The 108,834-nt window shown below is 44.1% G+C and overlaps 3 protein-coding genes, 1 long non-coding RNA gene and 1 other non-coding gene across 7 annotated transcripts; 2 read left to right on the forward strand and 3 right to left on the reverse strand.

Moving 5' to 3' along the window:
* Positions 1-3,691: 3,691 nt before the first annotated feature.
* On the reverse strand, positions 3,692-10,750 carry HMGN1 (high mobility group nucleosome binding domain 1). Of its 2 annotated transcripts, XM_030915499.1 has the most exons (6): positions 10,473-10,627; positions 10,120-10,152; positions 9,996-10,025; positions 9,866-9,913; positions 6,463-6,591; positions 3,692-4,536 (listed from the first exon to the last, which is right to left on the reverse strand). In XM_030915499.1, the coding sequence occupies exons 1-6, from the start codon at positions 10,485-10,487 to the stop codon at positions 4,489-4,491; spliced, it is 303 nt and encodes a 100-aa protein (XP_030771359.1). In that variant the 5' UTR covers positions 10,488-10,627; the 3' UTR covers positions 3,692-4,488. The 2 variants fall into 2 exon arrangements, 1 of the variants encoding a protein (XP_030771359.1); XR_004052799.1 differs by having other exon boundaries at positions 4,471-4,536; positions 9,866-10,025; positions 10,473-10,750.
* LOC115893091 lies at positions 6,669-6,775 on the reverse strand. The gene has a single exon (XR_004053045.1). It is a non-coding gene; the product is annotated as a small nucleolar RNA U13 (small nucleolar RNA).
* A 253-nt stretch (positions 10,751-11,003) lies between the features above and the next one.
* Positions 11,004-13,442, forward strand: LOC115892885. The gene is made up of 3 exons (XR_004052800.1): positions 11,004-11,311; positions 11,906-12,046; positions 13,389-13,442. It is a non-coding gene; the product is annotated as an uncharacterized LOC115892885 (long non-coding RNA).
* Positions 13,443-33,428: 19,986 nt separating this feature from the next.
* GET1 (guided entry of tail-anchored proteins factor 1) lies at positions 33,429-50,602 on the forward strand. The gene is made up of 5 exons (XM_010368703.2): positions 33,429-33,622; positions 43,526-43,691; positions 44,901-44,968; positions 46,303-46,417; positions 49,698-50,602. The coding sequence occupies exons 1-5, from the start codon at positions 33,521-33,523 to the stop codon at positions 49,769-49,771; spliced, it is 525 nt and encodes a 174-aa protein (XP_010367005.1). The 5' UTR covers positions 33,429-33,520; the 3' UTR covers positions 49,772-50,602.
* Positions 50,603-59,392: 8,790 nt separating this feature from the next.
* Positions 59,393-103,544, reverse strand: LCA5L (lebercilin LCA5 like). 2 transcript variants are annotated; one of them, XM_030915099.1, is made up of 11 exons: positions 103,461-103,544; positions 101,559-101,624; positions 92,857-93,009; positions 85,616-85,695; positions 84,629-84,960; positions 77,749-78,263; positions 75,115-75,252; positions 65,233-65,317; positions 63,782-63,885; positions 63,492-63,609; positions 59,393-60,161 (listed from the first exon to the last, which is right to left on the reverse strand). In XM_030915099.1, exons 5-11 carry the CDS (start codon positions 84,948-84,950, stop codon positions 59,431-59,433), a joined length of 2,013 nt encoding a protein of 670 aa, XP_030770959.1. In that variant the 5' UTR covers positions 84,951-84,960; positions 85,616-85,695; positions 92,857-93,009; positions 101,559-101,624; positions 103,461-103,544; the 3' UTR covers positions 59,393-59,430. The 2 variants fall into 2 exon arrangements, with proteins under 2 accessions (XP_030770959.1, XP_030770960.1); XM_030915100.1 differs by lacking the exon at positions 101,559-101,624 and having other exon boundaries at positions 59,408-60,161; positions 103,186-103,469.
* Positions 103,545-108,834: the final 5,290 nt, after the last annotated feature.

Raw genomic sequence — 108,834 nt, forward strand, 5'->3', positions numbered from 1 at the left:
GAGATAAAAACAGTTGTTACCCATTGATGAGCTGCTTCCCATCATCTATTTAAGCCTAATGTTTAGAAATTCTCAATTCTAATTCTCAAAATTACTTGATGTTTCAACCAAGTATTTCTGTGGCAAACTCCTGGAACAAATGGGGATTGCGATAAGCAGACATATCTTTAGGTCTATCTGTGTAGATTAGCAGAGATTAGTTTTTAGTTTGACAATGCTTGTTTTAACGGGAAAAAGTCTAAATGTCTGACAAATCATATATTCTTGAAATAAAAGACTACACAGTGCTTACAAACGCTATGTAAGTGTAATCATTAACATGGAAGAAAGGTCACAGTATGATAAAGACTATAAAATAGGATGTACAATACCACTTTGTATAATCATGTAAGCATAGAATAGGATCTGAGAAAAATGCATCTTTAAATAGCTACTTAAATAGTTGTTTAAGTAAGCGAATTATGGGTGATTTTAGCTTGTCTGCAGTTCCTGAGGTTTTTTTCCAATGAGTATTAGTTCCTTCCCTATGATGACACACATCTATTTGTCATCCCTGCCTCTGTCCATCCCCCTAAACTCATCCCTAACCCCACAAGACTTTTATACACATTTCCCAAACTGCTACAACAGAACAGAACTTCCCCCGAGGACTCCATGATTACCAAGAATCCAAGTACTAAGTACCAAGATCTGTGCCTTAAATCCTGATTAACCCACATTTGGCGCACGTCAAGCTCAATCTCTGAGAAGCCAAGAGAATGCAGGGTTCTCGTTCACTAGTTTTTCTAATCAACCAATTGCTGTCTGATCAGTTCTCTTCCTTATACTTTTAGATGTCTGATACAGGTACAGCCAGTCAACCATTCTCATCACTCAAAAGTACTGTCGACTCTGTTTAAAGGGCAAGAAACTAACTTTCTGTACTGATCCCAGAAAACATGCCTCAAGTGGCTTTTGAGACAAGATCTTTGTACTCCAGGTTGGAGTGCCGTGGCACAATGATAGCTCACCGCAGCCTCGAAATCCTGGGCTTGTGATCGTCCTTCGTCAGCCTCCTGAGTAGCTGGGACTACAGACATGTACCACCAAGCTCGGCTGATTTTTAAAATTCTTTATAGAGACTGGGTCTCGCTGTTGCTCAGGCTGATTCTGAACTCAGGCTCAAGCAATCCTCCTACCTTGGCCTCCCAAAGCACTGGTGTGACTGCCACACCCAGCCCCCAGGGTGGCTTAGTTAAAAAACTTTTTTTCCTTTGACAGTTGAAGTTGGTTTATTGTAAACATACGTGTCCTGGCCAGGTGCGGTGGCTCATGCCGGTAATCCCAGCACTTTGGGAGGCCCAGGTGGGCGGATCATGAGGTCAGGAGTTTGAGACCAGCCCGACCAACATGGTGAAACCCAGTCTCTAATAAAAATGCAAAAAAATTAGCCGGGTGTGGTGGTGCACGCCTGTAATCTTAGCTACTCAGGAGGCTGAGGCAAGAGAGTTGCTTGAATCTACGAGGCAAAGGTTGCAGTGAGCTGAAATCACACCACTGCACTCCAGCCTGGGTGACACAGAGACTCCATCTCAGAAAAAACAACAACAAAAGGTGTTCCTTCCTGTGGGTAGGATGAAAAAAAAAGGAAAATGTGCAGCCTTAGGGCTAGCGAACACCCAAGTAATTGGTCAGATTTAACAAGGCAAGGCTTGCTCCAACAAAACGTAGAAAAGCCTAACGGAGTAGTTCAAGGTAGGATCTTAAAGTACTTCCATTATGCTTTTCTACAATGTTTTTGGTATTAATCTATAAGCCAAAACCCTGTACCTGTTTTATTTTGTAAGAAAAACTAGTGATTTCTTTCAATGTGTCATTACGACGAGTATAGAACGATTGAAAAAATCTGTGATTCGAAAACATCTATTACCACTCTCAGGGGTGGGAAGTTTGGGGATTGCAACTAACTAAACACTGGTAGATGGGTTCTAGGGTTAAAAGGCTTAACAGAAACTCATCTATTCTACCTATACTTCAGAATTAAAGGCAAATCTGTTCATCACCCTTTCAGGCCTCCATCGGGTAATGACCAACAGTGCTCAGGTGGCTCCTAGTCCTTCCCCATCCCCCAGGGGTTATCAAAGCTTCTTTGCTGTCAGTTCATCCCACGTCACCAACCTTTGCATTTGCTTTTACTGTATCCTCACTATTCCCTATAAACTCTGCTCTGGCAGTGCGTGCAGAGATCTATGATCCCACAGGGCTTGTTTTTAAAGGATTCTTGCCGACTAACCAGCCCATAGGCAAAACAACACACCAAGTGTACAGAGGTTTGAATTCTGTTCCAAGGACCCCTCTTTAGTGATAACCTCAGCAAGGTCTGTTCTCTGGCCGTTTTCACTGTTGCCACGTCAACAGTTGCCCTACACGCCTTCTAAAGACTATAGAGGGCAAAATAAGAATACAATGTGTATGAAAGCAAATCTGGAAAATACATACCATACGAGATTTAGTTGTAGCTTTTTTTTGAGACCAAGTTTCACTCGTCACCCAGGCTGGAATGCAATGGTGTGAACTCTGCTTACTGCAACCTCTACCTCCTGGGTTCAAGCAATTCTGCCTGCCTCAGCCTCCTGAGTAGCTGGGATTACAGGTGCTCACCACTAAGCCGAGCTAATTTTTAAATTTTTATTAGAGATGGGGGTCTCACCTTGGCCAGGCTGGTCTCAAACTCCTGACCCCATGTGATCTACCCACCTCAGCCTCCCAAAGTGCTGGGATTACAGGTGTGAGCCACCATGCCCGGCCTACTCTGTACTTTTAACCTCATACGAAGAGCTAAGAATTATGCATTTGCTTTGATTCAAAGGATATTGGATTGTTTTTCCCTTAAACCAAGTCAAGCAACTTCAAAGGACATAGCAGGTATTAAAGCAGTTATGTCTCATGTATCAGCCAACAATGAACCACATCATGGTCCCGTATTATATAATACTGTACCTTCTCTTTAGATACACAAGTACTTTCCATTCTATTACAACTCCTTATAGTATTCACATAACAATATGCTGTACAGGTCTGTTGCCTAGCAGCAATAGGTTAAACCATACAGCCTGCATATGTAATAGGCTATGCCACTGAGGTTTGCATAAGCACTCTTTATAATGTTCACACACAAAAACTGCCTAACCATGTGTTTCTTAGACTGTATCCAGTCAGTGGTGACCCAAGACTGTATTAAACAAAAATTAAAAATTTCACTTAAAAAAAAAAAACCAAAAGATCAAATATGGAATTTTTTTTTTTTTTTTGAGATAGGGTCTCACTCTGTTGGCCAGGCTGGAGTGCAGTGGTGCAATCTGGACGTGCTGCAACCTCCACCTCAGATAGGGTCTCACTCTGTTGGCCAGGCTGGAGTGCAGTGGTGCAATCTGGACGTGCTGCAACCTCCACCTCAGATAGGGTCTCACTCTGTTGGCCAGGCTGGAGTGCAGTGGTGCAATCTGGACGTGCTGCAACCTCCACCTCACAGATTCAAGCAATTCTCCTGGCTCAGCCTCCCGAGTAGCTGGGATTACAGGCACCGGCCACCACACCCAGCTAATTTTTTTGTATTTTTAGTAGGGACAGGGTTTCACTATGTTGGCCAGGCTCAAATGTAGAAATTCCATAAATAAAATGCAAACCAGAATTTAATCAATGTGCTCCAAAATATTTTCATAATTGAGATTTTATTGGTTGAGGATCAGTACAGACATTTCAATTTGTACACAATTCTTAACATATGTAACGAAATTCTAAAAAGCCATGTATTGTAATTCTTTTTTAAAGTTATTCCAGTGACTTTCCAGCTTAAAATTTGGAAGCAAATTTTCCTTAAGAGGCTATCAAGTACCAGTTTCTTCACATGTTGGTCAGTTGTTACATATGGCCCACCAGTTCACAACTGAATAGCATGTACACTACATATTCAAATCTGTAATCTTTCACAGCACAGTAACAAAGTTATTAGGAAAACAGGACTACCACAACCAAAGATGTTACAGAGTGCACACAATTCTGACAGGGAGCGCCATGATCAAGGAGTGGTTTTCTTTTGGAAACAATTCTACTAAAAAACATGAGAATAGAAGTAAAATAAAATATTCAAGACATTAAATGCAGGACTGACTCCATATTGCCATTTAATATGCTTTGTATTATAGAATATAAAAACTAACCCCCATCTATGGAATGTTAAGCTGGCACCCGAGACAGTCAAAGCCTCCCGTAATTCAACATCCCACACTATTTTCTGGTTGTACCAAAAAATAAACAACCAGCAAATGATTTCACCTCTTAAAAAAAAGCATTTACACTTAAAAAATGGGATGAGGTGGGATTCCCTCCTTCTTAAAAATGTTTCTAGAGCTACTAAAAAACTTGCATTTACAAAATAGTTGATAAAAATATTCCTCTGGATTGTACAAGAAGGGAGACGGGGACCACTGGTAAGACATGGTGTATGTACTAATCAGACTTGGCTTCTTTCTCTCCTGCTTCGTCAGAGGCTGGACTCTGCAAAAGAAAGGAAATTGAGATCTTTAGCACTCAACACGTTGTCATTTTATTTATATGCAACTATCAGGTCTTTAAAAAAGTCAATAATCTTTATTTGTAAAGTCACCTACTCTTGTTAAAAAACTTTTGTAACCGCCCCCCCCCCCCAACCCCAAATCAATACTTGTGGCACTTCCATGGTCTTGTGCATATACAGAGCAGCAAAAAAATGTGAGTTGCACCACATGTACATTCCAAGCTGAGGTCGCTCTGTCTTCTTGTTTCAGCTCTGATGCCACAAACAACTGTTTTTCTGGTCTATTTAGCGCCACATATTTTACATCTTTGTGCTTTTTACTGATGATTTTGCTGTTTAAAATGGCCCCCAAGCATCCTGTCCAAGTGCTATCTAATGTTGCTAAATTCAAGGCTGTGATGTGCCACACAGAGAACGTATGTGTTGGACAGCTTTGTTCAGGTACGAATTACAGTGCTACTGGTAGTGAGTTCGATGTGAATTTAACACACATTAATTAAGGCATGTGTGAACAGAAATACACATGTAACAAAGTCACGTATTTATCAGTTGATGAAAACATTGTGATCAGAGGTTTGTAGGAACCCAATCCTGTATTTCCCCTATGTGAAACGGTTTCATACTTGTGGCAGCCTTATATTAATAGAACACAGCTATAAACGAGAGAACCAACTGTAATTTGATAATATGTACTGGAAGGTCAAGTTCTTCCTTTAAAATCAGAACTAGATTAGCAATGTGATCTTATTATCACACAATATTTGATGGATGGTTAGAATTAAGAAGTACAGGTCAGGAGCGGTGGCTCACGCCTGTAATGGCAGCACCTTGGGAGGCCGAGGTGGGCGGATCACCTGAGGTCAGGAGTTTGAAACCAGCCTGGCTAACATGGTGAAACCCCGTTTCTACTAAAAATACAAAAAATTAGTTGGGCGTGGGGGTGCATGCCTGTAATCCCGGCTACTCGGGAGGCTGAGGCAGGACAATCACTTGAACCCGGGAGGCAGAGGTTGCAGTGAGCCGTCCCAGCACTGCACTCCAGCTTGGGCAACAAGAGCGAAACTCCATCTCAAAAAAGAAAAAAAAAAGGGAATTAAGAAATACAAGTTAAAAAAATAAAACTGTGATTGTAAATTTCTTAATTTAGGAATATTGATAACTATCAAAATTTAATATCAAATTTAAATATGGTAAAAAATTTAAATATCAAAATTTAAAAATCAATATACTAAATTACTTATCTTTTCTGGCTTAGTTAATGTAACAAACATAAAATACAGAGGCCTGGCTTAACTGAACCTTAGAGTTATTTTTTAAGAAACAGCTTCCAGGCTAAAGGAGTACAGTGGTGTTCACAACAAATCAATCAAAACCTGTTACAGATTTCTTTGTTCCTTCTCTACTCCCACTGCTTGGTTAGTAAGAAAAAACATCTTTTCCTCATAGCTTAAAACAATAAAGATTCAGCCTGGGTAACAGACACTGTCTCTAAAAATAAAGATTAATGACACTAGTCTTTTTACTTGCTTTATGTATGTTATTATTTAGACCTTTAAGAAAAATACAAACAAAAACATTTTCATTAGAAATGAAAGTGGGAAAAATATGCCAGGAAAAATGCAAATAAGGATAATAAACTTTCGAAAATATATTTAAAAGCAACATCCAGAATATAAAAACAAAACAAAGATTAAACTATATCTGAAATTGAGCATATTAAAATTTCTTGTTCTTAAACCATTTACATATTTACTTTCCAATAAGATAAATCATAAACCATCTGTCCATTCATTTTGGGATACTGTACAAAACTTTGTTCAGTATTATAATGAATACTGTTATCTGCTACAAAAAACGTACAATTTAGTATCTACTGTTCAGAGTCAAAACACACACACACTTCTGACCTCCTCAGTTTTCGTTTCACCGTTTTCTGCGGGTAAATCTTCTTTCGTTTCTTGGTTAGCCACTTCGGCCTGTTTTCCCTTTGCTCCCCTTTTCCCTTTTGTTTGCACTTTTTTGTCTGAAGATTTATCCTATGATAGAATAAGAACATATTTTAAGTACAAACTTTACCCCTTATTTACATTTTGTTTTTACTTTTCCCCCTTCATGTCAGACAAGTAATGTAAACAATGGTGCTGACTTCATAGCAAGGTTTGAGAGAGGGACATCTCACACACAAGCGTGAAAACCCAATTCTCAAGCTTATGAAAGGATCTCATTTTGTATAGACTGTACCATAATAGCTGTCACATTAATGTCTATCACACATCAGCTGATATACCTATTACATGAGACAACTTAGGGTTCACCCCAGTAATCAGGAAAACAGCGTATGCTAAGGAGATTTTAATAGTACTTGCATGTCAAGCCTCATTAGACATATGACAAATCCTAAAGCCCAAGCTATACTTCAGCACGGTCGCCATCATCTACTATTCTCTGCAGTTCCACATGACAGGATAAATGAAGTAGAATACCGGAGGAGTCTCGTCAACTGTATTCCCACCCATCCCCAAATTTGTTGTGAACTTGAACAATACTGTCCTCACCAGACCTTAACCCTCACATTAAGACCATTCACCTGAAAAAAAGCACCATGCCGTACGGTCAGGTTGACTATCCTGCTACAGTTACTCCCTTGATATCATATAATGAGAAACTAAAAGGATCAATTTTGAATTTATCATTTTCATACAGGTGTTTGAAGAATCTGAAAAGTACAGGTATTAAAATGACCATACTAACTTGACACATTAAGGTCAAAATTTAAGCCATGTTAAACATAAAAATACTTTTGGATACCATCCACCAATACTGAGAAGAAAGCTTAACATTTATTTCTTGTTAGTAAGTATGCAACAACAGCTAAATTAGCTTAGCCCCCAGTGGGTGGTATAAAAGACCCATAAGGATATTGACCAGTTACTTGAGTTAAAGGGCCATAAAGACAAGCAAGTAGAGCTCACAACTTCAATGCTAATGTGGGTGGAAAAATCACTGCACGGTGTTCTGTACTAACAGCAGGATTCCACAGACAAAAATCACTGCAGGGTGTTCTGTACTAACAGAAAGATTCCACAGACAGCATAATGACTTTTAATACTTCAACATCCTTCGAATAACAAGTGTATCTGAGACAAAACTGCTACTACACACATTGCTATCACGAAGTTTCACAATCACTTCTGTACTGATTTCTAAAGATTTCTCATTAATTTCATAATCATTCCAATACAAAAAATACAAAACTGGGAAACAGTTAAAATAGAATACACAGTAATACCCTGAATTTGAAATATACCACGTGTAACCATTATCAGATGATAAGCTAAATAAAACAAAATCAATCAAGTTTCCCGAATGTTTGGACCTTCAAAACATTTAGTTCTAGGGAAATGATACACTGTGACAGATACGCCTTGAAAACATGTCTACTATGTAGTACGAAAATCAATACACCAAGTGCTTACCTTCTGTTTAGACTTTAAAGTCTGATCAACTATGAAGTCGAAGGTGTATTACAGAAACTAGATGTAAAAATGAACAAACCCCTTCTGCCCTTTTTCCTCTGGGAAAGCTGACCTCATAGGCTCGTTCCTCAACAAACACTGACGTGAAGACTTACTGTTAGCCTCTCAATCACATCTGAGTCCCAAACCCACTGAGAGTACAACTTGGAACTGTTTTCATTAAAAAATGTACACGGCCGGGCGCGGTGGCTCAAGCCTGTAATCTCAGCACTTTGGGAGGCCGAGACGGGTGGATCACAAGGTCAGATCGAGACCATCCTGGCTAACAGGGTGAAACCCCGTCTCTACGAAAAATACAAAAAACTAGCCGGGCGAGGTGGCGGGCACCTGTAGTCCCAGCTGCTCGGGAGGCTGAGGCAGGAGAATGGCGTGAAACCGGGAGGCGGAGATTGCAGTGAGCTGAGATCCGGCCACTGCACTCCAGCCTGAGCGACAGGGCGAGACTCCGTCTCAAAAAAAAAAAAAAAAAAATTACAGTAGATCTCAAGGTGGACAAAGATAAACAAGAAATAAGAAAAATGTAAAGAGGGAAACAGGCAGATTATTTCAGCCAATTAGTTTAAAAAAAAAACCAACCCAGAATCAAAAAGTAATAATACTGCTCATACCAACATTTTAAACAAGATCAGCTAATTTTTTAGGCCTTCATCAAGTTTCCGTGCTATTCTAACTGTATACAGAGAATTACCACATTGTCTTCTGGTAATGAGATTCCAACTTGAAAAACACTCTTCTCATACCTTCCTTGAAGCTTTATTTTTAAAAGGATCACAAAAACAGAACTTTGTTAAAGAAAACATAGTTAAGATTTTTTACACTCAGCTCTGTACAAAATTTAAAAGAAAAAAGAAAAACATCTTTGTTTTATACCTTTATTTAACAAGGACAAATTTAGTAATTATCCAAGAACTCCTCAATGTCAAGGAAATTAATCTTGCCTCTTCTGATGATTGTGCAGTGCTACACTTCTACCTACACTTTTAGGAAAGAGGTGAAGGCATTAACAAAAAAATTTTTTGAGACTTCAAATAGCAAACTTTCACCTAAGTTTAGGATAGAAATTAATCACCCCGTGAAGAACATGCAGAGCTTTACAGATGTTGGTTTCAACGCTAGATCCAAACACAAAGTTTATACACGTTTTACACATGTTCTGCTTTTCCACTCTGAAAGTTATCAAACACACGTATACCCAAAGCCAACTTCATTCTGCAGACCTGCAATTCGAATCATGCAATCACGAATTTATTAGGGAGCAGCCAAAATCACGGTTTTGTATAACTAACAAAACACTTTTAGAGTAGTGGCGGTTATTTTCTCAGAGATCACAACTTTTGACCTCCCCACTCCCACCCCGTAAAAAGGTTAAGGTTTCCCCAAGTTGGCTTGGAAACTGTATATATAAAAACTTACACGTTCCCTGCCTCAGTCCGAACTTGGCTCTTTTATCATCAAAAGAGAAAGTACAAGCACGCAATTAAAGGCCAACCACCAGCCACAATGTACGCAACGCAAAGAATAAATTTCCTTTGTAGACTCGCTAATATTTTTTGTCGTACTAAGTCTCCTAACATCTGCAGCAGCATTAATGTGATAGTCCTATAAACCAGGATGAATATATCCATTACATTTTACTCCGACCAGAAAAAGTTATTTACCGTAGTTATTAAAATATAAAGAAAGCTCAAATAACTAATCAAAATGAAAAGTCCCGCATTAAGGAGCAGTGTAGCCTAAGGCCCCGCTGCACCCCAATGCGCGTTTCGAAGCCTACCTTCGCTGCTGCCTTTTTCGGCTTCGCTTCCACTTTGGCAGGAGGTTTCTGAAAGGCAAAAGTAGCACTGAACGTCCTCACCCGGGACGACCCGCGAAAAACAAACGGTTACGGGGCTCTCTTTACTTACAGCTGACAACCGCGCCGATCTCCTCTTGGGCTTGGAGAAAGAAAAAGGAGAGTCAGCGAGAAAGGCAGGCAGGCCAGCGGCTCACGGGAAACCCACCCCCCCCCGCAGAAGGCCCCGAACTCACCTCTTCCTTGGCGGCCCCTTCGGCGGAGCTGACCTGCGGGGACAAGAAGACGGGCGAATGGAGGCGGACCGCAGTCCCAGGACCCGCGCGCCCGCACGGCCCCGAGAACAATGCCCGGCCGTGTGACGTCACGGCTTCCCGCCGCCCCGTTCGAATCGCCCCCTTGGCTCCCCCAGCCACCGAACGTTCCAGAACACCCGCCCCCGCGGCCGCCGAGCGCCCGCCTGCCCGCCCGCCGGTCTCCAAGCGCCTCCCGGGCCCGTCGCCACCGTGGGTGCAGCGGGGCCTGAGCCTCGCGGGGCCCGGCAGACGGCGGCTCCAGGGGGCGTGTGCGGGCTGCGGCCACCGCTCACCTTCCTCTTGGGCATCCTGGCGGCGGGGAAGGCGCGTGCCGGGTGCCTGCGGGCCGCGGCGCGCCGAGAGCCTTCGCGAAACTAGGCTGCCTGGCCGCTGCCACTCCTCCCGCCGCCCGAGCTGCTGAGACCCACAGCGGGGGCGGTGGGAGAACCGGATGGAACCGGATTGGGAGCCCGCCTCCTCCTCCCCCCGCGTCCCCTGCCGCGGGCTCCCCCCTCTCCGCCGGCCCGGCCGCCCCCCGCCCCCCGCCCCCGCCCATTGGCTGTGGGGCTCAGCCCGCGCCCGGAATAGGTGAGGCAGGCCGTCACTCGACCTTGCGCCCCGCCCCCTCCCGGGCGCCCCCCCCACCCCTTCCCGCGGTCTCGCGGGGCCCCAGGCCCAGGCGAAGGGGGTGGGGCCCCAGTGGCGCTCCGACCTCACGGTAGTTTGTTTGAAGCCGAGCTGCGAAGTGCGGTCTGTCCGCTGATTGGCGGCAGCATGCCACGTGACCGCGGGTCCCCACCCACAATCCTTCTGGATACCTGGGCGCCTTCAGGCCACTGGCATCTGGCCCCTCCCGTGTGGGCTGAATTGGGTTCGAACATTTATAGTTCGTATCTTAGACTGGGAAGGGAGAGGGACAAAGGATACAGGAACTAGCAAATTCCTCCCGCCTCAGTCGGCAAGAAACGCTATCCATGGGCTCCAGCTTCGCAGGCCTGCGTGAAACGCGCAGGCGTTGGAGGAGGGCGTGGGAAGGAAAGCCGACGAGAGCTCGGCGTGGGCCAGTGCGCAGGCGCGGGACGCTTGCTGCGCCTTCACTAGCCCAGGACCACACCTGTGGCTCCAATGCGAGGTTAGGGCAGGCGGCCTTTCTGTGTAACTTCCTTCCTTCCTTTCTTTTATTTAAGACAGGGTCTCGTTGTGTCGTCCAGGTCGGAGTGCAGTGGTGCAATCACGGTTCACTGCAGCCTCGACCTCTTCGGCTCCAGCGATCCTCCCACCCCAGCCTGCCGAGTAGCTGGGACTACAGTGCACCACTATGCCCGGCTAACTTTTGTGTTTTTTGTAGAGGCGGGGTTTCACTATGTTGCTCAGCCTGGTCTCCAACTCCTGGGCTCAAGCAACCCTCCCGCCTTGGCCTCCCAAAGTGCTGGGAATCCAAGCTGTGGAACTTTCTTCAGATTTCCCTGAGGACTGCAGGTGCACGACGGTCGGTTCTGGGTTCAGAGTAGGGCAGCTCTCAGATTGCAGCTCCTGCGAACCGTTCGCGACTGTCTCCAGCACTCGCGGACCCCCAGAGGAATGTTTTATTTTCTCCATAGCATTGATTGAATATATATCCTTATACATTCCATGTATAGTATATCTCAGCAAGAAAGAGTACCAGCGGTTGCCTCTGGGGAGAACTGGGGAGATTGAGGGTAAAATTTCTCTTTCTCGTGTGTAGTGTTTTTTTCAGTTTCCTACCTGCATGGATTACCTTAAAAAAATTCAACATCAGGGAGTACCCAAGTTTGTGGCACAAGCATGTACTGAGCACTTGCCTTGTGGCAGGCACCGTGAAGTCCCTGGGATAGAGAGAATCCAGGTTCGTATCCCAAGCACTGGGTCTAGTAATTTAGCCGGGAGAGAAAGTACTCAATTGGCCTAGTAAAGAAAGGGGAAGCCATCGGCATGGGTTGGTCAGCATATTTCAAGGCATGCTGACTTACTAGAGTGTGGCAGCCCACCAAGACCTTTAAAGTGGCAGGGATGGAGATAATGAAAAATGGACGTAAAAGTCAGGGGAAAGAGGTAGAAAAAAAAAGAGCAGCCTGTCGTGAAGTTCGACCACTATCCAAAGATCGAGGGATACTGCAAGGTCTTAAGCAGGGGAACGCTATGCTTTTGGCCTTACCTTATCAAGATCTGTCTCCCGTAAGAACCGAAGATGCGCTAGGTCAGAGGTGACAACTGATGGTCCACAGGTGTTTTCTTTGGCCTAGTTTTTTTAAGTTGCCAACACAAACAAATGGAGCAGCCAGAACGCAAATGAAAAACTATTTGGCAGTATCTTTTTTTTTTTTTTTTTTTAAAGAAACAAGGTTTCACTCTGTTGCCCAGGCTGGAGTGCAGTGTTATTCACAGGTGTGATTCCACTACTCATCAGCGTGGGAGTTTTGACCTGCTCCGTTTCTGACCTGGGCCTGTTCACCCCTTCATAGGTAAACTTGCAGGTCTTTTGCTCCCTGGAAGGTCACCATCGTGGTGCTAATCATAGTGTAAACACCTGATCAGCACAACCCACTGTAGCCCAGAACTGGATTCAAGCAGTCCTCCTGCCTCAGGTTCCCAAGTAGTTGGGACTACAGGCGTGTGCCACCATCTCCAGCTGGCGGTATGTTTTAAACCTAAACAGACACTTACTTTCAGGACTCAGTCATTCCACTGCTGGAAAGGTACACAACAAAAATGCTTATATATTTTCCCCAGAAGACATGAAATAGAATATTTATAGCAGAACAGTTTGTTATAAGCCCAAACAGAGCAATCTAAATGCCAATCAACAAAAGAATAGATGAGTAAATGGAAGACCGTCAGCAATGAAAATGACTCATACGCTACTACATACAACAATGTGGATTAATGTCACTAGTATAATGTTGAGAGAAAGATACCAAATCCAAAAGTGTGTACACTGTGTGATTTTATGCATATAATGTACAAAAGCGGCAAAACGAATCCAGTCTGTTGGAAGACAGGATAGTGCTTCCTGGTTGGGGTTGAAGTGGGGAACTAGTGACTGGAGGAGAGCAAATTTGGGGGGCTGGCTATTCATGCTCGATTTCTTGGTCCGGATGTTGGTTGTACTGTGTTTACTTCTTGAATACTAATTGAGCTGTTCACCTATGTTTACGTTTCTGGGTATATATAAGTTTTTTTTTTGACAGAGTTTCGCTGCTTTACCCAGGCTGGAATGCAGTGGCGAGATCTCAGCTCACTGCAAGCTCTGCCTCCCAGGTTCACACCATTCTCCTGCCTCAGCCTTCGGAGTAGCTGGGACTACAGGCACCCACCACCACACCCGGCTAATTTTTTGTATTTTTAGTAAAGACGGGGTTTCACCGTGTTAGCCAGGATGGTCTCGATCTCCTGACCTCGTGATCCACCCACCTTGGCCTCCCAAAGTGATGGTATTACAGGGAAGCCATCGCGTCCAGCCTGTAATAAAGTATTTTTTCAACGTGTCAGAGTCAGAAATTTTCACTTACAAATTTAGCTCTTCCACTTCTCTTGTCATCCTTTGTGCATACGTTCCACAGACTGCACTTGACCTTGTATCTTGTAAGGAGGTGTTCTCAAGCCATCGTCCTGCCTCAGCCTCTCATGGACAAATGATTTTCTTTTTTTTTTTTTTTTTTTTTTTTGAGGCGGAGTCTCGCTCTGTCGCCCAGACTGGAGTGCAGTGGCCGGATCTCAGCTCACTGCAAGCTCCGCCTCCCAGGTTTACGCCATTCTCCTGCCTCAGCCTCCCAAGTAGCTGGGACTACAGGCGCCCGCCACCTCGCCCGGCTAGTTTTTGTATTTTTTAGTAGAGACGGGGTTTCACCGTGTTAGCCAGGATGATCTCGATCTCCTGACCTCGTGATCCGCCCGTCTCGGCCTCCCAAAGTGCTGGGATTACAGGCTTGAGCCACCACGCCCGGCCAATGATTTTTTTTTTAATGGAGGGATTCTCACTCAGTCAGCCAGACTGGAGTGCAGTGATGCGATCTCTGTTCACTGCAACCTCTGCCTCCTGGGTTCAAGCAATTCTCCTGCCTCAGCCTCCCAAGTAGCTGGGATTACAGATGCACACCACCAGGCCGGCTAATTTTTGTATTTTTAGTAGAGACGGGGTTTCATCATATTGGTCAGACTGGTCTCAAACTCCCGATCTCAGGTGATCCACCCACCTTGGCCTCCCCAAAATCTCAGACTACAGGCGCGAGCCACTGGGCCCAGCTGACAACTAATTTTTCACAAGGACACCATGAGTATGCAATAGAGAAAGGCTGAAGCGGGGAGGATTACTTGAGTTCAAGACTTTGAGAAAACCAGCCTGGGCCACATAATGAGACCCCTATCTCTTTTAAAAAAAGTATTGTATACTAAAAGTTTACTAAGAGAGTGGATCTTAATATGTTAAGTGTTTTGTCACAAAAATATAGCAGCAATCATCATAAAGGAGGTGCAGTGAAACTGTGAGAGGATGAGTATGTTTATGGCCTTGATGGTGGTAATGGTTTCACAAGTGTGTACTTATCCCTAATCTCATCCAGATGTTTACGTTCAATATGTACAGTTTTGATATGTTAATCATACCTGAATAAAGTGGTTTAAAAAAAGAGTTGGCAGGGTGCAGTGGCTGCTCTCTGTAATCCTAGCATTTGGGAGGCCAAGGCAGGAGGATTGCTTGAGCCCAGGAGTTCAAGACCAAGCTGAGCAACATAGGGAGACCCCTGTCTCTACAAAAAATAGTAGAAAAAAATTAGCTGGGCATAGTGGTGCATGCTTGTAATTACAGCTACTCAGGTGACTGAGGCTGGAGAATCACTTGAACCTGAAAGGCAGAGGTTGCAGTGAACTGAGATTGTGCCACTGCACTCCAGCCTGGGCGACAGAGAGCGATCCTGTCCCTCCCAAAAAAGAGCCAAGCTGCCTGTCCTCATAGGACTTGTGCTCTAGCATGAGAAGACAGACAATAAACCAGTAAACAGGATACTTTGACATAGTTGTAAGCACCTTGAAGGAAGAAAACGCAGAGTTTAGCCTGAGAGGTTGAGATGTAGGATCGGGTTATCTTGGGACGGGGGAGACCAGGGGTACATATTAAAGTCATTTAGGCAATGAATGACTAGGATCTTGGCTGTAGGGATGGGGATCAGTGGTGGTGGTGGTGAAGTGGGGATATATATTGGTGGGGACTGGCAGGACTCTTCAGTGAATCTGATGTGAGACAGAGCACAGAAACTTTTGGCCATGAGCAATAGAAACCCAAATTAGCATCAACCACGAGAAAGGAGATCATCTCCAACAATAGAAGATGGATGTGGGATTCATAATAGGCTTGCCCTGGGTCATGGACTCAGCAGCTTAATGGGTTATCACAGTCCCAAGTTCTTTTTTTTTTTTTCTTTTTTGAGACGGAGCTTTACTTTTGTCGCCTAGGCTGGAGTGCAGTGGCATGATCTTGGCTCACTGCAACCTCTGCCTCCTGGATTCAAGCGGCTCTTCTGCCTCAGCCTCCCAAGTAGCTGGGATTACAGGTGGCCGCCACCACACCCGGCTAATTTTTGTATTTTTAGTAGAGACGAGGTTTCACCATGTTGGCCAGGCTGGTCTCAAACTCCTGACCTCAGGCGATCCACCCGCCTCAGCCTCCCAAAGTGCCGGGATTACAGGTGTGGGCCACTGCGTCCGGCCTGTTTCTTTTTTTACTCTTTTGTTGTGCCTCTTTCTGAGTTGGCTTCTTTCTCTGTCTGAAATTGAAATTCTAGGTGTCGTATCCAGATTACAGCATCCAGACAAATACTGTCTATTTTTTCAGAGTGTCTGTCAATGGACTTTTCTTAGAATTTGGAATTTAGTCACAGTGAGGGGGACTCGGATACCCTTTTGACCAAATCAGGCCCACCCCTGGAGTTGGGCTGGGAGTGGAGACAGTAGACACCTGAACAAAATGAGGGCTCTGTCAGGAAGGACAATGAGAAGAGTTGATGTGGCCTGGTATTCAGCAGTATCCACCAGGCTGTGTGGATGGGGAGCCATGTGCCCTGCCAGGGACGCAGAGAGTTTGAGAGGAAGCTGGTAGGTCTGGTGTTGATGCTTTACGTTTTGGGAAACATCTGGGTCCAGCAGGCAGTTGCAGCTACAGGCCTGGAGCTTAGGAGGAAGGAAATATTTGAAAGAAAAGAGATGTTCTAGTGAGAGCTGAAACCTCAGGCATGCGGAGGGGTCAAATGGGGAACGTAAAATGCCTACAGGTGGCAACTAGAGATGTTACCCATTGTCCTGATGAAGCAGTTTCAGTGAGTGGCAGGGCAGAAAAAAAGCCAACGGTAGAGAGTGGAAGGGAAGGGAAGAAATGGGAGGAGCTCTGGATCCTATGCTGCTGTGCTGGACCACACTGTTTCCCTGGAAGCCCAGGGTCTGAGCTGGTTTGTCCACATGATGAAGACAGAAGATAAATAGGGGTAGATGTGACTCAAGCCTGTGAACCAAGGAGAAGGTAGGAAGGGAGGTGATGGTCAGAACATGTGAGTGCTCAGCACTCATCACTCTATTGGATATCCAGGCTGCTGCAGAAGGATGAGAAGCAAAAGACGCAAATGAGAGCAAAAACACAGGGCTTGACACAGCTTGTCTATCATCACTATGATGGATGAGCTGGCCAGAGACACCCAAACACAAATATAGACATACAGCTCACCATACAGCATATGTTTCTAGCCTGTTTCCAAACGTTATGGATACATGACTGTGTAATTAATTGTCATTAGATACGATGATTGGATTTCTGTTATTGCATGTATCCCTCTAGTAGTCCACAGTACTGATTGTTATTTTAAAAAGAACACTAAGCCAGCCATAAATTGGTCACATTATTCTCTCCTGCTCACAAATGAAGCCTGGTTTTCCAAATATGGAAAGGAAGGGCCCCTTGCTTCTCTCCTATATAGCTCAGCTTTTGTGGCTTCAGAGGATAATCACTCCCTCTAAGGGGCAGCCATTTAATATTCAAGACCTGAGTGAAACGCCCCCCCCCCCCCCCCCCCCCGCCGCAAAACCTACTCAAATCTTAAGGGGCACTTGTTCTGCCTCTTTTTTTTTTTTTTTTTTTTTGAGACGGAGTCTCGCTCTGTCGCCCAGGCTAGAGTGCTGTGGCGCGATCTTGGCTCACTGCGAGCTCCGCCTCTCAAGTTTACACCATTCTCTTGCCTCAGCCTCCTGAGTAGCTGGGACTACAGGTGCCCGTCACCACACACGGCTAATTTTTTGTATTTTTAGTAGAGATGGGGTTTCACCGTGTTAGCCAGGATGGTCTCAATCTCCCGACCTCGTGATCTACCCGCCTCGGCCTCCCAAAGTGCTGGAATTACAGGCGTGAGCCACCGTGCCCGGCCTCTGCCTGACTCTTGAAATCACATGCACAAGCTAAAGGTTTCCCTGTCTCTTGTGAGCTATGAAAGCAGAGGCAATGGTACAGACATGTTTATCTGACATGGCCTGAGGGGCGCTCCATTCTTAAGCCTACAGGAGGAAGCTGCCTTAAGTTTGATTAGATGTTGCCCTACATCTGTGGTTTGGAGTGTTGGCCAGGATAATAACTAAAAGCAGAAAAAAATGTCATCTAAATGCTACTTTTACATTTTTCTTTTTTTGTTTTTGAGACTTAACTCTGTCACTCAGGCTGAAATGCAGTGGTATGATCATAGCTCACTGTAATTTCAGACTCCTGGGCTCAAGAGATCCTCCTGCCTTGGCCTCCCAAAGCCCTGGGATTACAGGCATGAGCTCCCGGGCTCAGCCAAGGTCTTTATTATCACATGATTTTGCATCTTCCTCTTGTTGCTTGTATCGATCATATTTGCATGCTGCAAAATATGATTTTTCCGTGGCACTCTGCCAGGTGGTCATCTCAACACCCTGAACTATATGTGAAGTACCATCAATTTAGGTTTGATCCAAAAAGGACTTTCTCATTATCAAAATGTTCCTGTTATGTTGCCTGGGCCAGCGAAGTTATTCTTTCCATTAATAGCTCTAAATGGAATGAGAAATCTTAGACTCGTAGGTTAGTCTATTTTACTTGTATGTTTATTTTGAATACTTTCAAAATGTTTGGTGAAACTTAATTTGGAACATTCCAGGGCGCTCTCTCATCTCTGAGCCGACCTGTAAAGAAAAGAGGGGACTTGTCTCTTCAGTGTGTCACTCGTGGGGCTGTGGGGGAGGCACGGAGATCACAGATTGCATTTTCCACTGGAAATTTTCTACCACAGACCTATTAATCAGTCTAGCCTATTTTTCCATGGGAGGGAGATGAAAATAATGAAGTATATGAAATCCCTTATTAACCCTTGCGTGCTCAATCCCATTAGATCAGGGCCTTCTGTATTTAATAGCATTCCATACTACTTTTTTGTTTTGTGTTTGAGATGGAGTCTTGCCCTGCCACCTAGGCTGGAGTGCAGTGTTGCGATCTCAGCTCGCTGCAACCCCTGCCTCCTGGGTTCAAGCGATTCTCCTGGCTCAGCCTCCCGAGCAGCTGGGATTACAGGCACATGCCACCATGCCCGGCTAATTTTTTGTATTTTTAGTAGAGACAGGGTTTCACCATGTTGGTCAAGCTGGTCTTGAACTCTTGACCTCAGGTGATCTGCCCACCTCAGCCTCCCAGAGTGCTGGGATTACAGGCGTGAGCCACCATGCCTGGCTTACTTTTTTGAAAAAGTCTTAAATAATGCACACACCCCATTTTTATTTTATGCATATCCTTCCTTTATTTTATATTATTTACAAACAATATAATGTGCATCTGTAAACCTATCATCCAACTTGGAGCTAGGATGTGGACAGTTACCAAGATAAACTTATGTGGCCCTTCAAAATGATTTGCATGCTTATAATTATTATTATTATTATTATTATTATTTTTTTTTGAGACGGAGTCTTGCTCTGCCACCCAGGCTGGAGTGCAGTGGCCGGATCTCAGCTCACTGCAAGCTCCGCCTCCCGGGTTTTTTACGCCATTCTCCTGCCTCAGCCTCCCGAGTAGCTGGGACTACAGGCACCCGCCTCGTCGCCCGGCTAGTTTTTTTTTTTTGTATTTTTAAGTAGAGACAGGGTTTCACCATATTAGCCAGGATGGTCTCGATCTCCTGACCTCGTGATCCCCCCGTCTCGGCCTCCCAAAGTGCTGGGATTACAGGCTTGAGCCACCGCGCCCGGCCCATGCTTATAATTATTTATAGTACTTACAGTTGTTTGTTTAGTTAAGCCATAAGAGAACAAGGTCTGGGCATATTTGGTTCATCATCATATTTTACCCTGCAGTGAGTGAAGTATCTGATACCTAAAAGGCTTTAATATCTTTTTTAAAATATCTTTTTTTAAAGAAAAATGTAATTCTTGTAAAAACACATATCATAACATTTACCATTGTAATGATTTTCAAGTGTGCAGTTCAGTAGTGTTAAGTACTATGGTGCAACAGATCTCTAAAACTCTGCCCATTAAACAACTTCCCATGTCCACATCCCCCCAGTCTCTGGTAACCACTATTCTACTTTCTGTTTCTCAGTTTGACTACTTTAGATGCCTCATACAAGAGGAATCATAAAATATCTGTTTTTTTGTGACTGGTTTATTTCACTTAGCATAATGTTGCCAGGGTTCATCCATGTTGTAGCATGTCAGAATCTTTTTTTTTTTTTTGAGACAGGGTCTCACTCTGTTGCCCTGGCTCACTGCAACCTCCGCCTTCCGGGTTCAGTGGCGTGATCATCACTCACTGCAGGCTCCATCTCTGGGGCTCAAGTAATCCTCCCACTTCACCCTTCAGAGTAGCTGGGACTACAGGTGTGCACCACCATGCCCACTAATTAATTTTTTTTTTTTTTTGTAGAGATGAGGTCTCGCTATGTTCCCAGGCTGATCTCAAACCCTGGGCTTAAGCAATCCTCTCATCTTGGCCTCCCAAACTGCTGGGATTACAGATATGAGCCTCTAAACTTGGCCACTGAGCTTATTTATTTATTTATTATTATTTTTTGAGACAGAGTCGCACTCTGTGCCCCAGGCTGGAGTGCAGTGGCACGATCTCTGCTCACTGTAACCTCCTCCTCCTGGGTTTAAGTGATTCTCCCGCCTCACCCTCCCAAGTAGCTGGGTTTACAGGTGCCTGCTACCACGCCCAGATACTTTTTGTATTTTTAGTAGAGACAGGGTTTCACCATGTTGGCCAGGCTGGTCTCGAACTCCTGACCTCAGATGATCTGCCTGCTTTGGCTTCCCAAAGTGCTGGGATTACAGACATGAGCCACCGCACCCGGCCTCAGCTTATTTTATTTATTTTGTAGAGGCAGGTTCTCACTATGTTGGCTGGGCTAGTCTCAAACTCCTGACCTCAAGGAATCTTCCCACCTCGGCTTCCCAAAGTGCTGGGATTACAGGTGTGAGCCAACACAGTCTCATTTTTAAAAAATTTAATTTAATTTTTTTCTGAGACAGGGCCCAGGCTGGAGTGCAGTGGCACGATCTCGGCTCACTGCAACCTCCACCTCATGTATTCAAGAGATTCTCATGCCTCAGCTTCCTAAGTAGCTGGGAATGCAGGTGCGTGCCACCACATCCTGCTGTTTATTTTTATTTTTAGTAGGGAGGGGGTTTCACCACGTTGACCAGGCTGGTCTTGAACTCCTGGCCTCAAGTAATCTGCCCACCTCGGCCTCCCAAAGTGCTGGGATTATAACTGTGAGCCACCATGCCCAGCCTCATTTTAAAAGGTAATGTTTTTCTACCCAATTGGATATGCTGCTGGTAAGAATGATTTAATTTTTTTCTGAGAATGGAATGTATTTTTCCCCTTCCCTTTCCCCCTTTCCCTCCCTCCCTTCCCTCGGGCCTTCCCCTCCTCCCTTCCTTCCCCTTTCCTCCCTTCCCCTCCCTTCCCCCTCCAAAAGCCGCTTCACCTTCAAACCCTCCCTCTACCCTTCCCCGATCCCTCCCTTCCCCTCCCTTTGATTCCCCCTCCCTTCCCTCCCTTCCCCTCCCTTCCCTCCCCCCTTCCCCCTCCCTTCCCCCTCCCTTCCCCCTTCTCTTCCCTTTTCCCTTCCCTCCCCTCCCCTTCCCCTCCCTTCCCCTCACCTTCCCTTTCCCCTTTCTCTTCCCCTTTCCCTTCCCTTTCCTTCTCTTCTCTAGGCAGGGTCCCACTCTTGCCCAGGCTGGAGTGCAGTGGTGTGACTATAGCTCACTGCAGCCTGGACCTCCTGGACTGAAGCCTCAAGCAATTCTCTCGCTTTAGCCTCCTGAGTCAGTTGGGACTACAGGTGTATGCCATCATGCCTGGATAATTTTAAATTTCTTTGTAGAGACGGGATTTCACCATTTACTTACCTAGACTGTCTTGAACTACTAGGCTCAAGTGATGCACCTGTCTTGGGGATTCTTAGTAAATCTACAAGGCTGTGCAACCATCACCACAATCCAGTTTTGAAACATTTAAATCACCTGGAAAAGATCCCACCTGTCCATTTGCAGCCAATCCTGGCCATAACTCCTGAAGCCCCAGGTAACCACTGATCCACTTTCTTTTACCACAGCTTAAAATCTTCTGTCTCTGACTAGCCTGGGAAACATAATGAGACTTTGTCTCTACAAAAAATTTAAAAATTAGCTGGGTGTAGTGTCATGCACCTCTAGTCCCAGCTACTTAGGAGGCAGAGGTGGAAGGATTGCTTGAGCCTGGGAGGCAGAGGTCGCAGGGAGTTGTGATTGAGCTGCTGCACTGTAACTAGGGTGACAGAGCAAGACCCTGTCTCAAAAACACAACAAAACAAAACAACCTTCCGCTCCTCAAAGGACAGTTTTAAGAGAATGAAATGACAAGTCTTGGGAGGCCGAGAACGGGCGGATCACGAGGTCAGGAGATCAAGACCATCCTGGCTAATATGGTGAAACCCCATCTCTACTAAAAAAAAAAAAAAAAAAAAAACAATATATACGAAAAGACAAGTCACAGACTGGGATAAAATGTTTGCAAAACATATTACAGACAAAGGATTTGTACACAGAATAAACTCAAGATTATAATAGATAATAAACAACTCAGTAAAGAAAGGGGCAAGAAAGATCTGAACAGATAGTTCATCAAAGATGTAAGAATGACAAGCATATGAAAATGTGTTCAATATTAGTAGTCATTAGGGAAATGCAAATATAGCAGAAAACTGTAATGAGAGACCACCACCCGTTATTAGAACGGCTAGATTGAAAACACTGATGCTACCAAGTATTGGTGAGGATGTGGCAGAACTGGAATTCCTGTGTTTTTGTTTGTTTGTTCGTTTGTTTTTGAGATGGAGTCTCGTTCTCCCAGGCTGGAGTGCAGTGGCGTGATCTCGGCTCACTGCAACCTCTGCCTCCCGGGTTCAAGCGATTCTCTCACTTCAGTCTCCCCAAGTAGCTGAGATTACAGGTGCCCACCAACCCACCCGGCTAATTTTTGTATTTTTAGTAGAAATGGGGTTTCACCATGTTGGCCGGGCTGCTCTTGAACTCCTGACCTCAGGTGATCTGCCTGCCTCGGCCTCCCAAAGTGCTGGGATTACAGGCGTAAGCCACCATGCCTGGCCGGAACTGGAACTCTTGTACACTGTTAGTCATTGCTGGAAGGAATATAAAATGGTATAACTGGCCAGGTGTGGTAGTTCCTGCCTGTAATCCTAGCACTTTGAGGCTGAGGTGGGTGGATCACGAGGTCAGGAGATCGAGACCATCCTGGCCAACATGGTGAAACCCATCTCTACTAAAAATACAAAAATTATCTGGGCGTGGTGGTCCTGTAGTCCCAGTTACTTGGGAGGCTGAGGCAGGAGAATCGCTTGAACCTGGGAGGCAGAGGTTTCTGTGAGCCGAGATCATGCCTCTGCACTCCATGCTGGTGACAGAGTGAGACTCTGTCTCAAAAAAAAAAAAAAAGGCATAACTATGCTACACTACTTTGCAAAACAGGTTAGCAAAACAGGTTAGTAGTTTCTTGAAATACATTTTTTTTTTTTTGAGACGGAGTCTCGCTCTGTTGCCCAGGCTGGAGTGCAGTAGTGTGATTGCAGCTCACTGCAACCGCTGCCTCCCGGGTTCACGCCATTCTCCTGCCTCAGCCTCCCAAGTAACTGGGACTGCAGGCACCCGCCACCACGCCCAGCTAACTTTTTGTCTTTTTAGTAGATATGGGGTTTCAGTTCCGCGCCCGGCCGGAACTGGAACTATTGTACACTGTTAGTCACTGATAGAAGGAATGTAAAATGGTATAATTGGCCTGGCACAGTGGCTCCCGCCTGTAATCCCAGCACTTTGAGGCTGAGGCAGGTGGATCACGAGGTCAAGAGATCAAGACCATCTTGGCCAACATGGTGAAACCCTGTCTCTACTAAAAATACAAAAATACAAAAATTATCTGGGCATGGTGGTGTGTGCCTGTAGTCCCATCTACTCGAGAGGCTGAGGCGGGAGAATCGCTTAAATCTGGGAGGCAGAGGTTACAGTGAGCTGAGATTGCACCACTGCACTCCACCCTGGCAATGGAGTGAGACTCCGTCTATAACAATGCTATACTACTTTTCAAAACGGTATGTATGTATTCTTGAAATACCTTTTTTTTTTTTAGGGGTGGAGTCTCACTATGTTGCCCAGGCTGGTCACCAACTCCTCAGCTCTAATAATTCTCTCACTGCAGCCTCTAAAGTACTGGGACTGCAGGCACATCTACTGCTCTGGCTCATAAAGTTTTTTTTTTTTTTTTTAGAGGCAGGGGAATTGTATCTTGAAAAATGTCAACATAATAAAAAACAAAATATACGGAAATGTTTCAGATTAAAGGAGGCCAAGGAGACATGTAATTTAAATAAAATACCTGACCCTGGATCTTTTTGTTTTTTTGAGACGGAGTTTCACTCTTGTTGCCTAGGCTGGAGTGCAATGGCTTGATGTCGGCTCACTGCAAACTCCGCCTCCTGGGTTCAAGTGAGTCTCCTGCCTCAGCCTCCCAAGTAGCTGGGGTTACAGGTGTCCACCACCATGCCCAGCTCATTTTTGTATTTTTCATAGAGATGGGGTTTCACCATGTTGGCCAGGCTGGTCTTGAACTCCTGACCTCAGATGATCCACCCGCCTTGACCTCCCAAAGTGCTGGAATTACAGGCATGAGCCACCATGCCCTGCCAACCCTAGATCTTATACTGGGGGAGAAAGGAAATTATGCAGTCAATTGACAAAATTGGAACACAAATAGCAGATTAAAGTATTGTATTAATGTTAACATTATGGAAGTTGATAAATTATGTAAGAGGCCAGGCAAAGTGGCTCACACCTGTAAGTAATCCCAGCACTTTGGGAGGCTGAGGTGGGTGGATCACCTGAGGTCAGGAGTTTGAGACCAGCCTTACCAAGATGGTGTAACCCCGTCTCTACTAGCAGGAGTGGTGGTGCATGCTTGTAACCCCAGCTACTTGGAGGCTGAGGCAGGAGAATCGCTTGAACCTGGGAGATGGAGGTTGTAGTGAGCCAAGATTGCGCCACTGTACTCCAGCCTGGGTGACAGAGCAAGACCCTGTCTCCAAAAAAAAATGTCAGTTCAGATTCTTAGTGACACTCACTCACACACACACACACACACACACACACACACACAGAGGGAGAGAAAGAGAGAGAGAATGAGAAAGAGAGAGAAAAGAATGAGAGAGGGAGAGAGAGACAGACAGAGAACAAGTCCCCAAAGAACCTTGGTCAACCCAGCTCTCCCCTTCTTGCTTGCAATTCGCCAGGCAGAATGTACCAAGATTGCAACATCCTGAGATAAGGAGGAACAAGCCAGGCTCTCTCCGCGTTCCTCCTAAAACGGATGTCCTGCAACACTTGGGATCAGTTAAGTCAAGTCCTGGCCAGAGTATAAAACCCAGAGTGGAGCGGTGGAGTCCTGAGTCCCTCAGCTGCAGTGTGAAGTGGAGCTCATGCACATGAGACTTCCTCTGTCTTATGCACCTTTCTTGAGGCTTGGGGACCAGCTGACCATGGATCCTAGGCTTCTGTTGGCTTTTGCCGCCTTTCCGGGTGTAATAAAGTTGCTTTGCCTGACTTGTGCAAGTGTTCTATCTCCCTGGACTTATGCTCGGTGGGGCAGCTAGGTTTGTGCAAAATCTCCTAGCAAATGCAGGAATCTTAGCAGAAATTAACGAGGTGTTTAGGGTCCTCTCTTGGGATTGGTAATCAGTGTATGATGTTTCTTTCTCAGTGATTGACACTGGTGTATGGTATTCTGCTTAACAGAGGGAGAGAAAGAACATGAAGACGCAAATGAAGTAAAATGAACTAGGTTAATCTAAGTTAAGGATATGGAATTTTTTTTTTTTTTTTTTGAGACAAGGTCTCGCTATGCCTAGGTTGGTCTTGAACTCCTGGCCTCAAGTGATCCTCTCACCTTAGCTTCCCAAAGTGCTGGGATTATAGTTGTGAACCACCAGCTCTGCTTACATTGAATGTTCTTGACACCATTTTTATTTTTTGCAACTTTTCCTTCTTTCTTTACATTTCGGGACCGAGTCTTGCTCTGTCACCCAGGCTGGAGTTCAGTGGTGCAATCACAACTCACTGCAGCCTTGAGCTCCGCCTCCCAAGTAGCTGGGACTACATGCGTGCACCACCATGCCTGGCTAATTAAAAAAAAAAGAATATTTTTTAGACACAGGGTCTCTGTCTGTATGTTGCTCAGCCTGATCTCGAACTCCTGTGCTCAAGTGATTCTCCTGGCTTCCCCTCCAAGGTGCTGTGATTACAGGGTGGAGCCACTGTGCCTGGCCACAACTTTTCTACAAGTTTGAAACTATTTTAAAACAAAAACTTTTAATATTTTAATTATTTTTTAAAACAGAGGTGACGTGGCATAAAATAAAAACAAATTTAAAACGCAAATGAAAGTTTATTTAGAGATAAATTTCTGGGCATAGTACTAAGCCTGTGAAAATTTATGGTCTAAATAAAGGCTGTACTAATAGCAATAAGAAGATTAATTTTTAACTTATTGAACTTTACCTATGAGAAGGGCTTGGTGTAAAATAAGGACTAAAATAAAAACATTTTAAAGGTTATCTGGGGCCAGGTGTGGTGGCTCATGCCTGTAATCCCAACAGTTTGGGAGGCTGGGGTGGGTGGATGACTTGAGGTCAGGAGTTCGAGACCAGCCTGGCCAACATGGTGAAACCCCCATCTCTACTAAAAATACAAAAATTAACAGGTATGGTGGTGCACACCTGTAATCCCAGCTACTCGGGAGGCTGGAGCAGGGGAATCACTTGAACCTGGGAGGTGGAGGTTACAGTGAGCTGAGATTAGGCCACTGCATTCCAGCCTGGGCAACAGAGTGAGATTCCATTAAAAAAAAAAAAAAGCCCATAAAAAAATATTAAGGTTATCTGGGTTGGGGGCAGTGGCTCATCCCTGTAATCCCAGCACTTTGGGAGGCTGAGACAGGCAGATCACCTGAGATCAGGAGTTTGAGACCAGCCTGACCAACACAGTGAAACCCGTCTCTACTAAACATACAAAAATTAGCCAGGCGTGGTGGTGCATGCCTGTAATCCCAGCTACTTGGGAGGTTGAGGCCGGAGAATTACTTGAACCTGGGAGGCGAAAGTTGCAGTGAGCCAAGATTGTGCCATTGCACTCCAGCTTGGGCAACAGAGCAAGATTCCATCTCAAAAAATAAAAAATAAATAAAGGTTATCTGGTTTTAGCAATATTTTTCAAATTGAGGTGAAATTCATAGAAGATACAATTAGTCATTTGAAAGCATACAATTCAATGTTGCACAACACCATCTAGCAATATAAATAGTGCTGCCATTTAGGATAATTTAATATTTGTATTTTAAAATGTTGCATAAATGCTTGTTTTTAAACTTCCTTTTTTTTTTGAGACAGAATTTCACTCTTGTTGACCAGGCTGGAGTGCAGTGGCACCATCTTGGCTCACTGCAACCTCTGCCTTCTGGTTTCAAGCGATTCTTCTGTCTCAGCCTCCCAAGCAACTGGGATTACAGGCACCCACCACCATGCCTGGCTAATTTTTGTATTTTTAGTAGAGATGGGGTTTCACCATGTTGGCCAGTCTGGTCTCGAACTCTTGACCTCGTGATCCGCCTGCCTTGGCCTCCCAAAGTGCTGGGATTACAGGCATGAGCCACCGCGCCCAGCCTATACTTCCATTTTTTAGCATTTTACTTTTTTTAAAGATGTAAATTATTGTTCTTTCAGGGAACCCTTCCCCATAATATAATTTAACTTATTTCTTGGACTCTTTTTATTTTATTCTTTTATACTGTAGAGATGGGGGTCTTGCTATGTTGCCGAGGGTGGTCTCCAGCTTTTGGCCTCAAGCAGTTCTCCTGCCTTGGTCTCCTAAAGTGCTTGGGTTGCAGGCCTGAGCCACCCCACCTGGCCTGGAATCTTTTTTATTGATACATAATAGATGTATACATTTTGGGGATCCATTTGATCATTTGATAGATTCATATAATGTTAAAGATTAAAGCTTGGTTTTTGAGATATCCATCACCTTAAATATTATCTTTTATGAACACTTTTTAAAAAACTCATTAAAATTAGCCAGGTGTGGTGCTGCACACCTGTAGTCCTAGCTACTTGGGAGGCTGAGGTGGGAGGATTGCATGAATCTAGGAGTTCGAGGCTGCTGAGCTACAGTCATGCTACATCACTACAGCCTGAGTGACAAATCGAGACCCTGTCTTTAGCAAACAGCAACAACCAAAAACTGGTTAAACACAGCAAGATAGTTCCTATTACATTCTATTTTTCTTGAGATTAGCTATATACACACACAAAGGCTTAACAATTCAGGTATACTAAAATGCAATATTCCAACAGACACCAATTCTTCATTCATTGTTAGCACATATTTTGCCCTAAAAGCTTGTATAAAAAGAATACCTTCTGGCCCGGCATGGTGGCATACACCTGCAGTCCCATCACTTTGGGAGGCTGAGGAGGGAGGACTGCTTGAGGCCAGAAGTTAGAGACTGGCCTGGATGACATAGTGAGAATCCAACTCTACAAAAAGTAAAAATAAAAATAAATTATCCAGGCGTGATAGTGTGCACCTGTAATCCCTGCTACTTGTGGGGATGAGGCAGGAGGACTGCTTGAGCTCAGGAGTTCGAGACCAGCCTGCGCAACATAGTGAGACCCCTTCTACACACACATATTGATAAGGTTTGGCTCTGTGTGCCCATCCAAATATCATCTCGAATTGTGATCCCCACTTATTGAGGGAGGGACCTGGTGGGAGGTGATTGGATCATGAGGGCGGTTTCCTCCATGCTGTTCTCACGATAGCGAGGGAGTTCTCATGAGATCTGAGAGAGATCTTGTGAGATCTTTTGTGACAGTGGTGGTACCTGCCCCCACCTCGCCACCTCGTGAAGATGTTTGCTTCTCCTTGGCCTTCTGCCATGATTGTAAGTTTCCTGAGACCTCCCCAGCCATGTGGAACTGTGAGTCAATTAAACCTCTTTCCGTTATAAATTACCCAGTCTCGGGTAGTTCTTTAATGCACACACACACACACACACACACACACACCCCTTAGCTGGGCGTGGTGGCCTGCACTTGTAGTCCCAGCTACTTGGGAGGCTAAGGCAGGAGGATCACTTGAGCCCAGGAGTTGGAGGCTGCAGTGAGCTATGATCATGCCACTGCATTCCAGTCTGGGTGACAGAGTGACAGAGTGAGATTCAGTCTCTAAACAAAACAAAACACAACACACAAAACAACACAATACATTCTGACGTGCAGGTTCAGAAACCTACTGTGGCTGCCTGAGGTATGAGCTACTTCTCTTTGTTTCTCTATTAAATATTTATTTTTGAGAAACTTAGTTTTGTCAACTTCTTTCTTCAGCCTCTTAGCTCCTTTGGCCTTTGGGGCTAGGTTTGCATGCACCTGCTCTATGCAGCTCACAGTGGAACAACACCTATTTTTAGTTCTTCTTCTTCTTCTTCTTTTCTTTTTTTGAGATGGAGTCTCACTCTGTCACCAGGCTGGAGTGCAGTGGTGCCACCTCAGCTCCCTGCAACCTCCACCTCCCGGGTTCAAGCGATTCTCCTGCCTCAGCCTCCCAAGTAGTTGGGATTACAGGTGCGCACCACCACGCCTGGCTAATTTTTGTATTTTTAGTAGAGACGGGGTTTTGCCATGTCGGCCAGGCTGGTCTCGAACCACCAACCTCAGGTGATTCACCCACCTCGGCCTCCCAAAGTGCTGGGATAATAGGTGTGAGCCACCGCCCCCGGCCAGCACCTATTTCTAGGTCATCATTTCTGTTGGGGTTTAAGAGTTGAATACCCATATCACATTGACCAGGAATTGATTGACTGATTGACTGTAGAGACGAAGTCTTGCTATGTTGCTCAGTGTGGTTTGGAACTCCTGGGTTCAAAACCCTCTCAAACTATTGAGATTACAGGCATGAGCTACCGTGCCCAGCCTTGAACAGGAATTTAAAATCCACTTATTTTCATGATTTATACTGATTTCTGGCTGAAACCAACACTCTTCACTGGATTTATTCAATTCACAGATTTCAATGTTTGGTTCCCATCTTGTCCACTTTAAGGTAGATTTTATGTGCAATAAAAGGTGTTCAGACATTTTAAAAAGAAACTCTATTTGAAAATTTTTTAGGGACTCCTGAGCCTCTGACATATGTCCCAATTACCCTATTCTCAGGTCAGGCTGAGGTGGGGCATGTGCCTGGATTCATCTAACACTGATTGATTGGAAACAACTGATGTTATTTCTCCAGCGGTGCTTGGAAGCTTATGGTTTTCCTCCGGCAACCAACACCATGTTCATTAATAAACTAACAATAGGCTTCTCTGTGGAGTTTCTCTTGCTGCCATCTTGGTTCATTTTCACAAATGATTATGGTATTTACAGTAGGCAGAATAATGTCCCCTCACCATGGCCATGACCTAATCCCCAGCACATATGAATATGTTACTTTTTTTTTTTTTGTCTTTTTTTTTTTTTTTTTCCTTTTTGTGGAGAACGGGGTCTCGCTGTATTACCCAGGCAGGTCTCGAACTCCTGGGCTCAAGCTATCCTCCCGCCTCTGCCTCCCTGAGAGCTGGGATTACAGGCGTGAGCCACCGCGCCCGGCGAATATGTTACTTTTTGTGGCAAATGGACTTTGCAGATGTAATTAAGTTAACAATTTTAAATGGAGAGATTATTTTGGTGTAGCCACATGGATCCAATGTAATCACAAAGATTCTTCTCGGGTGAAAGAGGGAAGCAGGAGAGACAGGGAAGATGTGATAATGGAAACAGGAGTCAGAGAACTGTGCCTGCTGGATTTGACAAGGAAGAGAGATGCAGAACCAGGAATGCAGGCAGCCTCTAGAAGCTGGAAAAAGCGAAGAAATGAATCCTCCCGTGGAGCTACCAGAAGGAATACAGCTTTGCTTTTATTTTTAGCCCAGTAAGACCCATTTCAGGAATCTTTCTCTCAGAACTGTGAGATCATAAAGTTGGGTTATCTTAAGTTACCAAGCTCATGGTAATATGTTACAGCAACATTAAACAATGAACAGTCTTCTTGTTATGAGCTTTGTTTATTATCTTACCCTGTACTAGATGTAGATTGACTCATGCTGAAACACCCTGGCTCTCACATTGCTTTCCATGTGTTGGAAGAAGGTCTCAGCATTCCATTGTTGGTGCTTTTGTGAGGTGCTTCTCACAGGGAAGCACCAGGAGAGGGCTGAGTTCTTCAGACTGGGTTGCCTGTGAAGCCCGGGTGCTGCTGCTCCTCTCCCACGACTGCTGCAAAGTTGAGGACATGCTCCAGGGTTTTTGTTTTTTTGGTTAGGCATTCTCGACTGTCCAGGAATTAGGTAATCCTTTTCCTGAAGATATGTGGCAGTGGGGTGTAGTGGTGAGCCTCTCTTTAGCCAGAGGCAGAGACTGGGGGCGGATGAAAGGGGTCTAGTGGGGCTGGGGCTGGCATCACTTTTGTTTTTCTTGTTTGTTTTTGAGATGGAGTCTCTCTGTTGCCCAGGCTGGAGTGCAATGGCATGACGTGGGCTCACTGCAACCTCCGCCTCCCGGGTTCAAGTGATTCTCCTGCCTCAGCCTCTTGAGTAGCTAGGATTACAAGCCTGTGCCATGCGCCACCACTCCCAACTAATTTTTGTACTTTTAGGAGAGGTGGGTTTTCACCATGTTGGTCAGGCTGGTTTCGAACTCTTGACCTCAGGTGATCTACCCACCTTGACCTCCCAAAATGCTGGGATTACAGACATGAACCACTGTGCTTGGCCTGTCATCACTTTTCAAGAGGCAGTTTCTCCTTCTAAATCCATCTCAATCTCCAGTGAGAGAGGAGCCAGGAGCCCAGCTGCCACGCTGCGTGGTCCATCCAGGTGGAAGGGAAGGCTATGGAGGAGAGCCAGGCTCCTGCTCTTTGTTTTGGTCAGTTCAGAAGTCTCTTATTAACCAAGAAGTCCTTTCAGGGAAAGGATTCACTCTATCCCTACAGAATAGCTTTGTTTCACATGTTTTCTTGAAACAGAAATTTGTAGAACCACAGCCTCTTGCATAATTTTTTTTTTTTTTTAAGACAGAGTTTTACTCTTGTCGCCCAGGTTGGAGTGCAGTGGCATGATCTCAGCCAACCTCCGCCTCCCAGGTTAAAGCGATTCTCCTGCCTCGGCCTCCTGAGTAGCTGGGACTACAGGTGCCCGCCACCACACCCAGCTACTTTTTGTATTTTTAGTAGAGACAGGGTTTTGCCATATTGGTCAGGCTGGTGTCGAACTCCTGATCTTAGGTGATCCACCTGTCTCGGCCTCCCAAAGTGCTGGGATTACAGGCTTGAGTCACTGCACCCAGCCGCATAATTATTTTAATTGGTTCATAATAATGAGCCAGAGTTGTACTCTGTCGCCCACGCTGGAGCACTGTGGTGTGATCACAGCTCACTGCAGCCTCGACCTCCTGGGCTCAGGCGATCCTCTCATCTCAGCCTCCCTAGTAGCTGGGGCCACAGGCACGTGCCACAATGCCCGGCTAATTTTTACATTTTACTGTAAAGATGGGGTCGCACTACGTTACCTAGACTGGTTTCGAACTCCTGGGCCTGTGATCCACCTTGCTTGGATCTCCCAAAGTGCTGGGATTACAGGCATGAGCCAGTGTACCCGCAATCTTGCATCATTTTGATTAGGAATTAGTCCTCAGAAACCAGCCATGGGAGCATGGCAGAAGAGACAGCTGAACATGTCTTGCTTTATCCACTATGGATACTTTTTTTTTTTTTTTGAGACGGAGTCCCGTTCTGTCGCCGGAGCTGGAGTGTTAGTGGCGCGATCTTGGCGCACTGCAATCTCCGCCTCCCGGGTTCAAGCGATTCTCCTGCCTCAGCCTTCCGAGTAGCTGGGACTACAGGCGCGCGCCACCACGCCCAGCTAATTTTTGTATCGTAGAGACGGGGTTTCACCATGTTGGCCAGGCTGGTTTCCATCTCTTGACCTCGTGATCCGCCCGCCTCGGCCTCCCAAAATGCTGGGATTACTGGCGTGAGCCACCGCGCCCTGCCCACTATGCATACATTAGATTTGGGATTCTTTTGCGGCAAAACCTGATCTTCACCTAGATTCAGGTTACTTTATTAACTATTACTAATGATTGTGAACAGTGCATTCTAATAAACTTATTTTTTCCGGTATGCAATTGTGTAAATTGGTTAGACTTACTACAGGGTTTAGTTCTGGAACGAAAACGTAAGGCATTTTCCACATAACTGCTTGGAACACGACAGCTACCTGCTACTATAATTACGGTAGTTTTTTATTTATGTAAGAGTTTACCTTAAACTTACCTAGAATTAAAAGTTAAAGAAAGTACTAATTATGACAAAAGCAGGGAGTCGTTAGCACTTGAAACCAGAGTTTGGTACTATGAGAAGGTTTTCAATTTTGAAAAGAAGGAAAAAAAGAAACACGGATGTCAGAAAAACTGGTTCAGTAGGGGTTGGGGCGAGTGCGAGAAGGCTACGGAATCCCCAAAGGCCCTGGAACATGTTAACCGCTCCAACTGGAGCAGGTGGTGAAAACGGCCCCGCCTCCCGCGAGGGCGACGCAGTGCGCAGGCGCGCAGGGCTTCACCCGCGCAGGCGCAGTCGCCTCTGCTGGCGTGGTCCCCATGGAGCTGCCGTAGCGGACCCAGCACAGCCAGGAGTATCCGGGATGAGCTCAGCCGCGGCCGACCACTGGGCGTGGTTGCTGGTGCTTAGCTTTGTGTTTGGGTGCAATGTTCTTAGGATCCTCCTGCCGTCCTTCTCATCCTTCGTAAGTGGCTGCCTGGCCTTCCAAGGGCCGGTGGGGATGCCGCCCCAGTCCCCCGCCGGGTCTGGGCGTAGGTACAGGGATCTCCACTGGGCGACTGAAGGCCAGATTCAGCCCGTAGTAGCGTCTTGGTTGGTCTGTAAGCTTTTTTGAGATAGTTGGTAGCGTCTAAAAGGTGCGACGCTTTACCCCAGAATCAGACTTTCTGGGTTCTAGGGGGGTGGGGGGAGAAACATCCGGTAACCCTGGGCCACGCTTTCACGGGGCAGGAATCTTCTCGCTGTGGGTGGCGGCGGCGAACCTCACATTGGGAGTTCCTGGTGCCCCGCTGCCAGCCTCACCCGTGTCCGTTAATCCTGGTCCCTAGAGGCGTTCGAGCAGCTCTCACCCAGGGTTTTCCCAGAGGCCTGGCGGGCGAAGTCAGCTGTTCCAGGTCCCAGAGAGATGGATCTTAGCGTCCAGGAGCCCACATTCTTGGGGTGGGTAGGGTGGGAGACAGGTGCAGAGAGAATCTCAATACAGCGTGATGCCTTCAATGTCCAAGGGAGCAACCAGCTTGGGGAGCACTCTTTCTGCCAGGTAGTAAGTACATTACCTCCGTGTCACGGCTGCTGGGAGAGGGGAGTATTATCCCATCCTCCTTTACCACCCGGAGGAGTCTGGCTCAGAGAATGTAGTAGTGGCGCGAAGTCATCCACCTAGTGACTGGAGGTGGAGATTTGATTGCCTGTTGGAGCAGGGATAGGGATTTGGTGGCAAATTGAACAGGGCGTGGTGGGGTGTGGTCATGGGAGGTGGGGGTACCTTGGGAACTGTCCCCGGGAATGAGGGCCCTCTGTATGCCCACAGCAGGAATGAGGAGCTGTTGGGCACAGACGGAGACCTCAAAGATTGGGCGCATGCGTTGTAGCATTGTCTTGGAAAACAGTTCTTGCTTTTCTCTCCTAAGATAAATTGGTAATAGCGGAGTATATTTTATTCCACCAGTATTCATTGAGTGCCTGTTTTGTGCAAACTCTATTCTTACTCTCTCCATTGTCCTACTGTCTGCATTGTCCTGGATATAGGGAATTCTCTTTTAACCCTTGAGTCTCCTTCAGAATCCTTCCTGATGCTGTCCAGTCTTTTTTTTTTTTTTTTTTTGAGACGGAGTTTCGCTCTGTAGCCCAGGCTGGAGTGCAGTGGCCGGATCTCAGCTCACTGCAAGCTCCGCCTCCCGGGTTTACACCATTCTCCTGCCTCAGCCTCCCGAGTAGCTGGGACTACAGGCGCCCGCCACCTCGCCCGGCTAGTTTTCTGTATTTTTTAGTAGAGACGGGGTTTCACCGTGTTAGCCAGGATGGTCTCGATCTCCTGACCCCGTGATCCGCCCGTCTCGGCCTCCCAAAGTGCTGGGATTACAGGCTTGAGCCACCGCGCCCGGCCTGTCCAGTCTTTTTAAGATGATGTCTCAGGTCCTTAGCATTGCATAAAAGACTCCTGATGAGCTGGCCCATGCTCATCTTCTTATTTTTAATTGTAAAATCTACATACTATGAAATTTATCATCTTTATCATTTGTAGGTGTACAGTTCAGTGGCATTAAGTACATTCACATTTTTGTGCAGCCGTTATCCCAGAGCTTTATTTTTTTTTTTAAGGCAGGGTCTGGCTCTGTGCAGTGGCACAATCTCAGCTCATTGCAACCTCTGCCTCTCAGGTTCAAGGGATCCTCCCACCTCAGCCTCCCAAGTAGCTGGGACCACAGGCATGCACCACCATGCCCAGCTATTTTTGTGTATTTTTTGTAGAGACAGAGCTTTGCCATGTTGGCCAGGCTGGTCTCAAACTCCAGACCTCAAGCCATCGGCCCACCTTTGCCTCCCAGAGTGCTGGGATTACAGGTGTGAACCACTGCACGTGGCCCCGCTCCCAGAACTTTTTCTTTTTTCTTTTTTGGAACAGAGTCTCAGTCTGTTGCCTATGCTGGAGTGCAGTGGCCTGATCTTGGCTCACTGCAGCCTCCGCCTTCCAGGTTCAAGCGATTCTCCTGCCTCAGCCTCCCAAGTAGCTGTGATTACAGGCACCTGCCACCATGCCTGGCTAATTTTTGTATTTTTAGTAGAGATAGGGTCCCACTATGTTGCCCAGGCTAGTCTCAAACTCCTGACCTCAAGTCATCTGCCCTCCTTGGCCTCCCAAAGTTCTAGTATTACAGGCATGTGCCACCATGCCTGGCCCTATATCACAACCTTTTTATCTCCTTTGACTGAAACTCTCGCACCCATTAAACAACTCTCCATTCCTGCCTCTCCCTGGCAATCTCCATTGTACTTTCTGTCTCTGTGAATTTGACTACTCTTGGGACCTATGTCATATAAGTGGAATCAGACAATATTTTTCCTTTTGTGACTGGCTTCTTTTCACTCAGCATAATATCCTTAAGGTTCATCCATGTTGTAGCATGAGTCGGGATTTCCTTCCCTTTTAAGGCTGAATAGTATCCCACTGTATGTACAGGCCACATTTTGTTTATTCATCCATCTGTCTATGGACACGTGGGTTGTTTCTACCTTTTGACTATTGTAGATAATGCTAAAATGTTTACAGATACCTCTTTGAGTCTCTGCTTTCAGTTTTTCTGGACATATACCCAGAAGTGGAATTCCTGGATCTATGGTAATTCTATGTTGAATGTTTTTGAGAAACCACCATGCTGTTTTCCGTAGCAGCCACACCATTTGACATTCCCACAAGCGATGCAGAAGGGTTCCAGTTGCTCCACATCCTTCAACACGTGTTTTGTTTTCTTATTTATTTATTATTTTTATTTATTATTTTTATTTTATTTATTTTTTTGAGACAGAGTCTTGCTCTTGTCACCCAGGCTGGAGTGCAATGGTGCAATCTCGGCTCAGTGCAACCTCTGCCCCTCAGGTTCAAGAGATTCTCCTGCCTCAGCTTCCCAAGTAGCTGGGATTACAGGTGCCCACCACCACGCCTGGCTAATTTTTGTATTTTTAGTAGAGATGAGGTTTCACCATGTTGGCCAGGCTGGTCTTGAACTCCTGACCTCCAGTGATCCGCCCGCCTTGGCCTCCCAAAGTGCTGGGATTACAGGCCTGAGCCACTGCACCCAGCTTACTTTTATTTTTTTGAGAGGGAGTCTCTCTCTGTCATCCAGGCTGGAGTGCAGTGGCTCAATCTTGGCTCACTGCAACCTCCGCCTCCTGGGTTCAAGCAATTCTTCTGTCTCAGCCTTCCAAGTAGCTGGGATTACAGGTGTGTGCCACCATGCCCGGGTAAGTTTTGTATTTGTAGTAGAGACGGGGTTTTGCCATGTTGGCCAGGCCAGTCTCGAACTCCTGACCTCAGGTGATCCACCCACCTCGGTCGGCCTCCCAAAGTGCTGGTATTACAGGCCTGAGCCACCACACCTGGCCTTTTTTTTTTTAAATACTAATTATCCTAATGGGACAGAAGGTGGTATCTCATTTAGTTTTGATTTGCATTTCCCTAATAATTAGTGATGTTGAGTATCTTTTCAGATGCTTTTGGCCATCTGTTCAATCTTTGGAGACATGTCTAGTCAAATCTTTTGCCCCCTTTTAAAATCCAGTTGTTTTTTGTTGTTGAGTTAGTTTCTTTTGTTGTTATTAGACAACATTTTTTTTTTTTTGAGACAAGAGTTTCGCTCTGTTGCCCAAGCCGGAGTGCAATGGCGCTATCTCAGCTCACTGCAACCTCTGCCTCCTGGATTCAAGCGATTCTCCTGCCTTAGCCTCCCAAGTAGCTGGGATTACATGCATGTGCCACCACGCCCAGCTAATTTTTGTGTGTGTGTGTGTGTTTTTTTTTTAGCAGAGAGGGGGTTTCACTATGTTGACCAGGCTGGTCTTGAACTCCTGACCTCAGGTGATCCACCTGCCTCAGCCTCCCAAAGTGCTGGGATTACAGCTGTGAGCCACCACACCTGGCCGACAATTTTTTTTTTTTTTTTTTTAACTTTTTTTTTTTTTTTTTTTTTTTTTTGAGACGGAGTCTCGCTGTGTCGCCCAGGCTGGAGTGCAGTGGCGCGATCTCGGCTCACTGCAAGCTCCGCCTCCCGGGTTTCCGCCATTCTCCCGCCTCAGCCTCCGAGTAGCTGGGACTACAGGCGCCCGCCACCGCGCCCGGCTAGTTTTTTTGTATTTTTAGTAGAGACGGGGTTTCACCGTGTTAGCCAGGAGGGTCTCGATCTCCTGACCTCGTGATCCACCCGCCTCGGCCTCCCAAAGTGCTGGGATTACAGGCTTGAGCCACCGCGCCCGGCCTTTTTTTTTTAACTTTTAAGTTCAGGGATACGTGTGCAGTTTTGTTATATAGGTAAACTTGTGTCATGGGAGTTTGTTGTAGAGATTATTTCGTCACCCAGTTATTAAGCCTAGTACTCATTAATTAATTTTCATGATCGTCTCCCTCCCACCCCCCACCCTCCGAAATAAAAAAATTTGTTTTTAGAGGCCGGGTCTTGCTCTGTGACTCAGGACCTGTGTCCACATCTTGCGCTGCCTCCTACAACAACCTTATGGCCTCTCTAACCTCAACCCAGTTAGTTTTCTTAAACCCATTTCCCTTTGATTGTAACACTTGTTGTTAGCCAGGTTCAGAAGGATAACATAATTATTATCCCAGCAGAGTACACCCACCCTGTAACTGGTAATGGAGATGTTTGGCCTGGTCACTGGGTTTGTGGTGACGGTCTGTGAGAAGCTGTAAGGAACGCGCTGGTCTTGAGTAGGGTCAAATGCTGCTCCTTCATCATCAGAGGCTACTTCATCATAGCCTCTAATTTGAGGATTCAAGTGGGAAAGACTCATAACAAGCAGCAGAAAGTCGAATTGGGAAAACAGTGCCCTCTGGGATGGGGCCACGCTCAGGTACTTAAATTATAACCTCCCTTGGGATGTTTCTGAAGCAGAAGTTGGGGAGGCAGCGCCTTGATCTCATCACTCAGTCTAGGCCGCACTGGTTCCCCCCGCCCCCAGCTCCCTGCCCCACGTGAGGCCTTAGGAGGTCTGAAGTATCAGAAGTCCTTGGGCCAGTTAAGACTAGTAAGGTCCTGGGAGGCGATCTCAGCTGCCTGCTGCGGTGGGTGTGGGATGCCTGGTAAGGACACCAAGTCTCTGGCGTTGGCGTGGTTGGAATTTTCCCGGGGATCTCTACCTCCTCTTCAAGCTGGTCACGGACGCATATTTCATTCAGTAGGTGGTCCGGGACTTTATTCAGCTATAGGAGGGCAACAAAGACGCCTTTGATGAGCGCCGGCTCTGCAGCTCTGCAGGTGCAGGGGAGGTGCACTGCGTAGGTACCCCAGGACTGGCGGGGGCTGTGGGTCTATGCGAAAGACACGACTGTGCAGGCGTCCCAGGACTGGCGCAGGGTCAGAGTCCATGCAAGCCGCACGCACTGCGCAGGTGCCCCAGTACTGGCACGGGCTCAAGAGTCCATGCAAACCGCACGCACTGCGCAGGTGCTCCAGGAGTGGCCCGGGCTCAGTCTATGCAAACCGCATGCACTGCGCAGGCGCCGCAGGACTGGCAATGGCTCCGGGTCCTTGCGAGCAGCACGCACTGCGCAGGCGCCCCAGGACTGGTGTGGGCTGAGGGGCCACAGGAGCCACACACACTGCGCAGGCGCCAGGAGGCCCTTCCTTGCAACCCTAGCTTTGCAGATAAAGGACGCTACGCGGGTTTCTGGGCTTACCGGTCGATTGCCCTTTCAGATTCAGCATTTTCTAAATTATCCTTCAGTTTCTGCTGTAAAGAGTGGCCACCTCCTTTTCCCTCTAGGGGACTGAAGCCAGAGGAGAATGTTGCAGGGTTTGCCTCTGTGGTCTTCTTAGAGCACCGCCCCCCCTCGCGCCCCCACATCCTTTTCCTCAGTCGTTGCTTAGTGAGTCCCTGCCGTGGACCAGGCTTGGAGATGGTCCTCAAGTATTAGTTGAGGGGGACGACGCTCTGCTTCACAGGACCTGCCCCAGAGCCCTACGACGCAGAAGCGCGCTGGTGAAGTGCGCATGTGCGGGCAGGGCCTCCAGTGGGACTCTCGTGGGGGCCGCAGCCAAGGACTGGGGCTGGCGGCCTGGAGAGCTGCTGGCTTCTCGGCCCTGGCCGGCGGGTCCTGGCTGAGAGTGGCATCTGGGGCTGTTCAGGGTCTGGAGCTTCCTGAGTTGGAGGACTCTGTCCTCTGTGTTCAGGGACTCAGGGTGACCTGAGTTGGTGGTTCCTGGGTTTGCCTGCTCTACTGCTGGCAGGGGCGAGCACGGGCTGTGCACGTTGTCATGCCATCAGTTATTTACTTTTGTTCAAAAAATTAATATTTGCATTATTACATTTAGAGTCATATCTTATTAAATCTTATACTGCATCATTCTAGAACATTTTAACACTTATATGTGGGTCTTGGATTAACATTGATGCATATTTGCAAATTTATGCTTTAAAACATTTTTTTTTTTAGAGACAGGGTCTCACTCTGTTGCCCAGGCTGTAGTGTGGTGGTGCCATCATAACTCACAGCAGCCTCAACCTTTCGGGCTCAAGCGATCCCTCCCTCCCCGCCTCAGCCTCCCAAGTAGCTGGGGGCACAGGGACCGACAGCTGTACCACCACGCCTGGCTAATTTTTAATTTTTTTTTTTTGTAGAGATTGGGTCTTGCCATGTTGCTCCGCCTGGTCTCGAACTCCTGGGCTCAAACGATCTTCCTGCCTCAGTCTCCCAAGGTGCTGGGATTACAGGGTTAACCACCGCGCCTGGCTCAGACAATTTTTATTGTGCTTATACGTGCAATAGATGTAATTATTTTTTTCAAGCACCAGTTGTTTTTGTTAACTTTACAAAGCTGCCTTCAGTTTTCCTCAAGTTCACTCTTCTGCCTTCACTCACCTCCCATTCCTGAGTTGTTTTGTGTACTCCCTCTCAGGTGACTGGCCGGACTCGGCTTCCCAGCTCTAACTGGAGAGTTGTCCCTACTGTGCGGCAGGCAGAGGAGACCTGTGAGCTGGGAGGGGGAGAGGCGGATCTCATTTATTGTGTGCTTAGTGTGTGTCAGGCACACTTTAGATACACTATAACATTTCATCTTTATTAATCTATTTTAAAAATTTCAAAACAAACACAAATGTGCAGAAAAGTTATGCCTACAGTCAACACCGATAGCTGATTTTGTTTCCTGAACCATTTGGAAGTTGTCAGTCCAAACCCCCTCATTCCCAGGTACTTTGGTATTCAATAGATTCTTGGGGGCCGGGCGCAGTGGCTCACGCCCTTAATCCCAGCACTTTGGGAGGCCGAGGCGGGCGGATTGCTTGAACTCAGGAGTTCACCGGCAACATAGTGAAACCGTGTGTCTACTAAAACTAAAAAATAAATTAGCCGAGCGCGGTGGTGCACGACTGTGGTCGCAGATACTCAGGAGGCTCAGGTGGGAGTATGGCCTGAGCCGAGGAAGTCGAGGTTGTAGTGAGCCGAGATCTAACGCAGGCATCAAATACTTTACTACGATCTGATCCTCAGGCCCCATTCAGGTTCCCCACGTGTTGCAGTAACGTCCTTAACAGGGAAAGGACCCAGTTCGGAATCATGCCTTGTATTTCCCGGCCTCTAGCCTCCTGTCTGGAGGAGTTTCCCGATTTTCCCTTGACTTTCATGGCTGTCATTTCTGAGTATCAGAGGCCAGTTGATTTCACAGAATGGACGTCCACTGGCATGTCTGATACTTGGCAGGGATATCTGAGAGGCAGTGCTGTGTTCTCATTGTATCTCATCCGCTGGTGTGGGACTGGGATTTTGGGATGTTCGCTGATCCCTTGGGGCAGGTGGCCGAGGCGCCTCTAAGGGATCTTGTCTTGGGGCGCCTGCGCAGTACCGGACTAGGCCTTCCTGGCAGATCTGCGGGCGCCACCTGGCGGCCACTGCCGACTCCTCCCTTGCGCTCCAGCCACCCCTCCAGTCCCGGTGCCGTGGCCCGGGGCCGTTCCCTGGAGAGTGGACTACTGGGGCTGGTGCCAGGAACCGGGGCCTGCAGGGGGCGGTGCAGGCGGGCCCCCAGGTCATGCGGGGCCCCTCTGCTCACAGAGACCAGCCAGGTCAACCTGGGGAGGGTGCCTCTTTGTTTATGTCTGTATTTCTCTGCCTGTCTGTGGAAACCACAGATCTCCAATTCTAAGCCAACACCACAAGATTCATTCCACGTCTCTCCGAGACGCCTGCCTTCCTGCCTGCCTGCCTGCCTTCCTTCCTCCCTCCCTCCCTCCCTCCCTCCTTCCCTTCCTCCCTCCTTCCCTACCTTCCTTCACCAGGTTATGAAACTGGCTAATTTTTCATATTTTTTGTAGAGACAGAGTTTCACCGTGTTGCCAAGACTGGTCTCAAACTCCTGGGCTCAAGCGATTCACCTGCCTTGGCCTCCCAAACTACTGGGATTATAGGCATGAGCCACTGCACCCGGCCTTTTTTCTTTTCTCTCTCTCTCTCTTTTTTTTTTTTTTTTTGAGACAAGGTCTCACTCTGTTGCTCAGGCTGGAGTCCAATGGCATGATCTCAGCTCACTGCAGCCTTGAACTCCTGTACACAAGAGATCCTTCCACCCCATCCTCCAGAGTGTTAGGGTTGCAGGCCTAGCCACCACGCCAGGCTGAGGCATTTTTCTAAGTGTCTTTGCTGAAAGTGAGAAGACTGACTTGCGTTACCCTCAGTATGTTTATTTCTGTGATCACCCTTTTGTAATTGATCTCTGGTGTCCACCACCAACTGTTACCCATGTGAATGCATGCCTCGCCCCACCTGGGCTCTGACACTGGCAGGTTTCCTTCTTGTCTTGTATGTCCGTCCCCCTCACCCTACAGACCCTGACTCCCGTGTCAGGCTGTCCTTTCTTGGGGACCCCTGTATCACCATCCCTGGCCCTGATGCCTCTTGCCAGGGTACCATTCTGTGGGAAGGCCCTCTGCACTGAGCTTGGGCGCTGACACTCTGCCCTGGCCCCTGCACCTGCACCTGCACCTTGCTCTGCCCCGTCTAATCTAGGACTGAATTCTTCAGGCAGGGGAGAGGACCCACGTTCCCTGTCACTGGAATAACAGCTCTGGTGATGAAATTAGTTTTCATTTCATAATTGCAATTTTAGTTATAGTGAAAGAGACAAAAATTTGTATTGGAACAATTCATGGGCATCTCTGCAAAAGGAAAAATATAGTTTGAATAGCAATTTGAATATGAGGGTTTTTTTTTTTTTTTTTTTTTTTTTTTTTGGTGGTGGTTAAAGAGAGCTGAAAAAGGCAGCAGAGGCTGGCTGTGTAGGTGGTAGGCAGCTTGCCCAGTTGGCAGAGGCAGGAGTAGGATGTTGGAGGAGGGTGTACTGGTTCCGCCTGGCCAAACCCATGCTGGAGTTGTCTCAAAGGCAGTGGCAGAGGAGTTCCCTCAAGGGGCTGCTCCCGACGGCCTGGAGATGGGGCCGGCTTGGATTCCAAAGAAAGAAGCACTAAACGCCAGGGTGATGAGTCCACAGCATTCACGAAGGGAACTTACAGGAGCTGCGGCCGTCCTGGGACAGCCAGTGAGAGAAAGGGACATTTGCCTGGGGCTGTCTGCCACCAGGGGGCTGGGGTTTGGAGTGTATGTGGGAGTTTGAGGACTTGGTCATGGCGGGGCTAGTTTGTAGGTGTTTCTCAGCCGGATGAATCTGCCAGTGTTCTCCAGCAACAGCCTTCACTCTTTATCAGTCCTGAGAACGTTCACGGCCCCAGTTTGGGTTCAAGCCTGCAGGGAACACACAACTGGCTGGGTCACAGAGTGGTCAGGCATAGACAGAAAGTAGGGGGGGATTGGGGGACCCTCCTGTGGCCCGTGTTGGAAGATGCTGATTCCCGCTGTCCGCCCTGCCAGATGTCCAGGGTGCTGCAGAAGGACGCGGAGCAGGAGTCACAGATGAGAGCGGAGATCCAGGACATGAAGCAGGAGCTCTCCACGGTCAACATGATGGACGAGTTTGCCAGATACGCCAGGCTGGAAAGGAAGATCAACAAGATGGCGGATAAGCTCAAAACCCACGGTACTGCGTCCCTTGCAGCCTGGAGGCTTCGTGCGAGCTGATTAATAGAGAAGTCTGTATGTAAAGATGAGTAGAATACACGCTTGGCTTCTCGGCTGTTTTGAATATTGATGGAAACTTTTAAGTTATCTGGAGGAAACTCAGTTATAATGATCACTTTCTTCTTATTTGTTGGTGAACCTTTGCTTTCTAATCACAGAAACATCTAAGAATCCTCTCAGATTTTCCTCAGAGCCAACTCTTTATTGTAGGTTTTCATTTTTAAATTCATCACTTTTCTGAGAGAAGCCCAGAAAAAAAGTCTCACAGTGGATTGTCAGAGGCTTTTGTTCCACTCTCTAGAAAAATGCCCAGCAGTGTCCTCTTCCGAGTGTCACCTCCCGGGTACAGTCTCCTGTGATGAAGAGTGCTTTCTTAGGGCAGCCCGTGTGCTGAGGAACCCTGTGCACAGTGTGTGCACAGTCAGAGAGCTGTCTCTGTGGCTAGGAAAACAGACAAAGGGGGTTCGTCCATGCCCAGGACAAGCTAGATTCCCACCAGGGATTCGTGTACTGTGCAGACTGGGAAATAGGGAGGAAAATTTAGTTCTGTTGGTAAGTGGTAATTCTATTATACAAAGAATCTTTGATTTCATGAGTCATTTTAAGAGTTTTCAAAGGCCGGGCGCAGTGGCCCAAGCCTGTAATCCCAGCACTTTGGGAGGCCAAGACGGGTGGATCACAAGGTCAGGAGATGAGACCATCCTGGCTAACACGGTGAAACCCCGTCTGTACTGAAAAATACAAAAAAACTAGCCGGGCGAGGTGACGGGCGCCTGTAGTCCCAGCTACTTGGGAGGCTAAGGCAGGAGAATGGCGTAAACCCGGGAGACGAAGCTTGCAGTGAGCTGAGATCCGGCCACTGCACTTCAGCCTGGGCGACAGAGCGAGACTCCGTCTCAAAAAAAAAAAAAAAAAAGTTTTCAAAAAAAAGAGTTTTCAAAATTAAAGCTATTCAAATCTCAATCTGAGTAGGATTCTATTTTAAATAATGGCATAATGAGATGGTGGGTGACTTAAAAATTCTATTTTACATTTTTAAATATATTGAGTGATTGTTCCATTTATAATCAGAAAGTGTATTATACGGGAAAATAACATTTCTGTGTATTTGAATATGTTGTTAATTTTTTAGGACTGATGTAATTGTTTATCCTGTTTTTCCTTTCAGTGAAAGCTCGGACAGCTCAATTAGCCAAGATAAAATGGGTGATAAGTGTCGCTTTCTACGTATTGCAGGTAAGTGTGCTAGAGCGCCAGCCAGGTCATTGGAGTTGGTGGCCCTGGCCTCCAGAGCGTTGCCTGCAGATCCAGGGCTGGGAGTTGGGGCTGTTCCACCTTCAGCTGTTGTGTGGTGTGGCCCTGCCCACACGGAGCTCTAAACACTCTCGGTCTGTAAGTCAGACTAAAAGGAAGGCTTTCTCTTGAGGAGAGTTGTTACAGTTTGGGACTTTTTGGCAGATGAACTGTGAAGTAAGTTCTCGGAGAGCTTCCGCCACGCCTTCATCCCCGTGTGGTTTGAACGGCCAGGTGGGATGAAGTGAGAAGCTTATAGATGACGTTGGTTTTTTCTGAGATCTTCAGTAATTTGGCTCTTACTTGTTACCTGGTATACTTCATGGGCACTCTCCACCCTCCAGGTAGAGAACCAGCTTTTCTCACTGAAATTGGCTTCTAGCCTTCCTGCCTGGGGCTTAACCCACGGAGCCTCTCCTGGAGCTGTTGCTGGGCTCTGCTCTGCCCCGAGAGTGCAGTTGTGCTGCCCACACATCTTTAGCAGCTGCCGTAAATATCCGAGTTGCAGTACTGTGTGATCTAGTACCAAGGCAAAGCATTTAAGCTCACCCTGCAAAAAGCCTAGTTTGGGGGGGTAGATTTAAGGAAATTGATCCTGAGGCACTGTCATTTGCTAAGAGGTAAGTTTCCTGCAGATAAAGGAGTTAGGCCAGCAACCCTCTTTCATGTCTCCTCTTCTGAGTGGCCTCTTCAAGCCAGGAAGGGGACAGATGACAATCGAAGGAATGCTTCAGGGGGATAGAGGGAAATAAAACATCCCCCACCATTGAAACTTACACAGGGTTCACCTCTGCGTGCCTTGCTAACACTGGTGTACTTGGGAGAATTCCCTGTTTTTTCAAGGATGGCTTTCATCACTGATAAGGTGTGTTTAGCATACAGTCTGGCTACCCAAAGGAGATACTCAGTGAGAAAAGCACGCCCGTGTTATGGGAGACTTTGGTTAGTTTATCAGCTAATTCAAATTATGTGTAGATTGTATTCATCCTGAAACAGGGACCTGCCAGTTCACGGAGGAAGGCTCGCCTACTTGTTGGCAGTGTTCTGGACATGCTGCTGAGCTCGACTTTAATTAGACTTTCTAATTCAAGGTTTCACCAGGGGACATTAGTGGCCGTGTGTGCTCCTCTGTTGTCTGTGGGGACTGGGTTTCTAGGCTTGAGGTGCTCAGTCTGGAGAGTTTTCCTGGTTTTATTTTCGCATTTCCCTGTCCTCCCTCCTGTGCGGTGTGTCGTGTGACCAGCAGGCTGCTTCACTCACCAGAGCTGTCTTTCCAGGCTGCGCTGATGATCTCACTCATTTGGAAGTATTATTCTGTCCCTGTGGCTGTTGTGCCGAGTAAATGGATAACCCCTCTAGACCGCCTGGTAGCCTTTCCTACTAGAGTAGCAGGTAAGAATTTTCTGGAAGATCCAGTGGAAGAGTGTGGATAGGCTTATGTAGAGGTGTGTGGTAGAAGATTAAGTTAGCCTGACATCCTCCTCACTGTCCATTTAGTGAGCAGGTTTTGTGAGGCTTGCCATGAAGAAACTGAGGTCTAGAAAAGTTACTTCACTTGTCTAGTGTCACCAAAATGTTAAGGAGCAAAGCTAGAATTCAGTCCTAGGTATGTTTCCAGGACCCATGCCCAGTGCGTCAACTCTGATACCCCATTGAAACACTAGCTGTAGGTCTACAGTCTGTCTCTTTTCAGTCCCCGTTGTGGTTGGCCTCTCTGTAGCACTTGATGCTCTTGGCTATTCTTTTATTTTTTATTTTTTGATAAAGAGTCTTACTCTGTCACCGAGGCTGGAGTGCAGTGGTGCGATCTTGGCTCACTGCTATCTCTGCCTCCCAGGTTCAGGCAATTCTTATGCCTCAGCCTCCCAACTAGCTGCAATTACAGGCATGCACCACCATGCCCAGCTAATTTTCGTATTTTTAGTAGAGACTGGGTTTCACCATGTTGGCCAGGCTGGTCTCAAACTCCTGACCTTCAGTGATCCTCACGTTTCAGCCTCCCAAAGTACTGAGATTACAGGCATGAACCACTGTGCCCGGCCACATTCTTTTATTTTTGAAGATAATTTTTTTGGATATGAAAAGTAGTACATGTCACTATAGAATGAGTAGAAATATAGTGATTAATTACAAACCCCAGCCGGGTGCACTAGCTTACACCTGTAATCCTAGCACTTTGGGAGGCCAAGGTGGGTGGATTGCCTAAGCCAGGAGTTTGAGACCAGCCTGGGCAACATGGTGAAACCCTGTCTCTACTAAAATACAAAAAATTAGCTGGGTGTGGTGGTGCGTGCCTATAATCCCAGCTACTTGGGAGGCTGAGGTGTGTGAATCACTTGAACCCGAGAAGGGGAGGTTGCAGTGAGCTGAGATCATGCCACTGTACCTCAGCCTGGGTTACAGAGTGAGACTCTGTCTCAAAATAAAATAAAATAAAATAAAATAAATAAAAAATAAGATTCCTATTAGCTTTTAATGCTGTGATTTTTTCTTTGTCTTTTTTTTTCCCATTTATTTTGATATAGTTAAGGTCACCTGGCACATAACATTTTGTACCTCCTTTTTACTTTATAGTGTAAGCCTATTCCCACATGTCTTAGTTTTTTAGGGCTAAGTGAAATACTATAAACTGGGTAGCTCATAAACAACAGAAATGTATTTCTCACTGTCCCGGAGGCTGGGGAGTCCAAGATCGAGGTGCCGGCAGATTTGATGTCTGATGATGGCCCATTTTCCTGTTCATGGATAATGTCTTCTCACTGTGGCCTTGCATGGTGGAAGGACGAGCTCCTGTAGGCCTCTTTTGTAAATGCACTAGTCCCATTCACAAGGACTCTGCCTTTGTGACTTAATCACCTCCCAGAAGGCCCCAACTCTTAATGCCATCACTATGGGGGGTAGCATGTTAACAGATGAATTTCAGGGGGATACAAACATTCAGACCATAGCACCATATCAGTAAATTTCTTTTCTTTTCTTTTCTTTTTTTTTTTTGAAGCAGGGTCTTGCTGTGTTGCCCAGGCTGGCAGTGGCACCCTCCTAGCTCACTACAGCCTCGAACTCCTTGGCTCAAGTGATCCTCCCACCTTAGTCTCCTGAGTAGTTAGGGTCACAGTTGCACACCACCATGCCCAGCTAATTAAAAAAAAGTTTTTTATAGAGATGGGGTCTTGCTTTGTTGCTTAGGTTGGTCCCAAACTCCTGGCATCAAGCAATCCTCTCTCCTCAGCTTCTCAGAGTGCTGGGATTATAGGCGTGAGTCACCTTGCCCGGCAAATTTCTTCATTAAGGAATTTGCAGTAGCTGTTCTTCATTTAGATATGTCATCTGCAAATTTTCCTGAGGAAGGATATTTATTTGGGTCCTGATTTTTTGCTGTTAAAGATAATGCTGCAGCACACATCCTTGCTGGTTTTTGGTTGTGATTTGTGATTATAATAGAGGTGAATACTGTATCAAAAGGAATGACTATTTCTTTTTTTTTTTTTTTTTTAAGACAGAGTCTCACTCTGTTGCCCAGGCTGGAGTGCAGTGGCGTGATCTCGGCTCACTGCAACCTCCGCCTCCCTGGTTTCAAGTGGTTCTCCTGCCTCAGCCTCCCTGGTAGCTGGGATTACAGGTGCCCACCACCACGCCTGACTAATTTTTGTAGTTTTAGTAGAGACAAGGTTTCACCATGTTGGCCAGGCTGGTCTTGAACTCCTGACCTCAGGTGATTCACCCGCCTTATCCTCCCAAAGTGCTGGGATTACAGGCGTGAGCCACTGTGCCTGGCTGGGAATGGCTGTTTCAAAGACTCCCAATTTAGCTACCACTCCTGTCCCGTTCTCCACCCTTTCCTTCCCCTCTCCTTTGTTTGACACAGCTGGGCCTAGGCCAGGAGCTCTGTGCTGCGGGCCAGAGAAGCATCCAGCCACCCTTCCATGCCTCCAGCGGGGTCATGGGCTACTCTTGCAGCCTGTCTTCCTGGACAGGGGGATGTGTGTGCCTCTCCATTATTGGTGGGGCAAGAAAGGCATAGGTAGACATTGCTTTGTTTATAATGCTTTCAGAGAAAGGAAAAGTTAAAATCTTACAGGTTTGGTTTTGGAATCTATTAATACCATGAATAGTAACGCACATTTCTCTGGCAGGAAAGGGAAATTCAGCCCAGGGTCCACTGTTCACTGCAATTCCTGCTTAGTAAAGAATGCAGCCCTGTGACTCTATAGAAAGTGACAAATTCGGGCTGGGCACGGTGGCTCATGCCTGTAATCCCAGCACTTTGGGAGGCGGGCGGATCATCTGAGGTCAGGAGTTCGAGACCAGCCTGACCCACATGGCGAAACCCTGTCTCTACTAAAAATACAAAATTAACCGAGTGTGGTGGTGCACACCTGTAATCCCAGCTACTTGGGAGGCTGAGGCAGGAGAATAACTTGAGCCCGGGAGGCAGAGGTGCAGTGAGCTGAGATCGCACCATTGCACTCCAGTCTAAGGGAGAGAGCGAGACTGTCTCAAAAATAAATAAATAAAGCGACAAATTTGAACCTATGAAACATAAACTTCGCCTCAGCCTAGCACTGCTCAAAAAGAGTGGAAATACTCTCTTTGCTGTGAGTTAAGGACAGCAGGGACAGATGTGGGCAGCACTGCTGGGGCGCTCTCTCATGGTGAATTTCTTTATTTTCAGGTGGTGTTGGAATTACCTGTTGGATTTTAGTCTGTAACAAAGTTGTGGCTATTGTGCTTCATCCATTCAGCTGAATAGGAAGATGGATACAGCTATGAAACTTTTAGAAATGGATTTTCTCTTATTAGGTTAAAAATCTGATTTACACTGTTTTGTTTTTTAAGAAACAAATGTGCACAGTTTCGATTTTTTTTTTGTTGAATATGTTTGTTCTTGGACTTTATGAGAGATTCTTATAAGAATCATGATTTTCTACACCTGTCATTGAGCCAAGAAAGTCCAGTTTATGACACGTGTGTACCAGTGAACACCGTCCTAGATCTGTACGAAATGTGAAATGTTTAGGGACATCTCCGTGCCGTCACTTGTGATTTGCCCTCTTGTGTATTTTGGTCATATTGCCAGCTGGAAAGTCAAAATTTTCTAACAACTTTAAGTTCTTTGAAGACTTAGTGCTGTTTTTAATCCAATTTAGAAAGTAACTTAATTTTAATAGCACTACTAAGAATTCAAAAAGTTCTTCTTTAATCACATTCAATACAACTAAAAGAACAACACTAATTGGCGTTACTGGGGCTTTTTCTTCCTTGGTTTAAAATGTCATTTGTTGAGGAAGCATTGTGTAGTATTATCTACTTACTTGAGGCTGTTAATTTTTCATTACAGTGTTTTGTAAATGTATCCACAAGACCATAATGCATTGTTTTGTGCTCAAATTGTGTTTTGTGTTTAAAGCATTTTGAATGAAGTGTATTTTATAAGCATTTAATATTTATGCTCTTTAGAATGGAACACAGAAAACAAACCTTATACGGCCTGATTAAATTAATCTGAACCAATAACCTGCGTGGCCCACAAAATCTAATTCTGCTAAATGTTTCTTCAAACACTTTTTCTAATTAAAATCTTTGCAAGTGCTTGTGTAACTTCCTGCCTTACAGCTACTTGTTTGCTGTGAGCCACCCGCAACTGACAAGCAGCTGTTAAGTGAGTAACCGTATCACAGTAAAGCTGAATTCTCTCACTAGTTTCTGCAAGTTCATATTAGTATTCTTTTGTTTCCTAATGATCTAATAAGTAGCTTGTCGTTCTTTTAGCTGATTGGACTATGAAAAGACAAAGTGCTGTGTTCCTTTCGTTTATTGTCATGCTGAAGACCACCAGAGCGGCTTTTGGGTTCCACTTACTCAAACACACATACACTGCAGGCTTACCCAGCACCAAGTTTACTTAGCTTTAAGAAAGGACAGAGAGCAGGGAACACAGCCGCAGCGTCGAGGAGGACCTGGACACCAGCTTCCAGTGTCCATCACCACACGGGATACATTTTTCCCACAAAGAATGAGAAGCCAACTGAGGAGGAGATGAGAGCAGCACACGGAAGCTGCAGGGACTAGTCCCTCAAACCAAATGTAGCACCAAGGGGGCACGTGCCTAACTCGCGTTTTAGTGAGCTGCAGGCAGAAATGATGGCGAACAGTCAACAGTGCGCCGGCCATGTAGAGCGTGCCCAGGGAACTGTTGGGATCACTCGTTCGCATACAGTGCCCCTGATGAGACCCTTATCTCTTAAGGACATTCTCATTCAGTTGTTAGAAGAATTTTGACAAATCTCACTGAGGCTAGAGGTAAAAATTTCTAGTTCACAGCTATTAACTTTCCCCATAGGTGAATAGTTTGTGATGATGAAATAGGGAGGTAAATGTCCTTTATGTTTCACTTTATTGTGTCTTTTTAGAAATTATACACTTTTTTTTTGTCTCCCAGGCTGGAGTGCAGTGGTGTGATCTCAGCTCACTAACCCTGCCTGCCTCCTGGGTTCAAGTGATTCCCTGCCTCAGCCTCCCGAGTAGCTGGGATTACAAGTGCCCACCATCATGCCCAGCTAATTTTTGTATTTTTAGTAGAGACAGGATTTCACCATGTTGGCCAGGTTGGTCTCGAACTCCTGAGTGATCCACCCGCCTCAGCCTCCCAAAGTGCTGGGATTACAGGTGCGAGCCTCCACATCCTGCCTACAATTTGTTTCAACAGATGATGAACATGGTGCTGAATTCAGAAGATAGAGAAAGGGCTACAGTAAACGTGCATCTTATGACTCTTGTCACCCAATTTCCCAAAGTTTTCCTCCGTTACCAGTTTCTTACGACACTGCCAGTGATATTCCATGCATTTATGAATATTAATATATGTGCTTTTAAGATAAATGTTTTAAAGTTATAAAAGTAATACCCAAAACGACAAAAGTAGTACCTATTTACTGCTTTTTAAAACAAATCTAACTTGGGAAGTACAGAGAAGCAGCAAGGAAGAAAAACCTGTGACTCCATAGAACTAGGGTGACTGGCATTAGCATCTGTGCTTTTGCTTTTTTCTAGATATGTGTGTATAATGTTGAAAGCTAATGATAGGTTTTATTTTGTTTTAAATTTGTTTTTATTTATTTTTTGAGATGGGGTTTTGCTCTGTTGCCCAGGCCAGAATGCAGTGGTGTGATCTTGGCTCACTGCAACCTCCGCCTCCTGGGTTCAAGTGATTCTTCTGCCTCAGCCTCCTGAGTAGCTGGGACTATAGGTTTGCACCATGACACCTGACTATTTTTTGTATGTTTAATAGAGATAGGGTTTCACCATGTTGGCCAGGCTGGTCTCTAACTCCTGACCTCAGGTGATTTACCTGCCTCAACTCCCCCAAGTTGGGATTACAGGCCTGAGCCACGGTGCCCAGCAGGTTTTTGTTTTTATTTTAAAAATACTGGATCTATTTTATAGTTTTATGTGAAAGCAGGTATCTCTTTGATTTAAAATATGTCTAAAGCACTGGGCGCGGTGCCTCACGCCTGTAATCCCAGCACTTTGGGAGGCTGAGGCGGGCGGATCATGAGGTCAGGAGTTCAAGACCAGCCTGACCAATATGGTGAAACCCCGTCTCTACTAAAAATACAAAAATTAGCCAGGCATGGTGGCACACACCTGTAATCCCAGCTACTCAGGAGGCTGAGGCAGGAGAATCGCTTGAACCCAGGAGGTGGAGGTTACAGTGAGCCAAGATCACACCACTGCACTGCAGCCTGGCTGACAGAGCAAGACTGCGTCTCAAAAAAAAGAACAAACAAAAAATCTAAAGCTCTCTTCATAACAATGTTTTTTTGTCGTAAATTTATGGTAAATCGGGAATTTTTAAATATATAAATCCATAATTTTTTTTTTTTTTTTTTTTTTTAATAGAGACAGGGTCTCATTATGTTCCCCATGCTGGTCTCAAACTCTTGGGCTCAAGTGCTGGGATTACAGACATTAGCCACCACGTCCAGCCCATAATCATTTTTTACAGGTTTTATGTGCTCCTGTTGCCGCCATAGGGGCTGGAATGCTAGGCAAACTGGTTTACTTTCCCCGACCTTCCATAGTTTTTCTTACACAGTGCTTTGTGGGAGAGAGTGTGTGTGTGTGTGTGTTTGTGTGTGTACGTACGTGCTGACTGCCCCCCTGGAACCAGAGCTTTAGTCGTAATAAAGCTTTCTCTGACCCCCTTACGGTAGTGATTTTTCTTTCCTGTCCATCATGTGAGCATTTAAAGTAGTAGCTGTGTGACTGATCGGTGGTGTCTGCTGTTGTGGTTTTGTTTCTAATGTTGTAGATCCTTTCTCGTGTGTGTGATAAGAGGTTATTTCAGTGATGCCGCAAGTGCCTTTAGGTCTGGGAGTATCCCTGAGCTTTTCTGTACTCCTCCAGCACGCCTTCAGTCAGCACCCAGGCGCACTGAACTTAGAACCACAGAATGGTTTTCCACTAGAGCCAGGTGTGGAGTCTGTTTTCTTCGCAGTTGAAATGTGAGCAATTAACAACTGTCAGGAGAATTTTCTACGTGCTGCTCTCTTGTAAGGCCTGCAGTATAGAGCACTTTGGGGATGTCACAGATTCAAAGCCACGTGGGATTGGTTTGAACACCCCTGGAATCCCAGGCCAGGCAGCTCATTCTGTCTCTGGGCCCAGGGTTCTTGTGTGGGTTGGCTTTCCTGCATGCGTCTTTGGGATCTAATGTGTATAAATCTGTCGACACTCAGAGTGCTGACTCTTACCAGTGAATTCAATCTTAAATTGCATGAATATTGTGTAGTTTTGGCCAATATTGTGGGTAAGGATATTGGACTCTAAAGGGTAGGCAGTCATTCCTTTATGTTGGCCAAATTCTTTTCCTGTGTTTTTTTTTTTTTTTTAAGAGACAAGGTCTCATTCTGTCACCCAGGCTGGAGTGCAGTGGCACGATCATAGCTCACTACAACCTCGTGCTTCTGGGCTCAAGCGATCCTCCAGCCTTGGCCTCCTGAATAGCTGGGATTACAGGCATATGCGTCACCATGCCTGGCTGTCTCTCATTTTTTATTTTTATAGAGAGCAGGGTCTGACTGTGTTACCTAGGCTGGTCTCGAACTCCTGGACTCAAGTGATCCTCCTGCCTCAGCCTGCTGTGTAGCTGGGACAACAGGTGTGTACCACAACTGTGGGCTCATTTTTAAATTTTTGTAGAGATGGGGTCTTGCTATGTTGTCCAGGCTGGTTTCAAACTCCTGGCCTCAAGTGATCTTCTGCCTCAGCTTCCCAGAGTGCTGCGATTATAGGTGTGAGCCACTGTGCCTAGCCATTGTTCCTGAATCTTTTTAAAAAATAGTTTTTATTAAATATTGAGGTATAAAATATTTAAAATATGTAAATTTTAAAAAATGAAAATACAAATCTTTGTATCTTTCACCCAAGTTTTAGAAGAACCTTTGCGATCCCCACTGAGCAAAGGTAACACCACTGCTCTGAGTTTTACCATTTCCTATTCGTCATGGTCGTATCACATATTTGAATCTGTAAAAATACGTTGTTTGGTTTCGTATGCTTTTCAGCACACAGACATGGCTGTTGTTTTGTGCTTCACTTTACTGTGCTCCGTAGAGACTATCTTTTTTACGAATTGAGGGTTTGTGGCCACCCTGCATCAAGCAAGTCTGTCAGCGCCGTTTATCCACAGCATGTGCCCACTTTATGTCTCTTGTGTCACGTTTTGGGGGTTCTCACGACATTTCATATTTTTTCATTATTATATGTTAGGTGGTCTGTGACCAGTGATCTTTGATGTTACTATAGTAATTGTTTTGGGGCATCAAGAATTACACCCGTATGAGGCAGCAGATTTAATGTATAAATGTGTGGGTTCTGACTGCTCCACTGACTTGGCCATTCCCGTCTCTCCCCGCTCCCCATGGCTCCCTATTCCTTAAGACACAAAAATGTTGAAATTAGGGCAACATTGGCCCCTAATTTCAATAATAATGGTGGCTTCTAAATGTTCAAGTTAAAGAAGAGTTGCGTGTCTTTCATGCTAGCTTTTATTTTATTTAACTAATTTGAGATGGAATCTTGCTCTGTCGCCCAGGCTGGAGTGCAGTGGCGTGATCTCGGCTCACAGCAACCCCCGCCTCCTGGGTTTAAGCGATTTTCCTGCCTCAGCCTCCTGAGTAGCTGCAGCACCATGCCTGGCTCATACTTGTATTTTTAGTAAGAGACGGGGTTTCACTGTGTTGGCCAGGTTGGTCTCGAACTCCTGGCCTCAAGTGATCTGCCTGCCTTAGCCTCCCAAAGTGTTGGGATTACAGGCTTGAGCCACCTGTAAAGAATCTGAGTTCTTTACTTACAATTTTTTAGTTCACTGAGCTGGAGACCCCAGGGAGGTCCCAGCATTGTATGGAAAAGGGACCCCCTAACTTGGGCTGCCTGGGTTTTGTCCTCAGGAGGAGTCTGTGATGCTCAGTTCTCTAATTTCGGCAAATGCCCTTTAGGCAGAAGCTTACTTTAGTGCTTTGCTTACTTATCCCCTTGGGTGCCTAATTTCGTTTAGTGTTTACCAGCTGACCAGCTGATTTAGAAACGTTTTCTTTTTTTTTTTTTTTTTTTTTTTTTTTGAGACAGAGTCTCACTCTGTCGCCCAGGCTGGAGTGCAGTGGCCGGATCTCAGCTCACTGCAAGCTCCGCCTCCCGGGTTTACGCCATTCTCCTGCCTCAGCCTCCCAAGTAGCTGGGACTACAGGCGCCGCCACCTCGCCCGGCTACTTTTTTGTATTTTTTAGTAGAGACGGGGTTTCACCGTGTTAGCCAGGATGGTCTCGATCTCCTGACCTCGTGATCCGCCCGTCTCGGCCTCCCAAAGTTAGAAACGTTTTCTATATTAGTACAGCATTTTTAGCTTTTGTGCCGGCAAGAGTGTCGCAGTACCTTCTCTCTCAGAGCTCAGGAAATGGATTTGTTTTTAAAAATCTTTTTGTCCATGATCGTAAAGTTATGTTCATTATAGCAAACATGCAAAAGAAAGCCAAAGTAGAGAACACTAAAAATAAATTAAAAATTGGCCCCAATCTCATACCTCAGAGATAAAAAGTTAGCATGTTAATCTGTTACCCTCTAACTTTTTTATGCATACAATTAAGATGACTAGACAACAACAGGCTTAGATTCTGTTTTTATTAAATTCTCTACACTTCTAAATATAGCTATGATTTAATATTACGATTTGTGCTTTTATTGTGGGTAGGCATACGAAAAGATCCCTTGGAAAATCCTCTATCTGCTATGAAGCTGGAGTAGACATTGTCATGTTACTCAGCATACCATTTCCAGGAGTCCTTTTAATACATTCCTCCAGAATTTAGGCCACTATGTCATCTCACTGCATTTGCATATTTCCCCTTATGAGCCTGTGAGAGCTCTCCCTCCCTCCCTCCCCTTAACCCTTCTGTCCTCTTTTCTATCTTTTTTTTTTTTTTTTTTTGAGACGGAGTCTCGCTCTGTCGCCCAGGCTGGAGTGCAGTGGCGGGATCTCAGCTCACTGCAAGCTCTGCCTCCCGGGTTTACACCATTCTCCTGCCTCAGCCTCCCGAGTAGCTGGGACTACAAGCGCCCGCCACCTCGCCCGGCTAGTTTTTTTATATTTTTTAGTAGAGACGGGGTTTCACCGTGTTAGCCAGGATGGTCTCGATCTCCTGACCTTGTGATCCGCCCGTCTCGGCCTCCCAAAGTGCTGGGATTACAGGCTTGAGCCACCGCGCCCGGCCACTCTTTTCTATCTTATTGCACCTTGCTTTTTATAAAAGATCAAAGCATATGCCAATTGTAGTGATCTAGGCTCACTTCAAGCTCTGCCTCCTGGGTTCACACCATTCTCCTGCCTCAACCTCCCAAGTAGCGGGGACTACAGGTGCCCGCCACCACGCCCAGCTAATTTTTTGTTATTTTTTAGTAGAGACAGGTTTCACCGTGTTCGCCAGGATGGTCTTGATCTCCTGACCTCGTGATCCACCCGCCTCGGCCTCCCGAAGTGCTGGGATTACAGGCGTGAGCCACCATGCCTGGTCTACTATTTTTATTCTTATTTTTATTATTATTATTTTTTGAGATGGAGTCTTACTCTGTTGCCCAGGCTGGAGTGCAGTGGTGCAATCTCGGCTCACTGCAACCTTCACCTCCCAGGTTCAAGCAATTCTCCTGCCTCAGTCTCCCGTGTAGCTGGGACTACAGGTGCTGGCCACTACGCATGGCTAATTTTTGTATTTTTAGTAGAGACAGGGTTTCACCATGTTGGTCAGGCTGGTCTTGAACTCCCGACCTCAGGTGATCTGCCTGCCTCAGCCTCCCAAAGTGCTGGGATTACAGGCGTGAGCTACCGTGCCCGGCTATATGTTTATTTTTATATCTTTTGAGACACGGTCTTGCTCTGTCACCCAGGCTGGAGTGCAGTGGCATGATCCTGGCTCACTGCAACCTCCACCTCCCAGGTTCAAGTGATTCTCCTGCCTCAACCTCCTAGGTAGCTGCCATTGCAGTTAATATTACACACCAACCCATAAACATCATTGGAAAGGAAATAGTATAGTCTAGATTATAAAAACAAGTCCCCCTTATAACTAAATGAAGGTAAGCTAAATAAAGTGGGGCTGGGAGTAGAGCCTCCTTTTTATAGTCCTAATTTAAAATATCCTAAGTTTAGTAAATATATTAGTTAGGACTGAGCAGCTATCTTGAATAAACACCAGCAGGGCCATGGCACTCTTACGGTTTTTAGAAAAAGATTAACAGAAAAATGGTCAACGTAGAAGTATGCAACAAATCTCAATAAATGATACGGGATCTCAGGTGTACACAAGGAAAGCATCACCCACAAAGGCAGGACGTTGGATACCCAGGTTAGTTGAATAAGAGAAACTAAAAAATGATTGTCATGGCTGGGCACGGTGGCTCACACCTGTCATTCCCAGCACTTTGGGAGGCTGAGGTAGGTGGATCACCTGAGGTCAGGAGTTCAAGACCAGCCTGGCTAACATGGCAAAACCATTTTTAGTCTCTAATAAAAATACAAAAATTTGCCGGGGGTGGTGGTGCACACCTGTAATCCCAGCCACTCAAGAGGCTGAGACACGAGAATCGCTTGAACCCCGGGGGGTGGAGGTTGCAGTGAGCCAAGATTGTTATCACTGCACTCCAGCCTGGGTGACACAGCAAGACTCTGTCTCAAAAAAAAAAAAAAAAAAAAAATCATAAAACTAAGCTTGGTAATCACTACATACACACACACACACACACATATACACACACACATATATATATACATACATATACATCATACACACAGATACATATCTGTATTTTTTTTTTTTTCTTTGAGGTAGAGTCTTGCTCTGTCACCCAGGCTAGGGTGCAGTGGTGGGTGTTATTTGGCTCACTACAGCCTCTGCCTCTCGGGTTCCAGTGATTCTCCTGCCTCAGCCTCCTGGGAAGCTGCCATTACAGGCATGTGCTACCACACCTGGCTAATATTTTGTATTTTTAGTAGAGACAGGGTTTCACCATGTTGGCCAGGCTGGTCTCAAACTCCCGACCTCAGGTGATCCACTGACCTCGGCTTCCCAAAGTGTTGGGATTACTGGTGTGAGCCACGGCACCCAGCCAATTTTTTTTTGTTTTAGTAAAAAGAGTCTTTTGATCATATTGTTCCCTTTCAAAGCTGCTGCTACATTTTGTTTTTATTTTTTGAGACATGGCCTCACTCCGATTGCCCAAGCTGGAGTGCAGTGGCACGATCATATCTCACTGAAGCCTTGACCTGGGCTCAAGTGATTCTTTGACCTCAGCCTCCCAAGTACCTGGGACTACAGGCACACACCACCACACCTGGCTAATTGTTGTAATTTTTGTAGAGACGGGGTTGTGCCATGTTGCCCAGGCTGGTCTTAAACTCCTGGACTCAAGTGATCCTCCTACCTTGGCCTCCCAAAATGCTGGCATCACAGACGTGAACCACTGCATCTGGCCTGCTTCCATGTTTTTAAGTTATAATTCAACTCTATTGCTGATAAATTTTGTTGTGTATGAGATGCATACGTTTTGAGTTGACTAACTTAGAGTTACTAGCTATGGAGTCCCACAGAATACTAAAACCATATAGTAAACCAGTCTCCCAGAAGATAATGGATGTTTCAGTTGTAAAGATGTAAATTTGAAGTGTTATCATTGGCTAATACAAAATAGATTTTTTACTAGATTAGCAATAAAACAAAAATTTAATTATTGAAAGTCAATTAAGTACTAAAAGACACACACACATACACTCCCTCTCTCACACATTTCAAAAATAAGATGCAAGGCACATAAGTAGCATTATATCAAACCAGAATGCATTAGGATATTGATTATATTTAAATAATTATTTTTCTTTTTCCTTCTGTAGGTGACGATGGCTTAATAGAATTTACCACGGTTACTTTAGAGTCTCCGAAAGCATTGCTGGCGGAGGCCTGACTGGGAGGCAGGGGATGTGACTCCTTACTTTGCAAAGGCTCCTCTGAGCCTTTTGCAACACCAGGACTTGATTGGTCAGTTTTCAACACGTTCCCTGATCCAAAGAGTTCTTCCATGAGACTGCTTTTCTTATCTCTGAAAGTTGTATCCTTCACTTTTATTCTGGAAGACTTGCCAAATGAGGGCTCATACCCACTGTCAGAATGCTCTAGCTGCATTTCCTCTCTGTTACTGAGATGCTTGCTTGTACTATGACTGTACCTCGTGTTGCCGGCATTGGCTGGCCCACCTGAAGCAGGAAGCCCGTGATGCAGATTTTCAGTTGCTTCTGTGAATGAGTAATGCCTTCTTTGTCTGAGGGGGCCTTTCGTGTAGGGAGCAGTGCATTTGTCAGGTGTGTCATCCATGCCATTTCTCTGCATGCTTCTTTTAAACTTTTCTCTTACTAGAACATCTTCTTGAGTGCTTTCTCTTTCAGGATGAATAACTTCAATTATTTTTGGTGGTAATTCTTGCTCTTCTTTCACAAAAATGGTTTTCTTTTCTTGGTCTTCTTTTTTGTCTTTTTGTCTTCCAGTATTCTCCAGCAGTACTTGCACTTCCAAATGTTTCTCTTCCCTTGATAAATCTGTATTAGAAAAATAGGCAATTTAGTGCTGTTTAAAATGAATGGATCTCTATTTCAGGATGGCATGTCTAGGACACTTATTTGCACCACCTCACAAGCACATTGAACAGAAAAGGTAAGAAAATAGATGCATAGACAATAGGTTACAGAGAAGGGTGCTATTAACAAATGTGTTATGTTATAGTTTCTTAGAATTTGCAAATGGGAATTATGAAACCAAAAGAAAAATGACATTCATTGAAGAAGAAATAAAATTTGCCAATAAGGTTATTAATAGACGTTCAACATTACTAACTGGATGTAGTGCCAGTTAAAACAGTGATGGCTGGGTGCAGTGGCTCACACCTGTAATTCCAGCACTTTGGGAGGCTGAAGCAGGAGGATTGCTTGAGCCCAAGAGTCTGAGACCAGCCTGGGCAACATAGCGAAACCCCATCTCTACAAAAAAATACAAAAATTAGCTGGGCGTGGTGGTGCATGCTGGTAGTCCTGGCTACTGAGGAGGCTAAGGTGGGAGGATCACTTCAGCCCAGGAGGACAAGACTGCAGTGAGCCGTGATTGTGCCACTGCATGCCAGCTTGGGCAACAGAGCAGAGCTGTTACAAAACAAAACAAAACAAAGCAAAACAAAACAATGGAGAACATTTTTCATCCATCCAATCGGCAAATAATTTCTAGAGCTGGTGAGAAGATGGGGCAACGGGAATGTTTGGTCCCCACTGGTGGGTGTGTTATTGGCATAGCGTTTTTGGATGGCAATTTGGCAGTATCAATCAACATTTTAAGTGAATATACTCTTAGACCCAACAACTTCTTAGAACAAACCTACAAAAAATAGACAAAGATAAGTGCAACGGTGTTCACTGCAGCATGGTTTAGTATCACTAAAACCTCCTAAACATCTGCCGAAGGAATCATGGTTAAATAAGGTATGGCATGTGCAGTCTGTGGAATTCCAGGCAGTTATTATAGACGATGAGCTGGATCCATGTGAACTGATGGGGAAAGATGTTCCCATACTAGAATATAAGCACATGAGGGCAGGGTTTTGCATTTGCTTCCTGCTGTCTCCCTAATGCCTAGAACAGTGTCTGACACATAGTGTATGCGCACAAAGTATTTGTCAAATGAATGGATACACTTTCTAGGACAATATGAATTAGGACAATGGACTGAAAAATAAGCGGAAAACTTAAACACACCGTTGACCACAGTGCAATTGCAACTGATGATCAGTTTCCACCAAACTGCAACAGAGAGAGTGGCTTTATGGGTGAGTTCTGTCAAACTACTGTGTTATTTAAACATTATTTGGCCTCACAACTAAGGTGAGGCCCTTCTTGGTCCTCTACTGAATGAATGCCCAATGTGTTCAACAAGGGCTCTCCATGCCGCCTGAGGGAACACGTCTGATTTGCAGCCCTGAGTAAACTCTGGGACTCATTCATCATGCATGTTCTTTCCTCAGAAGTTGCTCTTGCCCAGCCTTGTGGGACTGCACCCAGATCTCCCGTGAGTGGTGATGTAACATAAAACAATGAGCCACACCTTCAAAATTCCAAAGGAAAATGACCCCCAACTTAGAGTTTCCTATCTAGGCAATTATGAATCAAGTGTAAGGGCAGAATAATGACACTTCCAGATGAGAGGTATACCAATTTACCTTACCCGCACCCATTTACAAGAAGCTTGTGAAGGTTGCACTCTTTAAAACATGATGTAATTTACCAAGAAAGAGGAGGACTTGGCTTAGGAAAGAGAAGATCCAGTAGAGAAGGGGAGTGACAGGAACCTGCAGGAAATTATGAAGGGCAATCCCAGGATGCTAGCTGCACACCAGACATGAGGAGACAGACTGGGATCCCCACTCCAGTAGACCTCCAGGTACCAAACACCAGGTGAGCCAGGGCCTTGGCCTGTCTTGCCCATGGCTGATGAAGTGGTGTGCTCTCTATCAAACCCTGCAGCCTGGGCCAGCTGAGGACTCTCCTTGCACCCCACAGAAGCAGTTTGTTTCCACCTACTCCCAAGAGCTGGAGGTGAGCTTTGGTGATCTTAGAATAAGAAATTTTGAGCAGCCCGTTCTCTCGGCCCTAGCTCTCTTGGGCCTGCCCAGAAAAGCCCTGCCAGATCCCAGGATGATTCATGACCTCACCCACTGACTGGGCCCTTGTACATTCAGGGCAGCTGAAGCTGGAGTCCTTTTCCTGGAAGTCTTTATTCAAAGTGGCAATATTGCCCTTTGCTCAGCTGGATTTGAATAATTTGCTACTCAGTTTTCCAAAGCTGAATATATTATTTAAGGATACTATTATGAAATGAATGTTTGTGTATCTCCCTCCCAAATTTCATATGTTGAAACCCTAACCCCCCAGTATGGCTATATTTGGAGACTGGGTCTTTAAGGAAGTAATTAAGGTTAAATGAGATCACAAGGTTGGGGCCTTCATGATGGAATTAGTGTCCTTATAAAAAGAAACACTGGAGCACTGGTGCTCTCTCCCTGACCCTCCTTGTGCAAGCACTAAGGAAAGGCCACATGAAGACATAGTGAGAAGTGGGGCATCTAAAGCCAGGAAGAGAGCCTCAACCAGAAGCCAAAGGGCTAGAACCTTGATCTTGGACTTCCCAGCCTCCAGAACCATGAGAAAATAAATAAATGTTGTTTAAGCCAGCAGTCTATGGTATTTTCTTATGGCATCCCAAGCAGACAAATATAGCTATATATAAAGCCAGGGAGCTGTGAGGGAAAGTAAGGGAATGACTGGCCTAAAACCCAAGATGGTGGTTGTTTTTGGTGGGCAGGGTGAGGGAATATGATTGTGAAGGGCCCATGGGTGTTCCAAGGAGCACTCATGTACTGTTTCTTAAGCAGGGTACTGGGTACACAGGTGTTCCTTTTATTATAATTCTGGAAACTGTTTTATGATGTGTGGTTTTTTTTTTTTTTTTTTTTTTTTTTTTTTTTGAGATGGAGTCTCACTCTGTTGCCCAGTGCAGTGGCATGATCTCGGCTCACTGCAACCTCTGCCTCCTGGGTCCAAGTGATTTTCCTGCCTCAGCCTCCTGAGTAGCTGGGATTACAGGTGCGCACCACCATGTCCAGTTAATTTTTGCATTTTTAGTAGAGACAGGGTTTCACCATGTTGGCCAGGCTTGTCTCAAACTCTTGACCTCAGGTGATCCGCCCACCTCGGCCTCCCAAAGTCCTGGGATTACAGGCCTGAGCCACCGTGCCCAGCTGTTTTATGTGTGCTTTATATACACATATAGTAATTCACAATAAAAAAAATCCAATAAGACAGACTTTAAAAAGTTGTTAAAATTACCTTCATATTTTGTCTTAGAATCCTCTTGCTTTGGTAGTTTATTGACACAATGAGGAATTTCACGATTTATTTCAGTTGATTTTTCTTTACAATCCATGTTTCCTGTTGCCTTTTTACCCTATGATTTAGAAAAGCAGCAAAAACACATTTTGGCGGGTCTGGATAACTTTAAATTGCATTTTAGTCTAACGATTACAAATACTTTTCACATAGAACAAGTGACTGTAGCCTAATTTATTTTTGTTAAGACATGTTTAATTAGACACTGCAAGATTCCAAGTTTGCTGTACCTTAGTTGTCAAAGGTGGAACATCTGATTTTTGGGTTCCCTGGTGTCTTATACTTGTGAATGGCAAACTTTTTCTGTCTGCTTGGACTGATTTTGTTGAAGAAGCTATAGAACAGGTAGATTATATGTAAGAGACATATTTTACATTTGGATGCAATATTGATTTTAAATATAAAATAACATTAATGCAATGTAATAATAAAGTAGACTATTTTCTAAATATTCTCTCTATATATAGCATTTGCTAAGTTTCCTGTTTTTCCCTTCAGGGCCCTTGCTTTGTCTTACTTTGGGCCCCACAGTGTTAGAGTACAAAACAGGTAGGTGTTAGGATAAGACAGTGTTGTTGTTGGAGGACAAGGCTGTCCTTTGTGGATGGGATTCAACAAGGTAGACGTGTAATTGTGAGAGGCCAGGCCACCGAGCCATCCTGTGGCAGAGCTCTTGATTATCAGTGGTTAGACTGTCTGTGCTAAAGCACATGACCACTAAGTCTAGACTGCACTTGCCCTGAAAAGTGAAGGAAATTATATCTTTTAAATATCCCCGTGGTTGATTCATCGTCTCTATTATTCTAGATTATAAGCCAGAAGCAAACAAAGGCAGGCAAGGAAATTTGAGGTTGTTGCATCTGGAAGTAAACATGTAGCTACTTCTTCTAATAAAACAGGGCTGAGTATTCCTATGCTACTTCTGAGGCGAATCTGTTGCTGGGAGATCTTGGGGGGAAAGAAGTGCATGTGGTCTTGAAGGAAAGAAGACTCTTCACCAATGAGAGGTGTACACTAATGATAGTGGCATCAGTAGAGACGAATCTCAAAAACATTATGCTGAACAAAAGGAGCCAGATACAAAAGAGTTCATGCTGTGGGAGTCCCCTTACGCGAAGTTCTAGAACAGGCAAACTAAGCTATTGTGACCAGAGGAAAGTCAGTGGTTGCCGGGTGAGGTAGGGGACTACTGACTGCAGGGACACGGGGAAGCTTCCTGGGGAGGTGGAAATATTCACTATCTTGATTAGGGTGGTGGCTCCATCGGTATAAGCATCTGTCAAAACCCACTGAGCTGCGTACACACTTAAAATGGATGCATTTTATTGAGGTAAAGTATACCCCAATAAAGTTCATTTTGAAAAGCCATACACTGGCTAACAGATACACATAGAAAGTTCCCTTTTTGCCAGACATTTTGCTTCAGGCTGAAGTTATCCTCTTGCTCCACCTGAAGAAAGGACATAAAGGGCTGTGCTGAGGGTGGGAGAACAGGAAAGCATTTCTCTTCCTTTCTAGCCATCTCATCATCTCAGTCTCATTATTCTTCTAGAATCACAAAATGTATTTTAATGCCTAATGAAGTGATTTTTGAAAATATCCATTATTTTGGCTACATAAATTAGGACAATCTGACTAGATACTTAAAAATAGATTTTGAGCAAAAGTAATTAAAACATACCTTTTGGATAGTCCTCTGTGTCGTGTAAATTTTTAAGTATTCGATGACTATAGATGTTTTTAATTTCAAGCTCACGATCCTTTTCCTAAAAAGAACCACAAAACCAATTTTTCTATAAATGTTTGCTTTTGTCAACCCTGATTTCTTTTAAAAACAATTTAAATGAGCTCAATATCCTTTGAATAAAATCCATAGATCTTAGAAGAAACAGAAATAGGCCATATCATCCCATACCATTCTTGACATCAAAAAGTACTAGCTTTTTAAACAAAGTGACACATTATTGTAATTGGGACAGTATTTTTGAAGAGCCTTGCAGGTAAGCTTGTCCACTGTTTTCCTTCTGTCCTGTGGACCTTGAAGTTTATGAAATACTCTTCTGTACTGTGCCCTTCAGTAGCCACTAGCTATATGTTGTGATTTCATTTAAATTAAATTAAATTAAAATTTAGGTCGTCAGCCACACTATTTGTATTTCCAATAAGTGGTCAGCAGCTGCGTGTGACTAGTGACTACAGTGTTGGACGGCACAGGTAAACATTTCCGCCATCTAATAGAAAGTTCTATGAGACAGGGCTACATCGAGACAAGGGCAGTGGGGGGAAAGCCTAGAACAAGGGTATCATTGTTCCATTTTAAATTTCAATACTGACTTTTTGGAGTCTTGGCAAAACAGATGTTTTGAAACCTTAACTTGTTGAGGAACAAAAAAAGGGTTTTTATTAAATATCAAATGCTCCTTCTCATATGTACACCAGGAGGCAAGAAAGGCTTTGGTCTCATGACCATTGAATTTTAGTAACCATGGTTAAGAGAGGTGGGCATATATGAAGTAAGGAGGAAGGAACCCAGGGATGTCAGAGTGTGACAGACGTGCATGTGCACACACACGCACACACACACACAGAGGTGGGGGGGGGGAGAGAGAGAGAGAGCGAGCACTCGTCTCCTTGTGCTCCTTAGGGTCAAATCTATGGGCCAAGGGATATTCGGGGGTAAGTAACATCTCTGCAGTTTGGGAAAGTCTCAGTGCAAGAGGCTCAGTGTGGTCCAGGAAAATTGCAAGCCCCTTAAAAAGCGCCTCCCTGCCCCATTCATCATGGAGCTAAAGTAACATGGTATTGCCCAAGGGGTAAGTCAGAAAGGGCTAAATACTGTCTCCAGGCCAGAGACTGTGCTTCCCTTTCCTGTGCAACCAATGGGACCTGTGGAGGGAGCTGCACCTGCTCTGGAGTCCTTAAGGTTACAGGTCCAGGTGCTCCCATAGCACAGGCTTTGCGATAGAGAATCTAGCCAGAGATCAGATGGAGGATGCCTCTCAGAGCATTTGCATCAACAGTCAGCAAGGGAAGATCACCAGGATTTATTTGACCAGACTGAGAAGAGGCCAGGAGTTTTAGCAGCCACATTCAGTACACATCAGACAGGGTCCTGGGAATTTAAGACCAGTCACTCATCAGGAGAACCAGGTCTAGAGAGGGGCCAGAGGGTAGAACACAGACCAGAGGCTTCTTTTCCACTCCACCAAGAGTACACATATGTTTTCTCTCATGCCCAGGATGCCATCTCCACTGAGACAGAAGATAGGGATGAGGAAAAAGTCTGCAAGTCTAAGAGACAACCTAGCATAAGACTGTTTGGAGTTAGAAGAGACTGTGACGAGCTTGTATCCATTTCTCCTTGTCCAACTGCCACCCTCATCCCTAATTTGTAGGACTGGGGCTCATAAGGAAGTATGGCTCAGTTACAGAAAATAAAGAACATGACATATTTTTTGTACCTGAATTGTACAGTGTAGATTTTCTACTCATTTGAATCATAAAAGGGAGGTACACAAAGGGATAAACCATGAGAATATTGATCTTTTCTAGAATTTAAGTTTCTGGAGGCAAAAATGTTAACAGTTCATCTTTCTTTTCTTATTGTGGTAACACTTAGCCAAAAGAACAGTAAATGCTGACAGTTCATCACCATGAAAAGTTGATCAGGTATATTCTGGATAATAGCTTTCAGATGAAGGATACTGTGTAAAACATTTTAGAATGGTTTTTCATCCATACTGGTTAAGAAACATTTTCATATTTACAGGGACAAATTTTGGTTACCTGAAAAATTCAGTTCTACCTTTTGATTTGGACACTTGGAGGTCAGCAACAGAGAGCAGGAAGGAGGCAGAGCAAGGACAGAACAACAAGGGGCTGCCACAGGGGTGGCGGGGGTCAAATGGAAGCAACCTGGAGGATAGTCCTCCTTGAGGCTTGGACCAGAGCTTCAGGTTGGGCACCATGACAGAGCTGGGCCAGAAGTCTAACACAGCAGGCTGGAACACAACCCGGGAGACTTGTGTCGTTGGGTTCAATCAGTCAAGGCAAACAAGAAGACAGTCCGTGGCTGGGAATGTTCATGGAATGCTCGTGGAGTACTCAGCGCAGAGACTCCCCGCAAGCACAAAGGGTATCAAGTAAGAGTTAAAGGGCAAGTTGGGTCATGGTGTGGAATCATATTAAGGTCAGCGTTGATGGCTTGCAGAACTTAGATAGAAAGCAATGTCTTAATGCAGGAGTGTGACTGTAGCCTGGGTATAAGATGGGTGGCAGTACCTCATGTGGGAGCTGTGGAAGGCTGACATCCCTCTTCTTACTTCGGCTCATACTCCAGAAGTGGGCCTAGACCTCGGTGTGGGATGACTTTGAAAATGAGTTTCAAAGTAAAGAAACAGAACTTTTGACCTTTGGGACCAGACTCTTCCAAGCTCAAACAATGACTTTCGTTAATGTGGCAGACTGTATTTTCCTAGAATTCCCACAACAAGATTTCTAGTCCCATATGCTCTTCAAGGACCTTGTGACACCCTACCAAGAGGTGGAGTTCACTGCTTGAACTGCCTAGGACCACCTTGTCACTGCAGAAGTGATGCTGTGTGACTGCCAAGGCTAGGTCATAAAAGGTAGTATTGCATGTGTCCGGTTCTCTCTCTCTGTCTCTGTCTCTCTCTCTGTCTCTCTGTCTCTGTCTCTCTCTCTCTCTCTGTGTGTGTGTGTGTGTGTCTGTGCATATTTTAGTTTGTGATTGTCTATGTTTGGTTTCATTAATCTAAAAAAAAGAAAAACCCCTTTTTTATCTTCTAGAAATTCTTTGTTAGATCTGGTAGTTTTGGTATCCTTTCTGGGATTCTGGATTATTTTATTTATTTTTAGAGACAAGAGTCTCTCTCTGTTGCCCAGGCTGGGGTGCAGTGGTGCCATCACTAAAGCCTCCAACTCCTGGGCTCAAGAGATCCTCCTGCCTCAGCCTCTGGAGTAGCTGGGATTACAGGTGTGTGTCACCATGCCCAGATAATTTCTAAATTCTTTTGTAGAGACAGGCTTTGTTCTGTTGCCTTGGCTGGTCTTGACTTCTTGGGCTCAAAAGATCCTTCTGCCTCAACTTCCCAAAAAGTGGTGTAAGCCACCATGCCTGGCTTGGAGCGTTATTTTAAAAATACATTTTCTGTCATTTCCATGGGGCTTTGGCAGGGAGGGACAAAAAGCATGTGTTCGGGCCACCTTCTTGATCTAGCCATTTCTACTCTTTTAAAAATGCACAAAATATGTAATCTCAAAAACATTTTTCCCTTTGAAACTTTATTATACAAATTAAAAAATATATATGTATAAAAAGTAGAATAGTACAGTGAACCTCCATGAGCCCATGCCCCGGCTTCACTAATGAACAGCTCAATCTCCTGTTTCCCACTCTCTCTGGCCCCACTCCCCAGCCCAGGCTTATTTGAAGCAAATCTAGCCCTCTAATAACTTATTTCAGTATCTTTAGCAAACAAGGGTATCCCTTTTAAAACCTAACTGCAGTGTCTTCATTCCACTTCCCCCAATCAATAATTCCTTCACATAACCAAATATCCAGTTTGTTTAACATTTTCCCCATTTTCTATCATTTTTAAAAGGTTTGAATTAGAATCTAAACAAGGTTCAAAACACTGTGACTGATTAATTTATCTCTTACTGTCTTTTAATCTATAGGTTCTCACTCTCACCTCTTATTTTTTCTGCTTTGCTACTTAATCGTAGAAATGGGGGTATCTGTAATGCAGTTTCCCACAGTCTCACACTGCTGACTGCATCCCATCCTGAGCATGTTCTCCCCTCTGCTTTTCAATCGGTAGGTAGAGCCCAGTGTGTAACCAGGTTTAGGTTCGGGTTCTTTGGCATGAATAGGTGGTGGTGTGTACCTCTGTCAGGAAGCGCGTATCTCTTTTGTGATACTAGGAACCACTGATGATCACTGATTAGAGCCATTAATTCATTAGGAGTTTCCAAAATAGTGATATTCTAATCCTGTCATTCCTTCTTCATTATTGAGTGGAATGCTTTTATAAGCAGGATCTTATCCCCTCACAAATGATTTGGTTACTCTGAGGAGTCGTTCATACAGGAAAGGTAAAAATGTTGGCCTCTTGTCCTCTACTGACCAGTCTTCAAAATAGCGTGCTGTTCCCTAGTATCCTCCACAAGTGACTCATCACTGAGGCGTTTAGTTTTTTAAGTATCATTATGAACTGTGGATTCATTTGATAAGTTTTAACCTGGGCAGTTATCTTCACTGATCCTCAAATTTCCCCATCTTTGGCCAGTAAGAACCTATTCTAGATGGGCCTGAGTCCTTTTGATACTACCCTAATGGTCCTTCATAGCTTCCTTGCTTTTGTATGACAATACGTTCCAGGCCCATCTAATGTATTTCCTGTACCAGACTTAGAATTTTTTAGGGAGCCTTGGTTTGTTTTCGTGGGATATGGAACTTACAGACCATAATCTGGGTGCTGGGGGTATTCATTGCTCCTGGTTACTCTGAGAATGTTGCATACTTTCACTTCAGATCAAAATCAGGACTACAGGATTTTTATTTGACTCTTCTGTACTTTTTTTTTGTCCATCCCCCAAATCCCAGTTCTCAATGACACCACCATAATCTATCAGGAGCTGTATCCCATAAGATATACACAACATTCTCAAAACAACGTCACCATCATTACCGACAATATCATTACACTGAAAACAACGCCACCATCATTACCGACAATATCGTTACACTGAAAACAACGCCACCATCATTACCGACAATATCGTTACACTGAAAACAACGCCACCATCATTACCGACAATATCGTTACACTGAAAACAACGCCACCATCATTACCGACAATATCGTTACACTGAAAACAACGCCACCATCATTACCGACAATATCGTTACACTGAAAACAACGCCACCATCATTACCGACAATATCGTTACACTGAAAACAACGCCACCATCATTACCGACAATATCGTTACACTGAAAACAACGCCACCATCATTACCGACAATATCGTTACACTGAAAACAACGCCACCATCATTACCGACAATATCGTTACACTGAAAACAACGCCACCATCATTACCGACAATATCGTTACACTGAAAACAACGCCACCATCATTACCGACAATATCGTTACACTGAAAACAACGCCACCATCATTACCGACAATATCGTTACACTGAAAACAACGCCACCATCATTACCGACAATATCGTTACACTGAAAACAACGCCACCATCATTACCGACAATATCGTTACACTGAAAACAACGCCACCATCATTACCGACAATATCGTTACTAAACAGGGTCAGATTGTTTGTAAAGTCATTTGTGTCCTTACAGTGTATCTCACTGGCCATATGCAATGACATTATGTGTTTTAAGTTGCTTGGAATGACTTCCTTCTGTGGCTTTGTGCCACCAATAGGATATAGTCAGCGTTCCCTGTCCACAGGTTCTGCATCCTGCGGTTACAAAGGGCTAACTGTATACACATTTGGGTTCTGCATTTTACTTTGGATATTTAGGGATAGCTATTTTATGTTATGTTATGTTATGCTATGTTATGTTATGTTATGTTATGTTATGTTATGTTATGTTTGAGACAGTCTTGCTCTGTCACCCAGGCTGGAGGGCAATGGCACGATCTCAGCTCACTGCAACCTCCGCCTCCCGGGTTCAAGCGTTTCTCCTGCCCCAGCTTCCCGAGTAGCTGGGATTACAGGAATGCGCCATCACACCTGGCTAATTTTTTTATTTTTGTATTTTTGTAGAGATGGGGTTTCACCATGTTGGCCAGGTTGGTCTTGAACTCCTGACCTCAGGTGATCCGCCCACCTCGGCCTCCCAAAGTGCTGGGATTACAGGCATGAGCCACCATGCCTAGCTGCTTTTTAATTTTTTTTTTACATTTAATTCTGCTTCATACTTATGGAAAGATTTACATGGTTCCACAAAGAAATCTCGGTTCTAGAGCTGTCCCTTCTACTCTATTCTCTTTTTTTCTGCTGTTATTCTATTATTGGTTTCTTTTTTAAATGTAGGCAAAAAAGTGGATATATTTCTGTTGCTTCCTTTATCTTAAGTAGGATTGTATTAGTCCGTTTTCAGGCTGCTGATAAAGACATAACTGAGACTAGGTAATTTATAAAGGACAGAGGTTTAATGGACTCACAGTTCCACATGGCTGGGGAGGCCTCACAATCATGGTTGAAGACAAAGGAAGAGCAAAGGGACTTCTTACATGGCAGTGGGCAACAGAGGACTCGTGCAGGGGAGCTTCTTTATATATATATATATATATATATATATATATATTTTTTTTTTTTTTTTTTTTTTTTTTTGAGACGGAGTCTTGCTCTGTCGCCCAGGCTGGAGTGCAGTGGCCGGATCTCAGCTCACTGCAAGCTCCGCCTCCCGGGTTCCCGCCATTCTCCTGCCTCAGCCTCCTGAATTTTTATATATTTTTTGAGACGGAGTCTTGCTCTGTCGCCCAGGCTGGAGTGCAGTGGCCGGATCTCAGCTCACTGCAAGCTCCGCCTCCCGGGTTCCCGCCATTCTCCTGCCTCAGCCTCCTGAATTTTTATATATTTTTTGAGACGGAGTCTGGCTCTGTCACCCAGGCTGGAATGCAGTGGCCGGATCTCAGCTCACTGCAAGCTCCGCCTCCCGGGTTCACGCCATTCTCCTGCCTCAGCCTCTCGAGTAGCTGGGACTACAGGTGCCTGCCAGCACGCCCAGCTAATTTTTTGCATTTTTTAGTAGAGACGGGGTTTCACTGTGCCAGATGGTCTCGATCTCCTGACCTCGTGATCCGCCCTCCTCGGCCTCCCAAAGTGCTGGGATGACAGGCGTGAGCCACGCGCCCGGTGGGGGAGCTTCTTTTTATAAAACCATCAGATCTCGTGAGACTGATTCACTATCACCAGAACAGCACGGGAAAGACCTGCTCCTATGACCTAATTACCTCCTACCCATCCCTCCCATGACCCATCCCTCCCATGACCCATCCCTCCCATGACAGGTGGGAATTGTGGGAGCTACAATTCAAGGTGAGATTTGGGTGGGGACACAGCCAGACCATATCAAGGATATTACAGTTTCGTCTGCCTCCCTTTCTTCACTTACCAATGCATCCTAGAGATTATTCCATAGTAGTGCATCAAGATTCTTCATTGCTATTTACAGATATATAGATATCAATTGTGTGGAGGTACATTTAATTTTCTTTTTAAAAATAAATTTGGATCTTACTGTATATAGAATTTTCTATCTTTTCATTAAGCATTTCATTAAGTATTAAGCATTCCTCTGTTAAAAATGATTATTTTTATTTCTTTGAGATGGAGTCTTACTCTGTCACCCAGGGTGGAGTGCAGTGGCACAATCTCGGCTCACTGCAACCTCCACCTCCTAGGTTCAAGCAATTCTCCTGCCTCAGCCTCCCGAGTAATGGGATTACAGGCACGCATCACCATGCCAAGCTAACTTTTGTATTTTTAGTAGAGATGGGGTTTCGCCATGTTGGTCAGGCTGATCTCCAGCTCCCAACCACAGGTGATCTGCCTGCCTCAGCCTCCCAAAGTGCTGGGATTACAGGTGTGAGCCACTGCGCCTGGCAAGAAATGTTTTTTTTAATGGCTGCATATTATTCATATTCATATGTCTGCATGAGGAAGCGCAAAATTTATTTTAAAATTCTCCAATTGTGTCTCCATATGTGTGTGTGTTTGCTGTGACCAGGGGATCTTGAAGTCTCTTCTGTTAGATTTCTCAGCTAGCTGCAATAGCCATGCCTATGTTCTGTGTATTCTTTTTGAAGTTTCCTGGAACTCCATAGAAAAAAAGAAAAGAGCTCTTTTTTCTTCTTTACAAAGGGATAATTTTCTTTCTTCCATCCTCCAAATCCCAGTTCTCAATGATACCAACATAATTCATCAGATGAATTATCTACCTCGTCCAGCTCTGTCCAAACTCCTCACCCCCCAGTATTCTTCTCCTGTCTCTGAGTGATCTCAAGGTTCCTGGGGAATCTAAATTGCCTACTTGTCATAAAAAAGGTAAAGATCAGGCTGGGTGTAGTGACTCACACCTATAATCGTAACACTTTGGGAGGCCAAGGCAGGAGGATTGCTTGAGCCCAGGAGTTTGAGACCAGCCTGGACAACACAGTGAGACCCCGTCTCTACAAAAATTTTAAAAATTAGCTGGGTATGGTGGCATGTACCTGTGATCCCAGCTACTTGGGAGGCTGAGGTGGGAAGATCGTTTTAGCCCAGGAGTTCGAGGCTGCAGTGAGCCAAGATGGTGCCACTGCATTCTAGTCTGGGCAACACAGCAAGACCCTGTCTCAAAAAAAAAAAAAAAAAAAAAGGGAAATTATTGATATGGTGCTAAATTTCTTATGTTAATATCCTAGCCCCCACAGTGATACTTTTATGACCTGGGCCTTTTGGGAGGTGATTAGGTCACAAGAGCAGAATCCTTGTGAATGGGATTAGTGCCCTTGTAAAAGAGGCCTAAAGGAGCTCATTTTTGCCTTCCTTAAAAATAAAAAAAGTTAAAGATCCTTGTCTTAAAGAATCAAGCTTAAGATTTATTAGTTGAGGCTTGAAACTGAGTATTTCTTAAGCATCTTATCTAAATTGTTGAACATTTTACCAATCTTGAAGGCAGAAAGATAGCAAAAAGCCTGACAAAATATTTTTAAAAATTCTTATTTTTAAAGCAGTATACATATTTTTAAAAGACAGTTTTTCAAACACATTTGTAAGTTAAACTAAGATAAATTTATGAGTCATTAAAATTTATCTTAAATATTACATGTTTTTAAACATTAATTTTGAGTTACATTAAAATGTTAACAAATGCTATATTACTTAACATGATGAAATAAGAATGTTAACAAGAAGCCTTGTTAATGAATAGACTTTATATTTTTCTAATCACAGTACACATTCACCAAGCTGTAACTCATTCTAATAATTGCAGATCTTCTGTTCATATGATTGTAGGGAAAATATCTGAGAAAGATATGAATGAAGTTACATAATTTAGGCCAGGTACAGTGGCTCACACCTGTAATCCCAGCACTATGGGAGGCCAAGGCAGGCGGATCACTTGAGCCCAGGAGTTCAAGACCAGCCTGGCCAACATAGCAAAAGCCCATCTCTACTAAAAATAACAAAAATTAGCCAAGCGTGGTGTCACATGCCTGTAGTCCCAGCTACTTAGGAGGTTGAGATAAGAGAATCACTTGAACCTGGGAGGCTGCAGTGAGCTGAGATCATGCCACTGCACTCCAGCCTGGGTGACAGAGCAAGACTCTATCTCAAAAAAAAAAAAAAAAAGAAAGATAAACAGAACTGTGGATGGGGGCCCAGGCCCTCTGCAAAGGGGAGAGGAGACTTATATATGTATAAAAAAATAAAAAATCACTTAAAGATATAATAGGCATAAATAGCTCATATATTTCGGGAAACAGAATTTCATTCTTACATTTTGTTTTAAAAGAAATACCTTAAGTTTTTGTTGAAGGTGTTTTACTTCCACCTGCAGAGTCTTGGTAGCCGTTTGAGCTGCTAAAGTCTTCCGAGTCTCAATAGCCAGCTGCCGACTAAAGGCTCTGCTGTTCAACCTCAGTTGTTTTTCCAAGCTCTGAAAACAGTATATATTTTAACTATTCTGCAACCAACTTAGTATATTAACAACTTTAATTATCATGGAACTAACTACATTTATAAAAAGTGCACATTTTCTTTTTTTTTTTTTTTTTTTTTGAGAGCGGAGTCTCGCTGTGTCGCCCAGGCTGGAGTGCAGTGGCGCGATCTCGGCTCACTGCAAGCTCCGCCTCCCGGGTTCCCGCCATTCTCCCACCTCAGCCTCCCGAGTAGCTGGGACTACAGGCGCCCGCCACCGCGCCCGGCTAGTTTTTTGTATTTTTAGTAGAGACGGGGTTTCACCGTGTTAGCCAGGAGGGTCTCCATCTCCTGAACTCGTGATCCACCCGCCTCGGCCTCCCAAAGTGCTGGGATTACAGGCTTGAGCCACCGCGCCCGGCCAAAAGTGCACATTTTCAATACAATTTTAGTGAATGGCTTATATAGGGGACATATATTAGAATGAAGTATAACCGAAAGAAAGCCCCCAAATTCCAGATCCCAGCTCTAGAGAACAAATATCACATGTTTTGAGCCTGTTTTTTACATACTCTAAAATTTGATTTAAAAATTCTTCTTTTTTGAGTTGGAGTCTCACTGTGTTGCCCAGGCTGGAATGTAGTGGTGCGATCTCGGCTCACTGCAACCTCCGCCTCCTGGGTTCAAGTGATTCTCTTGCCTCAGCCTCCCCGGTAGCTGGGTTTACAGGTGCACGCCACCACACCCAGATCATTTTTGTATTTTTAGTAGAGATGGGGTTTTGCTGTGTTGGCCAGGCTGGTCTTGAACTCCTGGCCTCAAGTGATCTGCCTGCCTTGGCCTCCCAGAGTGCTGGGATTACAGGCGTGAGGCCACTGTGACCCACCTGATTTAACAATTCTGACCAGATCCTGGAAGTCAGTAGACATCATGGATGGTCATTCCCAGACAACAGAAACTGAATGTTATAAAAGGGACTCAAACCACCACATCCATCCACACTGATGGACTATAAGGCAATGAAATGACTGATTTACCTCAATAGCCATCCAAAACATATTCATCTGCTCTCGGGAATGAGAACTATTTTACTGAGAACTGTTAGATCTGGACTTGACAGAAGGCTTACCAAAAGGACCATTTGTCTTTGTTTTAACATAAAGTAGGACCTCCTCCATTATAACAGCAGTACTTTCCCAGACAGGAAAAGTGGAAGACATGGAAGGCTAAAAGGGGGAAAGAATCACTAAAAATACCACTCCCTAAAACAATGTTACACAAGTCACACGTTTTGGTTCACAAAACAGTTTTCCTCCACTAAATGCCTACAACCAAACAGAAATTTCTCATACTTGATAAGTGCTTTTTGTATCAAAGAAAATAGTTATGGAATTTGTTTTGGTTTTATGTACGGATATAAAAACATGAACTATTTAGATACATATATAAAAATAGATTTGCTTTTGCATGACAGACATACACTAAGATGAATACAATATTACCTAAAAGGCCAAATAATATCATTTTGTATACAAGAGTGAAAAATGAGGTTGCTCATTATTTTCTGTAGATCACATATCAATTTCATGTGAAAAAAATTGTTTGGAAAATAGAGAATTTTAACAATGGAAGAAATAATTGAGATAAAAACGTGGAAGAAATGAACCAAGAATTTACTTACTTCAAGATCATAGAAAATACTTGTGTTTCAGCATCATATATTAAATAATTAAATCCTAAATTAATTCCATTTATGTTTATGTCCAGACAGACTCAAACTATCTAATGTAAGATATGCAGGAGAATTCTTAATATGATACCAATTCCTTCTCCCAAGTCATCCCTTATAATGTAATCCCCAGGCTTTTGACAACCATGTACTGTTGAGGAAAATCAATCCAGTCATCTCTTGAATTATTTTAATTCCTTTTCCTTCCCTACTACCAGGAACATTATCTGTGAAAAATTGCTATTTTGAAAATAACTACAAATGTTTGTGTGGTAATGCCTGGCCAAAATGGAGAGGGAGAATGCAAAAGGCACTGAACGGATGCACTGAGTGAGTAGGTTTTTAGGGAAGTAGCCTTTTCATCAACAGTTTAAGGTAGAGGGTTGACTTCAAAGAGAGGTTTCACGTAACACAATGCAATCTTTAAAGCACAGGGAAAAAGTCCCTTAGCACTGTAGCTATACTCTCTTAGAGAATGGTCATGTCCAGATAAACCAGCCCAGCCACAGAGTGAACGCTTGTGCAATGGTCATTTCCAGATAAACCAGCCTAGCCACAGAGTGAACTCTTGTGCACTGCAACAGATGAACATTTCTAGTTTGAGCTGCTTTTGTTTTTCCTTCAAACCCTGCCCTCTATTAGACAGTAATTATTTAGTGTAGCACGCCAAGCCAAGCGAAGCAGTTAGTAACACTTTGTTACAGAGGGGGCGCATCCATGATTAATTCACACCCTCTCTCTATTCACTTCAAAATCTTAAACTGTCTGGGCTCCTGAAATACAGACCTGTATTTTTTTGTCATTTGCCTCCATTTTTGTTGTGATAATAGATAATTTATGAGTGAGTTCTTCCCTTTCTGCAAGGTTTTTGTCTTCAGAAAGTTTCTGCAGTGCCTGCAGGGTGTCTTTAGTCTTCAGTAACTGGCTGTCAGTTTCTCTAAGTTTCCTAGATACAGTTCTTTCCTTTTCCTGGGATTTCCTAAGTAGTTGCCTTAAATTTTTTACTTCATTCTGATGTTTAGCCATAATTTGAGGTAGATTATTTTGTGAATTCTCATATTTTCCTATAGCTTTCAAATGCCTAAGCTGAAGTTGTTTCAAAAATTGGTTTTCTGTAAGGATGGCTTCCAATTTATGATGCATATCAGCTAATTCATTTTTCAGTCCTTTAATTTTATGAAGCCTTGCTGAGAGTATTCGATGAGCCATAGCATCTCTTCTTTGGGCAATCATATGGATTTGAGAATTAAAGAGTGATGCATTCCAGGTGTGCTTTTTTTCAACTGAGATTTCCTTCTGGCCTGTGTAAGCAGATAATCCAGTTTATTACTAGTAATATATACAGATATGCAAATATGCACATATGCGTAATTGCCCTCCCATGCCCCCCTGCACACACACCACACACATACACACAAGCATAAGTGTAACTAGAAGGGGAAAAAACTAATATTTAATCAATATCCATGCTTTAGGCTAGGTGGTTTACATATAAATATCTCATTTAATACAATTATTCAAGGTCAGTTGTACTATATTTTATAGCTGGAGATTTTACATCATTTGTCCAAGGTTACATAGCTACAAAGTGACACAGAATGGATTGAAAACCAGGTCTTCTTTGACTCTAAAATCTGTACTTAAATTTCTATTGTAACAGCTAGACTAAAAACTGATAATAGGCCAGGTGCAGTGGCTCATGTCTGTAATCTCTGCACTTTGGGAGGCTGCAGTAGGAGGACTGCTTGAGGACAGGAGTTTGAGATCAGTCTGATCAACAGAGTCAGATCCCGTCTCTAAAAAAACCACAATTTTTTATGTTTATTTTTATTTTTTTTGGGACAGAGTCTCCCTCTGTTGCCCAGGCTGGAGTGAAGTGGTGCAACCTTGGCTCACTGCAACCTCTGCATCCGGAGTTCAAGCGATTCTCCTGCCTCAGCCTCCCGAGTAGCTGGGATTACAGGTGTCTGCCACCACGCCCAGGTAATTTTTGTATTTTTAGTAGAGATGGAGTTTCACCATGTTGGCCAGGCTGATCTCGAACTCCTGACCCTCAAGTGATCCACCCTCCTCGGCCTCCCAAAGTGCTGGGATTACAGGCGTGAGCCACTGTGCCTGGCCTCTACAAAATTTTAAAAAGTAGCCTAACTTGGTGGCACATGCCTATAGTCCTAGCTCCTCGGGAAGCCCTGGTGGGAGGATTCCTTGAGCTCAGGAGTTCGAGGTTGCTGTGAGCTATGATTGCACCACTGCATTCCAGCCTGGGTGACAAAGTGAGACTCTGTCTCAAAAACCAACCAACCAACCAACCAACCAACCCACCCACCCCATGATAATAGCTGACTAAGTGCTTATCATATGTCAGGCATTAAACTAAATGCTTTCTGTAGATTATCTGATGTAATCCTTTCAACAATATGTTAAGGGTAATTAGAGTGTAACATGAGAGCCCAATGTGAAGAACTTATATATTCAAAATGACCCTCAAAAGGTCATCAAATTATATGAGTCTATCTATTTGTACAGATACTGATTTTCCATCTCTGAATAAATCCAACACAGTCAATTTTTCCTGTTACTTTGGCTGGGCACCAAATGAAGTAATTGGCATGTGTTCAGGAGTCTACCTTTTTTTTTTTTTTTTTTTGAGACAGAGTCTTGCTCTGTCGCCCAAGCTGGAGTGCAGTGGCACGATCTCGGCTCACTGCAAGCTCCGCCTCCCAGGTTCACACCATTCTCCTGCCTCAGCCTCCTGAGTAGCTGGGACTACAGACGCCTGCCACCGCACAGGGCTAATTTTTTTGTATTTTTAGTAGAGACGGGGTTTCACCACGTTAGCCAGGATGGTCTCATTTCCTGACCTCGTGATCTGCCCGCCTCGGCCTCCCAAAGTGCTGGGATTACAGGCGTGAGCCACTGTGCCTGGCCCAGGGGTCTGTCTTAAACAAAAGTCTCTAAAAAACATCACACTTAGCACAAAGCTTACATAATTGAATTTGAGTGTATTAAATACATGTATAAATCACTGTACTATTATCCCATTTTAAAGATAAACACACTGAAGCTTGGGGATGTCCCTTGTCAATGAGCACACAGCTAGGAAGTGGTGAGACAGAACCCACTGTCTGTGTTGGGTGGGAACAGGCAATTCTACCTGTGATAAAAACAATGAACTAAGAGAGCCAAAGCATGCTTTCTGGAGATAAAGCATTTGAATCATAACTATGAAAGAACTCATAGATTATACAACACAGTATCACATCAATAACCGGTGGCCTGTCTTTGCAATTATGTCTTCAAGTGTATTTATTTTCCCACAGTTTAGTAGGGGCTATGGCTGAATATTGAGTATTTTAGAATAGGCTTCTGAGCACACTAAGTGGGAAGCAGAGCAGGCCAGCCTCTAGGACATCTACTAGAAGGCCTGCAAAGAGGTGTCTGTGGTTTTGTTGAGGCCGTACACTTTAATACTCTGGGCACTGGCTAGGGAAGCTCTAGACCCAGGCCATATGGATCAAGCTGGTTTAAAATAGGGGTGGGCAAAGACTGACATGTTCTACACTATGGCCAGCATGACTGAACCTGACCCCCAACTTGTAATGTCTTCCAGCTCTTAGGTGCTCTGACCCTGGAGGAGAGAGGGATTTCACTGAGATGAGAAGGATGGATGATGGGATCCATGGGCACTGGAGGCTTATATTCCCCTCTTATGCCATGCTCAAGTGATGGGAGGGCAGAGGCATGAGAGGGTGCCAAGGGACTAAATGCCATGGCCACAGGAGCTCTGGCCAAGGCCCCAGGAGTCAAGAAGTGCACAGAGGGCATGGATGCTATGGAAAGGGGAGAGGCTGGCCTTTTAAAGATCACGTGGCTTGGACAAGGAACACGTAAGTGGTAAAAATGAAGGGCAGAGGTTCCTCCCCCAATATTATTTGTGTAAGGCCCTTTCCACATCCCTGCCCCCTCATATTCCCTCATTCCCCAAACGTGTCTGAGATTGAATTTCCTGTCTACCCTAGTGAGTGGGTGGGGAGGACAAGCCAGGTTTGTTGGCTTCAGAAAGGTAAGTATACCACTTGCATTTGAGGGGTATGTAACAAATTCATACTGTATCCATCACACATACTTGTGTAACTATAAAGGCTATGGAAAATTGGAATAGGGTGTATTCCTTAACGATTTTATATCTTGTTATCCTAACCCACACATAAGGATGGTATAATTTATAATTTCAATCCCATTTCACAAATAATAGAAGCAGATTTAGCTGAATGACTATTCTTAAGACAACTAAGTTTTAAACCACTGCATTTAAAACAGTCAACTTAATTCACCACAAACATAAATTTAAGTCCATAGTTGCCAAAACGGCCTCTGCACATTATGTATAATGACGTATGCTCTTCTGAACAGTTCTAAGAATGTCCCCATGCTCACTTCACCCACAAACAGGCCTGTCTTCCTTCCCAGCCTGTCTCCCCAGGCCCATCTCCTCCTCAAACCCTTACTTTAGAAGCTCTCTTGTCCTCCCTAGTCCATGCTGTTTCCTCCTCCTCTTCCGCCTGGCCTCATCCTAGTTCCCTCTCCTGTCATTGTCCCCTTTGGTCTCATTGTCCCATTCTATCCCTGTGCTCCTCCACACCTTCACTTCAGCTCTGCTTCTGACATATGGACTGGGGGGTCCGCACTATATTTTACCCCAAAAAGATCAACTCATTTTCTTCACAAACCAGGGTGAAGAAGAGGTTCAAAGGAGGAGCCTTTCCCCTTCCTGTTCTCGGTAGTTTCCATTGTTAGCCTGCTAGAGAAGGTGTCTCTTCAACACTACCTTAGGTTGTCCACCTATACCTGACCAAGGACAACAGGGCAAAAGGTATTCCAAGCATTTGGATGTGGTAAATTAACTTTTTTTTGCATACTAATGTCTTGAATGACCATGACATCTTTTTGGCATTGTATTGACAAAGAAAATCCGTCAAGGAAGCAATTTTAACAGGATACGTAACTGAAAGTTCTGAAAAGACATTTTCTAGAAAAGAAGGATAATCTTTGAAAAGCAAATTGTATGACTATATTGCTTGCTATTTACAATGAGTTAAGTAAATTTCCAATGTTTGACCAAAGCAAAAATTCTATTAAATTGAAGTCCTCATTTCATCTTTGTAATTTTCTCCATGAAATGTCTTTCTGCCATAAAATTTGCTTTCATCAATTTTCTAAGATGGGAATTGAAAATAATCTCTGATGTTACTGTTCTTTGGTGAATTCTGAATCTCTGTTGGTGGTTCCTCATTCAGCATTACCTGCCCTTAGGGTCAGAGAGCTACTTTTAATTGAACATTTGCTTGAGAAGGGGCTGTACTGGCTAAAACATTAAGACTCTTCGCTTTGGGTTAGAATTATATGACACCAGGGTGGAAGAAATTACTTGCTGCTGCAAACACTGGCAAAACATGAACTGGGGAATAAAAGAAAAAGACGAGGAAATACTTTATTGTTCTGTGACAAATCTTGACGTTGCAATTAGTATTTTACATTCATCATATGCTGGGCAAGGGTTTCCTGGGACATAAAAATCTGAGTTACAGATGCATGCAAGATTTACTTAAAATAATTTCAGAGTATTAATATATAAAAGGACACCCAAGGAAGAGCAAACCTTTCACTCTTCTGGATAATGGAATTTAGGATTCTGGATAATGGAATTCAGGATTCTGGTCTCCTGTGAAGTAACTGAATTCATTTAGGTTGTTCTCAATTTATAAACAGGCATCTTGCACAAAGAACTCAATAAGCATTTGTTCAATAAATAAATGAGGAATCAGCTTTAAAAAGCTAAATTATAAGGTACTTAGAACTCGAAATGCAGTTTCTCTCTTGTAGACAGTGTTACAAATGCTAACTGCCCTCTTGCATGATCCCACAAAAGCTTATGATCAATATAAAATGTAGTATATAGATTCAAGATCTCTTATTGTAAACCCTTGGAACTGGTATGTTGCAGAATTTGGGGGTTTTAAAGGTGAGTGCATATATGGTATTTTCCACATTTCTCTCATGGGGTCTGGAACAACACCCTTTAATGAAACTATACTTTTGCGGTGAAATATAATGACTCTTCACACTAAGTGAACTAAGTAAAGATCTGCTTCATGTTAGTTCAAATAAGGGTTTTGTTGCCAAATCAACTTTGATGCCAAGGATGTGAAAGATGTTGGGTTTTTGGAGATTTGTAAATTTCAAATGTGGATAAGGAATTCTGTATTTGTAGGATCTAACCATGATGTTCATTTTTTTTTTTTTTTGAGACGGAGTCTCGCTCTGTCGCCTGGGCTGGAGTACAGTGGCCGGATCTCAGCTCACTGCAAGCTCCGCCTCCCGGGTTTACGCCATTCTCCTGCCTCAGCCTCCCAAGTAGCTGGGACTACAGGCGCCCGCCACTTCGCCTGGCTAGTTTTTTGTATTTTTTAGTAGAGACGGGGTTTCACCGTGTTAGCCAGGATGGTCTCGATCTCCTGACCTCGTGATCCTCCCGTCTTGGCCTCCCAAAGTGCTGGGATTACAGGCTTGAGCCACCGCGCCTGGCCAATGTTCATTTTTGATGGAGTCCAGGCATGAGAGAAGGAGCGGACTTTTCATTTCCTGCCTTGGGCCTTGCCAATGGAGGTAGGACCCCCACCTCTCTAGAAAAGTAACATTTAACCTTTTGAGACTCTGGTGAAAGGCACAGGCCCTTCTAGAAAAGTTTACGAACACACAGACACAAAAAAATGCATAGAATTTCATGGGGTTCACAGACATGTGTCTTAGATAAAGAATCCCTGCCCTATAGCAGGGGAACTGAAGATTCTGGGTGTTCCAGAAGTGGCAGAGGGTCCTGGACACACCTGGTAACAGCAGGCTGGGGATGCAAGATGCAGTGTGGACATGACAGTAGCAGATGTGCCCCCCAAACAGCAGTGCCTTTATCGTCCACCTGTTGACTGAAGTGCTCTGATGGTCAATGTGGACAAGAGCTCCAGCTATATCAGGAATACTTACGAGCTCAAGATTGCCTAAAATGGGAGGAAGGAATTACAGTCTGGGCAGGGAAGGAGGAAGAAAGGAGATCAAAGATAGCACAAGTGAATTCCAATTTGGACAGCTGGGACCTGATAGAATTGGTACTTTAAAAATCTGCAAAGAAATGACATTATTAACAGCCTTTTGAACCATCTCCATTTCAAAAGATGGCCTTTGCCAATATACCTCACTGGACTTGGAGACCATCCTCTTGGGGTGTTGAGACAGGTATTTACATTTCACTGGCGATTCAAACACTGATTCTTCAGCTGAGATGAAAGGCAAGAAGCCAGTGAAATCCAAGTATTGTGGTACTCTGTAACAAGGCCACCTGTTAACTAAAAACGGAACTAACCTCACTAGTAGGCTCCAGTAGGGTAAGCCATGCAGGGGCTAGGCTTTACATTTGAAGCCTTTCTGTTATTTTATAATTATTCTTAATTTCTCTATTTCCTAATTTCTTCTAGAAAAGTTCACCTATAATACACATTTACAATATGGGTAAACAATAAAACTGAGTATGAACCACTTCAAACACTAGTGCAGGAAAATAACATCATTATGACCAGAAATTTGGTCTTGCTTGGGAAATTTTACTCCTTACCTTTAGATTGGGAGATTTTAGAAACATTATACTTTTTCTTCTCCTTTTCTTTAACCACAGGCTGCTTTAAATAATTTCTATTAATGGCCTTTTCTGAACAATCACAGAGAAAGTCTTCTGAATAATCATACTGAGAACTTAAACTTCCACAGGAGCACTGAGATCTGCTATAATCAACACTCTTATGGGAAGCATTACTGTTCTGTGAAAAAGCGCCTGTGCCTGGGCTTCTCTTGCATTCTGCAGATCTCCTATCGTTTTCTAATGCCACGCTGGAGAAATGCTCATCTGTATTTGTTTTTGTTAGATCAGCCAAAGACATAGCAAACAACCTAATAAAAGAAAAGTAAAACCTAATAAAATTATTTTTTAATTCATATTTATTGACATTAAAATGAACCTATGCTTTTATATGTATATATATATACACACACATATATATATACACACACATATATATGTATATATATATATTTTTTCTTTTTTAAAGACAGGGTCTCACTCTGTTGCCTAGGTTGGAGTGCAGTGGCGTGACCATGACTTTCTGCAGCCTTGACCTCCTGGGCTCAAGCGATCCTCTCAGTTCAGCCTCTGGAGTAGCTGCGACTACAAGTGTGTGCCGTCACGCCTGGCTAACTTATTATTTTTTGGTAGAAATGGGAGTCTCACTATGTTGCCTAGGCTGGTCTTGAACTCCTGGGCTCAAGTGATCCTCCCACCTCGGTCTCACAAAGTAGTGGGATACAGGCATGAGCCACCATGCTCAGCCATGGACACAAACTTTGAATACTTTCAATAAGCCCTTTTCGTTGTCTAAAGTGAGAATTTAAAACGGAAGGAATAGAAAGTCAAATACAAGAAAGACCCCCAATTTATACCCTTAATAAAATTAACACTAGTCACAAAGCAGATGGTTCTGCATTTCTTTATGATGCTACTGCACTAAGGCACAGTAACACCACAAGTATCTCTTTTATAGCAGCCTACCTCAAAAGCAGATTGAAACAAACAGATCCATCTTCTGAGGTCTTTAAAAGGATTACCTTTCCATTTAATTCTCAGTTCTCCTGTTTTATCAAGAAAGCAAAAGAGAGTTTAGCTGGCATTAGATCTTTTGCAACAGGAATCTAATATCACTTTCTCTACTCAGAAGGTTTTTTTCTGAAGTGTTTCGGCTTTCTGATGCATCTGCTTAACTCTAGCCTTCTCTTCTGATGAAATATATCAGGCAGGCCACAATCTCCTCACTACAAGAAATCTTAGTCCAAATGATCTTAGTAATAATTAATATTAGCATTATACTTAATATCTAACTAGTGCTCTTACTTTGTACAAACTGCTTTCACATCACCTCATTTCAGCCACCTAGAGGGAATAGGTTCAGACAGGTTAAAAGTTCAGAGACTGTCCGTGTTTTCCAGCTCCAGGGGCAGTGCTTTTTTCATTAAGCATCATGACTACAACAACACATTGGTGGGAGCATTACACAATCTTAAGGCAAAGAATTTCTCTTTCCAGACACATTCTGCTGTGTAGTGGTGGGCAGAAGCAGATCCTTCTTTGTGAACCTTTACATCTAGATTAAGAAGAATCCAGGCCTGGTATTGTGGCTCACTTCTGAAATACCAGCACTTTGGGAGGCTGAGGCGGGTGGATAGCTTGAACTCAGAAGTTCAGGACCAGCCTGGGCAACATGGCGAAACCCTGTCTCTACAAAACAAATACAAAAATTAGCAGGACATGGTGGTGCACACCTGTAGTCTCAGCTACCTGGGAGGCTGAGGTTGGATTGCTTGAGTCCAGGAGGCAGAGGTTGCAGTGAGCTGTGATTGCGCCACTGCATTCCAGCCTGGGTGACAGGGCCAACTCTGTCTCAAAAAAAAAAAAAAAAAAAAAGAATCCCAGATGTTGGTGTAGGGTATCCTGAAGGACTCCAGTGTAGCCCTCACAGCCTTGCCTCTCCTTGTCCCCAGGAGCTGTTCCTCCCTGCCCTCTGGCTCATGACCTCAGTCCCTAATTTCTTCCTCACCTATCTTGATAAATCCAAATTGCTCAAACAATGGTTGCTAATCAGCAAAAAAATTTGGTGTTTTTTTTTTTTTGGCCAGTTGTTTCTGACTCAAGCTAGACTTCAGCTGACTTCTCCTGCTAAAGCTCTATAAAAATTCCCTCCTTCTTCCTTACTTTAGAACACTCCTTCAACAAGTCGTCTTATGCAGGCAATTTTGAATAAAGGCTTAATTCAAGAGTGTTTTTCATGTTACATCCACAAATTGTCAAGCTACAGTCGTGGGAGGGAGTGTGATGGAGTAGAAGGTGATAGACAATTTGAAGGCAGACAGGTTTGGGTTTGAACTTGGGTCTGCCTGTCAGTTAAGTGCTCTTGTCCATCTGTAAAATGGGAGTGACACCACCAATCCCCTAGGGTTGAGAAAGAAAATAAGCTTATCTGAGGAATGCAACCCCCTTTAAATGATCAGCCCCAAAGAGGCAATGGAATGAGACAGCAGTCACGTCCCCCTATCCCCCAGCTGAGCTAAGTAATCATTTCTAAGCTGCTTGCTCCCTGGGCTCTGACTGACACCACCAATAGCTATAAATTAACCTAACAATGCCATATGCTGGACACCACAGCTCATACCCTGTGGTTCGAACAGCAATCTAATCGCCAGTCACTGTTATTTCTGTAAACCAATGAGAATTCCTGAAAAGCGTTTTGCAATTGTCCCTCTCCTGACTTGTCCTTTTTTCTTTAAAAAATGCAAGCCTCTCACAGAAGACTAAAGTGAGCTTCGATTATCCCATGTTTGATAAAGCAGAAGACTAGCCATCTTAGTCTCTTAGTTTAATAAAAATTGATGTAACAGGGAAAAAAAAAAAAGTTTAAATGGAAATCCTGTAGAGTCACATAAGAATAAACAAGACTATAAACAACTTCGCTCCTAAAACAATTCTACCAGGTTAAAATGTCCCCTAATGAGGGCTTTCTAGACTTAGCTGTGAGAAAGGTGGTGGATTGGAAGGCATTACCGCCTCCCCACATGGATATGCGAGTCATAAGCCTCTGTGGATGCTGAGTTGTTCCATTACCTACTGGCTCCAGAGGACTTCTGTATTTTGAAGAATCTTTATAGCTAGGAGTAATTGTAGCTTCTTAAAAATGCTTGAAAAATCAAAAATCTTTCAATATTTCAGTGAGAAGATCCCTTATTAGCAAAATTATCCACAATCTTTCCTGCTCAATAATTTGCCTAGCCTAACGTTAGGGATCTAGTTTCCTCAGGATGGGTAAAGGGTAGTCTTACTATAAAGACAATTATTATTATTATTTTGGTGGAATGGATGAGTAGAAAATGACTGCTACCAATTTTATTTTATTTTATTTTTTAAGATGGAGTCTCACTCTGACGACAGGCTGGAGTGCAGTGGCATGATCTTGGCTCACTGCAACCTCCACCTCCCGGGTTCAAGCGATTCTCCTGCCTCAGCTTCCCAAGTAGCTGGGACTACAGGTGCGCACCACCACGCCCAGCTAATTTTTGTATTTTTAATAGAGACAGGGTTTCACCACATTGGCCAGGATGGTCTCGATTTCTTGACCTTGTGCTCCGCCTGCCTTGGCCTCCCAAAGTGCTGTGATTACAGGCGTGAGCCAGCACGCCCGGCATGCCATGCATTTTCTAGTGGATGTACTGTCAACTTGCTTTTGTCAAATTTCTAAAACACACAGTATGAGGCAGTGATCAATTCTACTACTGATCACTACTATAACCTAATCTGTCTTATGTAAAAAAAGCTATAAGCAACTTCAGATTAATTGCTATGTTCACCGATTTGTCTTATAATTAAACAGGCAAAAATATCTGAAAATCAAAAATCATAATTTCAATCCATATCCTAAGACACTGAATTTTTGGGAGCTTACTAAATTTAAAAGTTGTCATAAATGCTTTGTAGAGTATATTTAGATGCTATATTCTTTTGAAAGAATATATTTACCACTTGGTAAGATCAGTGTATGGACTGACTGACCCAGTGTTTACCACCACTTATTAATGTGTCACTAAAATCAGCTTTTAGGTAAACTCAGTATGCTTTCTGCTACAACAAATAGACAATTGTTCTTAATATTAATGGCATAGTCTTTGACAAAAAGAGGTCATAAGAAAAACTGGGATCAGCTGATATCAACATATATATGAATTTTGTACCCGATTCACTAACATTTTAAAATGAAAATTAAAAAAAATGTATCAAATAGGTCAATTTATTTGGCTTACTGAGCGTATATATTTAACACAACTGATTCCTAAGCCTTTGGGATACAATTTTTTTTTTTTTTTTTTGAGATGGAGTCTCGCTCTGTCATCCAGGCTGGAGTGCCGTGGCACGATCTTGGCTCACTGCAACCTCCACCTCCCGGTTCAAGCAATTCTCCTGCCTCAGCTTCTCAAGTAGCTGGGACTACAGGCGCCTGCCACCACACCTAATTTTTTTTTTTTTTTTTTTTGGTATTTTTAGTAGAGACTGGGTTTCACTGTGTTAGCCAGGATGGTCTTGATCTCTTGACCTCGTGCTCCGCCCGCCTCGGCCTCCCAAAGTGTTGGGATTACAGGCCATCGTGCCCGGCCTACAATTCTTTATTTTTAACCCTCTTTTATTGAGGTTTCAAAGAAAATTAATAAGAGTACCATTTGATAAGATTAGAAATGTGTATCTCCATGAAACTATCACCACAATCAAGACAGTGAACACAGCCACATAATCTCCCAACGCCTCCCAGCACCCCATTGTAATTCCTCTCATCCTTCCCTGCGCCTCACTCCCAACCCAGGCAAACACTGTGTTTTTGTCACTATCAACTATTTTGCAATTGGTAAGAGTTTTACATAAATGGAATAATACAGTATGTATTTTTATTTAGTTTGCTTCTTTCACTTAGCATTATTATGAGATTCATCCATGTTACTATGCGCATCAACATCGATAGTTCATTTGTTTTTTTTAAGTTGCTGAGCAGTTTCCAATTGCATATATAAACCATAATTTGTTTATTCATCTGTTCACAGACATTTCAGCTATTTCCAGTTTTGGGCTATTAAAAGTAACACTGCTGTGAATATTCTGGATATAAGTCCTTTATCAGATACATGCTTTGCAAACATTTTCTCCTCATCTGTGATTTTTTATTCTCTTAAAAATGTTTTTTAAAAATTTTGGTGAAGCCCAATTATCAATTTGTTCTTTTAAGAATGATCCTGGCTGGGCACGGTGGCTCATGCCTGTAATCCCAGCACTTTGGGAGGCGAAGGCAGGCAGATTGCCTGAGGTCAGGAGTTCATGACCAGCCTGGCCAACATGGTGAAACTCCGTCTCTACTAAAAAATACGAAAATTAGCTGGGCGTGGTGGTGGGTGCCTGTAATCCCAGCTACTTGGGAGGCTGAGGCAGGAGAATTGCTTGAACCCGGGAGGCAGAGACTGCAGTGAGCTGAGATTGCACCATTGCACTCCAGCCTGGGTGAGGAGAAACTGTCTCAAAAAAAAAAAAGTATGATCCTTTTGGTGTTATATCTAAGAAATTTTTGCATGACCTGAGGTCACAAAGATATCCTCCTTGCTTTCTTCTAGAAGTTTTACTTTAAGTCTATAATCCATTTTGAGTTACTCATTAGGGGTCAAAATTCATTTTTTGGTATTTGGACATCCAATTGCTCCAGCACCATTTGTTGAAAAGACTTTCCTTTTCCCACTCAATTGCCTTTGCATCTTTGTAAAAACCCATATATCCATATGTTGATCTATTTCTGTGCTCTCTATACTGTTCTAGTGACCTGTTTCTCTCTCTTTATACCAATATCACATTGTTTTGGTTACTGTAGCTTTTTTTTTTTTTTTTTTTTTTTTTTTTTGAGATAGGGTCTTCTTCTGTTGCCCAGGCTGGAGTGCAGTGGCATGATCTTGGCTCACTGCAACCTCCAACTCAGCCTCCCGTGTAGCTGGACTACAGGTTCGTGCCACCACACCCAGCTTTTTTTTTTTTTTTTTTCTGTAGAGACAGAGTTTCACCATGTTGCCCAGGCTAGTCTTGAACTCCTTAGCTCAAGCAATCTGCCCACCTTGGCCTCCCAAAGTGCTGCGATTACAGGGTTACTGTAGTTTTATAACTAATCTTGAAATCAGGTAGTGTTAATTTGCCATCTCTGTTGTTTCATTCCAAAGTTGTTTTGGCTATTTTAGTTCTTTTGAATTTCCATGTAAATTTTAGAGTTAGTTTGTCAATTCCTTAAAAAAAAAAAAAAAAATGCCTAATAGGATTGAGACTGGAACTGTGTTGAATCTACATATAAATTTAGGGAGAACTGACACTTTGTCAAAATGGAGAATTCTAACCCAGGAATAAGGTATGCCTCCCATTTATTAGGTCTTCTTTAATTTCTTTCAGCAGTGCTCTGCTGTTTTCAACGTAGAACTTTTTTACAACTTTTGTTAGATTTATGCCTAAGTATTTCATATATATACAGATACACACATATATATACACGTGTTTATACACATCATATATATAAAATATATATAGAGAGATATGTTTGTTTTCGTTTTTTTTGTTTTTGAGGCAGGGTTTCACTCTGTTGCCCAGGCTAGAGTGCAGTGTAGTGGTGTGATCACAGCTGACTGCAGCCTCAACTTCTTGGGCTCAGGTGATCCTCCCACCTCAGCCTCTGGAGTAGCTGGGACTACAGGTGTTCACTACCATGCCGGCTAAGTTTTGTATTTTTTGTAGAGATGGAGTTTCGCCACATTGCCCAGGCTCGTCTTGAACTCCTGGGCTCAAGCAATTCTCCTGCCCTGGCAGGGTAGGTAAATTTCCAAAAGAATTGCTTGTACATAAACTATACCTGCCAAAGAGACTGGATATTTCTAGCATTCTAGAATTCCCAGGATTCCACAATCATCCTAAAGTTTCTACCTATATGACCTGAATACAGGTATGTTTGGGTTCACCTGGCACTGTGTGAGTTCTATTCTTTTTCATGAAATGGAGTCTGAGAGATACTATCAGCAGTGTAAACAAAAGTAAAACCAAGTTTGATTCTTGGCTATTACAATAGTCGGCAATGAATGTGCCCTGAATGCAGGTTAAGTGGGATCACATATTCAGTCTGTTAAATATCAGTTATCTCACTGACCTGTTAAAAACTGACTGATGACTAGTATCAGGCCTATAACTTTTAAGTTGATTAAACTGTTTCAGAAGTCTTCATATTAATATACATACACTACACTTCTCTACTGTTATCAGTACAAAATGTAGTTTCCACATACAAATTTCTGATTATGTGGTGCATTTTTGAAAAATCCAGGCCTTAAACCAACTACCTAATGTTCTTTCTTTTGAGACAGGGTCTTGTTCTGTTGCCTAGACTGAAGTGCAGTGGGGTGATCACAGCTTACTGCAGGCTTGACCTCCCAGGCTCAAGCAGTCCTCCCACCTTGGCATGGCAAGTAGTTGGGCAACTATGTTGCCCAGGCTGGTCTTGAACTCCTGGGCTCAAGCAATCTTCCCATATCAGCCTCTCAAAGTGCTAGGATTACAGACATGACCCACCATGTCCAGCCACTGATGTTCTTAATTAATTAATATGTTCAGTCAAAGGACATCTATTTAGTGTCTTCCAAGGACTGGGGTGATGAAGAAGGTAATCTTTTGCCTTAAAGGATCTTAAAATAGGCAAAGTTAGTAATTATATAATACCTACTATAGTTACACTAGTTTTTGTTGTATCAAATTTACAGTATAGTTCAGATTTAGTTTGGCAGCATTTATGTTTTGAACAGTTTACAGTATAATGGTGCCTATTTTACTGCACATGAAGCATAATTTTATTATGTCTCTATCATTATAGAGTTTATAGTTGTTTCTTTGCTGTTATGACTCAGGAACACAATGAGTAATTATAAACACTGTTCTAATGGAAAAAAATCTGATCTGGTTGAGGTTACGTTTTCCTGGAATGCACTATGGTAAAAGGGATGGCTGCTTACAAGAACAGTGAACTTCTATATTGTGCTTATCTAATTAGTGAATTAGAAATAAGAATGCTGAAGATCAAGGTATACGTCTGAATCATTCTGAATACAACAGTCAGGTATCTTTACTCCTGCTTTTGCAACAAGGCAGATGGAAAATGAAACACGCTAAAATGTTTGAAAGGGATTACTGCATACCTGGTGTTCTTTATCAAACTTCCCTAAGATGTCTGACGATTAACTGAAGATAAGCACAGGCTTCTTCACACTGCAGTATTTATGAGCTTTCCACGGTAGTATTTTTTGACAGGTTTTGGTCTCTTTTTAAAGAAAGAATATATTTTAAAAAACCTAAAATGATATTACAAAAGGAAAATGTTACAATCTCACAAAATAAACATTTATAAAATAAGGTTTTGAAGCAGTATATATATATGCCCTTGTGTTATAGATTGGTGTGGTCTCAGCTCACTGCAACCCCGCCTCCCAGGTTCAAGCAATTCTCCTGCCTCAGCCTCCTGAGTAGCTGGGATTACAGGCGCCCGCCACCATGCCCGGCTAATTTTTTTGTATTTTTAGTACAGACAGGGTTTCACCATGTTGGCCAGGCTGGTCTCAAACTCCTGACCTCAAGTGATCCACTCACTTTGGCCTCCCAAAGTGCTGGGATTACAGGTGTGAGCCACTGTACCTGGCCATAGGCGGCTTTTTCGCTATAAAAGTGAATCACCTGTTGGCAGTTGATTGGGAAGTTCTTGGATGTGATTATCGAACAGTGATGTTGAAATAAGATTTGAAGGAGCCATACACAGCAGTGCCTTTTCAAGTTTTTGACAGAACAAAAGATCTTGTGGCTCACCTGCCTGCTCTTTCTTTCCAGTACAGAGTTGAACGTAAATAATTAAAGTTTTTGAATTATGTGTTTCTTGCCTGTCAACAATAAAAATAACAAAAAGACGACCCTCTTGGTAACTACTTGTAAGCACTGGATTGTACTTTAGAAGCACAGATAGTGACTGATTTAGTATTATATACTAAAATGTATTCTGGTTCCACACTTTCATGAATTATCAGATTCTTAGTTAATACAACTAGAAAATCCTAATTCTTAAAAGTAAATATTTGGTTACACGCATATAATGAAAAAAATTCCATAGTGAAGTTATAATTAATTCATAAGGATAATTTAATTCAAATGATTACATCTGTGTTTCTGGCCGAAATTATTCTATGGGTAGGTAATTATATACATGTTTTTTGAGATGGAGTCTCACTCTGTCATCCAGGCTGGAGTGCAGTGGTGTTATCTCAGCTCAGCTCACTGCAGTCTCAACCTCCTGGGCTCACGTGATCCTCCTGCCTCAGCTTTCCAAGTAGCTGGGACTACAGGCATGTGTCACCATGCCCAACTAATTTTTGTATTTTTGCAGAGATGGGATTTTATTATGTTGCCCAGGCTGGTCTAGAACTCCAAGACTCAAGTGATCCACCTGCCTTGGCCTCCCAAAGTGCTGGGATTACAGGCGTGATCTGGGCCACAGTGCCTCACCGGTAATTATATTCTTAACCAGTCCTGCCTCTTGGGAAAAAAAAAAACTTACTTAACATGCAAATTTTCCCTCTTTTCTTATCCATTCTCAACATTTCCTATTGTCTCCCCATTTCATTTTTTCTCTTTAGCACATATTATCTATTTTACTTTTTATTATTATTTTTTATTTATTTTACAACACCTATTTTATTTACTTAGCCTGTTTGTAGCCTGACTTCCCCACTAACTGTATGCTTCCCAATGGCATGCATTCTGGCTCCTTTGTCTACTGCTACATCCTCAGTGCCTAGAGGAGTTCCTGAGAATATTAGGTGTCCAATAAATATTGATCACATAAATTAATGTTCAGGATGCCTCTGTGCTTCTTTAATTCCTCTCTTCATTCCATGACTCCTGATAAAAAACTTCTCATTACTGCTAACCCAATCTGAAAAGCTCTAAATGAAAGCTTTCCCAATGTGATAAATACCTATCTCAAACAAAAAAACAGCTTTAAACTTTAATGGTGAAACATTAATTTACACTGATGTAAGAATTAAGATAAGAAATGCCTACTGTCACTTTGTTCATTAATATTGTTCTGGAGGTACTAGGTCTAAATATTGGGAAAGAAGAGGCAAGTTATTATGTGGAAATGAAATGATTATATACTTATAAAACACTATCAAGATAATTAAATTGACACTATAGGTTACAAAATGGCTATAAAATTAATCTTTTTTTTGAGACAGGGTGTCATTCCATCGCCCAGACTGGAGTAGTGCGATCACAACTCACTGCAGCCTCAACCTCTTGGGTTCAGGTGATCCTCCCACCTCAGTCTCCCAGGTAGCTGGGACTACAGGCACATGCCACCATGCCTGGCCAATTTTTTGTAGAGATGGGAATTTGCCATGTTGCCCAGGCCCTAGTTTCAAACTCCTGGGCTCAAGAAATCTGCCCACTTTGGCCTCCCAAAGTGCTGGAATTATAGGTGTGCCTGGCCCTAAAAATAATCTTTTCTATATGCAAAATAAAATGACTTAGAAAATAGATGAAAAATATCCCACTTACTATATCAGTCCAAACATTTAAAACAGCTAAGTATACTAGGAATAATATGAAGGAAACTTTAAAACTACTGAAATAAAATATTTAAGTGAAAGACATATTTTGTTCTTATATCAAAAGGACACATTATAAAGCTGTAAATTCTCCCTAATTTAATCTACATGATCAATGCATTCTCAATGAAATGCTGAGTAATTTTGTGAAATTTGACCAAACGATACAAAATTCATATAGAGAAATAAATATGAAAGAATACAAAGAAATATGAGCAAAAATGATGAGAAGGGACTACTTTGATCAGATACTGAGATATAAAGCTATAGTCACTAAAATAGCCTGATACTAATGCTTTGACAGAACAATATACTGGAATAAAGAGTTCAGAAACAGAAACACAAACAAATACATATGGTAGCCTCGTGTAAGATAAAGGCAGAGAAAGTGCACTTCAGTAAATGATGAGAGGTAGGCCAGAATCTACCTGGAAATCAAAACAGAAGCACATTCTTATTGCATTTCTTCAACTAAAATGATGGTTAGATGGATTCAAAATATAAATGTTTAAAAAATTATTAAAAGAAAACACAGAGTGTGGAAAAACATAAAGCCCTGAACCATAAAGGAAACAACTGATAAAAATAACTGCATAAAAATTTAAAAACTTCCTTATAATTAAAAAAAAAATAAAGTGCAAAGGCATCTTACAAACTGGAAAAAAGATTTTCAACACATATGACAAAGACCTAATTTCCTTAATTTACAGAGACCTCTTAAAATAATCCATTAGTAAAATGGGCAAAAGATATGAACACATTACAGAATAAGCACATTACAGAAACACAGAAAACCAAGTTATATAAAAAGATGTTCAAGCTTACTCATAATGAAATGCAAATTAAAACAACTAGATTCCATTTTTCATCTACCAGAATGGCAAAAATTAAAGAATTAGATAAAACATATTGTTATTATAACTGTGATGAATAATACTGATAATTCCTAGTATAAAAAATAAAGCATATCTCTGTATGTGTAGGTATGTAAAGTTCTCCAAGATATGTTCATTTTCCAATCAATGTCTACATGTTGCTCATTACCTTCCATAAAAAAGTTAAATTCTCATTTTTAAGATTTAAGACTTTCCTTTGGTACAGTGGCAGGCTGAATAATGGTCCCTTAAGGATGTCCATGTCCTAATCCCTAGAACCTGTGTGTGTTAACTATATATGGCAAAAGGGACTTTGCAGATGTGATCAATTTCAGGTCTTGAGGTGGGAAGATTATCCTGAATTATCCCAGATTATCCATGTGGACCTAATGTAATCACATGGGCCTGTCTAAGAAGGACACAGGAGGGGTCAGAGTGAGAAGGCTCTGTTATGAGAGAAGCAGAGTCAGAGGGAGAAGATGCTATGCTGCTGGCTTTCAAGATGGAAGAAGGGGTCACATACCACAGAATACAGGCTTTTCTAGAAGTTAGAAAAGGGAAGGCAATGGATCCTCCATTGGATCCTCTAGAAGGAATCAGTCCTGCTGACATCCTAACTTTAGCCCCTTAAGACTCATTTCAGACTTCTGACCTTCAGAGCTGTAAGAAAATAAATGTAAGCCACTGAGTTTGTGGTAATTTGTTGTAGCAGTAATACAGAACTAACACAGATACCTTGAAAAACATCACAAATTAAAATGAGACTAAAAGCAGGCTATGACATGCAAATGAAATGCACTGTTACAAATTTCAAGAAGTCAGAGAAGATGGTGAGTTGGTGAGTTCAAATGTTTTGGGGAAATATCTTAATGGTTCCAGAAACCAGCTTGCTTTACCTTGCCTTGGACTATATCTGGGAAAAAGATGACCAACCCGAGAGAGCTGGTGGGATTGTTTGCTTTGGAAAAATGAGCTGGAGAAAACAGCAGACCCTCTCATAAGCACTCCATGCAGATTTTTTTAAAAAAGGAGGTGGCTTTCCTGTAGAGGCAGTGGCGGAAGCATGGCTGAAGGCTGAGAAAGCAGAGTGAAGTAGTTGTAAGGGGAAGGAGTGACAAAGAGGCGTCAGGTAGCTGGCAAAGTTAGGAAATTAATTAGAGCTAACAAGTTAACTGAGGACGTAATATATTTAGAATCATGGGGTCAAATTTCTTACTGTCTGAAAGAGGAAAGGCTGGAAAGAACCCTGAAATGTTGGATTAGAATGTGAAATGCTAGGTTCAAATACATACACACATACACACACAAGGAGGTATATACAGTTACAGATCTATGTGCATATATATCTATAAATGTATGTGTATGTGTATATGCATATGTATGTCTATGTGTGCGTGTGTGTATTTTTCCCCTAACTCTGCTCTCTGAGAGGGCCTAGAATCAATGACACCCCAGAAACAATGAGTACACTGTGTACCATTCTCCACCAAATACCATTCTCTGCTATAATGAATCAGGGTTCCTTGGAGAAACGGACGATCCTAAGCCTGAGGCAGGCAAAGAGAAGAAAGGCTGGTGTGTATCAAAAGGGCACAGGAGCCAGCTTTAAGAAGCTCCCACTAGTCAAAGATAGGGCAATTTGAGCATCAATACCAATAAGGAGGATACATCAGCCTGGGCAACATAGGGAGATGCCATCTCTATAAAGAAAGCCAAATTAGCTGGGTATGGTGGTGCACACCCATGGTCTCAGCTACTTGGGAGGTTGAGGCTGCAGTGAGTTGTGATCATGCCAGCACTGCACTCTAGCCTGGACAAGAGTGAGACCCTGTCTCAAAAACACAAAACAAAATGGGATTTACCATGTCAGAGTATCTCTTTCCAAAGTACGAATCAAATGCAAAGGGAAAACAGGTGGCTGTGGAGCAACCTGGCAGATCCGTGCTTGAACAGGTAATCAAGGTTCATGTCACCAGGGTGGGACAGGTGACATTCACTAGTGTCCATGGGCACTTGTTCAGCTAGATCCAAGTTCAGGTCTTCTTACTGAATGAAAAGCCTGAACTCTTAAACTCTTTGACAAAAATATTAAATGAATAGAAAAGCTCTTACCTAGGCTTATAAATGTGGTATTATACAGCTAAGATAATCAATATCTTATGGTTTTCAAGAACATTATTTCAAACACTTTATCTTTTAAGATGATGTGTCCCAATTTTTTGCTTCAGAAATTTTGTGAGTCACTCTAAACATTGACAAAGGGAGGTTATGATTCTTAACACTGATTGGCCTGGCGTGGTGGCTCACACCTGTAATCCCAGCACTTTGGGAGGCTGAGGCAGGTGGATCACTTGGGCCCAGGAGTTTGAGACCAGCCTGGGCAACATGGTGAGGCCCCATTCCTAAAAAAAGAATTAGCCGGGTGTGACAGTCTCAGCTACTTAGGAGGCTGAGCCCAGGAAGTCAAGGCTGCAGTGATGCAGTGAGCTGTGATCGCACAACCACTTTCCAGCCTGAGGGACGGAGTGGGACCCAGTTTCAAAACCAAAAAAACAGATGAACAAAACACTGATTCAGAGGCAGTATACTGCAGAAGAAAAAAGGTATGTTCCCAGTTCTGCCAATACAACTAGGTATTAGGCTTCAAATGTCTAAGGCAAGAAATTGGCTGATTTCTCAGTGACATCTAGCACTAAATTTCATAAATGAAATATACCTATATATATCAGAAATTTCAAGTTTATTTGATAACATGAAAATGTGCCACGTTCAAAGTTTGGATGGTTGCAGACTAGCTATGCTATGCAGGTTTTGGTAATTTAACAACTTTATATATTTTAAAACAAATGTTTCAATTCACTACCAGACTGACATCCCAGTCACCTTCAGGGTAAGAACCCATGCCTCTCTACTTCCACCAAGTGTTGGCAAATGCAATGTACCACACTGAGTAAAGTGCTACAAATCTTACCCAAGTACCCGTTTTTAGCTACCCTGCCACAACATTCTTTTTAATTTTCAGTGTTTGCCTGATTATTTTTTACTAGGAGTTTCATTCTATTTTAATAGAATTGTTCTAAAACACATGGCACTTAGTATCTCACACATTAGAATGTTCATTTCATTCATTCTTTTAGCACCCTTTTGAGTGCTTACTGTGTGTCAGGCACTATGTGGGGTGTGGAGATACAATGATGAACACAAACAGCAAATGTTTCTGTTTTTGTGGGACTTATGTCAGTAATGAACTAATCATAATAGTGACTGTCCCGAGTGTCTTCAAGGAAGGAGATACAACTCTTGAAGATAAAGAAACTGATCCTGACAGTGATCGGGGAAGTTATCCCTGTAGAAGTGATGTCTGAGTTGAGATAGGAAGGGTCAGTGGGAACTAACTAGGCAAGAGAGGATGAGAGGGAGGAAGGAAAAACAATGCAGACAGAGAGAAAAGAATGCCAAGGCCTGGTGGGTGGAGGAGGCCTATGTGGCTGAAGCCCAGTGAGGAGGGCCAGCGGTTTCAGATGAGTCTTGAGAAGCAGGCGGGGGTGAGCAGCTGCAGGTCCTTGGGAAGGCGTGCCTATGATGTGGATCATTAATCCAAGGGCAATGGGAAGCTGGCAGTAAGCAAAAGAGGGAGGTGGGGAGGGATGGCATAATCAGCTCTGCCTTCTGAAGAGGTTACTCTGGCTGCAGGGTGGTGAAGAATCGAGAAAAGCCAGAGATGTGGGGAGACCAGCTGGTACAGGACTGCAGCAGGCTGAATGAAGGTGGTAGTTTGGACTTAGGCGTCCGTGACAATGAAGAGATGTGAAAGATGCCCAGGAGACAACCTCACCTGGGCTTAAGGATTCACTGGGTGTTGGGGTGTGGTAAGGGTCAAGGAGGAATCCTAGGTACAATGGTAGAGGTCCCAGTTGGGGTTGGGAAGTGGGGTTGTTTGGTCTTGTGCCTGTTGAATTGGAGGAGACTGAGTGATATTAAGAAAGACTGTCACGCAGCTAGCTGAATGTACGAGTCTAGCTAAGAAAAGGTCAAGTTGGAGAAAGGTGGGAGTCAAGAACACACAGCTGGAACTTAAAGCTGTGCGTGTGAATCTATGCCCTGTGCTAGATGAAGGGGCGCAACAGAGAACAAAATGGGAACAGAGGCCCAGCTTTGAGGATCTCCAATATTAAGGAGCCTGGGAGAGGAGGGTGAGCCAGAATGGTAGCAGGGAAAGCAGAAGAGACAGGGGTGGTCACAGAAGCCAAGGGAAGACAGTGTTTGTGGAGTGAAATGGGGGCAGCAGTTTCAAATGCTGCTGAGAGACTGAGCAAGGCAAGGCATGGAAATGTCTCCTTCCTGGTTTTTGTTTTAGCAGAGATGAAGAGGGAAGCCAGGCTGGCTGAGGAGTGAGAGACAAATAATAGAGGTATCGAATAAGGCAATTCTTTAAAGCGTGCCTGTCGAAAGGGATAAGGGATTGGACAATAACTGGAAACTGAAGGGGAACGTGGGGTCATTGGAGATTTTTTTTCTCTTTTGTGATGGGAAACTTCAACATGCTTCAAAACCATGGCAGAGCCGGCTGAGATGGAATAGGTGATCATACGGGAGAGGGAATGCCTACCTGACAGTGTAGAGTTTTTGGCGAGTGGAAAGGGATGGGATCCAAAGCACAGAGAGGGAGTGGCTTTGGTTAGGAGGAGGAAGGAAGGTAGGAACAGATATAAGGCTTGCAGTTTTGGCAGCTGAAGAATGAGGGGATTCCCATGTGACAGCTTCAAGTTTCTCAATGAAGTGACAGCACAAGGGTGTGGTGGGAGATCAAATCTGAGTAAAGTGGTCATTTATGAGATGCAATCTCCTATAGACCCTCAGCTAACTGTGGCAATTCTACTCTGTTACTTTCGTTAATGGGGGTTTTACCTGATGGCAAAAGAGAAAAGATGGGGTTTAAGAGAGTGGCAAGGGTAGGGCCAGGCGTGGTGGCTCATGCCTGTAATCCCAGCACTTTGGAAGGCCGAGGTGGGCGGATCACCTGAGGTCAGGAGTTTGAGATCAGCCTGGCCGACATGGTGAAACCCCATCTCTACTAAAAATACAAAAATTAGCTGGGTATGGTGGTGCACACCTGTAATCCCAGCTACTCAGGAGGCTGAGGCAGGAGAATTGCTTGAGCCCGGGAGAGGGAGGTTGCAGTGAACCGAGATGATGCCACTGCACTCCAGCCTGGCCAACAGAGTGAGACAATACCTCAAAAAAATGAAAAAAAAAAAAAAAAAAAAAAAAGAGAGAGAGATTGGCAAGGGTACAGGTATGTAGGGACCTTAGCTCCTTGAGGGCAGGGACCTGTCACACTGATCGCAGTATCAGCACCCAGGTACTTACTATCAAAATGATCAGCATACGGATGACCATTTGTCTGCATCTCAGTTTGCCTCTTTTGATGCTTCTCTAAAAAATAAAAAGAGGAAGAGCTTAAACTCCTACGTGATTCCTGTCTTTGCACTGGGAAGAAGGCTCTGGATTCTTTTGTTCTTCAGGACAGTCCCTTGTAAAGCTCTTGCCATAGTTCTGTTCCAGGGGCACTGTCATATTTATACCTAACACAGCTAAGGGGCATTTTTTTTTTGTTGTTGTTGTTGAGACGGAGTCTTGCTCTGCCACCCAGGCTGGAGTGCAGTGGCCGGATCTCAGCTCACTGCAAGCTCCGCCTCCCAGGTTTACGCCATTCTCCTGCCTCAGCCTCCCGAGTAGCTGGGACTACAGGCGCCCGCCTCGTCGCCCGGCTAGTTTTTTGTATTTTTTAGTAGATACGGGGTTTCACCGTATTAGCCAGGATGGTCTCGATCTCCTGACCTCGTGATCCGCCCGTCTCGGCCTCCCAAAGTGCTGGGATTACAGGCTTGAGCCACCGCGCCTGCCGCTAAGGGGCATCTTTACATGGTCAGCTTGATGCTACGTAGCATGATGCTTATGTAGACTGTTTACCCGGTTTAAAAGTTGCAATGTGCAAAATACATACTGAAAATATTGCACTTTTGTCTACGGAAATTGTAATTTATATAAGGAAATTGTAATTTACATAATCCTTTAAAAAACTTATTCATACGAAATAACAGAGAACGGGAAATGGCATTAAGGCTGTCATGCTCAAGTGGGGGAGGGGCAGACTCAGGGAAACCAATTAGGAAGCAAGTAAAATAATCCAGACACCAGATGATGGGGGCCTGGACCAAGGCGGTGACAGTGGGGGTTGAGAGAAATGGTAGAATTGTGAATCTATTCGGGTGCATTTTGAAGGCAGTGCTGACAGACTGAAGGCGAGGAAGAGAAAAACAGGACTCAGGCAGGATACAAGGCTCGGGCAACTGGAGGATGGAATTCCCAGCAACTATGACGGGTTAAGATTGTGGGAGGACAGGCTTGGCTTGGGGAATTATTGAGAGCTGTCTTGGATAAGCTGCGTTTGAGATGCCGTAGACATCCAAGTAGGGATGTGGCAGGCAGCTGAATGCAGGGGTCTGGTGTTCAGGGCAGGGGCGAGGGCTGGGAATGCACACTTGGGGCTCACTGGCATTCAGGTAGGCTCTGAGTACAGGAGACTGGATGAGTTCATCTAGGGATTGAGAGTAGACAGCAAAAAGGCTCAAGCTCACATTCAGCCGTGAAAAAAACTGGGCTCTGATAAAACGTAACCGTTGGCTTAAGTGTGGCAACGAAACGTTAACACGCTGAGGGGAGGGTGTGGATAAAGAGTCCCGAGACTGGGCGAGTGGGGGACAAACACAGAGAAGACATTTCAAAAGATTTAGATTCCTGCGACATAGGCAGATGCCAGCGCTAAGGTTTCAAAGAAAAACGAATCCCAAGCAAAACAGCAAGTAAGCAAAGGCAAAATCGGAGGTCAGATAGAAGATTCAGATAGAAAAACCCGAAAGTCCCTCGGTGGGGCGGCGGTGAGATCGCCCTCTGCCCCCTCGCCGGACCCAGGCGCGGCCCTGCGCTCGGTCACCTCGGCCCAGGCGTCCCCCCTGCCCAGCGGGCCTGAGAGTACGTGTGTCGCCGGGGCGCTCGGCCACTGCCGAGCCGGAGTAGCTGTTCCTTGCCAGACTGCGCTGCGAGGAGGAAACGGCGGGGCGCCAGCGAGGCAGGCAGGGGCGAGGACTGAGTGACTGGCGATACCGAAAGCCCAGAAAGAGCGTAGCAGGCGGGTCCGGACGGGACCAGCGTTGGGGCTGTAAAAGGGCAACCGGCTGTGGCGGACGACGGCAGCAGTTCAGCGGTTACCTGGTCCGCGCGGTTCTCGCGACCGCAGCAAGGTCGCAGCGCCGGCGCGTCGCCATGGAAACCCGTGCGCGCGGCCTGCTGGGAAGCGCAGGCCTGAGGGGGCTGGGCGCGCGCATGCGCACTCGGGAAGCGGACGCCGCGGCCGGGAGGGGCGTGTTTGGCCTGGAGGACAGTGTGGCCTCGCATTTTTCTTCGGTTTCCGGGAAGTGAGTTGCTTGTGTAGACGTCTGTAAACGAGCCTCCTGCCGTCCCTGTTCGGCGCCCAGGACCCTGCCTGCCCCCGTGGCCGCACCGGGAGCGAGGGAGCTTGTCGTGTTTCACGCGTTCTGGCGCTCTGGCGCCCTCTTAAGGCTCTGCCAGCCTTAAGAGGCTTGAGTCAGTAGGCGAGTGTAGACGCCTACCGGTAGGCTGCTAGACAGCAGGTGTAGACGCCTGGTCAGTGCCTGGGAAGCACAGTTTCCCTATTAACCCTGTGTCATAAACATGTTTTTTTTGTTTTGGTTTGTTTTTGTAAAACAAAATCTGATGACAAAACAATGCGTTATTTGGCATAGAGAATTTAGAAATGTACAGGTAAGTCCAAAGCAAAAGTCAAAATCACCTGGATGATGGAGTTACAGCTGCTTTTTAATGACAGCATAGGAATTTGGCATAATTTAGGAAGACTTACATTGTTTCCTTTTATTTATTTACTTTTTTTCCTGTATCAAAGCCATGTTGAATATCCTTGCAGATGAATCTTTGACGTCACCCCTGTTTCCTTAGGATAAATTCCTACATGTGAGGTTGCAGGGCCAAAACATATGCTCACTTTGAGGCTTTCTAAAGGTAGAGGGAAACTGTCTTCCAGCATACGTTCCAATCCTTGGCCCGCATTGGAAATTCTCTTTTTTCTTACAATTTTTTTTTTTGCCCATTTTATTGTCAAAAATTGGCATCTTTGATTGTATTCACTTCCTTGTTAGTAGGAAGAATAGACTTTTTCCCATATCTTTCGTGCCATTTGTCCTTATTGTGTGATTTGCGTTTTCCTGTCTTTTGTTCATTTTAAAACTTGGCAATCATCTTTGTAAAAATTGGTTTTGTAAGAACTTTTGATGCTTGAAAACTTAGCTTGCGATATACATTGCAAATATTTCCTCAGTTTGTCAGTTACCTTTAATTTTGTTTACAGTACATTTTGGTATTTGTGTAGAGTCAAGCTTATTAGACTTCTTTTTTTTTTTTTTTTTTGAGACGGAGTCTTGCTCTGTCGCCCAGGCTGGAGTGCAGTGGCCAGATCTCAGCTCACTGCAAACTCCACCTCCCGGGTTCATGCCATTCTCCCGCCTCAGCCTCCTGAGTAGCTGGGACCACAGGCGCCCGCCACCTCGCCCGGCTAATTTTTTGTATTTTTAGTAGAGACGGGGTTTCGCCGTGTTAGCCAGGATGGTCTCGATCTCCTGACCTCGTGATCCGCCCGTCTCGGCCTCCCAAAGTGCTGGGATTACAGGCTTGAGCCACCGCGCCCGGCCTTAGATTTCTTTTTATAGTTTCTGCATTTGGTTTTTATATAAAAGGAGAAACGGGTTTTTTTTTTCAAATTGACTTTAATCCTGCTTTGGTAGAAGTGGGTTAGGACAAGCTTTCTCTCTATATCACCATTTCTTCCTCTAGAAATGCATGACCTACCCTGAGTTTTGGTGGGCCATGCATTTCTGGAACTCCTTAGGTAAGGAATTATCCATATAAGATGGGTGCCGGTTGTTTTTGCTGGTGGTGATGGTTGGGGCAACATCTCCAGGGAGGTAAACATTAGACAAATGTCACCCTAGACTTGACATTATGGAAAGGTGGACTGATGCTTGGTGGCTGGTGGTGGTCCCATGACAGTAACAAGAGCAGAGGTTTGCTGTTGAGGGAAACATCTAACCCTGGAGCTCAAGACTGGAGGAACTGAAAGGGAGAGGTTCCTTAGAATGGGTTCCTCCTCTTTTCTACCAGCTTTTCCCAGTCTGTAGACATGATAAGGTCACTCTGCAAATCTGCCCTTGAATCTTTCTGTTACAGTTGAATAGTCTTTTTTTTTTTTTGAGACATATCTGTTGCCCAGGCTGGAGTGCAGTGCTGCCATTTCAGCTCACCACAACCCTTGTTTCCCGTTTCCTGGGTTCAGGCGATTCTCCTGCATCAGCCTCCTGAGTAGCTGGGATTACAGGTGTGAGTCACAACACCTGGCTAATTCTTTTTGTATTTTTAGTAGAGATGGGGTTTTGCGATGTTGTCCAGGCTGGCCTTGAACTCCTGACCTTAAGTGATCTGCCCACCTCCACCTCCCAAAGTGTTGGGATTTCAGGCGTAAGCCACCGTCCCCAGCCTTTGCTTTAGCTTTCGAAGGGGGTTGTTCTTTGCTGTGTATACAATGGAAGGAGAAGAGCCATGGCCTTTCGCTATTCTGGTGGCCATCTCCATCATGCCACATAGTAAGCATAGCCTTTATTTGTCTGTATTAGGTTCCTAGGGATGCTGTAACAGATTACCATGAACTTAGGGGCTTAGAACAGTAGAACTTTATTGTCTCACATTTCTGAAGGTCACAAGTATGAAACCAAATTATCTGAAAGTTCGTGTTTCCTCTGAAGGCTCTTAGGGAGAATTCTTGGACTCTTCCAGCTTCTGGGGGCTCCTGCTATTCCTTGGCTTGTGGCAGCACCACTCCAGTTTCTACTTCCATCTTCACAGGGTTTTCTGCTCTGTGTCTCCCTGTCTTTCTCTTCTTAGAAGGACAACCAGTCGTTGGACTTAGGGCCTACCCTAAATCCAGGATGATTTACTCACAAGGCCCCCCAAATGATTACATCTGTAAAGACCCTATTTCCAAATAAGTTTACATGCTGAGGTTTGGGTGAACATGCATTTTGGGGAACAGTATTCAACCCACTACAGTTTTTGTGGTGATCATTCCCATCATTCTACATAATAAACACGTGTCTTTATTTGTCATTTTAAGTTATCTGTAAAGTTATGTAAATCAAAACATATCATCTGGTGTCATTTATCATGAGATCATCTGGGGGTCCCTATGAAGTTTGTAGCCAGTAACTCATGTCTTTAAATCAAAATTAGTCAAATCAAAAAGTGATGTTATTTGACTTGTTAAAATATACTCCAACAGACGGACAAAATGAACTACTGGTTCCTAAAATGAGATGCACCAAAAACAGAATGTCCTACTCGGGAGGCTGAGGCAGGAGAATCACTTGAATCTGGGAAGTGGAGGTTGCAGTGAGCCGAGATCAAGCAACTGCACTCAAGCCTGGTGACAGTGTGAGACTCCATCTCAAAAACAAAAACCAAAAAACAAGCAAACAAAAAAAACCCCAGACTGTCACAGCCAGAAGGATGAGGGGTTAGTTATGTATTTTTGCATTGTTAACTGCTATTAAGTAAGCACAAACCAGCTTCGAAAAAGCATAGCCAACACAACTTCAGCTGGAAAATTTCCAAGTGACCCCGATAGACTGCCTAATGCCAGCCAATGGAAACATTCCCTCCCTCACTACACACCCCCGCCAATGCCTTGCGGTCCCTACTACAACTCCAGCTGGACAAAGGACTGGTCTTATAAACATTCTTTATTAATAAACAGCTGCAGACCTCAAGCCAATTTCCGCCAGCTTATAGAAATTGCACGTAAAATGTCTTTGTGCCCTATAGTTCACCCGTTGATGTAAAGAGCCAAATTCCATCTCATTTTAATGCTAGAACTCCAGCCCAAAGTGAGCATGGAATGTATGATACATATACGTTTACCCACTGCACAGATGCCTGAATTTCCTCATAAATATTAGTAGATCCTCTGCAACCTTGCTCAGTATGTATGTAAGGCTGACTCTGTAAGACCCAGATACCAGCTCCTTCCTCTCTTCTGCAGCGTGTGCATTTTTGTTTTTTCCTGTAAGCTGCATTCCCCAATCTGCAGGTTGTATTTCCCTCTAAAAATAAAGTCTCCTTTCCTTCCTCGGTGGATCTCTTGGTCTTTGTGAACAGACGCAAACACCAAGCACTGGAGATGTTGAATGGTTGGCTGCCTGCATCTTCACGAAATTATACAGCTTCTTTCTGAAGTGGATTTTGTAAGTCAGGGGTTCCTTGAGCTTTATTTTAAGATGCATTGGGAATGTTCGGTATTCCTGTTAATTATGGTGAAGCTCATTCGTGTCATTAGTGTAAAAATACGTTAGAAGGAATCTTTCAGCTGGAGTTTTCAGATTTTTAATTTGTACATGTTTGTGGTCATTTTGAAAAGAATAAACTTAAATTCATAGTGAAAAGGGAGCACCAGGAATTTGAGGGTAGCATCTCAGGAGCTTCTTTTATGGTGTGGAGAGAAATGGGTGGGGCTCAAGTCTTGTATATGCCATTTCCTGTTTCTGTCATCTCTAGTTCTGTGTCCTCATAGTGAGTGGGCACAATAATGGAACACAATTTTAGGGTTCTTGTACAGGTTAAGGGAGTGGTTTATGCAAAGCACCTACAGCAGATCTGTCACATGGACGACACCTACAAATTGTTAGCTGTTATTTCAGTAAGAAATTAATTTCTCCCCAGGGTTTGCAGATGGAGGAGGTGTCATTATTGAGGGCAGTTTTCATCTGATATGATCAAGAGGTATTCTCTAGAGCATATGATAATCTAGCTATCGTTTATGTTACTAACTTACAAAGTCATTAGAAAATATGCCCCCACTTTCTTCAAGAATATTTGGAGAAACATGGCATGCTTATGTGGCAGACTTTAAGGTGTGAAAATATATAATTGTATGAAGAAATAATACATACTGTAGAAATTTTGAAAATGCAGAAAAGAAAAATTAAACTGATCTGTAATCCTTGGTGTGCTTTAAAATAAAATTTATAATTCTACTGACTTAAATTTGGGGAACCATTAATCATCCTCATTAAGGACTTTATTTTTGGAGTGGCTAACTTTGCATGTTGAAGCCAAAAGTTAAATTTTGGTAGTCAACCTCAATCATTCATTGTGATGGAGAGGCATTTAAGTTATATTCCGGGAACTGGGATATTCCAGGGACTGGGATGTCTTTTCTCATTGCAGTCACCTACCTGAGGCCGGAGGAAACATACCTCTGGGGCTCTGGGACTCAGGTGAAGAGGGAGTACAGAAGCCTGGGAAATGCCTCTCTGCTCAGAACGTCGGTGCCACCCAATCCATGATGAGCAGCAGGGGATTTTAAAAAGGGAGCCGGAGAGGCCGGGCGCGGTGGCTCAAGCCTGTAATCCCAGCACTTTGGGAGGCCGAGACGGGCGGATCACGAGGTCAGGAGATCGAGACCATCCTGGCTAACACGGTGAAACCCCGTCTCTACTAAAAA

This window comes from Rhinopithecus roxellana, chromosome 13 (assembly GCF_007565055.1).
Source record: "Rhinopithecus roxellana isolate Shanxi Qingling chromosome 13, ASM756505v1, whole genome shotgun sequence".
NCBI lineage: Eukaryota > Metazoa > Chordata > Mammalia > Primates > Cercopithecidae > Rhinopithecus > Rhinopithecus roxellana.

What these genes read in the sequence shown, in the direction of transcription:
- HMGN1 (XM_030915499.1), bottom strand. An exon ending in AAGGGGCCGCCAAGGAAGAG is followed by an intron (nt 10,026 to 10,119) that starts GTGAGTTCGGGG and finishes TCTTTCTCCAAG; the next exon opens with CCCAAGAGGAGATCGGCGCG. An exon ending in CGAAAAAGGCAGCAGCGAAG is followed by an intron (nt 6,592 to 9,865) that starts GTAGGCTTCGAA and finishes ATTCTATCATAG; the next exon opens with GATAAATCTTCAGACAAAAA.
- LCA5L (XM_030915099.1), bottom strand. Translation starts at nt 84,950, where the DNA reads ATGTCTTTGGCTGATCTAACAAAAACAAATACAGATGAGCATTTCTCC. An exon ending in CACAGAGGACTATCCAAAAG is followed by an intron (nt 63,886 to 65,232) that starts GTATGTTTTAAT and finishes CCTGTTCTATAG; the next exon opens with CTTCTTCAACAAAATCAGTC. An exon ending in TTCTAAGACAAAATATGAAG is followed by an intron (nt 60,162 to 63,491) that starts GTAATTTTAACA and finishes TTTCTAATACAG; the next exon opens with ATTTATCAAGGGAAGAGAAA.
- GET1 (XM_010368703.2), top strand. Translation starts at nt 33,521, where the DNA reads ATGAGCTCAGCCGCGGCCGACCACTGGGCGTGGTTGCTGGTGCTTAGC. An exon ending in TGCCGTCCTTCTCATCCTTC is followed by an intron (nt 33,623 to 43,525) that starts GTAAGTGGCTGC and finishes CCGCCCTGCCAG; the next exon opens with ATGTCCAGGGTGCTGCAGAA. An exon ending in TCGCTTTCTACGTATTGCAG is followed by an intron (nt 44,969 to 46,302) that starts GTAAGTGTGCTA and finishes CTGTCTTTCCAG; the next exon opens with GCTGCGCTGATGATCTCACT.